The sequence below is a fragment of the Kogia breviceps genome, chromosome 7 (assembly GCF_026419965.1).
Source record: "Kogia breviceps isolate mKogBre1 chromosome 7, mKogBre1 haplotype 1, whole genome shotgun sequence".
NCBI lineage: Eukaryota > Metazoa > Chordata > Mammalia > Artiodactyla > Physeteridae > Kogia > Kogia breviceps.
In genome coordinates, this window is record NC_081316.1 from 20250124 (window position 1) to 20374475 (window position 124352).

General features: G+C 52.8%; 3 protein-coding genes across 9 annotated transcripts; 2 read left to right on the forward strand and 1 right to left on the reverse strand.

Annotated features, from left to right (window-relative positions):
- Positions 1-12924: 12924 nt before the first annotated feature.
- On the reverse strand, positions 12925-29854 carry DHCR7 (7-dehydrocholesterol reductase). Its single transcript, XM_059068348.2, has 9 exons — positions 29714-29854; positions 24546-24675; positions 22084-22187; positions 21286-21508; positions 19685-19775; positions 18719-18932; positions 16818-17022; positions 16518-16649; positions 12925-13759 (listed from the first exon to the last, which is right to left on the reverse strand). Exons 2-9 carry the CDS (start codon positions 24570-24572, stop codon positions 13295-13297), a joined length of 1461 nt encoding a protein of 486 aa, XP_058924331.1. The 5' UTR covers positions 24573-24675; positions 29714-29854; the 3' UTR covers positions 12925-13294.
- Positions 29855-33442: 3588 nt separating this feature from the next.
- On the forward strand, positions 33443-67065 carry NADSYN1 (NAD synthetase 1). 7 transcript variants are annotated; one of them, XM_067037813.1, is made up of 23 exons: positions 33679-33703; positions 34768-34828; positions 35783-35954; positions 36392-36626; positions 36800-36916; positions 40652-40705; positions 41152-41241; positions 49927-49978; positions 53018-53106; positions 53281-53398; positions 54152-54283; positions 57203-57277; positions 58138-58262; positions 58692-58740; positions 59204-59306; positions 59746-59914; positions 60745-60880; positions 61516-61622; positions 63116-63247; positions 63645-63714; positions 64019-64147; positions 64771-64947; positions 66352-67065. In XM_067037813.1, coding segments are annotated over exons 5-23 (1860 nt in total). In that variant the 5' UTR covers positions 33679-33703; positions 34768-34828; positions 35783-35954; positions 36392-36626; positions 36800-36914; the 3' UTR covers positions 66403-67065. The 7 variants fall into 7 exon arrangements, 6 of the variants coding, with proteins under 6 accessions (XP_058924647.2, XP_066893913.1, XP_066893914.1 ...); XM_059068664.2 differs by lacking the exons at positions 35783-35954; positions 36392-36626 and having other exon boundaries at positions 33443-33703; XR_010841315.1 differs by lacking the exons at positions 35783-35954; positions 36392-36626; positions 63645-63714 and having other exon boundaries at positions 33462-33703.
- A 19403-nt stretch (positions 67066-86468) lies between these two features.
- On the forward strand, positions 86469-87988 carry MRGPRG (MAS related GPR family member G). Its single transcript, XM_059069198.1, is given in 5 exon segments — positions 86469-86700; positions 86862-87122; positions 87125-87367; positions 87370-87879; positions 87882-87988. Coding segments are annotated over 5 exon segments (1353 nt in total).
- Positions 87989-124352: the final 36364 nt, after the last annotated feature.

Consider the following 124352-nt stretch of genomic DNA (forward strand, 5'->3'; position numbering starts at 1 on the left):
AGTGCCTGTACTGGGGGAGGAGTTGAAAGGCGGGGCCCTGGGGTTTGGGAGCCGAGGGGCTCTGCTCAGAGGCAGCCAAAGGCAGTTACCCCCACTGTGCGGAAACTCTAGTTCCCACTGGACTGGGGACCTGGGAGCCGTGGGGACTCACAGGGGCACCAGGCCAGCCACTGTGTTCCCGGACCCAGCATCCCTGGCACTGAGGCTGTCACCTGTCACATCCCCCATTCGACCACGAAGCCGGGTCTTCACACGAGGAGCAGTTCTTCAGGCTCAGACGAGAATTAGCAGTGCATCCCCTACACCTCCTAGGAAAGCACACTGCAACCCCTAATGGTCAGAAATTCAGGGGCCCCAGGTCTACACTGTCCCCTTCCCCCAGGGAGCTGTGCCCTGAGATACAAACAGGGAAGGGGTGAGTATTGTTTTTCTTTTTTGTACTAGTTCATGATGATGTGGTATATATACAAGATCCATGTAACGTAGGTGCACGTTTTAGCTACAGCTACTTATTTTACTAAATAAGTTGATAGCTCACCACCTAGCGCGAGGCACCTATATCATCCAAACCTCTGCGTAGCCCTCCACTCCGGCCTCCCTCCTAGAGGCAACCATCACCCTGAAGTTTGTGTTAATAATTCTCTTGCTTCCTTTCTCAATTTTGCCACACCTGGATCTGTCCCTGAAGAAGGTGCTGTTTGGTTTTGCCTGCTTTTGAACTTCTTATGCAGGGAATGATCGCCCTGGATGTTTCTTCAGGGGCTTGCTTGTTTTCTTCAGTCTTTGGAGATTTCCCCACAGTGGTAATGTGACTGTGGTTCATTCTCCACCACTGAAGAGTATATTCCCTATTCCACTGTGTGGATGCATACGCTCGTCTGAGCCTAGGGATGTGTTTGAATGCCAGCAGGTGGCTGACAACCTGTGGCGTATGAGGAGGAGCGTATATGCCCCCTTTCTCTGGAGGACGTGACGAGGTGCAGGTCAGAGACAGAGCTGAATCTGGGGGAGATCCAGGTGAGGCTCAGGCCCGCCATGTGCCCCGCGTAGCACTTGACCTCTCCCCTAAACAAATGTTAAGGTCAGTTATTTACATAACGTGGCCGGAAGGGGTATCGGCTTGCTCTCCTAGGATGCCACGCTTCTTGGTCTAGTCCAGAGGACATCACACGTTCATATTCAGAATCAAGTATTTATTTGCACGAGTAATTCGTGTCAGCAAATCTTCCACAGAGTGTGGCAATTGAAGAAAGCTTCTGGCTCAGCATTTTCCATCCCAGATTCCAGGCCCTGCACCCCAACAGCACACACAGCGTGACCTGGGATGGTACACCCCTTCAAGACTAGATTCTGCTGTTTCTTCCTGCAAAGCAGCTCAGTTTCCTGTGTGCCCGGGGTGCCCCCTGGTGGCCGCTCACTAGACCACAATGCTCATAGACCCAGCTCTCAAATCCATGTGCAGGAAGGAAACATGGAGCAAAGAAAGGTTTTCAGCCTTTCAACTTACCCCTAACACAACACACAGTAATCTGACAACATGAAAAAAAAATTTTATGTACAATAGTGAAAGGAAGAGGCAGAGGCAGGTTTTTTTCTTTTTCTCCTTTTTCTTAAATTGATATGTAGTCGATTTACAGTGTTGTGTTAATTTCTGCTGTACAGCAAAGTGATTCAGTTATACTTACATATACATTCTTTTTCATATGCTTTTCCATTATGGTTCATCCCAGAATATTGAACATAGTTCCCTATACGGTAGGATCTCATTATTTATCCATTCTATATATACTAGTTTGCATTTGCTAATCCCAAACTCCCAATCCATCCCTGCTGCACCCTCCTTCCCCCCTTGGCAACCACAAGTCTGTTCTCTATGTCTGTGAGTCTGTTCCTGTTTTGTAAATAAGTTCATTTGTGTCATAATTTAGATTCCACATATAAGTGCTATCATATAGTATGTGTCTTTCTCTGACTTACTTCACTTAGTATGATAATCTCTAGGTCCATCCATGTAGCTGCAAATGGCATTATTTCATTCTTTTTTATTGGCAGAGTAATATTCTATTGTATATATATGTACAACATCTTCTTTATCCATTCATCTGTTGATAGACATTTAGGTTGTTTCCATGTCTTGGCTATTGTGAATAGTGCTGCTATGAACACTGGAGTGCATGTATCTTTTTGAATTATGGTTTTCTCCAGATATATGCCCAGGAGTCGGATTGCTGGATCATATGGCAACTCTATTTTTAGTTTTTTGAGGAACTTCCATACTGTTTTCCATAGTGGCTGCACCAGTTTACATTCCCACCAACAGTGTAGGAGGGTTCTCTTTGGGAGAGGCAGTTTTAATACATTGTACTTAACTAAAATATCCAGTTCTGGGTCCTGAGAGGATACAAAGGTGCCATCTCTGTCCTGTAGAACCGAGGAGTCCATCTAGTGCAGGAGACTGTACACATGACCCATGGGCCACATCCGGCCCCCCATTTGTTTTTGTAAATAAAGTTTTATTGGAACACAGCCAAGCCCATCTGTCTACATATTGTCTGTGTGCTTTCTCACTACAGCAGCAGAGTTGAATCGTTGTGGCAGAGGCTGTCTGGCCCACAAAGACTAAAGTATTTCCTACTTGGCATTTTCTGGAAAATGTTTGCCCACTCCTGGGTGAGTGGGTTCACGGAGGCACCTGTAAAATAGGCTATTGTTAGCCTGGAAAGAAGCTTCCTCTGTGGATTTGATTTTTCATCAATTCATTCCAAACATTGTTGCAGACCTACTGTGTGCCAGACATTATTTCTGGCCAGAAAAGATTCTTGATGTTTTCAAACTTGGAGAGCTCCAGTACTTTCAGTTTGGACAATAGTCATACCAGTTACCAGCATTTTCCACCCAAAACAGCTCCTCACTTTTTTTTGGCTTCTACCACCGAGCCCACCATCTAGACCAAAGTTTCACCCTTTCAGCACGGACACCTCCTCTTTGCTGGACTGAAACTGATATAGGCGACATCTCCACATTCACCTGTTTCTCCTGATAATGTTGGAAGCCAAATTTTGTCTTCTGTGGAGCATATAAAAAATGATGTGTCAGGGCTTTCCTGGTGGCGCAGTGGTTGGGAGTCCGCCTGCCGATGCGGGGAACGCAGGTTCGTGCCCCGGTCCGGGAGGAGGATCCCGCATGCCGCGGAGCGGCTGGGCCCGTGAGCCGTGGCCGCTGAGCCTGCGCGTCCGGGGCCTGTGCTCCGCAGCGGGAGAGGACGCAGCGGTGAGAGGCCCGCGTACCGCAAAAAAAAAAAAAAAAAAAATGATGTGTCGATTCCAGCCTGGCCAGGGCCCATAGGAGGGGAGAAGAAAAGGCATTCTGGCAAAATCTGGGTCCGGTTGGTTACATGCCTGTTGTTAAATCAAGGCTCTGTTCCCTCAAGACTTTAGAGATCTTTTAGGGATTTCCTCACTTGTATTACCCTGGCTTGTGTCACTGGTGAGAAATGCAAATGCTTGTGAATTTCTAATATATATTTGGAAGAAAACTCCAACATATTTCATTTACCAGTGGCCATAAGCAGCCCAAGGTGGACCCTTCTTCTTAATAGAATTTTAATTTAAATGTGGATGTACCGGGCTGTGATTAGACATATGAACAGAAACCCAGGCTATTTGCTATGTGTTCTGCCAGGAGCCCCCGACTCTGGGGCCTAGGAGCCTGCCTACGTGCCCAGACCCACAGAAATTAGGGAATTCCCGACACCTTTAGAATTGAACTCCAGACACTTTTAGAAGTAATTTGGTTCAATTCCTACCTAGAAAAAAGTCTGTTTTAATAGCTGGAGGAAGAAGATAAAAAGAAGCACCAAGAGAAAACATGAAACCATTCATTTTTACACGTAAGAAATTTGAAATTCCCGAAGCACACTTTGCTACCTGGAAAGCAACCGCCCCCCTCTCACCTCTAAGTTCCCCGAGGAAGAGATGTGGCACCTGCACGTCTGATTCTCAAGGGGGTTTGAGTTTGTTCAGCAACCATCGGTTTGGTCAGTGACATCTTTCTTCCTATTAAAAAAAGATTTCAGGGACTTCCCTGGTGGTCCAGTGGTTAGGACTCTGTACTTCCACTGCAGGGCGCACGGGTTCAATCCCTGGTTGTGGAACTAAGATCCCGCAAGTGGCGTGGCCAAAAAAAAAAAAAGATTTCAAAAGCCTCTAATTAAACAGTGAAAGCGGGACTTCCCTGGTGGCACAGTGCTTAAGAATCCGCCTGCCAATGCAGGGGACATGGGTTCAGATCCCTGGTCCAGGAAGATCCCACTTGCCACGGAGCAACTAAGCCCGTGAGCCACAGCTACTGAGCCTGTGTTCTAGAGCCCACGCACCATAACGACTGAAGCCCGTGCACTTAGAACCCGTGCTCCGCAACAAGAGAACCCACTGCAATGAGAAGCCCGCGCACTGCAGCGAAGGCTAGGCCCCGCTCGCCGCAACCAGAGAAAGCCCGTGCGCAGCGACAGAGACCCAATGCAGCCAAAAATAAATAAAAATTAAACAAAATAAATAAATTTCAAAAATAAAAAATAACAGCGAAAGCATCTAGGCCAAACCAGAGCTACTGAAACAAAGAGCTGAATGAACTTCAGGGACAAGGCAACCCACTAACGACTTGCCCAGCCCCGTCCACTGGGGAAAGGCAGTTCTGTACAACTGAGCTACCCGGACAACTTGAAACCTCTTGAACGCGACATTTTTAAACACATGAGCCTCTCAGGGAAATGGCAAACCTCTCTGCCTGCTTTACCAAGAGTGCTGGGTGTGGGATGCCCGTCTTAGGGGCCTGCGGCCATCATGATACAGAACAATTGCACTGTGCTGTGACACAGCCGTGACCTCAGGGCGCTGCCCCTGATATCAGGGCCAGCCTGCCAGGGCCCAGCATGTCCTCTAGTTTTTAATTTTTTTTTTTTTTTTTTTTTTTTTTTTTTTTTTGCGGTACGCGGGCCTCTCACCGTTGTGGCCTCTCCCGTTGCGGAGCACAGGCTCCGGACGCGCAGGTGCAGCGGCCACGGCTCATGGGCCCAGTTGCTCCGCGGCACGTGGGATCCTCCCGGACCGGGGCGCGAACCCGCGTCCCCCGCATCGGCAGGCGGACTCCCAACCACTGCGCCACCAGGGAAGCCCATGTCCTCTAGTTTTTATTACCTCCTTTCTACTCTTGCTATATCCACTCTTACGCTTGTTTTGCCGCATGGGGTCCTCCAGGAATCAGTCCTGCTGCTGAGACCCAGGCCCCAGCCAGAAGCCCGAGGCCTTCCCCTTGGATGGGGAGCCTCGGGCACTGGAGGAGAGTTGACCATTGGGCAGAGCTGCCCTCAGCCCTGGGCAGGGAAGGTCCAGGCTGGAGGAGAGCCCACATGTCCTGGCCTGGACAAGGCAGGGACAGAAGAAGTGGAGTTCTCCTCTGTGGGCAGAACATGTAGCACCTTCATTGAAACGATGAAAAAAAAAAAAAAAAAAAAGGGATTTCCCTGGTGGTCCAGTGGTTAAGATTCCACGCTCCCAATGCAGGGGGCGTGGGTTCGATCCCTGGTCGGGGAACTGAGATCCCACATGCCATGCTAACAAGAGGTGACGGGGACTCCGGGATCCCACCCACTGGGACCACCACGGCATTGCCAACCCGGGGACCCCGATGGGGTAGTTAAACTGTAACAGCCTTGTTTCCCTGGGTCCAGAGCCCAGATTCTAACGCCACCTCCATGAACGCCTCCGAACGGCCGCCTGGACACACAGGCCCACCTGGTAGGGTCGAGTGATGGGGGAGTGAGTGGCTGCTGGGATGGACTTTACGTGTACGTGCGTGGCGAATGCTGGTACATGTGGGCTTTGTGCCTGGGCTTTAGCGCCTGGGCTCTGTGACTTTGTACAGATAACGAAGTTCGTGCCCTTATGGGCACACCGGGAGGACTTTGACATTCGCTGCCCTTGTGTAACAGGATGGAGATGCAGTTGTTTCTGGTTCCTGGGACAGCTGCCCTGCCCCCTCCACATCGGTCACCCACTCCTAGAGGTAACCACCCTCTGTCTCCTGGTGCAATCGTGCAGCTGGCCTGACCCTGGAATTCCGAGTGTTTGCTCCTGGGTCTGGCTTCCTCCGCCCACCAGCGTGCACGGGAGTCTCCCGCGCGCTGTAGCCCCCGCGTGGGGCGGGGGGTTGCCGTGTGCTGTACCTTGGTCACCCACTCTACTGTGGACTGACTTTCGGGTTCTTTTGCTGTTTATGAGCAATGCCGCTGTGAGCACTCAAGAGCACAGACGCTTTGTCCCTGGCAGTATAACCCAGCCAAGGGGAGCTGCGTCCAGGGGACGCAGATGCTGGGCTTTAGGAGATGCTACCAGACTCTTTTCCCCAAGGGGCCGTCCTAATCTGCACCCCCATCCCAGGGGCGGAAGTGTCAGGGCTCCACACTCACCAATAGGTGGGCTTCTGGGCCCTTTCATCTTTGCCATCCAGGGGGAAGTGGTTTCATCTGCATTTTCCTGATGACTAAGGGTGCTGAGCACATTTTCACATAGTTATTGGTCATTTTGTTCAAGTCTCTTCCTCCTTGATAGAAATCAGCTTGCCAATTACCGTCTTAGTGATTTGTAGGAGTCCCTTATATATTCTGCCCCTGAGTCCTCCCGTGGGGGAGCATCGTTGCAAATACCTTTTCCCTCCTTGTGAATTGCCTTTTCACTCTCTGAATGTTCCCTTTTGATGAAAAGAAGCCCTTTTTTTTTAAACATCTTTATTCGATTATAATAGCTTCACAGTGGTGTGTTAGTTTCTGCTTTATAACAAAGTGAATCAGCTATACATATACATATATCCCCGTATCTCCTCCCTCTTGCGTCTCCCTCCCACCCTCCCTATCCCACCCCTCTAGGTGGACACAAAGCACCGAGCTGACCTCCCTGTGCTATGCGGCTTCTTCCCACTAGCTATCTATTTTACATTTGGTAGTGTACCTATATCCATGCCATTCTGTCACTTTGTCACAGCGTACCCTTTCCCCTCCCCATATCCTCAAGTCCATTCTCTAGTAGGCCTGTGTCTTTATTCCCGTCTTAGCCCTAGGTTCTTCATGACCTTTTTTTGTTCTCCTTAGATTCCATATATATGTGTTAGCATATGGTATTTGTTTTTCTCTTTCTGACTTACTTCACTCTGTATGACAGACTCTAGGTCCATCCACCTTGCTACAAATAACTCAATTTCGTTTCTTTTAATGGCTGAGTAATATTAAAAGAAGCTCTTACGTTCATTGAAATCCAGTTTCTTTTCTTTTTTTTTTGGTGGTTAGTGCTTCACTGTCCTTTTTTTTCCTATTTCTGTATTTTTTAAAAATGTATTTTATTGAAGTATAGTTGATTTACAGTGTTGTATAATTTCTGCTGTATGGCAAAGTGATTCAGTTATACATATATATGCATTCCTTTTTATATTCTTTTCCATTATGGTTTATCACAGGATATTGAATATAGTTCCTTTTGCTGTACAGTAGGACTTATTGTTTCACTGTCCTTTTTAAGAAATCTTTGCCTAACCAAGATGATTCTCTTTTATTTTTAAAGAAGATTATATTGGTTTACCTTTTACAACTCTTTTTTTTTTTTTTTTTTTTTCTATGATGTGAGCTGGAGTCAAGATTCATTTTCCTCCATTTGGGTATTCACCTGACCCAAAAGTTTGCATTCATTAATTCTTAATTTTAAAAAAATTTATTGATAATGGCCTGTTGGTGCCTTCAAATGGTGGAGGAGTAAGATGTGGAAATCACCTTCCTCCCCACAAATACATCAAAACTACATCTACCTGGGGAACAAGTCCTACAGAACACCTACTGAATGCTGGCAGAAGACCTCAGGCTTCCCAAAAGACGCCCTCAGGTGACCTACATGCAGAGGCGGGGCCGATACAAAGCTGAACCCCAGGAGCTGTGCGAACAGAGAAGAGAAAGGGAAATCTCTCCCAGCAGCCTCAGGAGCACTGGTTAAATCTCCACAATCAATTTGATGTACCTTGCATCTCTGGAATACCTGAATAGACAACGAATCATCCCAAAATTGAGGCGGTAGACTTTGGGAGCAACTGTAGACTTGGGGTTTGCTTTCTGCATCTAATTTGTTTCTGGATTTGTTTATCTCAGTTTAGTATTTAGAGCTTATTATCATTGGTAAATTTATTGATTTGGTTGCTCTCTTCGGAGCAGGACTTCCAAGGTTAGGCATAAAGGACGTTGTGTGTCTGGGATCACCCACCATGGGGGCCGCCATGTTGTGTGGATATTCAAGCAGCCTGTGGAGAGGCCCAACTGGTGAGGAGCTGAGACCTCCAGCCAACAGCCAGCACCAATTGCCAAGTATACGAGGAGCTGCCTTGGGAGAAAGTCCTCCAGCCTCAGTCGAGCCTTCGGATGATGCAGCCTTAGCCAACGCCTTGCCTGCAACGCCATGAGAGACACTGAGCCAGAACCACCTGCTGAGCTGCTTCTGGATTCCTAAACCTCAGAAATTGCGTGAGATAATGTTTATTGTTGGTTTAAGCCATTCAACTTAGGGGTCCCTTCTAACATGGCGACAGATAATACATAACCCTGCCCTTCTAGGGATGATTTTATGACCCAAGAGAGGGCTGCAACGCAAAGTCCGGAAAGCACTGGTGGAAAGCTTTGCATCTGGCCCAGCCCTGCTTCAAGACACAGGCTTTCTAGTTATTTAACAAGTAGAGCAAGAGGCGATGAAGCTCTAGGGGAGGTGGTAAAGGGCACAGACTTTGGCGCCAGATGGAGTTTGAGTTCCATCTGTGCCTCGGTTTCACCACCTATGAAATGGGGGTGATAATGATAGTATTTAGTAGCTGGGTTATTGTGAGGGTCAGAGAATATATGTAAGGTTCTCACAGCAGTGGTGGGTGCACAGTAGGAGCTGGAAGAGTCAGCTGCTGACACAGGGCAGATGGCGTTCTGGGGCTGGGGACACATCTGGGAACAAAATAATCAGAAATGGACCCTCACTGATCTTGTATTCTTGTGGGGGAGACAGATAAGCAAGATAAATTAGTCATTTATATTCTGTAACTGGAGAGTAGGTTCTATGAAGAAAAGCAAAGCAGAGTCCTGGGATGAGTGTGTGAGGAAGGCCTCCCTGTGAAGGTGATATTTAAGCCACGTCTAGAAGGTCGTTGAGGGAACCAGACGGATGCCAAGGGGAAGAGTGTTCCAGGCAGAGGAGACAGCCTGTGCAAAAGCCCTGGGGTAGAAGAGTCCTGGGGCCTTGGAGGGCCAGCTAGGCGGCCGGCATGGCTGTCGCTGGCTGGGCAAATGTGGGAGAAAGAGCGAGGCAAACCTTCGGTTCTGGAAATGACGTTGATTTTTATCGCGAGTGACAGGAGACCTTGAGAAGTTCTGCGCAGAGCGGGGACATGCTCTGACTCTCACACCTTCACAGGACAAGTCTGACTGTTGTGCTAAGAACAGGTTGGGGCCGAGCGGCCAGAGGCCGGGAAACCAGTGCTGGGGCTCCTCTTGCTGTCGAGAGAGGGCGGGGCTGGGACAGGTTCAGCAGAGAGATGGTAGAGAGTGGTCAGAGGCCTGCAGGAGTACAGGCCGGTTGGGTGAGAGAGGGATAATTCCATGTTCGGATCTGGACTTGCCATCACCTGAAAGCATATTCTGGGGGAGACGTGGGAGTTGCTGATCCGTGAAGTCTGAGAAGGCTTTAAGACCCTAACCATATCCCGAACCCACCTAACCATAACCCTAACTCTAACCTGCCAAACCATAACTGTAACCCTAACCCTAACCTTTACCCTAACCTTAACCCTAACCCCTAACCCTAACCCACACAAGTGAGATAGGGAGGAGGCATCTGGACACGTGGATGGGGCTCAGGCCAGAGAGGCATCGGAGGGGGACCTCTGTAGTTGCCAGCGCTTATGGAGGTATTTAAGGCCCCGAGGCAGGTGAGGTTCCCTGGTTACCTACCTCTCACCGAGAGCTCTCTTCACATCCCAGTTTGTCCAGGTGCGTGAGCTGGCCCCGCACAAATCTCCAAGCCCTGCCTGTATTCCCGGGACAAGGAACTGGGCGGCATGAGCAGGCCTGTGTGGGGGTCACTGGTGGACAGCCGCACGTGGGGCACCGAATTTCTGGAAGCTGAAGCCATCCCGTCCCTGCCTCCCAATCCCTGTGGCCTCCCCACGTGACACTCCAGGGCATGCTTTCGACATCTTTCCCAATAGATGTGGAGATCTGAGTCTGGTGAGGGGCAGCACGTGGCTGTGCAGGGTGAGAACGACCTGCCCTTTCTAGAAAAGAAGCGTGCGCTGTGGACTTCCATCTTGATTTTGCACATTCTACTCAGCTCAGCCTCTCACCCAGAGAACCTGGCTGGATCACTGCCTGGCCTGCCTTCTCATGATCGAAACAACACCCACATCCAGACAGGAGAGCGCCAAGAACTGAAGGAACTCCCCCCAGGCCTCGGTCCCTCCCGGGATAGCTCTCCCTGAAGATAGCAGTGAAGCCAAGCCCGTCGCCGTGGGCAGCGCAACTCCGGTGTGGACCACCCTTTCCCCCCGCCACCTAAGCCAGCGTCTCCATGCACAAAGGTGGAGCTCCGGGCTCCCCAGTGCTTGCCCGGAGAGGGGCCACTGGGTTTCATCCACATGCAGAGGAGGTGAGGGAGGGCAGATAAACCTACCCTACTGCACGGGGCGCCCTGCCTCAGTGGGTTAGCTGAGCGTGCGGAACTAAACAGGTCAAAGCGCAGCCCAGCTCCAAGACGCTAATGCACGAACGAAACTTGGCAAACTGAGAGGCAGATCCAAGGTTCAAACCTAGAGCTCTCCCAGGAAATCTGGCTGAGAAACCTCCCACGAGGCAAGAAAACAATCATCACCCTTATTTTTCAAACAAGGACGAGGCACAGAGAGGGAAATTGCCTGGCCGTGGTCACACAGCTGTTGAACAGGGAAGCCAGGGTCTGAGCTCACAGCCACCACCCTCCAGGCTCCTTACAATGAATTCCCACAGAGACTGGGAGGAAACGGCGGGGTCCCCCATACTCAGCGCCATCCCGGTGGGAGTTCACTGCTGCCGCCTGGTACTCAAACCACTCGTGTGGCTGCTGACAACACAAACACCTGGGACCCCCTTTGAGCCATGAGCTCCAGGGGCAGGGGTGGGGCCCCAGCACTGGAAAATCACGGCTCTTAAGTCGGCCCAGGTGGGCCCCAAGCTCCCATCCCCTCCTGGCTGTTCAGGAGGTCACCTGTCTTTGCTCAACCAGTTCTGGATGGAGCAGGGGAGGCGCTGCCCTGCACCTGCCCTCCCTGCCCCGGGAGTGGGGCTCCCAGCACATCCCAGTCCTCGGTTCCTCCAGGTGTGACGCAAGCCTAGCACTGCCATCTTTGTGGCTTCTCCGTTCTCTTGTTGGGGGCAGGCGGCCAAACTGGGATTTCTTCCTTTGGCAAACAGAATGGATCCTCACACCCAGCACAAGAGTGGCCCCAACAGACGGTCAACGGTGGGGAAAGTGTGGACCCCTCCCCTGAATCCCATGATCGGTACCCAAAGCTTTGAGGAAGGACCCAAGCATCTGATCCAAAGTTCCCTGGGCATCACCTCTACACACCAGAAACTGAGTGCTTGTCGATGGTCAGGCCCCACTGGGAGACAGACCACCAAGAAGTCTGAACAGGGAAAGTTTAAAACGGGCACACCTACTTCATTGTGCTTTGCAGACAATCATGCTTTTTACAAACTGAAGGTTTCTGGTGAGCCTGCATCCAGCAAGCCTACCGGTGCCATTTTTCCAGTAGCATTTGCTCACTTCGTGTCTCTGTGTCACATCTTGGCACTTCTGGCAGTACTTCAAACTTTTCTTTCTATTTGTTAACGGTGATCTGTGATCAGTGTCCTGTGATGTTACCATGGTCATTGTTTTGGCAGTTTTTAGCAATAAAGCCTTTTTAAGTCAAGGTGTATACACTGTCTTTTAAAAAAGACAATGCTATTTCATACTTAAAAGAGTACAGAATCGTGTAAACCCAACTTTTCTATGCACTGGGAAGCCAAAAAACTCCTGTGATTCGCTTTATTGGGGTGGTCTGGAACCAAACCTGCAATACATCCCAGATACACCTGAATAAAGCATTATTAACTCGACTAGGGCAGTAACGTCTAGAGAGAGCTGTCAAGAATACCTACAGGGACTTCCCTGGTGGCGCAGTCGTTAAGAATCCACCTGCCAATGCAGGGGACATGGGTTTGAGCCCTGGTCCGGGAAGATCCCACATATCACGGAGCAACTAAGCCCGTGCGCCACAACTACTGAGCCTGCGCTCTAGAGCCCGCGAGCCACAACTACTGAAGCCCGCACGCCTGGAACCCGTGCTCCGCAGCAAGAGAAGCCCCCGCAATGAGAAGCCTGCGCACCGCAACAAAGAGTAGCCCCGGCTCACCACAACTAGAGAAAGCCCACTCGCAGCAATGAAGACCCAACACAGCCAAAGATAAATAAGTAAATTGGAAAAAAACAAACAAACAAACAATACCTGCGGGTCAAGGAGTGTGCCCGGGGTAAGAAAACACGTGAAGGGTGTCCCCTCCCTGAGGCTGGGGTGCAGGTCTCCTTGGGGAAGGCTTGGGTGAGGCCCCCGGACGCTGTGGCCAAGTTCTCTGGGTTGCCTGGGCCAAGTCTGTAAAAGAACCAGAACCGGAAGATGCCCCCACTCACGCAGCGTCCCTCAGTGCCCTCTACAGACAAACGTAACGAGGTACACGGGCAAAGGAGAAAAGTCTGAAGGGCACAGCTCACTACCGCAGAGCAGGTGATGCAGGGTGCACCCGGAGCTGAAAGGCAGTCAACGGATAACGGGCACAGCTTATGTGTCCACTTCTACTTTATTTAGCAACAGTTAGGGCAGGACTGACCACGGGGGCTGGAAGACATCCCGTTCAGTGTTGGACTCCTGCTGTCTGGGCCGCAGAGAAGAAACAGCGTCGTCTGCGAGCCAGCTGGGTCATCCTCCCACCCTGGGGACACGGCACAGAGGAAGCTGGTCACTCCTGCCGGTGAGAAGGCAGTCGGTGAAGCCCCTGGAATTCCGCTCAGGACAAGCGCCGGGCCGTTTGCACTTCACAGGCGAGGACGCGGAGGCTCCTGGGGTGTGGAGCGGAGATTACGCCGCCCCGGCGGACCTGACTCCGGTGCTCCTCCCTGCCCCGCCGGGGGGCTCCTCTCGGCTCGGCCCTTTAGAAGATTCCGGGCAGCAGGCGGTAAGGCACGGCAGCCGTGTAGCGCCCCCAGTCCTGGCCGTACTTGTGAGCACAGCGGTGCTCGTCCCGCAGGCAGCGGTGGGTCAGCAGGATGGTCATGTAGATGACGTAGAAGTAGGGCAGGAGGTGGCCGCCACCGCAGGCCAGGCAGTAGGCCAGGCTGCCCATCAGGTCGCCGGTGTAGTTGAAGTGGCGGGCCACGCCCCAGAAGCCGGACGCCAGCAGCTTGCTGTGCTGCCTCTGTTCATCGGCCAGCGTGAAGGAACACTCGATGACCTTGGGCTTCCTGCCCCAGATCAGGCAGCGCCCGTCCGTGCGGCGGAAAAGGTCCTTTTGATGGTTGGCCATCCGGAAGATGTAGTAGCCCAGCAGGCCCAGCAGCAGGACGCCCAGGGCGTAGTGGGTGGGCAGCTGCACGGGGTGGTACACCAGGTACAGACCCTGCAGGGCGAGCGGGAGAGGTCAGCTGAGCGGGACCGCGGGTTGGGAGCACGGCCTGGGTTCAAGCCCCTGCTGTGCGCCTGACCGGCCGCCCCGGACCGGTTGCCCCTGTGCCCTGCCTCGGTTTCCTCTCCTGTAAATAGAAGCACCTGCCTCGGAGGGTTGCTGTGGGATCAGACAAGTAAATATGCAAATTTGCATATCCACCTAGCTACCTTCCTATCTATCTATCTATCTACACATACATACATACATACATACATACGCATGTATATTATATATAGTATACATATTATACGACAATATTAAAAGTATGATTTGAATATAATATTGTGATGGTTAATTTAATGTGTCACATTGGCTAGGCCATGGGTCCCCAGACACTTGATCAAACGTTAGTTGTTACGAAGGTATTTTTTAGATGGGATTAACGTTTCCAACTAGACTAAACGAAGCAGACCACTCTCCACAACGTAGGTGGGCCTCATCTAATCGGTGGAAGGTCCTAAGAAGAAAAGAATCCCTGGAATAAGAGTGAATTCCACCTGCGGACGGCCTTCAGACCCAGCTGCAATACCAACTCTTCCCTGGACCTCCAGCCTGCCGGCTGCCCTGAAGATGTTGAACTTGAATGGACCACAGTCACATAATCAAATAAACACACATACGTACGTACGTGTGTGTGTGTGTGTGTGCGCGTGTGTGCGTGTGTGTGTGTGTGTGATCTATTGCGATTGTTTTGCGTGCCTGGAAAATGGTGTTCACAGAATCAGGGAACCAGTGGGCCTGCAACCAGCCAAGCAGAGAAATGAGTCCAGAGGATGCGTCCAAGGGATCCGGCGTGGGGACCAGAGTCCAGAACTTCTGGCCCCCAGCCGAGGGCCCTCCCCGCTCAACCCTGCTCTCTCAGCTGTGGTCTTCCTGCTCTCCCAGCGCTCTCGCTTCAGGACGCCACACAGGGCGATCAGCCAGGTAACGTGGGCCCCGCTACCGTCGCCTGCAGGACTGGCGGTCACCACTCACCACCTGCCCGTGCACATCCTGGCCAGCCTGCAAGGTCTGTCAGCACTGGGCCTCTCCACTCCCGCACGACGTGTTTAAGGCAGCCCACCGCTAATCACTCACGTGCCCTAGAACCTGCTCTTTGCCCCACTGCCACACCTCTTCATACCTGCTTACAAAACGAGCAGGCGGGCATCTGGCCAGGCCTTTCAAGCGGCCACCTTACACAGGAGCCCGCATGCCATGCAGAGGAAAGCAGGGCTGTTCCCTGTGAGCTGGGAGGGGCGCGGGGGGCTTGATGATGAGGCCTCTCCCCTATTCCCCAACGGCCTCAGAACACGGCAGGTGCAGGAACAAAGACGCCCAGCCCTAGCAGAGGTGATGTCCGCCCTGCTTTATCAGAGATCCTCAGGGACGAGCTCAAGGCCCCCTCCCCCGGCTGGCAGCCTACAGAGGCGCAAACCCAGGTCCCTCGGGCTCCCCAGTCGAGGTTTCTACCCTCGACTCTGCAGCGCGTGCTGAGGCTCTCCTGGGGACCCGGCCTGATTCATTACTTGTGGGAACTTTTCCCGGAGCCTGTGCCCCCAAACCCCCAGCATCCTCTTCTCTCCTGGAACACTCCCCTTTCATAGGCCTCCCACCCAGTGCTGGCCTCTGATCCTCCAGCCTCCAATCGGGCAAGGCTTCCTGCCACCCTCATATCCTGTGTCCCAGCCACGCTGAACTGTCTCATGCCTTAAATGTCCCCCTGCCCCCCCCACCCTGATATATTCCCCACTCCACCTTTCTGGAATGTTCTTATCCTCAGACTCATCATTCTGCTCTCAGCCTGGTTGTGGTTGCTCCGAGATGCTCTTGCTGACCTCCACCTGCTGGCTGGGGGCTCCTCCTTGGCCCTCTCTCAGGGGTCAGCACCCCACTTCCTATCAAGCTCCCCCTCCCCGCACTGGGCCCCCTGCATCTCCTCCACACTTGTGTGTAGATACTCAAAGCTTAAATGCAAATGACGGTAGGAAAGAAGGCCTCTCATCCTTTCAGCGTTAAGACTTGAACACACATGAATACAAATACCCACCTCCATCCACCCAGATCTCCCAAATCATTTCTTTTGACCCAAAGTTTACTCCGTATCCTCTTCTCTCAGTCTCATGGGCTGAGTTGTGTCCCCCAGATTCACATGTCAGAGTCCTGATCCTCAGCATCCCAGAGTGTGACCATTTGGAGTTGCGTGTCTTTCTTTCAAGAGGCGGTGAAGGTAAAATGAGGTCACTAGGGTGGGTCCTAATCCCACAGGACTGGTGTTCTTATAAGAAGAGGAGGTCGGGACACAGACACCCACAGAGGGACGACCCCATGAGGACACAGGGAGGAGACGGCCGTCTACACGCCGAGGAGAGAGGCCTCAGGAGGACCAGCCCTGCCCACACCTGGGTCTGGGATTCCAGCCTCCAGACAGGGAGACAATGAACCCTCTTGTTTAAGCCTCCTGGTCCGTGGTATCTGTTACAGTGACCTGTGCTGACTCATGCACTAAGCCTTCTCTTCTTCCTAAAACAGGGGAGCAGCCTCCCTTCTCCAGGTTCTGGCACCACCCCACACCCCCCAAAAAACAGACACTTGGGTGAGGACAAGGCTCGGCATGTGCTCAGCTGTGTCTGCTCCGAGGGCAGCGCCGGGGGTGCCGGGGGACCTTACGGCTCAGGGTGCTGCTGGGCCAGGTATGCGTCACGGGGGGCTCCCTGCCCCTGCCCCTCACCTGCAACGTGTAGAGGTACGGCAGCCAGACGCAGTCCCCCCAGCCCAGGTACCACCCAAAGTGGTCGTGGCAGATGTCAATGGTTTTCAGGTACCAGGTTTCGTTCCAGAAGAAGTCCAGCACATAGATGGCCTGCAACACAGGAGCGGCCGTGTTCTGACCAGAGGCACGTGGGAAGGGGGCCGACCCCCTTGTAAAGGCGGCAGATTATGGTCTTTTGAAAACTCTCTGGCTTTCAGGCTTCCCCAGCGCCCACCGGGTGTCTGAGCCCCCACCCCCCGGGCCGCAGAGAGACTGTACCTGTAGCACGTTGACCAAGACCATGGAGTTGGTCACGTGGCCGTAGAGCTCCCGCTGCTTGGCTGCGAAGGACAGGTTGATGAGGGTCCAGGCGATGATCCCGGGGCGTCCATTGAAGAAGAGCTTGAAGTCAAACCACTTCCCAATTCGGGGGTTAAACTCAATGCCCATCATGTAGTTGTAAAAGAAACTGCCTGTGAATTTGCTATAAAATACAGAGAACAGATGCGTGTCGTTAACGAGCGCATCTCACAAGTGGCCTACCTGGCTGGCACGGACACAGGTGCTCAGCCCAGCCTGGGTACCGCAGGCCCAAGAGAGATGACCTGGGGGGAGACCTGCCGTGAACTGCAGGGATGCAGCAAGCAGAGGTCGCGTCAGCCTCCCTCTCTCCCCGCAGACTCGGTACTTCGCTCCACGTTCACCTCTGGCCCTTGAGCTGCTTGCTCCGTTCCAGGGAAGGTGGGGAGATTGTATCTGTGCTTAAGCCTCCCCTGGGCCAGCACCCAGGGTCCTCCCTCCCCACTCCAGGCTCCCTGGAGGCACAGCACAGGTGAGCTGCCCAACTGGCTCGACTGGACAGAGATTTTATTCTGAAAGGCTCACAGGGCATTCGGGTCTCCCATGGGCAAGTGGAGTTATAAATGATGCCAAGGTAGATGTGAAAAAAATCACGCTGCTTAGAGCCAGGTGCCTGGCTCCAGGGCCCACACCCATCCCTTGCTGGGCAAGTTTAATGCTTCGTTACCCTGGTTACCTGACCCATAGCCCTCTCCAGGAGTGATCAGAGAATCAGCCACGATAACCCATGTGGAGACCCTCATTAAGTATAACTTGCTGTACATACACAGGGATTTCTGTGCTAGTCAGAGAAACATATTTTCGTGTCCACCTCCCTCAGTTAGGATAAGTAGAAAGAAGCCAAATATACAAAGTCTCCAATAGGGGATGTGATTATAAAGCAGAGAAAATGATTTCCATGAGTCATAGAAGACCAGCCTCATTCTTTGATAAAAAAATCACACAAGCTCAAAGTACCACCAACCAAACACATTTCCTAAAAGTTTAGGTGTAACAGTTAAAGGAAACATACTTTATTTTCATTTGGACCCCCAAACTAAAATGTAAGCACCCGAGAATAAGAATCTTGTTTACACCTAAAGCCCCACTGCCTACACCTGTCTACAGGAGGAACCCAACAAACATCTCTTGAGGAATGGACGGATGGAAGGAGGTGGGGAGGGAGGCATGGGGGGATAAGTGGATGGATGGATGGATGGATGGGTGGGTGGATGGATGGATGGATGGACGGATGGATGCAGGGAGACAGGAAGGGAGGGAGGGAGGGAGGGAGGGGTGGAGGAAGGGATAGGGGATGGATAGAGGGGTAGGTGGTTGGATGGGGAGATGGATGGATGGGTGGATGGATGGGTGGATGGATGGACAGATGGGTAGATGGACGAATGGAAGAACTGGATATACAGATAGACTAAAGAGAGATGGATGCATGGTTGATAATTATCCAACCCAAGACTCCATGAGAATGGACACCAATCAGTAGGGCTCTCCCTGGGAAGCTGTTCCATTAAAGCCACTGAGAAAACAGGACTCCTCACTAAGACTGTTTCAGGCCACACCGACGTTCCAGAAAAAGAGGTGATGGGCTGCCTTTGCCCCCGACCGGAAGCTGCCTTTTCCACCCTCCTGCTCCCTGACAGCCCTACACGACATAGCTCGGCCACCAGAGATAGACTCGGTCGTCTTCAACTGCATCCTCCCTAAGGCGGAAGCTCCTCCTTCAAGGATTCTCTATCCTCGGGGCTCTGCAACCTCCCAGCCCAAGGTACCAGAAAAAGGCACCTACTCTCCATCTCGGGCTCGACCGGCCGCTGAGGACGTACCAGTCTCGGGCATCGGTGGGGAAGAAGTAGCCCTTGATCATGGCGAAGGTGGAGACGGCGTAGCCCAGAAGGTTGGCACACCAGAACAGCGGGATCCAGTTGTCAAAGATGACGGTGGGAGAGAAGCAGGCGAGGAGGTAGGAATTCACACACCAGAGGAGATGCGTGATGAGCCAGGCTTGCAGGCCGTTGATCTCGTACTTGTTGACGATTCCTACAGAGGGAAGAGTGGAGGTGTTTTCCCAGCTCTAACAGCTCCTGACTCCGGCCCTACCGTCTTCCTGGGCCTCAGCTGCCGGGGTCCCCAGACCCCAGGCTTGACAGCCGGTCAGCCACTGCTGCAATTCGGGCCCCTAAGGTCAAACTGCCAGCAGCACCCCTCACACTGTGAGCCGGGGACTAAGCACTCCTGCTCGCTGAGTTCCTGGAAGGGTGAGAGGGTGCAGAATCTCTGGAACCAGCCAGAGGCTGAGTCACCAGCCTGCAGTTTCCCGGAGGCTGGGGCTGAGCCACAGTAGAAGCGGGCGAGGGCCCCCTAGGGTACCTGGCGGGGGGCCCAGCAGCCTCCCTGAGGGACCAGGTGCTCTCTGTGTGCTGGGGTGGGGTCTCAGTGACTGAGGGGAATGAATGGGCCAGGCAGCCCCAAGGGTCCCTTAGCAAAAGCCCCGCCCCACCAGGTGCCCCTGGGGGACTCGAAGCGTCGCCCCCGGGGAGATGCTCCGGGAGCCCAGCTACACAGCCAGCGTGGGGCAGGGCGTATTCCATTCCCTGCTTGAGAAGGTGACTTCCCGCCTCGAATCTGGGGCGGTCCCGGGGTGTGGAACTTCCCAAGCAAGGCTTTTACTTTGTCAGGGGGCAGCCTTTGGGATGGAAGCTGCACGGGGGCGGGGGTGGGGGGAGGCCCCGTGAGATGAAGGGAGCGCAGAGCTGGCGCGGGTGGCGGGGAGCAGGGGCGGAGCCGTTTACCTGCGGGAGTCACGGCGCCCTCCTGAACGCCCCCCACGTAGCCCGGCAGAAACTTATGGCAGAAGTCAGGAAGCAGCACGTACAGAAGCACCTGAGACACAGAGACTTTCAGCAAAATTCCCTGTGAGCTGGAGGGCCTCGCTGTGCTTCGACACAGCCTTGCTTTATTAACCGAGACGGTAAATGGGAAGGCAACGAAGGAATGGGAGAAAGCCTACTCATAGCCAGTTATTTCTTCCGGAAGAGTTTATAGCTCCGGGAGCTCTGGTCGCAGGCTGACTGCGGGCTTTGAAGGGGGTCCTGAACAGGAAACTCGTCATTACTCAGAGCACCCAAGCGTCTCCCCACGGGACTTGGCCACTCCCCCCGGGAGCGAGAACCCACTAGTTCACATTCCGTGCGACTCACCCTTGGAAAGTGTTCACCGGAAGTGTTCAGTGCACTCCCAAGCTTGAGCAGCCCTCCCCAATGTCTAATTACAGAACAGTCTCAGCCCCCCCAAAAGGGAACGCCATACTCGCAAGCAGTCTCTCCCCTCGGCCCCTGCCCACCAGTCCCTGACAACCACTAGCCCACTTTCTGTCTCTATGGATTTGCCATCCTGGACTTTTCATATAAACAGAATCAGACAGGATCTGTCCCTTCGTAGCTAATTTCCTTCACTGCGCATCGTGTTCTGAAGGTCCATCCACGCTGTAGCCTGTGTCAGACCTTCACTCCTTTTCATGGCAGAACACCATTCCACCACGTGGATGGATCACCATATGGATTGTGTGTATCCATGTCTGTCAATGGACATGTGGGTTGTTTCTGCCTTTAGGCTTCTGTGACTCTCGCTGCTCTGAATCACTTTTTACCCAAAGGGACCAAGAGACCCGAAACGGGAGGGAATCTGAAGCCCCAAAGCTAGGAATGTGTGCAGAAACAGCCAGTAGTGGTCAAAGCCTTCCTTCAGGACAGGAAACCCCGGGGCGGGGCTGGGGGGGCATCTCACAGCACCGTTTCCCTGGAATCCTCCTGGGTTCAGATAATAAACACCACCTGCTCACCAAGTTCATGGTGCAGACAGCCTTCTGATGAACTCCTTCTGGTTGGGAGGCCAGTGGGGTCACAGCAGAGTCAAGGCTGTCCTTGGACAGGTCTGTGCAACCACCTGCTGGGGACACAGCCTTGGCTCTGCTGAGACCGAAAGCGGCCCTTTGGGGCTGGGCGCTCCTTCCCACAGGCAACCCTAGGATAAGCTTCCCATTGTGTATGGGGCTTCCCTGGTGGGTCACGCCCTCACGCTGTCCCACAGGATCCTGCTTCCTGCTCAGCAGGTCCCTGCAGGGCTGGGCACAGCCCTGAACCTCGAGGAGGCTCAGCTGAAATGCTGAGTGGGAAAGCGAGTCGGACACTGAAATGCCACCGGGTGCCCTTGATCTGAAGACAAAGCTAGGTCCGTCAGGCTGCAGGCGACCCCCTGCTGGGTCCCAGGAATGAGGACGCCAGTGTGAGCCAGGACCCCACCCCTGACAAGGGATCAGGACTATCCCAGCAGGAGGGGAGGCTGTGCACAGGCAGAGCCCCGACCACGGTGGCCGGTGGCCGGGAGGGCTGACCTGGAACGTGACCCAGGCCACGTAGATCTGGGCCGCTTTCATCGTCAGAGGTGGCGTCTTGGCCCAGATGTCCGAGAGTCGAGCCCGCCCGGTGGCGATATCCACCAAGGGGGCCATCAGGGAGCAGCTGTACTGGTCGCAGGCCATGATGAAATAGTACACGATGAAGGGTGCAAACAGCAGCAGGAAGATGACGCTTGCCAAGGAAAACCAGTCCACCTCCCTGGGGGGCAGACGGACGGCAGGAGGTCACGTGGGGCCCTCCGGACCCTCTGACCTGACGCACGGGATGCTCTGCTCCACGTGCAAAGCCACCAGCGCTTCCCAAGAGAAGGCTGTCGGCTCACAGGGCAAAGGCCCCCACTGCCTGGGGAAGGCACCCCACTTGCATGCTCCACTGAAAGCGGTCTGAAGGCCGACAGACCCGTGGGCACCCCCAGAAAGCCCAGGACCCAGGACACGAAAGGCGGAAGGCCTTTCACAGCCCAGGTGGCCAGAGGCTTCCCGTTCTGGGCCATGGGGGACATTCACCAAGTCCCTAGCACCCTATGGCTCGAGAACCATGAGCCCCGTGTGCTACCCAGTGAGGGCGGTACAAGGGCACCAGCTGTCCTTGCGATCAGGTTTTAGTTTCTTCTTCTTGTAATTCCTCACTCTCTAAAAGGGGAAACTGCTACTAATGATAGTCTTGCTGATAAAGAGAATTATTTTAATAGGTTCACGAAATCCCAAAGGCCGGCAACCTCTCACTGAGATCCCACTTTACTTTCTAGCAGGGAAGATGGGTGAGAGCCTTACCAGGCACGGCCCCACTGCCCTTGGGTCGCAGCCTTGCTGAAGGTGATGCTGCCAGGACTCTTGGTTTGGGGATCGTTGGACTGCGATTTTGCAGCCACTGGGCCCTGAGGGAAGGAGACACCCCGTTCAGAACGTCCCGTGACAAACGGACACTGCACCTCCCTGCCACTGTTCACAGGCCCCACAGGGCTGGCCTCCTACACTCACCTACTCTTTACCTCGTCCTGGATGGGAGATTCCAGGCAGGGAAGAGATCAGTGCATCGTCGACTCACTCCTGCAACCCGCAGTAACCTCCCACATGGCCCCACTTCTGCTCTTGCTTGTCTCAATTCATTTTCCAACGACAGCAGAACATCCTTGTTACTACGTGAACCCGGACGCCTGCGGCTCAGAACACTCCCACAATGTGCTCCTGCCTCCCCTCCTCCCCGCTCTCCCTTCACACCCTCTGCTCCAGGCACAAGGAGGTCTCTACCGATCCCTTTAAAAAAATTGTTTTATTTATTTATTTTTTATAAGCAGGTTCTTATTAGTTATCTACTTTATACATATTAGTGTATACATGTCAATCCCAATCTCCCAGTTCATCACACCACCACCACTACCCCCACCTCCCCTGCCACTTTCCCCCCTTGGTGTCTGTATGTTTGTTCTCTACATCTGTGTCTCTATTTCTGTCTTGCAAACCGGTTCATCTGTACCATTTTTCTAGATTTCCCTGCCAACTCTTAAATGTGGTTTATCTTGTTCATGACACCTGCTACTTCTCAGCTTAGAACACGCTTTACAGGTCTCCTCATTCAGGTCTCATAGAAAATGTCCCCTCCTCAGTATATGACTTTTTGTTTTTCCTGGAGTTAATGGTTGCCTCACTTTTTCCATTTGTGAAGGTTTCTATGCATCTATCACTAATTTTTTTTTCTAAATGCTCTAACAGAGCTATCATACATATTAATAATTTTTCTACATACTCCAACACAATTTATCATTTCCATCCCTCTCTCCCACCCATAGCCACTCATCTTGTACCAACATACAAGCCAACCAGTGGGGGAAGCAGTGACATCCCCACGTCTAGAACAAGTTCACAATTGTCAAGGTTCAAAATATCAGGCATTAAAAAAAAGATGATCTTAAAAACTTTCAGAAAAAATCCAGGATTAAGAATCACACTAGCAGCAAGCTGGATTCTAGGAAACAAGGGTGGAAAACTTAAAATTCTGACGGAAACTTTATTCAACCTACAATTCTATTCCCAGGTTAACTACTATTCAGAGAAGACACAGGATCCAAGAAAGCTGCTAAAGAAATACCCAGTGAAAGGACAAGAGGAAGTCCCAAGATAACAGCTGTGCAGTGGACCAGACAGTAACCAGTCCACACTGGCACAAGATGAATGGCTACAGGGGTGAGGGAGGAATGGAAATGACACATTTTGTTGTGTTAGAGTGTGTAGAAAAATTATTGATATGTATGATGGCTCTGTTAAAACATGCAGAAAAAAAATTAGTGGTAGATACTTAGAAACTTGAGTATATGGAAAAACTGAGGCAACCATTAACTCCAGAAAGATTAAAAAGCCATACAAAGGGGGGAAAATACCCAGACCATAATGATAGTACATTACTAGGCTTAACAGAAAATAATATTAACTTTGCCAGAACCATGTAAACTCTGATTATTGACTGACTACTAGATGTATAGAAGGAAACGTGTCAAGTTGGGAGTGCTCAAAGGAAATGGTTTCGATAGAAGCAGGTAAAAACAACACAAAAGTAGCTAAGAGAATGAAAAGTATTTGCTTCTGGGAAGTGAGACCATAAGATGAGTTACAGAACTGTTCACTTTATATATGTCTCTTAACACTGATTTTATTCTAAATGCGAACATGAATTACTTTAATACGACTCTATATTCATTTATAATTTTTCAGTAATGAAAACTGCAGCCACATCACTTAATTTACACAGGTTAGTTTATGGAGCATCTGTGATGTACGAGGCAGGCTGAAGAGTTCTTTATGGGCAGGAACCACCCATCTTTACAGCCCCAAAACAAAGAATACCGAGCCTGGTACATAGCAGTTACTCTGATCTAACATGCTGGAAAATTGCAAAAGGGCCAGAAATGTATAGGCTGAGAATTAAATGTGGAAAGCCAAAAGGAAGAAGCGTATCTTCTAGGGATTAAAACAAGCCCAAATAATTATTCTGAGCTTATAACAGCGTTCATTCACCTCTCTGTCATAAGCACTGAATTTTTAATACAGGTGTAAGTAACATCCTTGGCAGTAGATGGCTGAAAATAGGGCACAGGGTGGTATTCTGGATGTAGTTTATTTTTTGGCTAAGAATCAGACAAGAATTGATACCAAGAGCTGATGGACCAGCTGCCTTTACTTTTCCAAAGCTGAAAAGTCACTGCCTTTGCCCAGGAGCAGCAGTGCTGAGATGGGCTTACCTCCAACCTCTTACCAAGCGGTTTCATGGCAGAACGCAAGTTTTCCTTCTCGAACTGCCCTCTTTCAAGTCGCTAGATTCCCACGCTCCACAAGGCCTGCTTGATCCTTTTCAACCCGCTGAACAAAGTCCTGCAGGGGACACGAAGAGACTCAGGGAGACACCAGGAGACAAGGACCCAAATGATATTTTCTCGAGGCCCACTGTTGGAACCAAGTGAAAGGCGCGAGCTCAGCGCCCAGGGGTTCAAAAGCACAAGAGGCCCCCACGGGTGGGGATCCCCCAGGATAAGGCAATCTTATCACGCAGCTTCTCTGCCTGGCACCCACACTGTCTGCCAAAGAGTAATAAGCACTGATTAACAACGGACAGAGCTGGATGGAGGGCTTCATGAAGGAGTTGTCTTGCAGATGAGCCTGAACGTGGCAGACACAGAGCTGGTGAACAGCAATGAGCCAAAGCTGGCTTCTTTACAGACTCACACCAGGCAGCGCACGTGCCTCTGAACCGTTTCTACAAGCCACTTGTGCCATCGGCCCGGATCAAGCCCCACTAGAGCTTGCACATTCCACCGCATGTTCTAGGAGCCACTGAGATCCCAAGAATACAGGGCATCACTGACAGTAATCTGGGCTCGGAGGCTGGTTCTCAGCAGACTTACTGGACCCGTGAGCTTCCTGAGTGTCTCGGGGCATCAAAGCCCCCCCACCCCCACACACAAACACACAAGAGGTTCTGCGCTTGTTGTTAAAGCTGGATAAAGGAGGTTTCGTGTCCACACCTGGGAAGGAGCCAGGGAAACGCCTGGGGGCTTTCTGGCACCCTGGTCAGCTCCCTGGACCAGATTTTGAGTTCCACAGGCCAAAGATAAAGGGACGTTTCTCCTGAGGGTTTGGGATGATGTAGTGTAAGTGCCTGACAGTAAGCGTCCGTTTCAAAAGCCATCCACCTTGAATAAACACACAGCCACCAGCAGAACCACCAGATAAGGACCAAGGCGACCCCCAACCCACGAAGGGCCCTCATTCAGGAAGTCCGGGGTAACCGAGCGACTGACAGCTTGAGTAACCGCACTGCTCCCTTCCCACACCCTAATTCCTGTTCCTATGCTTTAAATTCACCAATAAAGAGTGACCCCGTGAAACCCTAGACACGCCCCCTCACGCCCTCATAAAAGCAGAGCCCAGCCCCACACCCGCACCCTCTTTCTACCCACACTCTGGCTGCGTGTACCCACAGGACCTGTGAGCAATAAATCTCGTTGCTCAACATTCCATGATGGTTTTTGCTGAAGGCGCCCTACAATCATAATGAGAACCTCAAAGGCCAGTCTGGCCACTACGTGGCCCCGGAGGCGGAGACGTCCGTGGGTTCCTCGCAGCAAAGCAGTCGGGTGAGTGCCTCCAATGTTCTATAGCTGAGAACATCACCATCGACAGCTCGGGGTCCACACAACAGAAGGCTTAAGCCCCGTGGCAGTTCTTTCGGCGTCTTGAGGGTTTGGTATTTGGAGATGCATCAGAGACCCAGGACCATGGCAGGGATGGGATGGCATGGTGAACCCCCAAGACGCCCAGATGTCACCCTCAAGGCTGCAAGTTCTCCGCTAGGCTTGGTTTCCTCATCCGCAAAGTAACTTACTCTGTCAGGTAAATGAGGTCACGGGGCCAAGTGCTCAGAGCCCCACCCAAGCCCCATGAGAGTCCACCCCAGAGAGTCCGCTACTGCCAACACCGCCACCAGCACCACCCAGGCCTGAGGAAGCCTCAGCGGGGCTCGCGCAGGGCATTGGGGTGAAGTTTGGCTGGAGGTCTGAGGGGGATGCACCTGCAAGGCCCAACCCCAGAGGGTTCTGTTACCCACCGCACAGCTCTTCACTCCTCAACGCAGTGGTTTAAAACAACAATCTTTCGGGACTTCCCCGGCAGTCCAGCGGTTCGGACTCCGTGCTTTCGCTGCTAAGGGCACAGGTTCAATCCCCAGTCAGGGAACTAAGATCCCACACGCTGAGGGGTGCGGTCAAAACAAAACAAAGAGTCTTTCGTCCTCTTTCATTGTTCCCGTGGGTTGGGAACCTGGGGAGGCTGGCTAAGTAGCTATGGCCTGGGGTGTCCTGGAGCGGCGGCACATCACGTGCTCACTCGGTGTGGGCTAGCTTGGGCTTCCTCCCAGCATGGCAGCCTCAAGGCAGTGGGAGGAGGTGCCCAAGCTGCCTTTTCTGCTCTGCATCAGACCAGCCCATTCGTCTGGCTACGCTGAGTCACAAGCCCACCAGCTTTCAAGGGGAGGGGAAGCAGGCTCTGACTCCTGATGGGGAAGCAGCATGGTATTAAAAGAATGTGAGATATTGGATGACACAACCTACCACAGGTGGCGACTATTTATCGAGCATCTACCAAGCTCCAAGCCCCCATTAGCTCATAGAATTGCCACCCCAATCCTGGAGAGTTGCCGTCATTGGGCCCATTTTACAGATGAGGGGGTTGAGGCGGGGAAAGCGGAGCAAGTTGCTAGCACAGACCTACAGGGACGGAGCTGGGTCTGTGGGCACGCCACCCTCTGTGACACACTTGGGAGGCTGGGGAGTAAAATTCAGAGTAGTGATGACAATAGCCAATCTTTCTGAGCGCTGTGCCAGGTACTATCCTAACATACATACAGAAACATTTAGTTGAAATGTTATCAGAACAGCAGGGGTTCTGTTTTAGAAATTTGTTAGTCCAAGGAGTGGTAGACACTGAAAAATACAGACATGCCCCAACTTGGACTTAAAGGAATGATACAATTCAGAACCAGTGAGAGTTGGGCAGCTGCTCTCCTGGTGGGAGAATAGATTCAGAGGCCAGGTAGACCTTCAGGTTGACCCAGCATTTACTTGTACGAATTTATCCCGGGACACATACAGATGGCTGTGTAAACCCACAGGTGCGAGAAACACTGACACACTGGTACAGTGGAATACTCAGCAACTGCTAAAAAGAATGAGCTTAACATGGGAAAAAGTTCCCTGGCATGTTACAGCACAAGGGCAAGCTGCAAGACGGTCTATCACTAAAAAGCTATTCAAAAAGCCGTATACCAAAACCCTCAGTAGTGTGGGACATCCACGTGGGCTTCCCCCCCACTTTTCCTAGTTTTTCCAGCGGACACTTGTAGAATAAAATAATTTAACAACGATGAAATGAGTTGTTGTAACAGCTCTTGGAGTCCTTAGATCCACAATTCTGGGAACATCTGTGGCTCTCTACGGGGTCAGGGAGGTCATCTGCTCTCAAGGCATAGGGGAGTGATTTCGGGGGTCATTCGTGGGTTCACCTGCAGCTTTTTTGCATCCCCCCGGCCCTCTGCCCATGGTGTGGTCACTCCCTCAACTGGCACATGCAATTCACAAGCCTCAACTGCCAAATGCAGAGGCTGTTCTTGGCTCTTTCCAGTGCTTGGCACTGGACAGCTCTGGCCTGGCTTCCCTGGGGAGGGTTGAGGTCCTGGCTGGGGCACGGCAACCCGCTCCTGGGGCACTTCTGAGGCCTCCAGAAATACGTGTGAGCCCTGGAAGAAAATTCCAGAAACGCTGACCTCTAATTCTAAAGGGTAAACTGCAGCTTTGACTGCAGATACAGGGGTTCTGTTTTTTGAAAGTTGCAAAATATACGCTCACTGTAACACCATCACTGCAACATAAGTTTGAAAGTCAGACAACAAATCCCCTCAGTCCAGCCCCTGGAGTCGCTGAATTTTGCTGTGTATTCTCCGGATTGTCTCACGAGCTACTTGTCACACGATACACACCCACCCTCCCTCCTTTTTTTCCCCCAAAATTCGTTTTCCTCTAAATTCTTTTGTAAGTTCGCTTCTTCACTTTCTCTGATCTTAGAAAGCAGCTTTCTACTAGGTAGATCTTCTACATAAATAGGTAGATTTGCTGCATAAATCTGCCACATTTTTTTTTTAGCAGCAGTTACATAAAAGGATTTTGTGGGAAGTTTTCCAAGCATTATTTGTGGATGGTTATTTCTGGGTTTCTGCCTGGCAAACCGTTCTGGTTTTTGAGTGGCGAGTGTCCTGCAGGTGGGGTAACTCCATCCTCCTCAGGCCTGTTCCTGCCGCCTTCCTGGGGACCTTCAAGGTGCCTGGGGCTGTTCAACCATCACCTGGCCTCTGCAAACCCCAAGCTTCTCAGCTTCTCATCCCCACCCCCACGCCCCAACAAAATGCAGGCATTGCCGATGGGGCTCTTCCCCCCAAACCAAAGTCATGTTGCCGGTATCTCTGGGTTTGAACTACGGCTCTGCCGCTAAGTACATGACTCTACATGTCACTTCACCTCTCGGGAGCCTCAGTCTCCGCATCTGTAAGATGGGGGCGATGCCAACTACACAGGTTGTTCTGAGAATGAAGGTCAAAGCACCCAGTCCAGTGCCGGACACTCAGGAAACAGCCAGTAAATGACAGGTCTCACACACCATTTTGATAAACACGATTCCTCATTTCCAACTTTCCTGTCTCCTTTCTTTACCTGTTGTCGGGAATCTCACCGGAGCAATTCCTACCTTAAAAACCTTTTTCATAAAATTATAAAATGTCCAGGAAAGAGGCAATACATCATTATTTAAGTTAGTTGGGAAGGCTGGAAAAGAAAAGAGGGCGCGTTTGGTCTTTGGTGAGCACTCCCTGCCCTGCCCGCCGTGAATCGACCCCGCCTCCCTCCGCCATTAATCTATTCCTAGTAAAGCAATTCAGAGTCTCCTGCTACCTGCTCCCACCTTCTCAGTGAGCAAAGACAAATTATCCGCGTTTCCTCCACAGAAAACTGCATCCGCTCACGCGGGGCACCCGGAGGAAGGAACCGGCCCACCCGGCCCAAGAAGCACCCACCTGGCTCCGCCCCGCCCTGGCTCCCCCGGGATCTCCCGACCACCGGAGAACGGAGCATCTCCGAAAGGCCGTCTTCGGGTGGCCAACCTGCGCCCCTAGATCTCCGGCCTCTGCTCACCTGCACGCACGCACCCCTGCCCACCTGAGCACACATCTCCTCCTCGCCAGAGCACTAGCCCCCCTCCACGCTCCTGCGCGCGCCCATCCCATCCCTGACCTGCGCGCGCCCCCGGATCTGCTCGCCCCCCCCGCTCCCCTGCGCGCGTCTCACACTTGCGCAGCTGGCCCTCTTACCTGAGCGGCCGTCTCCGCGCCCGGCTCCGCACCAGCTCCTACCCGCGAGCTCCAAGCGGGTCGCTCTAAGATGTGGCGTAATGGCAGATGACCAATCGGAGACGGGCCCTGTGAGGCCCGGCGCCCTCACGCCCCGCGATTGGCCGCGGCGCCTCGCCCCACCCCTGAGCTGACTCTGGGCCACCGCGCGCTCCACTCGGCAGCCGCGGGGCGTGAGATTGACGGCTGAGGGCCCGCCCTGCGCACAGCCCCTAAGGGCCGGGGAGCCCCGCCCAGGCTGGGGGGGTGGGTGGAGAGGGAGGTCTGTCCCCACCGGTGGTCGTGGGCAAGCGGCTTAGCTCCCCAGCCTCAGTTTCCTCTTCTGCCAATGAGGCTTCAAAGACGCGCAGTCCACGCTGAGCCTGTGGTGTACAGATTGCCGGGTCCGCAACAACCCACAAAACAGACCAAAAAAAAAAAAAAAAAAAAAAATCCCTGCTCTTGGGGCGCACGCGCGGTAGTGGTGGTGCGTAATCAAGAGACAATCAGGTAGGCATATAGGGTGTCAGATGGTGGAAAGTGGTGTGGAGAAGATCAAAGCAGGTTGTGTGTGGGTAGCAGTTTTATGCAGGGGTGTCAGGGAGAGCCCGCCGCTAGGAGGCCATCACAGGCCTTCCCCAGGAGGGGAGTGGGAGGTGGAGTTTAGGGTGGGCTCGCAGTGTGCAGAGCTGGGCGGAGAGAGAAGTTGAGTGGGGATGTGAGCCCGCAGCTTAGGTCAACCACGTGGGGAAGCCCCCTAATAAGAGAGCACCTCAGAGTAGTGCCCTGGGCAGTGATAAGAGAAATGTTCACAGGTCAAGGTGTGAGGGAGTCATTCCGACTTGTACGTGGTTCAACCTGAAGTTCAGCCTCATCAAAACAGCCTGTTTGTGGCCTATTAAACGTGCGGTGTACATCTGCTTTCACCATTAAAGAAAAGAATGCCTTTTAAACAATCAAAAGGGAGTGACTATGGTTCAGGCATTTGAAATGGATCTGGGTGGCCATTGTGGACATGGTTTCAGGCATGTTCCTACATCACTGAGAACTTGAACTTTCTGAACTGTGTCAGCCTCAAGGACACCACCAGCTGTTCTTCTAACAATAGCTGCTGGCTGCCAGCTGTAACCTTGAACGGCTCAAGGTCTCCTCTTGTAACTATGCAACCATGTTGGACCCCAACCAATCCTTGCTTAACAAGCACTCTTACTTCTTGCCAACTGCAATTTCTATTCTTGACAAACAACTTTTCTCATTTTGGGGGGGTTTAGCCTTTAGAAGCCTCTCCCATTTTGTAGTTTTAATCGCTTCTTGAATCAGCGTCTACTGGGCTCTAATCCCCAGTTTGCCTCAAATAAAACTCTTCTATTCCTCTTATAGGTTGGTTTATTGATTATTTCTGTGGACAGCAGGAATGGCCAAGCCTCCTTCATATACCCCTGCCCCTGCAAGGGCATGACCTTGGGTTGGGCAGCTGTGCAACCCAGGCAGCCCCTGGAGGGGAGGGCAGCTGAAGGTGTCTGCTGCTGACCCCAACTTCCAACATCTGGGGCATCAGCTTACTGGCAGAGGCATCTGGATGGCTGTCTCTGTGTCCCTCACAGAGACATGTTTTTCCCCTGTAGTTAGTTTTTTATTTTGAAAATGTCCAACATGCAAGCCAGGTGAATAAATAGTAAAGTGAACACCCACATACCTAGATTCAGCAGCCATCAACAGTTTGCCATATTTAATTTCTCTCTCTCTCTCTCTCTCTCTCTAGGTGTGTATCCCCTCCTTCTCCCCCCCACCCTGCGACCACTAATTAGCTACAGATGATACCTCCCTCCTGAATATTTCAGTATCCATCTCCTAAAAACAAGGACATTCTTCTACTTTACCAAAATAGAATGAGCACACGCTGGAAATTTAACATCCATTCAATGCTATTGTCTAACATATTACCCATATTCAGCTTCCTGCAACTGTCCCAATCATGTTGTTTATTGCTCATTTAGAAAAACCCAGGATCCAATCGGGGAACCACACTGTACATTTAGCTCCTCATCTAGACCACTGCCCCAGCAGTGCTTTCTATTTTGTTTTATTGTTTCTTTTCCATCCTTGACAATTTTGAAGAGTCAAGGCTGGCTTTTCACAGCAAGTCTCTTGATTTGGCTTGGCTGTTTTCCTTGTCCTTGCTTTTAGGTTACACATTGTGGGGCCGGATGATATACTACCCAGATGTCGTATCTTCATGCATCATAGCAGGAGGCAGCACGATGCTACTTTGTCCCTTTGTTGATGGTAAGTCTGATCGTGTGGTTCAGGTGGTATATCTGCCAAAAGTCTCCATTTTTCCTTTCATGATTGACGAGCAAGCTGGCGAGTGATACTTTGAGACTGTAAATACACTGCTCACAAATAACCCTCGGTCCAATTATCTAGCATTTAATGATGACTCTTGCCTGAACCAAACTTCTTGATGCAAAAAGGGTGATCTAACTTCCTCATCCGTTCAATATTTATTAGTTGGCATTTTTCTGTAAAGCATTTCCCTCTCTTACTTAATTTTTTGTCAGTATGGACTAATAGATTTTTTGCTCATTGAGTTACGATCCTGTACTGTCATTTACTTTTTTTTAAAGTTCCCATATTGTCCCATACTTGGCCAGTGGGAACCCCTCCAAACTGATTCTTTCTTTTCAAATAACATGTTCCCATCATTTTTGGAGAACGTCCTTATTTTCTGCTCCAACCAGACATAGGAGGATTTGCTTCTTCCCTGGCCAAGGCCTAGAATCAGCCATGGTTGGCAGGAGATATTTGAGCATACTGGAAGGAACTGAGGTATTTCTAGCAATGAAAACTGCCCCAAAGGGTCGAAGTGAGGATTAAATGAATGAACATATAAACATTTTTGTGGTTTTCTGAAATTTTCAAATTGAAGCTCATGAACAAGCATTACCTTATGAACAGGATACAAGTTTGTCTGAAATGTGAAAACGTGTACAGTATGTAAGGCAGGGGCAGCATTGTAGACCAGTAGAAAAGGATGGCCTATTCCATCAACGATGGTCAGCCAGCTACTTATTCACAAGGGGAAAAAAATGATTCCTACCCTAAGGGGACTAAAGGGTGAAATGTGAAAACAAAACCTAAAAAACTGCTGGTAGTGAATAGATTCAAATGCTTCAGAGAGGAAATTGGGTAACATTTAGTAAAGTTGCACATATGTGTATCCTACGGCCTGGCGAGGCGCAGGTAAGTGTAGCTCCAGGGGAAATTGGCAACGGTAGGCATAGAGAAACTAGTTGCCCTCACAGGGGATGCATTACAGGAATGAAAATAGCAGTGCGCTGGCACAACGCTGCTAACTTAAATGCCCTCCCGTTATGAACGGATAAAGTGGGCTTTATTCCTACAATGCAATGACAAATGCAGAAATAACCAAAAGAACGTAATTAATATCACGGGGGTAAATAAAGTTGCGCAAGCGTATTAAGATGCAGTTTGCGGGGAGGTATGGAATTAAACAGAGGGATGGGGGCACGCGGGCGGGCCGGCCCCTCTCCACCTGCGCTCCAGGACCTGGCGACCATCCCACCTGCCCGGTCAGAGTCGGGGCGGCGCGGGCTGGGATAGCGCGCTTGCATCCTTACCGAGCACTCGCGGCTCCGCGGGCCTCCCTCCTGCGCAGGCGCGGCGGGGAGCTCCGCGGGCTGGGCGGGGCGAGGGCGGGGCGATCTGGGCGGGGCCTGACGCTGGGGCTCAGCGGTCCGGTCCCTGCAGGGCCTGGCGGGACGGGACGCGGCAACCCGGAAGGACACAAGCCGCGGACGCCTGTCTCCCTAGGACAGAAAGACCCACTGTCCGGCCGGCCTTTTGCCCAGGCGACTGCAGCCAGGATGGGCCGGAAGGTGACCGTGGCCACCTGCGCGCTCAACCAGTGGGCCCTGGACTTCGAGGGCAATTTGCAAAGGATTTTAAAGAGTGAGTCTAGGGGCGGCGTGGGGCAGAGGGGCGAAGGTCCATTCTGGCCGCCAGGCTTGCTGTGACGTACGCGCAGCCTTGCTCTGGAGAAACTCGCAGCCGTTGGCATGGGGACAGATAAGATAAGCTATCTTATGACCACACCTGTGCCCGTAAGTGCCCGTGTCCTCCTCATGAATGGGGGTGCGGAGTGGGTTACAGTGCCTGGGGACATGTGGTATGTACACGTGGTAAGAAAAGTCTGGCCGTGGAGGTGGAGGTGGGAGGCCTGGGGTGAACCTGTCCTCAAATATCTTTGGGGTCGCATGTGACATTTCTAGAGCTGAAACCGACCCAAAGAGGGAAGTGGAATAGGGGTGAGCCCCCCAGCTTAGAGACTAGGTGTGGTCATTGTGTGTGGGGGGTCCCCATACAGTTGTCACTTGCACCAGCTCACCTTTGAAAGCGCAAGTTTGCACTGTTGACTTCTACACCTGAAGTGGGGCTGCCCTGGGCGACCCTACAGGCTCGGCCACCTCAGACTGGCAGTCCTCAGCTGCTTACTGCGGCAGGGTTGCCAACCGCAGTAAAAGCAGATGAATCGGGTGAGGGCATCTTAGCAGCTATGTGCCTCGGATCTTCATCCTTTTTGGTTTCTTTTCGATCTCAACCTGCTTTCATCTCATCAGAGCTCAGAGCAAATCTAGTTGGCAGTCTCGGTGGCCAGAGCTGAGTCTCCACTTGGCCAGCCTTTCCTCCCTGGCCTGCTGCTCAAACCCAGAGGCGGCTGGTACCTGCTGCTGGTGCCTTTGGGGCCTGCCTTCTCCCTACACAGGGTCTTCTGCATCTGCTGGTTAATAAACTACCAGCGTGTGACTCCCCCCTCGCCCCTGCCCTCCTCCTCCTTGGTGCTGAGGCTCAGCCCTGCAGGCCCTGCCTGTGTCTCATTTCCTGCAGGTGTCAGCAGGGTCTGGGAGATGACCTTTGGTTTTTTATGACACCTATGGCAGCAGAGGGTTGGATCTGCCTTTGAACCAGTTGTAGGTGCTGAAATTGCCCCTCTTTCTCTCTCTCTGTACATGTAGGTATTGAAATTGCCAAACACAAAGGAGCAAGATACAGGCTTGGACCAGAACTGGAAATATGGTGAGAGCAGAACACACAGACCCCCCCCCAGGGTGGGCAGGTAGAGGCGTCTATATCAGCTGCCCTCAGCCGAATGCGCAAGGAAGGAGGCGGTGGGCATTGAGAACTGCGGACACGCAGGCCCATTTAGGAGACCATCAGAAGCCTGTGAGTGTGCTTGCTTGGCACCCTTGAACAAGAGCAGGCCCAGCACGGCTGGGCGATCCCAGATTCCTATGTCGGGTAACACAGGAGCTCATAGAGAGGCTGACTTTTCCCAGCCCAGGGCTGATGTCAAAGCTGGCTGGATGTCTGCCATTGCCTTGGTGTTTGGTATCACATGTGGCCTGGGAGGTAAGGAAGTAACAGCCTCTGAGGCAGGAGTCTGTCCTTGGAGAGGAAAGGACATCCCAGGTCTGGACCCCATTTTCATCTAAGAATCAGGCTCTCCCCCTTATCAGAACCAGAGGCCGAGAGGAATGCTTTTCAAGGCATTAAGGATGGCCAAGGCCAGTTTGGGGTTTTGTGTTCAAGTGTGCAAAGTTTGCTCGGCGTTTGCAACGTCACTTCCAGGCCATGCGTAGTGGGAAGGACCTTGTGAAGATTTAAAAGTGGTTTACAGAGAATTCCCTGGCAGCCCAGCAGTTAGTACTTCACGCTGTCATTGCCGGGGGTCAGGCTTCCATCCCTGGTTGGGGAACTAAAATCCCACAAGCCATGTGGTGCGGAAATAAGATAAAATGAAGTGAAGTAAGATAAGATAAAATAGTAAAATAAATAAAACAAAATAAAATAGTACTTTACAAATTCTGTACATTTCGTTACTGGGACTCCCAGACTGAGAAATTACTCTCAACCCACTTCCCCTGTTAGGACCACATTGAACATTGTATTAGCTTTTTCTGGAGCTGCTGTAACAAAGTTTCACAAACTGGATGGTTTAAAACGACAGGAATTTATTCTCTCACAATTCAGGAGGCCCGAAGTCCAAAATCAAGTGTCAGCAGGGCCCTGCTTCCTCCAAGGCTCCAGGGGATGGTCCTTCCTGCCTCTTCAAGCTTCTGGTTCCCAGTTCTTTGCCTTGTGGCCGCAACCCTCCATCCCCAGCCCCGTCTCTTCTCCATGGCTTTTCCTCCTTCTGTTTCATGTAAGGACACTTATCGCTGGATTTAGGGCCAGGATCATCTCATCTCCAGATCCTTCACTTACATCTCTAAAGACACTTTTTCCAAATGAGGTCACATCCACAGGTTCTGGAGGTTAGGGCATGGACACATCTTTTGGGGGGACACCATTCAGCCCACTACAAGCTTCAGTATCTACAGCAAGAAACTCAGGAATAGCTGTGTGAGTGGCATTCGAATGATTATTCATGGTCCCTTTGCCTGAGGAATGTTTTTCTCTGGATCCAGCTTTGTTTCTTTCGCATCCCCTTTCTTGTAGATTAGTGGGATTTGGGCTACATTGAAGGTTAAAAAAGAAAAAATCCAAGAGCAGACACTTTTTGACATGAGAGAGATGGGGCCCAGTCCATGAATTTCCAATAAAAAGCATCGTTTTTTGTGTTTTTTTTTTTTGGAGCAGTGATTCTAAGTCTGGCTGCACAATAGAATCTCCTGGGAGGCTTTATAAAGATACCAAGGCCTGGGGCTTCCCTGGTGGCGCAGTGGTTGAGAGTCCACCTGCCGATGTAGGAGACGCGGGTTCGTGCCCCGGTCCGGGAAGATCCCACGTGCCGCGGAGCGGCTGGGCCCGTGAGCCATGGCCGCTGAGCCTGCGCTTCAGGAGCCTGTGCTCCGCAACGGGAGAGGCCACAACAGTGAGAGGCCCGCGTACTGCAAAAAAAAAAAAAAAAAAAAAAAAGATACCAAGGCCTGGGTTGTACCCCTGCACGTTCTGAGTCGCTAGGCCCCTAGGCCCCTGCCCCACCCCTGCCCCCGGGCCCACCCGGTGTGTCTCAGGGGCTCACTGTCCTGCTTCCTCCCTCCACAGTGGCTACGGATGTTGGGATCATTATTACGAGTCGGACACGCTCCTGCACTCGCTCCAGGTCCTGGCTGCCCTTTTGGAATCTCCAGTCACTCAGGATATCATCTGTGACGTGGGAATGTAAGTGCCGACGTGAGCATGGGGAAAGGCAAGCTTGGAAAGAGGCAACTTCAAGGGTGTCGTATGTCTGGAGCCATCCTAACATCAGGGAGGTGGAATCTGCACATTTCAAAGATACAGAAGGTCTCTTGTAGAGAAGTGGGGTTTGTTCCCTCTCTAGCCCTGCAGGTACCTAACTCCCCCAGCGGAGGCAGCTCTTGGGAGATTTTTTTGTATGTTCTTCCAGATGCTTCTGTGCATGTGGGAACACACTTTGCACAGCTGGGAGCACAGGGTCTCCCTTTCACATGTATATTAGCTCTTTCTTTACTTCATGGTAAGTCTTGGGATGGTTCCACATCACTCCATATTGACATGCTGACCATACGGTTCCAGGGGGTGTAGGTATATAAATGTAGTTTTCATGGCTGTAGATTCCATAGTTGTAGGTTCCTCCATATGGTATAGGTCCATAGGTGTAGGTTCCATAGGTGTTGGTCTATATGGTGTAGGTTCCATAGATACAGGTTCCATAAGTATAGATGTATATGATGTAGGTTCCATAGCTGTAGGCCCACGTGGTCTACAGGCAGCCCTTGGAGACCTTGCAAGTTTGGTTCCAGACCACTGTAGTAAAGCCAAATATAGCAATAAAGTGAGTCACGAAGTTTTTGGTTTCCCAGTGTATATAAAAGTTACATTTACATTATACCGTAGTCTATTAAGTGTGCAATATTATGTCTAAAAATATACGTACTTATGTTACTTTAAAAATACTTTATGGATAAAAACTGCTAACCATCATCTGAACCTTCAGGGAGTTGTAATCTTTTTCCTGGTGGAGAGTTTGAAATATTGCGAGAATTACCAAAATGTGCCACAGAGACTGGAAGTGAGGAAAAGCTGTTGGAAAAATGGCGCCAATACACTTGCTCAATGCAGGGTTGCCACAGACCTTCAATTAAAAAAAAAACAAAAAAACAATACCTGCAAAGCACAGTAAAGCAAAGTGCAATAAAACGAGGTCTGCCTGTAGGTCCATAGGGTGTAGTTTCCACGGGTGCAGGTCACGTGGGTAGGGCTCTGGCCTAGGACTGTTCTTGAGTGTGTCTGTGGTGTGCTTTGTGTAACCAGAGCCCACTGGTGGGCCTTTATGTTGTTTCTGTTTGCATCCTTCGTTCTGTGTTATGTGGTGTGAATGTAGCCGAGTTTGCTTTCTTTTCCTCGGCCCTGCACGTGTTCCGCAATGCCTTTTCAAGCTGCTGTGACATCTGTGTAGTAGGTCTCTTTTAAGCAGTAAACAGATGAGATTTTTAACCCAGTTTGTTCGCACTTACTATCATTCTTGATACACGGACCATGTTGGTTTCCTCTTTTGCTGCTGTGTGACAGAGTACCACAGATGCGACACACAGAACCACACAAATCTGTTGTCTTGTGGGTGTGGAGCTCAGAAGTCTGAAACGGGTCAGCAGGGCTGGGCTTCCGGAGGCTGTTGGGGGAGAATCGGTTTCCTTGGAAGAGTCCAGCTTGGAAGGCCCATCCGCCATCCCTTGGCTCGTGGCCCCTCCCCCTCCCTCCATCGTCAAAGCCAGCGATCATATCACTGCAACCCCTGCTTCCACTGCCACATGCCCTCCGACTGTCCCTCCTTCCTCACAGAAGGACCCTTGTGGTTATGATGAGGGCCCCAGAGAGTCCAGGATAATCTCCCATCTCAGGGTCTGTAACTTTGTTATATCGGCAAGGTACCCTTTGCCACATGAGGTGACATGCTCACACGTCCTAGGAGTCAGGATGGGGACATCGTTGGGGGCCTTTACGCAGCCCACCACATGGACTGATTCTGGCCACTTTATTCAACGTCCTAGTCATCATGTTTTTTTCTTTTTTGTTTTTCCTGTTGTCTTTTGTGTGTTTTCTTTGTTCCATTTTCCTCTGCTGGCCTTGAACTTATAATCCGATTATAATTTTTCTGCTTTTTGCCCTCAAAGTATTAACAATCATATTTAAGGATATTTTTCTTTGGAAATCCAGCATTTATCTGGATCTGTAGGCACCACTGAAGAAAACAACCGTCATACCATGATGTCATTGATATTCTCCATCTGAAATTGTCTTTACAAATTATCCTCCAGGAAAAAGGTGCTGAGCCTCCTTCCTGCCCTGTTTTTGAAGGCGTGTTATCCTTAGCACTGATCACAAAGGGCTAGCTCAAAATAAAGAAAACGTAAAGAAACAAAATAGAGAGAATCTTAAAACGCGCAATAATTTTTTTTTAAAAAAAGATCTTATTTATTTGTTTTCATGACTTAGGAAGTTGAACTCTCTTGTTTGTTTTTGGCCATTTGTGACACTTGTTCTTTAGCCTACAATTGAAGTGTCTGTGTCTAATTTATTTTAAGAGTTCTTTATATGTGAAAAATACCAACCCATTCCCACATATGATAAAAATACTTTTACTTGTGTGTTGTTTGCTATTTAACTTTATGTTTTGAGCTTTCAGTTTTCCTCGTAGTGCTTTTTGTTTGTTTTTGTTCAAGAGGCTTACTCCAATTGGAAATCGGATATTCACTGAGGGTCTCTGTTTTGTTTAAAATATAAGTTTACCTCCTGCCTTGAACACATTTTTGTATAAATGCGAACACAGGCAGGTTTTGGTTTGGCCCGGGGAGGATTAGAAACCACAGCGGTGGGAGTCCTTGCTGGTGGCATCCGTGTGTCGTGGCCACAACTGGGGGCACCCCTGCCTGCATCCTGTCCTCCAGTCCCTCTGGGAGGAGGAACCCAGCGTAGCGGGACTTAGCCAGTGCAAAGCGGGATTGGAACCTGGCCACCTGACTTGATAGCCCACACTGTTAATGGTTGGTTTTATTTCCTCCTGCATCACTTTGTTTACTCATGTCCCAGGGCATTTATTTATTTGCTTTATTAATTTTATCTGGCAATCCATCCTCTTAGGTACCCCTTAAGGCCATCCTCCCCTGGTGCCTGATGCCTTCTGCCCTGAGCTCCTGCACTCTCACCCTGAGCTGGGCTCCAACACCTGGGCTCTGCCCAGCTCTGCCTTCTCTGCCATCTCTGCCCAGCTCTGCCCAGCTGTACCCCAGCTCTGCCCCGTCTCGGCCCAGCTGTGCCCCAGTTCTGCCCCAGCCAGTGGCCAGCAGAGCACCCCAGCCTCTGAAGCTTTGATCCCCCTCCCCTGCAGAGGAGGAAGGTACCAGGTGGTCCGGGAGGAGATGTAAATCACAATGTCTATCCAGAGAAGGGTCCAGACAGAGGGGTGAGCAGATCTGCTCAGGGCCTACCACCCCCCACCCCAGCCCCGGCCGCTCGGACCCGTTGCCCCTGCCCTGCAGCCTGCATTCTGGGGAGGGGGTGTTCGGGTCAGGAGAGGTGCTGGGAGGGAGAATTGGGGAGGCACGGGCTAGTGCCTGAGGCCAGCAGGGGATGAAGAGGTGATGTGAGAGCAGGGATGTGAGAAGGGGAGGGAGGGAGCCACTGTGGAAGGTCCAAGAACCTTCCAGGAGAGGAAGAGCCCTGAGCAGGGAGGGACTTGGTGCTCTATTTAGAGGACCCTCTCCCATGTAGAGCCTACGCTGTGGCAGAAACACTTGGGTTTGTTGTTAACTTTGGTTTGAGAAAGCCACACGGGAGCCACCTGATTCATAAAGGACGGAGAAACTTCATATGGAAACAGACGCGTAACTCTGCTCTTTGCCGACAAGCGTGTGTGCATATCCCCTCTCTCCGCAGGCCCATAATGCACCGAAACGTCCGCTACAACTGCAGGGTGATATTTCTCAACAGGTAGGTGACCTCCGGGAGGAGAGTGACCCGCCTGTCTCCCCTGAGCTCTAGGGGCCTGCCTGCCAGTGCCCTGGGGCATGGTCCCTGGGGGCCATGTGCAGGGAGGCGTCTTCTGGAGCTACCTTAGTGGGGGCTGGTGTGCCAGGCAGGTGACTCAAGTGGCACTGCTCCTTGTCTCTGCCACCGCGGACACCTTCAGGTATTAGAAAGAGAGAGGCCACGGGGTGGGGTTTGGGGACACATGGCCCCATTGCTGGGAAGTCAGTCCAGGGAGAGAGGCCTTGTCATGTCCCCTCGCAGACCGTGGACATCAGCTGCTCCCAAGTGCCCCCCTGCCGGGTCTTAGCTGCCCTGTCCCCGTCGACTGTCAGGGTGGACGGACCGGCGGCTGTTCCTTGTCATGGGGCGTGTTCATCTCAGGAGTGGCCTTGTCCCCCTGCCTGTAGGAAGATCCTGCTCATCAGACCCAAAATGGCCTTGGCCAATGAAGGCAACTACCGAGAGCTGCGCTGGTTTACCCCGTGGTCCAGGAGTCGGTGAGTTGCTGCCCGATGCGCGGGAGCCAGGCCTGTGACCGCTCCTTGGATGCTCATGAAGCATCTTCCTGTAGCTTGTGCAGGTGGCGGGGGAGATAGACAAGAATTCCGGGCAAAGTCCCTGCCCAAAGTACCTGTCACTTAGATATGGCTGCCTTGACACTGCTGATTAATTTGTAGCCCACTTATCACAGACCACATGAAACTCTCAATCATCAGTCACCCATCAGCCATCATTATACATCTGATCCTGTATATCAGGGTTTCCCAGCTCCAGCCCCGTTGCTTTGGGCTGGATCATTCTTGTCGTGGGGGTCTGTCCTATGCATGGAAAGGTGTATAGCAGCATCCCTGGCCTCCACCTGATAGACATGTCCATTTGTGACAATTTAAAATGTCTCCAGACATTGCCAAGTGTCCCCTGGGGACAGAATCATCCCCAGTTGAGAACCCCTGCCCTATATTCTTCTTATAGTTATTCCTGTCTATTTATTGTTGCTGCTATTACAAATGGAATCTTTAACGTGATATTCTTAAGTGGTTAATATTTTTATGTAGGAAAACTTGAGATTTTGTGTGTTGCTTTTGTAATTGGCCACCTTACTACATTCTCTCATTGGGTCTAGTAGTTATTCTATTGATTTTCTTTGTTTTTTTTCCTCAAGTAGAAATTATATAATAGGAAACTAATTTTACTTCTTTCTAATATTTATATCCCTCAGTTCATTTTCAAAACTACTTTTCTTGGCCAGCGTTTCTAGAACAATATTCTAGATCATTTCTAGAACAAATGTCTTTGATAACAGGCATTTTTGTCTTTTTCCCAACTTGACTGGGAAAGCTCTTCCTGTTTCTGATTTGGTTTCAGATTTATATCCATCCTTAGTTATTTTTACTTTGCGGATTTAAAATTAATTGAGAATGGTTGTTGAATTTATCAAATTTCTTCTTAGCATATGTTGAGATGAACATGGTAAGTCTTTGCATGTCTTTATAAGCTCCAAATGGATGTGGTATGTTAAACTTTGTTTCCATTTGCTAGTATCTATTCAGGATTTCCCTCTCTTCTCTAAATTTATATGCCAGTGTTACGTTAGTTAAAATTAAAAAAAAAATTTTTCTGTGCTCTGAATGCTTTAAATATTATAAAAATCATGTAATATCAAGTAATAATATGACAAAAATTCTCTTTACAATTAGGAATGTTGTATCAAATAGTGTTTACTTTTACACTTTTTTAGTGAGGCATAAATAACATGCAATAAAATATGCGTATTTTAGGAGCTTTCTTTTTTGACAATTGTGTGCGTTCGTGCAATCACACCCTAAGAAGATAGAGCCGTGTCCATGGCACCCCTGCCCCTTTCCAGCTGATGCCCCCAAGGTTAGTCTTCTTCTTTCTTAGATTTCATACAAATGGAATCACACCATGTACATTCCTTTGTAACCAGTTTCTTTAGCTTAACATGATGCTTTTGAGATTCGTCCAATGGTTTGTTCCTTTATACATAGTGCAAATAGTTTGCTCTTTTATATAATAATATGGGTTTGTAATTCATAAATAATTTTATAAAATTGATGACAAAAAAGAAATACACAACACACCCCCCCAATCTGCCCCGTCTCCGAGCCCTGCTCCTCATAGTTGTCCATTTCCATTTTCCATTTTTCTCCTTTCTCCTGTAGCCTCTGGGTTCCGCCTTGGTATTTCTTTTTTTTTTCTTTTTTTTTTTTTTGGTACGCGGGCCTCTCACTGTTGTGGCCTCTCCCGTTGCGGCGGGGCACAGGCTCCGGACGCGCAGGCTCAGTGGCCATGGCTCACGGGCCTAGCCGCTCCGCAGCATGTGGGATCTTCCCGGACCAGGGCACAAACCCGTGTCCCCGGCATCGGCAGGTGGACTCTCAACCACTGCGCCACCAGGGAAGCCCCCGCCTTGGTATTTCTAACTCATGTGCAGACATGGCCATTTCGTGGCCTCCTGCTGTGGAAGGACAGGATTTGGCACACAATTCAGCCCCTACCATTAGTCTCCCTGACCTCCTCTTCCTAACATGGGCACTTCACAGTTTTCTGGTTGTTTGTTTAAAAAAACAAATATTCATCTGAGTGAATTTGATTATCTAATTGGCTTTATTCAATGATTCAGGAACTGGGCAGCTTCCCAGTAGTAAATAGAAGGGGCTGTACACAATGGAAGGTTTTTATAGGCAGGAGAAGGACAGGACAAGAAGGTATTCGTGAGAGAAAAGTTAGGATAGTTTCAGGCCAGGCCCTCCTCTTTAATACAGAGGGAACAGCAGGGTGTTTTTTTTTTTTTTTTAGTTGATGTATAGTTGATTTACAATGTTGTGTTAATATCTGCTGTACAGCAAAGTGACTCAGTTATATATATATATATATATATATATATATATACATTTTTAAAATACTCTTTTCCATTATGGTTTATCACAGGATATTGAATATAGTTCCCTGTGCTATATAGTAGGACCTTGTTGTTTATCCATTCTGTATGTAATAGTCTAATTTGCTAATCCCAAATTCCAATCCTTCCCTCCCCCCACCCGCCTCCCCCTTGGCAACCATATGTCTGTTCTTTATGTCTGTGAGTCTGTTTCTCTTTCCTAGGTAAGTTCACTTGTGTCATATTTTAGATTCCACATATAAGAGGTATCATGTGGTATTTGTCTCTCTCTGTCTGACTTACTTCACGATCATCTCTAGGTCCATCCATGTTGCTGCAAATGGCATTATTTCATTCTGTTTTAGGGCTGAGTAATACTCCATTGCATATATATATACTACATCTTCTTTATCCATCCCTCTGTCGATGGACATGTAGGTTGTTTCCATGACTTGGCTCTTGTGAATAGTAACGGCAGGGTCCTCATTGTGCAGAGCCTGCCTCCCTAGTGTGATCAGGACGTCAGACTGACTGTTCTTAAAGGTTAAAACTGCAGTTAAGTCTTGGTTTCCTGTCTTGGGGCAGATGACTCCATTTTGGGCTTGCTGTTTCTCTCTAACCAGTCACAGCTCAGTGTTTCATGATCGGCTGATATCTACAGTCACAACTGAGCTGCAGATTGTGTTCTGAATCCGTGTTTCTTCGCTCATTTCTCTTGCCTGGAGTCGACCAGGGTCAAGTTCCTTTGCTTTCAATCTCTGTTCTCGCCCAACACTCCTCCCACAGACAGACAGGCACTTCCTGCCCCAGTCTGCTCATTGTCCCCCAGGCTGGCTGCACAGCCGGCACCCCCTCCCTGTCACAGTTCTCTGGGACTTCTCTTCCCTCCTGGGTTTGCTCAGCCTCCTGGATGACTGTCTTCCCCTGTCAGTCACTCATTTGCTAGAACTCAGCATCCAGTAGCTTTCTACAATTCTACCACCACCAGGCAATGAACACAGTGCTGATACTATCTACCCGGAAGTAGTGTCCAACCCCACAGGTTCAGGGCTCAGCCCCACTGGACTGCCCCCCACCCTGCTTCAGATGCTAATCACAAGTCTGTTACCGTGGACACATCCATTTGTCCAACATGCAGCAAACCAAATGCTGAGATGCTGAGGTTTGCAGCTGTGCAGTCAGGCCACCCAAGATGGCTGCTCTCTTGGCTCTCTGTACATCCCTGCTGGACCAGTCCCCGCCTCACCTACACCCCACTCACCTGACTCACCTTCCCTCTTAGTCATAGAGCCTAATCAGTAAATGCCTACATACTTGCCCCCCGGCCCCAGCTAGTGACGACTGTTCTAATCTTTAGATCAGAACTATCTATGACAGTTTATCAAAGGGGCCATAAGGGACATGCCCCTTTCCTGGTTTCCCTGGTAACCAATGAGCCAGCCTCCATGTTCTTGTAAAACAACTGGGCTACGTGAAGCTGGGAACATATTCAATTAAAGAGAGGAAAAAAAGAAAGAAAAAAATAACTAAAGTGAGCTACATCAGTAAAGGCAGTTTACAAGCAGAGGGGTTTTAAAAAGCTGTTCCCCAATCTGCTGCTCTACAAGACAAGCTCAAGAATTCCTTTCAGCCATCAGTTTCTGTTAACTCTGTTAACTCTAGGGGGCATGGTTTCAGTCCCCCCACCTTTTAATCATTCCTCAGTCTTGAGGAAAGGGAGCCATGACCACTCTGGCTGCTTCCTACTGAAGAGGGATGTGGGCCTAACAAAGTTTTGAGGAATGAAACTGTTTCAAATTTGATTGCAAATACTCACAAATCCCAAAATGAGGCCAAGACTTTGGGCTTAAGGATACAAGACAAACAGCAAGTAGAGAGTTATGACAAAAAGGGATATAAATCCTAGCAAACACAAAATGATAATACCTAATTTAACCAGTCCCTCAAACATAGACCTTATTCTTGCTGGGATCCATTAGAAGATATTTCTTTCTTTCTTTTTTTTTTTTTTTTTAAGAAAATATTTCTAAAAGAGATCAAATCCAGGTTTGGGGGATGACATTTGTTGGAGCCAAGCTGCCTTTTGTCTGATTTTATCTAAATAGGTTTTAATTTCTGATGTGATATTAATACATACATAGCAGGAACTATTGGCCACTACATACATGCCCCCTTTTTCTGTTAAAATATAATCTAAAGCAATTTTATTGTCTAGTAGCCTTATGGCTAAAGAATCTAGAGCCCTCTGCTGGGAAGCTGTGGCTTGAGCTGTCTTGTTTGCTGCTATTCCTAAAGTAAAAGATTTCATAGTTACAAGAGGAGACCTTGAGGACCTAAGTTTGCAATTGGCAGCTAGCAGATACTGTTTTGAGAACAGCTGGTGGTGTCCTTGAGTCTGATACAGTTAAGAAAATTCAAGTTCTCAGTAATACTGGAACATGTCTGAAACCACACCCACAATGACCATCCAGCTCTGTTTTGGATGCCTGAACCACAGTTACTCTATTTTGATTTTTGAATACACTCTTTTCCTCATTGGTTCAAGCAGATGTACAATGCATGTTTGATAGGCCACAAAACAGGTCGTTCTGGTTAGTATAAAGTTTAAGTTAAATCATGTATAAGCCAGAATGACTTCCCCATACCTCAACATGTGAAAATTTCCTCCATCATTTTCCCCTTTTGATTGCAGATCTTTTGATAGAAAGCATTTATGATCAAAATATTTGTCCCTCGATGCCAGGGTGGTGGCTGTCTGCCATTGGTCCATCATATCACTTGTTGCTAGGCCAGCTTGAGATAGATATAAACAAATATATATGCCTAGTTATCCACGTTGGGGAAACTAATCAGACTCAGTGAACAAGCACAGAAGTATGCTAGCAAGGAAACCTTTTATAGGCTATACATTTTATCAATTATACCAAATTGTCACAGAAACATTTTATATGTGCTTTTAGCAGTAGACTTAAAGCAAGCAGTGGCACATGTCACAAGTATTTATACTCTGTGACAACTTCACTAGAGAATTTTCTTTCCATCCGAGCTTTGGGGGCAAAGGTATGGTTAGAAATAAAACAATAACTTTAATGTTGATAGGGGAGACGAATATTTGGTAATCAGTAAATTGAATTAGTAGACTGGGTCTGGTCCAGATTTCTGGGTCAGCTGTCTACAGCTGCTGTCTTCTTCTCATCCTGGGGTGGGTGTTGTTTGGGTCAGCAGTCCTTTCTGTAGACCAGTCTGATGCAGAGACCCCTCGTAAGTGGATAATATGAACTCAAGAGCCAGTTCCCTTGTTTCACTGTGCTTGAGCTACTTATGAATACCTGATAAGGGTCCTTTCATCTAAGTTGGAGAGAGAGTCCTTTAAATGATGACTTTTATAGTATGTATAATCCCTGGTTGCAGGTCATGGGGCCTCTGATTTTCATCCAAAGAGAGATTCCTGTGATCAGCTTCTGAAACAAGCTTCCCTCTTCCCACTGGTAACCATTAGTTTGTTCTCTGTATCTGTGAGTCTGTTTCTTTTTTGTTATATTCACTAGTTTTATTTTTTAGATTCCACATATAAGTGATATCATACAGTGTTTATCTTTCTCTATATGACTTATTTCACTAAGCATAATGCCCTCCAAGTCCATACACAATGTTGCACATAGCAAAATTTCATTCTTTTTTTATGGCTGAGTAGTAGCCCATTGTGCATATGTATCACATCTTCTTTATCCATTCATCTATTGATGGACACAGGTTGCTTCCATGTCTTGGCTATTGTAAATGTGCTGCTATGAACATCGGGGTGCATTTAACTTTTAAAATTATGTCTTTGTTTTCTTCAGATATATGCCCAGGATTGGGATTGCTGGATCATATGGTAGCCCTATTTTTAGTTTTTTGACAAACATCCATACTGTTTTCCACAGTGGCTGTACCAATTTACATTCCCACCAACAGTACCCAAGGGTTCCTTATCTGTTCTGTTCTTTGATGCACCTAATATGTTTTCATATCTTCAAATGTTTTAATTTTTCAAATTATTTTCTTAGTTTTTAGCTCACTTTTTATCTTCTGTTGTCTGATTATCTTTGTGATCTTGCATTGGCTTCTGTTGTCTCTAATTCTATGCCAGTATAGATCTCTCACTTTTTTTTTCTCCATTTCTAATGTTGAAATGTTGAATCCTTTCAGACCATCACTCATTTAATGATGCCTGTAGAAAGGGTGGCAGTGGATATTGAGCTGGAACCAGAAGCTTTCATTCTGGTACAGTTAAAAAACAAAACAGAGTTTTTACCCTTCAGGAGTTGTGCCAAAATGGTGACAATAAAATGGTTATGTCACTGTGTCCCTGCTTTAGTAATAAGTCCATCACAGCTTCAAGATGCTATTTCAGGCTTTTGTAGGAAAACAGAAAAAAGGCCCAGTTCTTGGCTGCAGAGAACTTAAGAATCTAGGTTCATTTTCATTAGATTCTTAGGTGGATGCCCCAAGTCTGAGCCCAGCAAGACGGGGCGGGGTGTCAGTGGGGGTGTGTCGAGGGGGCTCTTGTAGCTCCCAGGGGGCCAGAAAAGACCTGAAATTAACATGGCCAGAAGTGGTTTCTCTGCAGAAATATGCTGCTAAGGTTTCTCCAGGGGATGTTTGCTGAGGAAGAAGAACATCCCATCAGAGGAGCTGTGCAGAGCAGGAGGAGTTCAGCTGGAAAGATGGGTCAGGCCAGCGTGAAGCCAGCTTGGAATGACTCACTGCCAATCCAGAGGGTTTACTGTTGATACTTTGGCTCTTTAATGAACTGTGCGAACCTCCTGAGCCATCCGCCAGGTGTAGGTTGGCTTTGGAGCAGGCGGTGGGGAGGAGCAAAGGTGAACCTGCATCATTCCCTGGTGGGCTTGCCTGCGTCTGGTTCTGAATGGATCTTCGTGCAATTTGAGGGGAGAGGCGAGGGTAAAGGGAGAAACCTTGGGGCAGCTCTTCCCTTTAAAACAAATTGTGATGCAGCAGCATCGCCATCAACAAGCCTACCGATGGTGAACTGAGTGCTCATTATGGGATGCCAAGGCAGCTCGGGAGTCAGAGGACGTCTACAGTTTCTGTTCCCTTCATTAGTGAGGGAGAAACAGCATTGTCCTCTCAATTTCTCTACTTTTAAAATTCATTTAAGTAAAAGCCACTAAAATCTCCCAGAAGGTTCTTCTGAATTCTAAGAAACCAAAAAGAAATCTAGTTAATTAAATGTCTTGATGGTGCATCTGGTAACAGCCTATTTGAGGTCAGATTTGGAAACCATATATCATTCGAATTCTACCTTTTATTGTAGACCATGGGATGGCTTGTACTCAAGTTGTGTATTAAACTCTCTGTCCAGTTCATACAATTTGGAGCGTTATTTTATTACTTCAGTGATGATATCAGTTTGTCACTGTATGTTGGGTTCGTGCTGTGTGATCATTTTGATTCAGGAACTTTGATCAGGAATTCCACCTGGATTTCTCCATGGGGAAATATGACTTCTTTTCAGATAACCCCCGTGACATTCCTCTCAGATGCCGTGCATGAAGGTGTTAACGCAAGTTCGTGTGCCCGATGCACAGTGAGGCCAAGCGAACTGAAATTTCAGAGTTTGGAGCAGAGAAAGGTTTTTTGCAGGGCCACGCAAGGAGATGAGGTAGCTCATGCCCTGAGAAGCCTCAAGCTCCCCGAAGGGTTTTGGCAAAGCATTTTTAAAGGCCAGGAGAGGAGGGTGTTGCAGGGTACGTGGTCAGCTTGTGCACAGTTCTCTGACTGGCTGATGCTGAGGCAGCAGGGTGGTATTACAGGGTGAATATGAGCAGTCCTTAGGCTCCAGGAGGCGTGGGTCTATGTGTTAATGGTCATCGAGTAGTTCTTCCATTTGGTGGTGGTGGTAGGGGGGTGTTCACGTCTGTAAAACAACTCAGGAGATGTGCATCAAATATTGTTCTCTAAGTACTTCAGAGAGGAGCTAACGCAGAGGCTATGGGGGAAGGCCTGTCCCAGGAAGGCCCCCGTGGTGTCCTGCTCAGTTACAAAAGCGTGGGGAAGCCAGGCCAATGATAGGAGGGCACCAAGCATCTCGCTCTCACGTGGCCTGGGAGCCTCATCGAGTCGCCTTACACTTCCCTTTCTACCTTAAATTGACCGTTCCTTTGCCAGCTCATCAGTTCCAAGCTCTCATTTTGAGTTTTGCTTTACGTTTGGGTGCCGTTCTGCATATTTCCCGAGATGGTCCACCTCTCATCTGTGGTGGTTTCCTTTCCAGGCAAACAGAGGAATATTTTCTCCCCCGGATGATACAGGACCTGACAAAGCAGGTGAGTCTTGGAGAAGAAAACCCGTTCTCTGTCAGACGTCACTGTGGGGTGGGCCGTGGGGGCAGGACCCTTCGGGTCAAAGTAACGGACATCACCATGGCCCGTGTAAGGAGCGCAGGCGAAGGGGTGATGTCTGTAACAAGTGGGGAGGGTCCCGGGAGCAGAGGGGCAGGGACGGTGGGCGTCTCCTTTCCCCTGTGTGCTGCCTGTCATGTTCCTGCCCTCTCCTCTCCTCTGGCTCACTCAGCGGGGTAGAGGGCTCAGGGGAGCCTGGGGGAAGGGGCTCCTGCCCCACCTCAGCCGCCGGCTGTTCCCTGCTGGGCTGGGGCTCGGGCTTAGGGACTGCCCAAGAAGCCGAGTTTGGAGGGTTTCTAGTTATACAACTCATGAAGGACTTTCCTTGGCTGCCTGGTCATTGTGTGAAAACTCAGCGTGAGAAATCTGTCTTGTCTTGTCTTACCTTTCGCACCTGGCTGGCCAGGCCTGAAGAGCTTGACTTTGCATCCTTATCTGGGGGCCTCCACCATCCCCTTCATCCTGGAAGCTGCTGAGGTGGGACAGCTGGGACCCGGTGCCGTCCACTTCCTGTGGGGCATTGAGAGCCAGGGGCACAGAGGGGGTGTTTCAGGGGGGCCCTGATTTCTCTGGCTCCTGCTTGAGTTTCCATACTGGTTGCCAAATGTATCAGTTTGTTTAGGCCACCATAACCAAGCACCACAGCCTGGGTGGCTTAAACAACAGACATTCACTGTCTCCAGTCCTGGAGGCTGGAATCCGAGGTCCAGGTGTGGGCAGGGCTGGGTCCTGCTGAGGCCTCTCTCCTCGGCGTGTCGACGGCCGTCTCCTCCCTGTATCCTCACGGGGTCATCCTCCTGTGTGTGTCTGTGTCCTGACCTCCTTTTCTTATAAGGACCCCAGTCCTGTGAGATTAGGGCCCCACCCTAGTGACCTCATTTTACCTTCATCACCTCTTTAAAGATCCCCATCTCCAAACACAGCCACATCTGAGGTGCTGGGGCTTAGGGCTTCCGCACGTGAATTTGGGGGACACAGTTTAGCCCATGACACCCAATTCTCTGCACCCCTCACTGTTGCACTCAAGGTGGCTCACGGGGACACACTGAACCTCCCCAGTGGAGCAGGTCGGCAGGGATGCATCTGGGCCTTGGGGATGGATCTCGGGGGGTGGGGCAAGAGGCCCTTCTCCCCGATCCCACCAGCCCCCAGACCCTTTTCCTCTTTATGCCAGGGGTCTCTGCCTGCCTCTCACTTCCCTGGCCCTTGGGCCAAGATCACCTCTGTTCAGGAGCCAGATTAAGTCACTGGCACCGGTTCTGATCCCTAAGAGAGGATGTCCGAGGGGCCAGCTTGGGTTGGTGCCTCCCACGAGGCAGTCAGGGGTGGGCACAGCTGAGGCTGAGGACAGGGACTCTCAGCCAGGTCTGGTCGCCTCCCATGTGACCTGGAACCTTTTCTGACCATGAATTGCAGCAATGGGAACAATTTAAGTTCATTGTGATCCAGAACACAGTGAGTGTGTGTGTGTGTGTGTGTGTGAAACAAACATTTCAGCAGCAATCCCTCTGCTGTGAGAAATCCTCCATTTCATTCTTCTAGGACCCTTTGATACCCTAAAAAACATACCAGGTCATCCCCCTAAACCAGTGTGGGGGCCGCCTATAGATGGAAGGATGCTGCTTGGTGTCACTGGTTGAGAGCAAGTTGCAGAAATCGGCCCTGGGCGCAAGTGGATTAAAGTTCAGGGGAGTTTTCAAGAAACAGAGCAAAGCCAGCCCCGTAACTGCTGTAACCTGGGTAATTCAGGTCAAGGGCCCGTCGCTGAGAGTCCCCCTGCATGCTTTTTGTTTCTCACCCTGTTGCCCCGAGCCCTGGTCTTGTCACAGGAAGATGGAGTCAGGATTCCAGCCCTACCCCTGCGGTAAGGAATGCAAGGCACCCGTTGCAGGGTGTGCAGTGGTCCCGGGATGGCCAGCTCGGGGTCCTGGGTGAGGGCTGTGTCCGTGGCGGGAAGCATCAGAACAGAAAATGCCAGGCCTGCCCCTCGGTTCTTGCCCTTGGTGATAAAGGGAGTTGAACTCACTAACACACACGTCAGGGAACCCAACCAAGAGTGCTGGGATGTGGTCCAGGCCCGCCGGCATGATTTCTTGGCTGAGTGAAATGGCAGCGCTGCTGAAACTGGGTCCCTGAGAGAGGAAGCCAAGGCAGGCCCCACGCCCGGGTGACCCTGTCAGCACTTGCTCATCTCAGTGACTGCTCAGACCTGTGCGGCGGCCTCGGGGGCAACTCCGTCCCTGCCCTGGAAGCTTCCACCCCTCAGGGGTCACGAACGTAGCTCCTAGAGACACAGGGACCCTGCGTCCTGCCCCAGCCCTGCCGTTCAGGAGCTGGAGGACCCGTCGGCTGGCCTGAACCTTGTAAGAGCTCAGTCCTTTCGTTTCTGACATGGGGATGGGACCCCCAGGAGCACAGATGATGTCAAAAGAGCATCCAGGGCTTCCCTGGTGGCACGGTGGTTGAGAGTCCGCCTGCCGATGCAGGGGACGCGGGTTCGTGCCCCGGTCCGGGAAGATCCCATATGCCGCGGAGCGGCTGGGCCCGTGAGCCATGGCCACTGAGCCCACGCGTCCAGAGCCTGTGCTCCGCAACGGGAGAGGCCACAGCGGTGAGAGGCCCGCGTACCGCAAAAAATAGAGCATCCAGCCGACGCTGACGCTGCTGGCCATCGGGGCCCGTGTAAACTTCAGGAACCGAGTCACAGTTAGTTGCAGCCACAGTCAAGCTCGTGGCAGCCCAGAGCTCGGCTTCCAGGTGTGACTGACGCCCTTGGGTCAGCGGAGAAGAAGCCTGCTGGCCCCTGGGCTGGGAATGCTCCGGGTCGAGGAAGGATTCATTAGTACTTGAAACAAAACCGTGGCCTTTATGCAAGTCTCATGCGTGACATCTGGCGTCCTGGTTCAGTACATGGCCCAGACGGGATGGCCAGGGGGTCTCAAGCGCTCTGGTCTCCCGACCCAGGAATCTGTGCCCTTTGGGGATGCTGTCCTCTCCACCCGGGACACGTGCATCGGGAGTGAGGTCTGCGAGGAACTCTGGACACCCCACAGGTCAGCCTTGCCCTCTGCACCGTAGATCCCGTCCTCGCTGGGCCCCGGAGGATTGGGGGTTTGCAGCCTTCCTGGCGTCATGGCCTGGGGCTAGGGAGACGCCCTGGGAGCTGCGGGGCTGGGAGGGCAGGTTGGGGACACCGGTCTCTTTTCTTTGCCCTCCTCTGCCCACAGCCCACACGTGGACATGGGCCTGGACGGCGTGGAGATCTTCACCAATGCCTCAGGCAGCCACCACGTGCTGCGCAAAGCCCACGCCAGGGTGGACCTGGTGACCACGGCCACCACCAAGGTAGGTGGCGGTGGGGATGCTAGAGCGTGTCTGTCTCACACTTGTGACCCCAGCACCCGGCGCTGGGCGGGGCCTGATCGTGAGGACGCTCGGCGCTTCTGGTTGCAGCCACAGCTGATGGGTGCGCGTGACTCCACTTCCCGGGCCCCGCTTGCCTGACCTCATTTAACCCTCAAAACTGCCCTACGGGCCAGCTGCTGTTGACATCTCTGCTCTCGGAGCAGGACACTCAGTGCATGGCGGTCAAGTGGCCCCTGGGCTCACACCCCAGCCATCCGGTTCCTGGGTTCTTGACCATCATACTGGTCTCAGGACGAGTGACATGGTGACCGGGAGCCAGGATGCCCGTTGGCACCACAGCAAGGCGCGGGGAACGCCCACGAGTTCGCCCCTCTTGCTGGCAGCGTGACACCAGGGGCCATGTTTCCTCTTTCCTGGGACAGAATCTCGGCGTCGTGACCTGGGGGGGTTGTCTTTTCTGAAGCTGCATCTCTCCTGTCTGATGGAGGTGACGGCGCCTGCCTTGAAGGGTAGTTGGGAGGCGAGAATGGATGATTCGTGTGATGCCTGGTACCTTGGAAGGCCGAGAGCACCATAGCTGCGGGCATTCCCTGGAGGCGCAGATTTTCTTGCTGGGGTGGGGGGCTAATTATGACACAGTTGCAGGGGCGTCTGAAGCTTCATGTGTTCGGGCCAGAGGAGGGTGAAGGTGACGGACCACAGTTGACCATTGCTGTCTCCTGCATTTTCCAGAACGGCGGGATTTACTTGCTGGCCAATCAGAAGGGCTGTGACGGGGACCGGCTGTACTACGACGGCTGTGCCCTGATAGCCATGAACGGCAGCATCTTTGCCCAGGGATCCCAGTTCTCTCTGGACGACGTGGTACGAGCCAGCCCACGCACGGTGGCGGGAGGGTCTCTGGTTCAGGAGCTGTGTTCTCTGTTCTCCCCCATGACGGGGGGTCTGACATGGCCCCCGTGGTGGGTTCCCCTCCTGGCTTCAGGAGGGATTCTCACGCTGAGGTTAAGGGGACCGCCCGCACAGCACGCTAGAATCCCCGACAGTTTGTCAGCCCCACGTGCCCTGCAGGGTCCCCCCCCGAGGCTGTACTTGGAGCTGAGGGAGATGCCGGGAGCTGCAGAAGGAGTGGGCTTTGTAGTGACAAGAGGGGTGACCCCTGGTTCCCAGGAGGATGTGATGGGCTTGTTTGAAGAATCCCATGGCCAGGGCTGGCGGGGAACTGGAGCCAGTCCTCAGGAATGAGGAGACACCACGCCTGGTCCCCGTGATGAGAGCCAGGAGGGGGCTTGCAGGTGGGCCATTAGGGGGTTTTCCCCAGAGGTCAAGGCAGCACACGTTCCCTGTGGGCCCTGCCCCGCGGGTTCTGGAAGCAGCATCGGAGACCCCCACCCTCCTCGTTCTGTGGGGCGCCCCGGTCTCACTGGACTGATGACCAGCTGGGGGCACGGGGCGGGGGGCACGTCCCCCTAACGGGGTCGTAACCTCACTGGAGCCACAAATATGAAAACTGCACAGCCTCTGCTTCTGAAAACACATTAACGTGGGTGCAGAGCCTTCCCATGTGATTGGACATTAGTTTCCTTTACAGAGAGAATAAGACGAGATGCAAAGGTGCTTGTAGAGAATCATGTGGCTCTCCCTGTTGGTTTTTTTTTTTTTTTTTTTTAAGCACCCAAGCAGGAAAATGGCTGTTACTGCCAAAAAAATGGGAATAGATTCCAATTCTGCAAACGCAACACAACGTAACTTTCAGTGCTGCCGGGAAGGGTCACTTTTACTGGGCTCAGGAGGTCAGTACAGGCTTCATATGGCATCGCACATCTTGTCTTTGGATCCAACTTGGGTTTTTTTGGAAACAAGTGTTGGAAATGCTCATTCATAGAGGCAGGTGGTAGCAAAAAAAACAAAAGGTCTCCGGGAATTGCTCTGCCGGAGCAAGGCAAGTGGTGTCACAGAATAAGAAAGTCTACAGGACCCTCTGTTGTAACTTCGTTTGCTTCACCTCCTTGACATCCACGCAGATGAGGTGATGTTTCATGCCTTCCGCAGTCTCCTTGGGGTTGTTGGCAAGGAAGTGGTAATGAAACCAAACTTCGGTTTCAAAATTGACCGAGGAAAGGAACTTTGAAAAGAATCCCATGGTGTTTTCTTGCCCCGAGGGCAACCCAAGTTTTGGCATCCTGGTCCCTGGCAGCGGGAACACTCCGTCTCCTGCAGAAGTCCTCCTGATCGAGGTCCCTCAGACCTTGCTTTCCAAGGGGCTGCGTCCCCAGAGGCGTCCTATTGTTCCGTATTAACCATGTTAAAGACGGAGGGGCGTTGGAGGGGAAGATGAAGTCCACGCAGACGGCTAGGTGGTCATCTGCTCCAAACATGCTTCAGTGCACGTCGGTTTGGCCAAAACGCTCAGCCAAACGCCAGAGCCACAGGCACCTGCTGGCAGGATTGACTGGCAGGCGGGTTGGGGGGTCACCTGCTCCAGGATAAGCAGGCGTGCAGGTCACTACAGGTTCTGGACCCCGTCCAGGCCCCCCAAGGAACCCCCATTTCAGCAAGCACACAGGTGATTCTTCGCCATACAAGAACCTGGGGACCATTGTCTCCCAACCCCCTGGAGGGGGCTTTTGAGCCAGAATTCTCTGATTTTGCCTGAGTGTTCGGGATGGAGGTGGCATCACTGCCCTGGGGTCAGGGCAGTGCCCTTCTGTTCTGCCACCTCCTCTGTGGTCAGGTGACCTTCTCGAGGGCACATGCTTCTCACAGCCTCGATCGAGCCTTTGTGCAAGGCTAACCTAGTTCTGGGGAAAGTGGACTGGAGCCTCCTTCTCAGGAAGGGTTCACTCCTCTGGCGTCTTCTCATTTTCTGTGGCTTTGTCAAGGCAGCCCAGCAGCTTCAGTGACCCATCACTTGGGAAGTGACAGGAGAACCAAAGGATGTGGCAGCTCTTTATTCTCTGTCTCTTCACGGGCGTTTGCAGCTTGGGTGAGGCCCACTGTTGACACAGGTAGCTGTCCACAGCCCAGGGCAGGAGCAGGGGCCCAGCCACCCTGTGTCCCCCAGTGGTGCCCAGAAGCAGTTCTTGCTGTCCTGCACCTGTGTGTATGAGACAATGTCCTCATAATATAATTTGATTCGTGTTTTATTTCTTCATAAGGGAAGGAATAACGTCTATGAGTTAAAACTTTTCCCTTGTCTGTAATTTGTTGCAAGTGGCAGAACCCCCCCATCTCATCTGGGTTCAAAGGCAATGAAGCATCACCTCCTAGAACACAGGCAGCACGTCCAGGCCAGGACCCCGACGTGATGACTGCCGGGGCTCTGGCTCCACCCCTCCGTCACTCTCCATCTGGGCCTTCCTCTGTGTGGGCTTCATTTTCAGTTGCCTCTTGGTCACAGGATGGCTGCAGGAGCTCTAGCCATGCCATCTTCACGCAGCCCCGTTCAAAGGCAGAAAAGAGGCCCTTGCTCCTCATGTGTCTTTTTAAGTTTCTCAGAAGCCCCAGCTGACATTTATTGACAGGATTGTGTCCTGTGCCATGATTAACAAATCACTAGCAATTCAGTGGAAGTTCTCTTGGCAACGACAAGAGGAAAGGGCTTTGGGTCGGCAGCACCACTGGCTGTCCCCTCTCCCTGGACCCCCCAGTCCCTGCCTTAGAAGGCATAACTCATCGGGTGCCATTTGGCACACCTATGAAAACAAATTAGACGTGTGAGTGAAAAAACAAAACAAAACAAAACAGGAAATCACGATTTCTCTTTGAAACTCCCTTCTCCAGGAAGTCCTCACCGCCACGTTGGATTTGGAGGACATCAGAAGCTACAGGGCAGAGATTTCATCTCGAAACCTGGCGGTAAGTGCTCATAGACACACACATGGGATGCACATCAAAGACCCAGAATTTTTTTTAATAACAGCTTTATTGAGATGTCATTCCCTTACCAGACAATTCACTGATTTCAGCACATGATTCAGTGCTTTTTAGTATATTCGTGGAGTCAAGCAGCATCAGCACAATCAGTGTCAAAACATTCTCATCACCCAAAAGAAACCCGGACCCATGAGCTGTTAACTCCCCGTTCACGTCCCCCAGGGCCCCCGGCAACCATCAGTCTGCATTGTCTCTATGGATTTGCCAATTCTGGACGTTTCATAGAAATGGAATCATATCGTGTGTGGCCTTTTGCGTCTGACTTTTTTCGCTGAGAATTATAAATGTTTTGTGGTTCATCCATGCCGTAGCGTGTTAGTGCTTTAGTCCTTTTTATGGCCAAATAATATTCCACTGAATGGATAGACCACTTGCTGTTTGTCCATTCATCTGTCAGTGCATGTCTGGACCATTTCCGCTCTGTGTGTGATGAATTGTGCTGCTGTGGACACACGCCCGGGTGTCGGTGTGGACGTGTTTGCGTGTCCCTTGTTATATGCCTGGGACTGGACTGCGGCGTCCTGTGGTGGTTCCCTGTTGAACTGTAGGAGGCCCCGCCAGACTGTCCTCAGCCACTGCGCCCCATCGCGCGTCCCCCCAGCGCTGTGCAAGGGCTCTGGGCTCCCCACATCCCTGCCAGCATTTGCTACATCCGTCTCTGTTCTGGCCGTCCTGGCGGCCATGAAGGGCCCCCAGTGGGGTTCTGAGCTGTGTTCCCCACTGGCTGCAGTCATCCCAGGGGGCCTGTGCGGGTACCAGTGCTGAGGGGTTGTCCTTCCCAGGCCAGCAGTGTGAGCCCCTACCCCCGTGTGAAGGTAGACTTCGCCCTGTCCTGCGACGAGGACCTGCTGGAGCCGCTCTCTGAGCCCGTTGAGTGGAAATACCACAGTCCCTCCGAGGAGATCAGGTGGGGCCCTTGGGATGCTGGGGGGGGCGGGGCGGTCCTGTTGTCCCCCAGGGAACCCCTCCATCCCAGGCTGCACCACCAGGTGGCGCTGCTGGGCCAGCGTGTCCTGGTCTCCAGAGCCTGCACTTGCTGCAGCCGCAACCCCTGGCCCACGCCCAGCCCTGCCGCTCCTTGCCCTGGGCCCTTGGGCACAGAGACGCTGTTCTTGCCTTCCTGTGCCATTTCACAACGGGGCCAACGATAGCACCTGCCCCCTGGGGCTGTTTTGAGATTTCAAATGAGATCATTCACGCAAAGTGCTTAAAACGGAGACCTGGGCGTCGTGCTGGCGCCTCTCACGGGCACTGCGCCCACCTTGGCACCTGCCCCCGGGTGGGCTGTGGACCAGGTCAGCAGTTCCCCAACCTTATGCTTCCCATCGTTCCCCAGCCTCGGACCTGCGTGCTGGCTCTGGGATTTTTTAAGACGTAGCCAACAGGTAAGGCATCGGTGTCTCCCCAGTTCTCTCTGCTCCTTCCAGTTGGTTTGCATTTGATTCTGCAGCAGGCTGGTGACTTTTTCTTTAATGCAAGCATTTCTTGGCTCTGCTTCAGTCGGGAGCCTCGGCTACACTAGCCAGAGCCCAAAGGTCCCGCTGAGCTTCGGCTCCGTCTTTGGGGTCCTGTCTGATGACACTGAGAGCTACGAGACTCCCCGCCTCCTGCCAGTTTCGTGATCGTGCGTGTCTGTAATTCACCGTGGAGACCCAGCCTTAGACCCTCCACAGTGGAGGTCCCTTTGCCTTCTAGAAAGTCCATCCTGGAACGTGCAGGGCATCTTTTCCCCTCCCCCAGGGAGAGTATTCTGTGGGCGCTCATTTTTGCAGGGGGAGCCGGACTCATCTGGGGACGCATGGCTTCCCAGAGGCGCCGCTCACCCCCCGTCTGGTCGGCCCGTTCCAGGCGGGGTTCTTCCTGCCCCTGAGCGGCGGGGTGGACAGCGGGGCCACCGCCTGTCTCGTCTACTCCATGTGCCACCAGGTCTGCGAGGCTGTGAAGCACGGAAGTAGGTGACGTCCGGGGTCCGAGCAGGTTCCAGGGGGTCAGCCCGCGGGAGGAACAGAGCGAAAACCCAGGTCCTGGGCATCGTGGTGGAGGTCATATTCAGATGTCACAGCGTCACACCCAAGTCCCAGGGCCTGGGGACGGCAAGGCCGTTAAAGTCCCGCCCAGGGCCCACGTGGCTGTCCGTCAAGCCACAGGTGCCTGTCGCTGCCGTGTGTCGGCGGTGTGGCCCCAAGGAAAGAACGGGGGCCGTGGGGTCGGGCAAACCCAGGTTCACATCCTGTCACTCTGTGCGGTGACATCGGCCGTTCCCTCAGTGCCCGCAGCCGAGAAACGGGCATCGCGGGGCTGCTCTGGCGAGGTTGCCGGGCGGCGGAGAAGGGATTAACTGGTGCAGGCACCTGGCACACGGCACGTGCGCTCTGTCTGGTGGTTTTCAGATCAGGAAGTGCTGGCCGACGTCCGGACCATTGTGAACCAGACCAGCTACACCCCCCAGGACCCCCGGGAGCTCTGCGGCCGCATCCTGACCACCTGCTACATGGCCAGCGAGAACTCCTCCCGGGAGACGTGCAGCAGAGCCGGAGATCTCACCCGGCAGATCGGAAGGTAGCTGGTCCGTGGCGTCGGGCACGGCCAGGTGGTGGTGACGGCTGGAAGGTCCACCCACGGCCACGTTTGTGGGTCAGTGAGCACCCCAGAGGCGAGCGGGTTCCCTCACCCACCTCCCAGGAGCGTGTCCCGCCCTCTGCCCACTTCCACCTGGCGGCCTCTGCGCCTGAGGAGGGTGGAGGGAAGGGAAACTCGGCTCCATTCAGAATATGTTCCGTTTATTCTGCCCCCAAGGGAAAAACCAGAGGCTGCCCCTTCTGTATGCGGAGCTCAGCTCAGAGCTGTCCCCACCAGCAGTTCTGTTCCCAGGGAGGTGCCCAAAGGAAGTGAAAGCAGGGACATGAACAAATATTTACACGTTTGTGTCCGTGACAGCGTGTTCACAGCACCCAGAACAGCTCAAATGTCCATCGACGGCTGAATAGGTAACCGAAAGTGGTTGCAAGGGGATGATATTCAGCCTTAGAAAGGAGTGAAGCGCTGACACAGGCTACAACGTGGATGAACCTGGAGAACATTGTCCTGAGTGAAAGAAGCCAGTCACAAAAGGACAGATATTGTGTGATTCCGTTTCTTTGAAATGTCCAGAATAGGCAGATCCACAGAGACAGAGAGTGGGTCCGTTGTCCTCGGGGGCTGGAAGAGGAGGGGGTGGGGAGAGACCGCTCGTGGGCACAGGGTTTCCTTCTGGGCTGATGGAAAGTTCCGGAACTAGAGGTGACGTCGTCGGTGTACTCAATGCTGCTGAATGGGGCACTTGAAAATGGTAAATTCGGTGTTCTGTGTCTTTGTTTTACTGTCTGCACACCTTCCCTTTCTCTCCCCAGCCACCACATCAGTCTCAACATCGACCCAGCCGTGAAGGCCATCGTGGGTATCTTCAGCCTGGTGACGGGTAAAAGCCCGGCGTTTTCAGCTCACGGAGGAAGCAGCCGAGAGAGCCTGGCCCTGCAGAATGTACAGGTGTGCCTCGCAGATGGGGCCGTTGTCCCCACTCGGGGGCCGCAGGGAGCCCGGGGGACGGCGGCACTGGGGTCAGCAGCCTGCCTTAGAGACCCTGAGCGTGCAGCCTCGGGACAAGGATGGGGGTCTGCGTGCGTGTGCGCGCGTCAGCGTGAGGGTTTGTGAACGTGGGGTGTGTGTGCAAGTGCGTGCATTTCCTGCATCTTCGGGGGGCGGCTCAGACGCAGCCCCACCTTCCAGGCGGCCGCAGGGGAGCAGGACCCTGTGTGGTCCGTGGAGGGAAAGAGGGGGCCTGGGCTACAGCTGCCTGGGTCTGTCCTGTCTCTCTGTCCCCTTTCTGCGGGTGCGGGTGACCTTGCCCAGCGGTGCAGGCAGTGACAGCAGTGCAGGTCTCCCCCGCTGGCTTTGCAGCCCTGTCTCACGGCGGCCTCGGGCTTTGGTCCTTCCGTTTCTGTGGCTGAGCGCGGGAGCCCACGGTGCGGGTGAGGGGGACCACGGGCTCCCGATCACTTAAACTTTCCTGTCCTCCTGAGGTTGCTGGGAGAGCCCCTGCCCCGAGCGGCCGGGAGGCGGTGTTAGCGTGCACGTCCCCCGCCCCCGCCCCACGCGGCTGACGCTCCCCTCCTGTGGTCCAGGCACGGGTGAGGATGGTCATTGCCTATCTCTTCGCTCAGCTGAGCCTCTGGTCCCGGGGCGCCCCAGGCAGACTTCTCGTGCTTGGATCTGCCAACGTGGATGAGAGGTGTGTGTGCCCTTGCTCTGGATGAGCCCCCTGGTTGACCCACGGCCACTCCGGCCGGGTCTGTGTCTCCCACGCTCTGCCTTAGCTCCTGATGCACCTTTGAGAGCAGCCGAGGCGGGGGCAAAGGCACAGGGGTCAGATGAAAACAGTCATCTCTTCTGGCCTGTGAATCCTGGCCTGTGCCCACGGACCAGACCCTGTTCCTACTGTCAGCCATCCGTTTAACGGGACAGGGAGTGATGTTACACCCACCTCGGGGTTGCTTGAAGGAGCCCCGCTCAGGGCGGCGCAGGTTTTAATCCCCCCGCCTTGTCTGGGGCCCAGGGGGTCTTACACCCCGGCTTTGCACCCTCATGGGAGCCTGGAGGGCTGAGTGGTTGGTCTTTCTCTTGAAAAGTGGGGAGAGGTCAGCCGTGTGAACGCATGTAGGACAAAGGCCAAACAGTACCCACAGCACAGGTCAGCAGTGGCCTGGGGTGGGGAGCTTGGGATGCGGGTGGAGAGCTGCGGTCATCCAGTGGTCCAGCGAGAATATGGTAGCGGTGGTGGTGGGGTGGAGAGGGACGGATACATCGAAGGGGTGAGTGTCGTGGGGTTGAGGTCGGTGGCTTCAAGACGCAAATGAATTCTCTTACAGTTCGGTAGGATAGGGGTTCAAAACGGATCTCCGTGGGCCAAAGTCAAGGTGGCACAGGGCTGGTTCCTTCTGGAGGATCCAGGAGAGAAGCTGTTCCTCGCCTTTTCCAGCTCCTGGGGGTGCCTGCATCCTTTGGCATGTGGCCCCTTCCTCTGTCTGCAGAGCCAATGGTGCAGAATCTCTGTGCCTTTCCTGTGGCCACAGCTCCCACAGGAAGCTCCCACAGGAAGCTGACTGACGCCCCCCTCCCGCCAGTTCCCTCTTCCACATTTAAGGACCCTTGTGATTGCATTTAGGGCCCACCCCATAATGCAGGGTAATCCCCCATCTCAAGGCCCTCAGCCTCAGCTGCGGAGTTCCTTTCACCCCGTATGGCTATGTATACAGGCTCTGGGTATCAGGATGTGGGCATTTGGGGAGCCACTCTGCCCACCACAGGGGGTGTCTAGCAGTGGGGAGGCGGCCCTGCTTCTTCTGGCTCAGCGTCCGTGTGCACTGAGGTCCTGCCCCTCCCTCTCAAGGACCTCCATCCCTCAGCTCCGCCCTCTGCTGGCCCCAGCCCTCCCCTCCCAGACGGGCCGCTTCCAGGTGGCTGCTGCTCGGTGCCCAAGCTGCTTCCCGGCCCCGACGTCTCATCTGGCTTGCTGGATACTCCTCCTCGGCTGTCCGCAGCCTCTGCCCCTTCCCCAGTCTGCCCCAGCACATCGGGCTTCTCCAAGACCCTGGAATCTGCCAAGCTCTGGCCCCAGGGCCCTGGAAGAAGCGAGTCTTTGGATGGCCAGGCTCCCAGGTTCGTGGAATCTGCAGCCCCTCGGGTCTGCTGCATGGAAACTGTGCGTTCTTTCTCCTGCTGCAGCCTCCTCGGCTACCTGACCAAGTACGACTGCTCCAGCGCAGACATCAACCCCATAGGCGGCGTCAGCAAGACGGACCTGAGAGCCTTCGTCCAGCTCTGCATGCAGCGCTTCCAGCTTCCCGCCCTGCAGAGGTGCGTGTGCGCCCGCGAGGCCACAGCTGTGGCCCCGGAGCCACCGGCTGTGCGTCTCAGCACAGCCCCGGGCCACCCTCGCCCCACTGGGCCACCCTCGCCCCACTCGGCCACCTTCCATGGCTCCCATCTCCTGGTGGAAACAGTCCTGCCCTTCAGGGGCGCTTGGGGTCCGGAGAGCAGGCGCCCCCTTCCTTCCCGTCGGTGCTTCCCTGGCTCTGGCCAGATCAGGCAGCCGCTGCTTCCCTCCCCCTCACCACCCTTCTCCCGCCGTCGGAAGGCCGGGCGGTCTGTGTATCCCTCCGTCTTCGGGCTGAGCAGTGCCTGGTGCTTTTGTGGTTATCTGTTGAGTTAATACGCAGGTGTTGTGACTGACCTCTGTGTGTCTTGGCCGCAGCATCCTGATAGCGCCGGCCACTGCCGAGCTGGAGCCCTTGGCCCACGGGCGGGTGTCCCAGACGGATGAGGTAACGGCGGTGGCTTTGTCACTGTGCTTCCCCCCCCTCCCCTGCTGCTGGGTTCCTTCATGGCCTCCTTTCTGCCCCGACAAGGCATGCTCCATCGCTGGGCTCCCGGCCTGGGAGCACAGGGCTCAGCTCCATCCATCGCGGGCCTTCCATGTTCAATTCAGGTCTCTCGAGGTTGGAGCCGGGAGGGAGGTGATGAGGCGAGGGTGGGGGGGGCCCTCGATTCCATCTCCAGCAGAAGTTTTAACCCGTCCCCCAGCACTGACTTGCTCTCATTCATGAGACGCATCTCTTTTGTCCCCAGGAAGACATGGGAGTGACCTACGCGGAGCTGTCGGTCTACGGGAGGCTCCGGAAGATCGCCAAGATGGGGCCCTACAGCATGTTCTGCAAACTCCTCTACATGTGGAAGGATATCTGCACCCCCAGACAGGTAAGCCGTGTGCAGTGTCCTCGGGGAGTCGGCAGGTCAGGTCACCTTGTGGGTGGATTTGACTCAGGAGCAGGTGGCCACAGTGTGACCTTAAAAGGAGAACACTCTCCCTCTCTAAGGAACTACAGTCCGGTTTTAGGCTCTCAGCAGCCCGGGCCTTCCTTCTACCCTGGCTAAGTTTGTCTGAGTGGGGCTGGACCCCATCATAACAAGCAAGCTCCTCCTCCTCTTTGGGGGGCAGAGGGCAAACTCTGAGGTTGGAATATCGCTGCTTTTCTGCGAGTTGTCACGCTCATTAGGGCTGAAGCCCACAGACAGAGTGGTCCCCGCAGCACCGCCTGGCGGCCTCATGAGATGCATCTTCCCGGGACCCCTGACCGGGTCTCCTGATGCAGCTTCCGGGGTGCTGGAGTCAGGAGCCCGCGTCTTCAAAGCTCATCCCGCTGTCGCAGCCCGAGCAGTGGCGCCGGTCCACTCCCGCCTTCGGGGGGTGCACACGCAGCCATGTTGCAGGGGGTGGGTGCTGTTAGCCGGCCCCGCCCAGGGCAATGCTGCCGGAAACACCGGCCTGGGGTCTTTCCGGCTTTGCCAGCATCAGGCCCTGTGCATCCCTCGCCCCCCAGGTGGCCGACAAAGTGAAGCGGTTCTTCTCGAAGTATTCCATGAATAGACACAAAATGACCACACTGACCCCCGCATATCATGCCGAGAGCTACAGCCCAGACGACAACAGGTTCGATCTGCGGCCGTTTCTGTACAACACCCGCTGGCCTTGGCAGTTCCGCTGCATAGAAACTCAGGTAAATCAGGCAAAAATGGTTTTCCTCCCTGTTAAATGTCTGTTGAGGGAATATCAGCTCACTTCCATTGAGGGCTGAGAAGCTTTTTAATATATACGGTGGCATTTTTTAGCGTCCTTCTTTCTGCAAAGGATCCAGTATGTTTCAAGTCAATCAGAGCATGAGCTATTTTGGGCTGTGCTGAGGATGCTGAAATGAGGGGCTACAACACTGTGTCAGTATGGTACCAATCACTGTGATTTCTAGACTACTGGGGTATCCGACTGGCTTCACGTCTTCTAAACCATTTGTTTTTCCCTTTTCCCCTAATTACCTAATAATAGAACCATCTTGCCTGAGAATTCAGGCTTCTTTTTTTTGTTTTTGGGGTTTTTTTGCGGTACACGGGCCTCTCACTGTTGGGGCCTCTCCCGTCGCGGAGCACAGGCTCCGGACGCGCAGGCTCAGCGGCCACGGCTCACGGGCCCAGCCGCTCCGCAGCATGTGGGATCCTCCCGGACCGGGGCACGAACCTGCGACTCCTGCATCGGCAGGCGGACTCTCAACTGCCACCAGGGAAGCCCCAGGCTTCTTTTATACTTAAAGGGGAGGGACTAAAGTCAAACATTTCCTGGCTCCAGAGGGGATGTGTTTTTTTCTTCCTCCCTGCAGCCATTCATAGGTAGGCCTGGTCAGGATGTTTCCTGTGAGCTAAACAAAGGCATTTTAGCTTAATGTTCATGACCCGGGAGGCAGGGTTGGGCCAGAGATGGGCCATTATGTATAATTTCAGCTTAGAGGCAATATCCCTTTAGTGACGAACTAGCGCATGGGCCGTAGCTAGCCGGTGGGGAGCGGGGAGCACCCATGAGGAGATAATGTGCAAACTGAGATGGGACGCAAGCGACACTGCACGTCTGTGGCCGTGGCCCTCGCCCAGGGGTCGTCAGGCAATGTCTGGAGACATTTTTGCTTATCATACCTGGGGAGGGGTCTGTGCTGCTGCATCTCGTGGGCAGAGTCCCAGGCTGCCGCTAAAACACCCCGTAGTGCACAGCACAGCCTTCTCCCCCCGCCAAATTTAGGCAGCCGTGGGGCCTCGCTAGCACCAGTACACACTCAGGAGTGGGTTCCCTCACGTCAGGCCTGGGGTTCGGAGGGTGTGCAAAGACCCTCAAATGGAGAGAAACACATGTAAGTAAAGGTGGATCTCACCTGGAGTCTTCTAGCCCAGCAGTGACCCCCGTGCCCGGGCCAAGGCACAGCCTTCCGGACTCTGGAGCCATCCACATCTCGTCACTGAAGATGCTGTCGGAGGACCTGCTTTTTCAGTCCCGTGACCGCGACCCTCTTTCGGGTGAATCGGTGCATTGTGACGGCCTAGCCGTTCAGGTCCTCGTGGTGACGCTGCATCTTCTCTTCTAGGTTCTCCAGCTGGAGAGAAGACAGCGTCAGGACCTGGACGGCGTGGACTGAGGCCAGGCCCTGCGCAGAGGGCTCCCCTCCCGCGAGGATGCGCGTGCTGCGTCTGCCTTGCTGGTGAACGGGAGCGGGGGTGGCCGGCGTGTCGACAAGCCCCGTCTGACATGTTTCAAGGACAGGGATCTTTTCAGTCTAGTTTCTTTTAAAAAGGCTGAACTACAAGAGGATGTGATTTTAAACTTCTTCTTTTTTTTTTTAAATTAATTTTTATTGGCATATAGTTGATTTACAGTGTTGTGTCAGTTTCTGCTGTACGGCAAAGTGAACCCGCTATACGTATACATATATCCGCTCTCTTTTAGATTCTTTTCCCATATAGGGCATGATAGAGTCTGAGTAGCGTTCCCTGTGCTGTACAGCAGGTATTGGGATGGACATACACAAACTACCATATATAAACCCTCTTCTCGAAGCCAGCGCTTCCCCCAGCCCCTCTGGCCTTTGTGCAGCATCTCCTGAGTGTCACCTGAGCTGAAGGAGGATCTTCCAGGCGGGGATGGAGGAGGCCCTGGGGGGTGGAGGGTGGTTCTAGAATGACTGTCCCCACCCATCACCCACCCTTGCAATCTTTGTAGTTTTGCAAAGCAGCCCTTTCTCCTTTTCTTCCTCTGTCCTTGTGTATGATTCTTCTCACTATAAACTGGCCCATTTCCCTGATTTCTGTTTCCTGGTCACCGTCATTGTCATTCCGAGGACCTAAACCTGCAGGGATGTAGGTTTGCCTCCATCCTGTGCCACCAGGGAAGGCTTCACATGCTCTCGGGGAAGGCTGCGCGGCGCGCCCCCCCCCCGCCCGCCATGTGCTGCCCTAAGGAAAGACACCCCCCCCCGGGGGGGCCAGCTGCCTGCCATCCTTGCCAGCCTCCTCCTCCCATTTCGGTCTCACCCTCCTGGGTCAGCACCCAGGTTAAGTGCGACAATGCCAGTGTGGGCGAGAGGAGAGAGCTGGGTTCTGGTTGTGGGCCTTGCAGAAGGTCCAGCCTCGGGCCCGAGCGACGCAGCTCAGCCCCCATTCTGCTGGAACACCAGGAATTCCTAAGAACCCCAGGAACGTTTACAGACTGCATCAGCTTGGACTTTGCGTGTGTGTTACCAAAAGCCTTACCCAAGAAAAGAACCTGGTGAACAAGGAAAGGAATTTATTGATTGACGTGCTGAGCAGTCCGGGGGAGTGACAGCTTCAGGCCTGGCTGGACCCAGGGTTTGTGCCATGTCATTGGAACTTGTTTCTCTCTTCACCTGACCCTGTCTCTGTGTGCTGGCTTCCTCTTGTGACTCCAGTCTTGCAAACTTCCCAGTTCAGATCCAGCAGGAGATTAGCACATGTGCCTTCCCGGTTTCTTCAGTACAGGCCCTGGATTAGCTCAGTTGGGTCATATGCCCATTTCTGAACCAGTTAGCTACTGCCCCGAGGTCCTCCAGAGAGGACCCCAGGGTGTTCTCAGAATTAGGAAAAATAGATGGTGAATTCTCCATACAGGAACGGCCACTGCACACGCCCTCAGGCCCTGGCCCGGGCCCAGGCTCTGGACGATGGCTCCTTGGATCTAAGACCACGTTTCCTGGCAATGCTACTGCAGCCCTGGGCCTGCAAAGCACATGCACAGACCTTTCCTCAACTTCCCACAGTGACAGCAGCACCCAGGGACATATTAATAAGACTCCAGGCTTGGGCCGAGGGAAGGGAACAAGGGCACACTGTTCCCCGAAGGCTGCCGCCATCTTCGTATCTCCCACCCTTGGGATCCAGAACCCCTCCCGCAGGCTCGGGGACAGAATAACCCCTTCTCCCTCACCCCACCGAGGGCCACTTTTCTGTGATGTAAAGTCACTCGACATAAAGACAACCTTTTACAGCACGATGTGCGAAGCCACATCCTGCTTACCGTCTCCGACTCCTCTTCCAGACGAGAGTCTTGGCCTTGTGGACCCAAATCCCAGTGCTACGGTCTGAATGTTTGCATCCCCCGCCAAATTCATATGGCAAATCCCACCCCCCCCATGCGATGGTGTCAGGGGGTGTGGCCTCTGGAAGGTCATGAGGGCCTGAGGGTGGAGCCCCATGAATGGGATCGCCGTCCTTATGATAGAGGCTCCAGGCAGCCTCTGGCCCCTGTGCCACGTGAGGACCAAGCGAGAAGTCTCCGACCCAACCCAGAAGAGGCCCCTCCCCCGACCCTGCCCACACCTGGTCTTGACTTCCAGCCTCCAGAGCTGTGAGCGGTGCCCTTTTTATGCATCACCAGGTCTGTGGCATCAATATTTTGTTACAGCAGCCCGCACGTACGTACCAAGAGCCCCGTGAAGGTGTTTCTCCTAAAACAAAGGAAAAGTTTACGCTTCCAGGAGGATTCAATCCTTCACCCTCGGGAGAATCTGGAAAGAAAACAAAACAGCAGTCAAAGCTATTTTTCGAGCAGATGTGGCCCAGGTGCACTGAGGAGTATTTCTCTAACTTGAGGCCAGTTTTGAGGACGGCCGGTGAGTGGATGGGTGCATCCCGTGCGGGCAGCCCTCCCTGACCCTGTGGGTCTCATCCCAGCGTTTGGCCCTCGTGGGTGGTGACACGGGTGAGCTCAAGAGGCCGTGGCCGTGGGTTCTGCAGCCGAGGGGTGACAGCTCACAAAGTGCCGTCACCTTCTGGGACGGCTGTCACCCAGGGTGACGGCCAGGCCCCTCGGTGCAGCTGTCGGCACCCCACGGGTGTCCCCCGGGGGGACGTGCGCCTTGCTGACACCCTGGGGAGGAGACATCTCCTGTCTGCCGCCCCCCTCCGCAGCCACGCACACCCTCCTGAGGCCGCGGCTCCTGTAACACGTGTGCTGGGAGTGGGGTGGAGGGTTTCTGCTCCAGGGAAGGGAGATGGAGGGAGTGTGGGTACTGAGGATGGCCAGTCGTGGGGTCAGCGGCGGGTCCTGGACATTGTCCTGCAAGAGCCTCCTGCACTCAGGGACCCCGGGACCCTGGCCGCTGGTCGTCCAAGTGTAGTGTAGGGTCCTCCGCAGTTAAAAGATAGTCACCAGAGCTTGGCTAATGAGGAGCTATGGGTTCCTGTCTGCAGCTCCAGCTCGTCATGTGGGGTCCCGGCTCTGTTCCGAGACCCAAACGTAGACAAGCCCGCCCACCCCAGCTCCTGGAGAGGGCAGTGAAGCCTCATGTCCAACCCAGAGCTAACTCGGAATCTCCTGGGGTCGCTCCTGAGAGCAGAGACTCACCAGCACCTTCTTCTCGGTTGGACGGTCGTACGAGCTTTGGCTGAAACGTTTCACTCAACAATCTAAGCAGCCGGGGGGACCACGTGGAGACGTGAGTGTCACTGCAGCATGAGCTACTGACGCAGCCAAACCCGCACCCAACTGGACGTTGCCCACCCCGGACGGCATTGGTCAACAAATCTTTATTTCGCTGGAATATTCTAAAGACAAAAGGAGAGAGTTTTGAGAGAGCTAGTACATCCCACGAGGTCATTCCATTAAAAGTCAAGGAAGAAAAAAACTAAAACACTGTATTCAGACCCTAGAACATGCCAGAAAAATGGGCGAAGGACAAGGGTGCGTCATTTCCAAGGACCAGTCTACATCTGAAAGGAATTTAGCAGCGTTTGTTATCCAAAACTGAAAATGAGCAGAATTTTGACAGTCAGTCAGAGGTTAAAATCGACGTTCTGAGCTTGGTGAGCGTGACTTCACAAACTTCCTGAAGGAAAATTTAACAGGTTCCAAAAGGCTCAAATGTGTGCATTTGGTTTCAAATACATACACACATAAAATTCTGCTTCTGGCTATTTGTTCTCGTTTTTCACAAAGAGGAGGCTGGGAAGGGAAGTATTTGGGGGTGCTGACTTGGGGAGCTCTGTCCCGCTGGCAGCAAGGCGGCATAGTTACCACCGGGAGATGGTAGGGACCATGCCCCAGGGACACGGATCCCCTGGGAGGCCCCCATCCTTCAGAGGTCCACCCTCTCCGCCTTGCCAGTCAGAGGCACCTTCCCATCCTCGCCATCCTCTGTTTCCTCACCCAGGGCTCTTTGGAGGACCCCCTTGAGGTGCCCCCCAGCCGCTGTCTCTGAAGAGGCCCCCAATGAAAAAGTAAATAGCAGGATTAGCCGTGCTGTTGATGTGGGACAGGAGGATGCAGACGTCGCTGCGAGTGTGATTTTTCCTGTCAGCTACGAGGAACCTGATGATGCAGAGAGGCAGGCCAAAGGGAAAGAAGCGCAGGACCGAGAGCAGAGGACCAGGTAGAGCTCTGGGGGCCGGCGTTGCTGGGAGCTCGCCTGGGCTCGGAGGGGCAACAGCAGACCGGACACGCCCAGGATGGAGAACACAGGAGGAAGACCCACGTGGTGGTGGCGGTCATAAGTGCGGGACAGAACTTTGTCCTTGGGATGAATAACTGACCACAGGCATGACCTCTCAGTATATTAAACCGAAAAGATCGGAATCCAGAGCAGGGCGCTCACGTTGCGTGACAGGCGCTTGGGGCAATGTCATCGAAACCAAATAGGGAAGCAGGAGGACAGACAGCGCTGGAAGCTGATGGCGGTCATGATGCCCAGGCCAGTGAAGTAGAAGAAGAACCTCAGGACCATAAAGGTGTCATGCAGGTGAAAGGAATACTGAAGGAAAAGCTTCAGGATTTGGCGGACAGAGAGTACAGTCTGGAAACAAAGGTTCATGAAATCCTCGACGGCCAGATTGAGGCTGTAGATGAAGAAGGCATTTTTCTTGGCCGACAAATGGACAAACCAGATTACTATTCCATTTCCCACCAACCCACAAAGGGCCACAACCACGGTGAGGGACCAGAAGATCATGTGGTCAGTGTTCTCTGATCTTGGAGCCAGCGCTGTGGCATCAGTGCTGGAATGATTGTGTGTCTTGCGGTACTGGTCCGTGGTGAGGAGATCCGAGCTCAGCAGGACTCTGCTGGGTTCCTCTGATCCGTAATTCCTGGCACTCCTGGGGTGGGTGCAGGGAGTCAGAGATGGAAATACAGAACCTCAGGCAAGTAAGGTGGGCTCTTGTTCCTCCCCACTCTCCCTGTCTCTCTCTTCTCTTCTCTCTCCTCCTCCTCTCCTTGCCCCCCTTCTTCCCTCAGTTTGTCTCTTTCTCTTCCCCTTCCTTCTACTTCCCACCCCCAAGCCCGGCCACAAATGAACCAAGTACAGGTCCTTACTGTGGTTCTTGCCTCTCCCTAGAGGATGAGATAAGAGCTCAGCTTCATTCTCATGAACTGGGCCCCTTGGGCGTCAGTACAGCTCATTCATTCATCTCTGTACTCAACAAGCTAATTTGCTGGATGTCCCCTCCAGCTTAGGCGCTGAGCAGAACACAGGGTGGGGGAAGTTGGGGAGACCTGGTTTCTGCCCCCAAGGAACCCAGGGGAGCAACCACTTACAGGACGGTGCGACTGGAGCTCTAGTACTCGGGGGAGTTGACACTTGAAGACATGGTAGACGTTACCAAGAAAGATGATACCCAATGCAGAGAAACCACTTGAAGAAGGACCAGAGTCTTGGGGGAGCTTGTCCACTCAAGGCAGACCTCTTATTATGGTTAGGGCCTGAAGAGCCGTTTGGGTTACAGGGGAGAGGACGTGGGTGATGTAAAGGTGGGTGGAGGCATCTGGTCTACCTCCTTACTTAGGTCCAGGTGGCAGCCCAGATGCACTGATCTCTGTAGGGCGAGCTGTGCCTGAGTCCCTAGGATATCTCATCTACTCCATCTGCTTCAATACCATCCTGTGCTAATGACTCAGAAAAGCGGGTCAGCCGCCTGAAGGTGCTCTGTGGGCTCCTAGGGCTGTGGGTTCTAATGTCTCAGTGGCTGTGGGACAGAAGGATGGCTCCTCTCAAAGACACCCGTGTCCTAATCCCCAGAGTCTATGACGATTGAGATAGGAGAGAGGGGATGAGGATGGCACATGGAATTAAGGCTGCTAACCAGCTGAACTTAAAATAGGCAGATTATCCTGGGTCATTCAGGTGGGCCCCACATGTAATCACAAGGGTCCTTATAAAAAGGTAGAGGAGGAGAGTCAGAGAAGGAGATGTGAAGAGGGAAGCAGGGGAGGGATGATGTGATGGTTGGCTTTGAAGAGCACAGTAGAGGCCACCATCCAAGGATGCAGGCCCCTCCAGAAGTTGAAAAATGACCAGGGAACAGCTTCTCCCTTGAAGCCCTGGGAAGGAATGTGGCCCTGTCCACACCTTGATTTTAACCCAGTGAGACCCATCTTGGGTTTTGAATCTCCATAACTGTAAGGTCATAAATTTGTGGTGATTTGCTACAGCAGCCATAGGAAACTGTTACATAAGGTCGCCCGTTCCGTGGTTGGGCTCAGGTTCCGTGAGGCCCTTTCTGCCCTTTGGGTTTCACACTTCTTCCCTTTCTCATCCCTTGTTTCCAGCTTCTCCTTGTCTTTTACTCAGACCAATTCAGCTCTTCTCCTTTTCTCATCCCCCGGATGCTGACGTTCTCCAGGTCACGTTTCTCGGCATTCTGTTCTGTTGTAGTTAAACGACGCCCTTGAATCTGATCTCACCCATTCACATGACGTTCTGTGGACCACTCGGTTCCCAAACACACCTCTTCAGCCTCCGTCTCTCTTCAGCCCTGACTTGCTCATCAAACTGCCGACTAATAACACCATGTATAACACCACCCCCCAAACGTGTGCTCTCCACTGCGCTTCCTTATTCCTACAAATTACATCGCCGCACAAAACCCAGTCCCCTAGATATGAAATGTGGAATCACTGGAGGGCATCAGGGGCACTCTGGGGTCAGGCTGTTTGGGTTGGATTCCTGCCCCTCCCACTAATTAATGAGTGCCTTTGTGTGATGTACTCGGTCTTTGTACTCTATATAGTAGATGCACGCTACTGTATATAAAATAGATAAACAACAAGGACCTACTGTATAGCATAGGGAACTATATCCAGGGCACTAATTATCCAAGATTAATAATTACAGGTTATTAATCTCGTAATAACCTATAATGGAAAAGAATCTGAAAAAGAATATATATACATATGTATAACTGAATCACTTTGCTGTATACCAGAAACTAATGCATTGTAAGTCAGTGATATTTCAACAAAAGAAATTTTTAAAAATCTTTTTTTAGTTTTTTAAAGCACATTTCGAGGAAGGAAGTGTGTAAAAGATAAGTCATTCATTTTAACTTACGTTGATTTGGGGTTGTTTGTGGAACACCCAGGTGAACTTGTCCAGACAGTCGGAATTTGGGAGGAGAGCTGTGGTCTGGAGGTGTGGATTTAGCAAACATCACTGATGTAAGTGATCGCTGAAGCCACGGAAGAGGATGACATTGCAGGGAGGAAAGGGGCAGGCTGGGGAAGATGTACCACCTATTTCCATCCAATGCGTAGATGAAGAAGGACCATCAGAAGCACACAGAAAAGGAGAGGGGACAGAGGAAGAAAACAACAGAGAGTGTTGTCTGAGGAGCTAAGAGCAAGACTCAGAAGTAGCAGGGCAGGGGGGACTTCCCTGGTGGTCCAGTGGTTAAGACTCTGTGCTTCCAATGCAGGGATGCGGGTTCCATCCCTGGTCGGGGAACTAAGATCCCACACGCTGTGTGGCACGGTCAAAATAAAAAGTAACAGAAGCAGAGGGGGATCAGTAGCACAGTGGCAATTCCTCAGAAGTTTGAATTAATGAAATACATTAGTAACATGAAGGATTTAGCATACTTTAGAGGGTTTTCGATTGTAGATCCATAATGCACTAGTAACAATATTCTAACAAAATGGAGGAGAGATCACTATGAGATTGAAGTCATCAAGAATAACTTTAAGTTTGCTCACCAAAATATCCTGGGGCACTGCCTTCAGAAGGAACCTGCTCCCTGGGGCTGGTTAGCTGCTTTGATCTGAAGGATGGTCAGGACACCCAGGCCATCTTTGCTGTGGTAGGCTCGCCCTTGGTCCTAGGCTGCTTCTATAAGGAGCCCTGTGACTGCGGGCTTTGGTAGCTGTTCCATTGCAGACTTTCCTAGTTTAAGGTATTTGTCTCTCCACACCGTGTAGTCCTAAGGCAAAAATGGCATAAGTCCCTCCATAAAGTAATTGGATGAGAATGCTGGGGTAGGGTAGGGTAGGCAGGGAAGAGAGCAAACAAGAGGTGGCTAAAATGGGGGGAAACCCGACTGGAGAATTTTCCAGAAAGGCATGACCTAGGCATTGATATTCCCCATGGAGACATCAGACTGATGCCCAGTGGGCAGGGAGACAGAGGTTGGATGAACTACAAAGCAATGGCGGGTCAAGGAAGACGTGGTGGAAACAGTAGGCAAGAGGGACCTGAGAAGCCACAGATGCTCTGGGCTGCAGACCAGACGCAAGCTTAATGCCCTGGGGGACATGCAGTAAAGGAGTAGGAGGTGGACAGCTCCGTCTTACCTTTGATGCTGGTCCAGTCCAGGAAGTGGTCTGCGAGGGTAGGAAGGACCTTCTCTAGATGTATGATCGTGGAGAAATCCTCCTGTCCTTGGACCTCCGAGTCACCCTCAGGAGCTCCTGAGGAGAGTGGAGCTCTGAGTGTTATCAAGTTGGTTCAGGGTCCCTTGTTATTTCCTATGTGGGGTCACTGGCCAATCGGAGTCCAAGCGTCATCTCACGAGAATATCTCAAGATCACGTTTGTGTCCCCTGCATCTCCTCCTGTGTTGCCTCATCCTCACATTCGGCTTCTGCCTCAATGTTCTCAGAATCACTCTCTTCCTGTGACTTTTTCTCTGAAACAAGCCTCTACTGCACATTTGCAGTGCACTAGAACGCACCTGTAACACCTGGCATCCATCATCTCGGTGATGTTTGAGACTGAACTATCTGGTATATTTTGGTGGCTAAGGTAGAGTGTCCCTTCAGGGCCATCCTGTTTGGGATCTTCCTCCTCAGCTCACATCCTGACCTTCCCAGATGCTCTGTCCTTTCATCTCTTTCAAAGTCTCAACCTCTCATGTCTCCCCTGCATTCACCCACCACACAGACGTCCTAGACACCAATCACTCCTGCTTCTAGATCAACGCTTCCAGGGGGGCATCAGTGGGGTTGGGTGGGAACAGCTGAATATATTCCGCCTCAAGACCTGAGCCATGTTCTTTCCAGAAGTCACGTCTAATTGTGGACAAGATGAACTCCAGCCCTTGGGGAGAGACAGGAGAATGATGAGGATGGAGAGACAGGATAGCTCTGGCCAAGCCCTCTGGAGAAGGTCAGAAATAAATGATGAAAGTCTCAAATCAGGGACTTCCCTGGTGGCGCAGTTGTTAAGAATCAGCCTGCCAATACATGGGACACGGGTTCGAGCCCTGGTCTGGAAAGATCCCACATGCCGCGGACCAACTGAGCCCATGTGCCATAACTACTGAGCCTGTGCTCTAGAGCCCACGAGCCACAACTACTGAGCCCGCATGCCTAGAGCCCACGCTCCGCAACAAGAGAAGTCACCGCAATGAGAAGCCCGCTCACCACAACGAAAAGTAGCCCCCGCTCGCCTCAACTAGAGAAAGCCCATGCACAGCAACGAAGATCCAACGTGGCCAAAAATAAATAAATAAATAAATTTATTTTTTAAAAACAGAAAGTCTCAAATTACACCCTCTGTTGTGGAGTCACCATGGTCCAGCTCAGGTTCCTAAGCTTCCCAGGGATAAACAGATGCAGAAATCGTTTATCACACCTTCTAAATCCCCACCAGAAGGATTTTTTCCCCACTATGTTTAGTTTTACTTTCAGTTGCATGAGATACTTTTCCAGTGATGAGGAACTGGTGTGGTCTTTTCAGGCTCATGCCTTCCAGGATCAATAATTAGAGAAACCCAATGAGAAAAGAGAAATGAATGCATGTTTCCTGCTGGTCATAGGCAAGTACGTTGATCGTGTCTGCCCAAAATACAGTTTCATTTCCACTGCTTGGGGTCCTTGTGTCAACCAGCTCAAGCCTCTCCCTCAACTGGATACAGTAAATGAAAAAGGCACCCATGTCCCTTCCTTTCCGAATCTTCTAAAACTCTGGAACAGTGGTTCTCAAGCATTTTGATCTTAAGACCCCAAAGAGCATTTGTTTACGTCATTTATATCTGTTGATGTCTACCATCTTAAAATAAAACTGAAAAATTAATTTATTTTATAAAGTCATTTAAAAATAAAAATAATAAGGCCATGTCATTTTACCATGAGTAGTATATTTTTAATGAGAAATAAATATAGATTTTTTTTAAATAAAAAAATCTCAGTGAGAAGAGTGGCATTGTTTTACATGTTATGCAAATCTTTTCATGGGAAGACAGTAGGAGTCTCATATCTGCTTCTGCATTTAATCTGTTGCATAATGTTATTTTGGTTGAAGTATATGAAGAAAATATGACCCCACATAGATATGTTGTAGGAAAATGTAAGAGGAGTTTGATAGCCATTTCAGAACCCTTCTGTGAAATTCGAAATATGCTTCCTTGAAATTCTGCCCAAACTTAACAAGTGGTAGTTTCTTCAAGGTTAGCTGTAATGTGGAATCTGAAACCATATCAATAAACTTTTCATACTCTGATTGATCTAAATTGCACTTTGATTGAATCTTTTACACACGTGTGATTTTGTAACATCAAGTATTAGTCATTTGGAAAATATTGGTTCACTGAATTATGCAGATCTTTCAAATGTGGACATATTTAATTATATACCCTGTCTATCTATCTATCTATTACATTTTTAATATCACCATTAATCTCATCAGAAAACTCTTTAATTTGGGGGAAGCCATTACACTCAATGTAACAGATACATGTTTTTCAGGATTCTAATTTTTTCTTGAAAGCCCAAATGGTATCATTGGCAATAAAAACTTCCAGTTGTTTTCCTTGAAATGACTAGCTCACTTTGTTCATTTTGAGAAAATTTCTTCCAGATCTTCTAGTCTGAATAACCACAGTTGGTCAATCAAGCATTCTTTCAAGTAAAAATGGTGATCAACAGAATAAAGAAGCTAGTTTAGTTCTCAGCTCAAACAATTGCAGTGGTATAGCCTGAGAAAACCATCATACTTTGATATATAGCAAAGGTGACATATATTTATAATATATATTTATAAATTTATTATATATTTAGATTATATATATATTTCCTATTTAGTCACATAAAATATTAAAAAGTCATGTACTCAAGGGTCTATATTTCATAAAATTAAGAGTTTTTACTGTTTCATCCAGGATCAAGGACATTCCTGGGTGAAGGTGGTTTTTTCAAAAATTGCTGTGAGGCCATCATGATGGGAAAGAATACAATAGTACTATTATACTTGTTACCACCACCTTGATTTGAGCTAAGGCACCAGCTGTTTTACCACCATTGCTTTTGCATCCATCAGTGAAAATCTCAACAAAGTTGTTCCAAAAGAAACCATGAAACTATATTTTAAAAATTATTCAACGTTTTGAACATTTCAGCACTTTTATTTGTTGCCAAGCATTCATATAAGAGACCTTCTTCAATAATTAGCTGCTGTTGCTACCAGACAAATCCTAGAAGTTCAGAAATATCTGTAGATTTTTAAAACTATACGTGAAGAGAGTATTTTAACTCAGTTTTCATGTTGCGGCTAAATCTTTAAGCTAATGAGTTACACTATCATTAGAAAGTGGGGAGCACCAGAATTCTCTTACTGACTTGTCTCCAGCTGATTTTCATCAATGTCAACTCTACAAGTCAAGTGAGCAGTTAAAGTAAGTGGTGTGGTTAGCAGAGTGGGAACAGAGATATCATCAGTGCTTACAAAGATATGAGGAAATTTTAGGCAAAGTAAGCAGATTCTCACAACTACATAGGAGGGGAAACAGTACCCAAGTTTCTACAATATTTATCTAAAATGACCAGTTTTGAACAAAAAAAATATTATAAGACATGCAAAAGAAATGTGAAAGTATAATCCATACATTGGGGGAAGAGAAAATCAGGCAACAGAAACTGCCTGTCAGATTGCCCAGATGTTGAATTTAACATGCAAAGCCTTCAAAGTAACCACTATAAATATATTCAAAAAACTAACAGAAACCATGCCTACAGAAGGAAAGGAAGGTGTGATGACAGTGTCTCATCAAATAGAGAAAAATCAATAAAGGAATAGAAATGAAACTATTATATACAGGATGGATAAACATCAAGGTCTTGTTGTATAGCACAGGAAATTATTATTCAATATCCTGTGATAAACCATAATGGGAAAGAATATGAAAAACAGTATATATGTATAACTGAGTCACTTTGCTGTATAGTAGACATTAACACAACATTGTAAATCAACTATACTTCAATAAAATTAAAGAAAAAGAGAGAGAGAGAATGATTTTTTAAAAGAACGAAATAGAAATTCTGGAGTTGAAAATACAATAACTGAAATGAAAAATTCACTACAGGGACCTGACAAGAGATTCGAACTGCCACAAGAAGGATTTAGCAAACTTTAAGACAGATTGACAGCAAATACATAATCCAAAGAAAAATGGGGGAAAGAATGAACAAAAATGAAGAGTCTCAGAAGAATGTGGGACATCATTAAACACATCAAAGTATGCATAATGGGAGTACCAGAGAGGAGAGAGAGAAAAGAGCAGAAAAAAATATTCAAAGAAATAATGACTGAAAACTTCTAAAATATATTAAAAACACTTACTTACATAACCAAGAAGTTCAATGAACTCCAAGGAATTCGTATCCTTATTTTAGGGGTGATAAAGTAGAGGTACAGGATGATTAAGGCTTCTCAGTCAAGCAAGTATAGAGTCAGGGTCGCCCCAAGGTGGTCTGAATCTAGGGCTAGAGGTCTTAATAACCATGCTTTGCAGCTTCAGTGATATGTTTCCCTCCAAATTCAGCTGAGCATGTGTTTCATGTGATTCCTGCAGACCATAAAAGTGCAGTGATTTTATAATCATGTGAAAATAAATGTTGACCTGTTGACCCTGATAATCTCAGAGGTGTAAGGACTATACTGTACACTTTTGTGAACATTGGTTTTTTTCTTATCTTTAACAAACTAAAACAAATGAAATTATACAACATATAAACTTAAACACACATCATTTACTGTAAATATAATATACTGAATAAAAGTGTTTATAATAATTGTATGGATGGCTAAATATTAATATCCCCTACCAGAGACTGTTAAGAGTTTGAGGCATTTACATATGCAAAGTTTTAAAACTTTTAGATGGTTAAAAATGGTGGAATCCATGCCGTGGAACAACTAAGCCTGAACGCCACAACTACTGAACCTGTGCTCTAGAGCCCATGAGCCACAACTACTGAAGCCCACGTGTCTAGAGCCCGTGCTCTGCAACAAGAGAAGCCACCTCAATGAGAAGCCTGTGCACTGCAATGAAGAGTGGCCCCCGCTCGCTGCAACTAGAGAAAGCCCGCGTGCAGCAACAAAGACCCAAGGCAGCCATAAATAAATAAATAAATAAATAAATAAAAATTAAAGAAAAAAAAAAAAGACAAGGTCTTGGGAGGGTTACTTCAGACATACCCTCCCTGCACGTTAAGTCCCAGCCCCATTTCCTACCTGGAATCTAGAATCCCAATCAGCAGTGAGGAGACTGCTATGTGAGGAGCAAGATCCTGCAGGGCACGTGGGAGAAGTCCGCCCCTGATTTGGTGCCACCAATTTCCCTCCTTCTTCCTGGTTTTCTCCTTTTCTCTCTCAGCTCTTGCAGTGAGACCCATGGCAAGAAAATGGCAAGAAAATTTGCAGCATCATGGATGGACTTGGAGGGCATTGTGGTAAGTGAAATAAGTCAGAAAGAGAAAGATAAATAGAGTATGATTTCAATTATACATGGAGTCTAGAAAAGACAACAAACTCGTGAATAGAACACAAAAGACTCACAGACTCACAGATATGGAGAACAAAGTAGTGGTTAGCAGTGGGGAGGGTGGGGAGGAGCAGGATAGGGGCGGGAGGTACGAACTACTGGGGGTAAGATAGACTCAAGAATAAACAAGGTCCTACTGCACAGCACAGGGAGCTACATTCAATCTCCTGGGATAAACCATAATGGAAAAGAATATAAAAAAGAATGTACATATATGCATAGCTGAGTCACTTTGCTGTACAGCAGAAATTAACACAATATTGTAAATCAACCATAGTTCAATTTAAGAAAATTTAAAAAAATACACGAGTCATACATAAGGTATAAAGAACAATGTAACCCCCCCTCCCACGAAGCCCCCCACCCAGCTTAAGAAAAGGACCATCACCAATGACAAGAAAACTTTCTGTGCCCAGAGAAAGCAGCAGCCTGGGCTCCATGCTCACCCTTATTCCATAACTTTGCTGGGTGCATAAAATTTCCTCTAAAAATACACTGCAAATAACAATGAATAAATACATTATGTGAATACATTGTTTAGATTTTATGTAAGTAGCAGCATAACTGAATGTTCCTATTCTTCCAAAGTGTGTTTTATTTTTACTCAATGGCCTGTCTATGAAATTCACCAATGTCGATACTTGTTGCCCTAATTCATTTATTTCACTGCTGTAGAATATTCAGGTGAGAAAATCTACCACGACTTACACAACGACCCTCCTGCTAACGAACACTAGGACTTTTAACATATTTTTCTTTCATTTAGAAATCCTTCAATGTTTCTTTTTATTATGAAATGGTTCACATGAACAGAAAAGCTTTTTTTTTTTAATGGACATCCACATACGTACCACCAAGCTGAGTCACATTTTAGCATTTTAAAAATACCTGTTTCACATCTTTTTTTTTTTTTTTAATTTTTGGCCACACCCTGTGGCCTGTGGAATCTTAGTTCCCCGACCAGGGGTCGAACCCGCGCCCTTGGCAGTGAGAGTGCAGAGTCCTAACCCCTGGACCACCAGGGAAGTCCCCCACATCTTTTTTTTTAAAACAGTGACCTTACAGATACCCACGAAGCTTCCTGTGTCATCTCCCCAGGCCCGGGCACCTCCTTTGTTCTTCATATTTCATTGCAGGATCGTTTCTTACAATGAAACACAGTAAAGCAGAATATACATATATAACAAAGATGGATAAATTACAGATACATCCATACAATGGAATTCTACACCACTGTTAAAATGAGTAGACATTTGGAGTGACAAATACCATAGACGAAAAACTGAAAACATCAAGTTCTGCAGAGTGATGTATAAACCATGATAATATTCACACCTTTTTATTTTTTTATTTCTTTTTGACCGAGCCATGAGGCATGTGGGATTTTAGATCCCTGACCAGGGCTCAAACCCATGTCCCCTGCATTGGCAGGCGGACTCTCAACCACTGTGCCAAGAGGGAAGCCCCGGGTCTGTTGTTACAATCAATCCATTGTTCAAGGCCACGAGCAGATCCCCACCGCCCGTCCTGCCCCCTCAAGGGTCCCTCACGACCCCCGCCACCCATACTCTTCCCCAGGCCTGAGATGCAAGCTTCGCGCAGAGCTTCAGCAAAGCTAGTCGCCACTGGTATCCCTCAGTGTCAAGGAGGTGGGCAGAGAAACCACACTTCTTCTCGGGCCCTTCAAAAAAACCTAAAGCAAAGAAGACGAGAAGGAGAAGAATCACGAGCTCATATGGTGGTAGATTAGCTTCGCGTGCATATGAACGTAACCTTTGTAAGCCCTGTGGAGTGAATACTCCGTCTTAAACGTGAAAACACTGAGGCTCAGAGGGGTTAAGCAAGATGGAGCTGAAAGACAGGCAAGTAGTGACCGCCCCCCCAGACCACAGTCCCTCCACCAGCAGTACCACGGCCGGCTCAGGTGCCCCCAACCCCACTCGGGCTGCGCCGACCCTCCCTCAGCCCCCAGGCCCCTTTGCCGTGTCTAGGACAGACACAGCTCAGCAGCCCTCAGGAGCTCCCGGAGACCACAGCCCTTGTCCAGAGGTTCGGGGGGGCTCTAAATTCCTCCTTCTTGGGCTCCATGGACCAGGTGCGCCTTCCCCGCAGTGCCCCAGAAATGCAGCATCCTCTGGGCAAAAGGCAAGAAAGCCAACACATGCTAAGTCTGCACTACGCGTTGTACGTGTAACAACGCGGTCAAACACGTAACATGCGTGATGTCGTGCAAACTTCCCGACCAGATCCACACGGGAGACCACAGAGCTGAGCGCCGACCGAGGGGGTCCGGTTTCCCGGGCGCGGCGAGCTGCCAGTCCGGGATCTTCTGCCCCCTCTCCCCGGGGCAGCCCCTTGGGAGCCCCTCGCCATGCAAGACCCCAGAGTAGGAACGAGAAGGGAGAAAGGAAGCAGAAAGTGCAGCTTCAGCCCCGAGCCCACTCGCCCCCGGCAGTTCAGAGCACCTACTTATACAAACCCCGTCTTTTCTCTTCCGTGCTCCTGTGCTCTGACTTCTGGGGCCTCCTGACCCCCCAGGGCTGCCCCTCCCACGGTTATCGCCAATTCCTAGATAGCAAACCACTGCCCGCAGCCTGCTTTGCAGACGCAAACCCACCAAGGCACAGCCCACACCTCCCCACCTCCCCTATGGGGCTCTAGCACTCAGGGCCACTATCTCCTGCCCCGATGAGCCAGGGGCAGGTCCCAGACAGCCAGGGACAGCGCCTGTGCCACAGAGCCCCCTGAGATGATTCGAAACAGCCAGCCCTAAGCCTGCTCACCCTGACTCACCTTTCCTTCCCGCGGGAACCACCATAAAGGCTCCTGACCACACAGCGCCCTGCCTCCACCCCCGACCCCACCACGCTTCCCTGAGCGGTGGTCCCCGGTGGCGCACCCCCTCCGCTGGAGAACTGTAACACTCTATCCACCGAATGACAGTTGCCTCCTGAGGTGTTGGCCTGGCCATTCCTGATAATAACGATGCCTCCGTTAAGACGTGCCTTCCGCAGACAGGCCCTCGACATGGGAGCAGAGACCCTCCTCTGCTCCCCACTCCCCATCTGCCCCTGGGGGACCTGGGCAACACTGGGACCCCGCCTGAGCCTCGGACGCCGTGGTGGCCATGGGAACCACACGAACGGGAACAGTTCACGACAGGACCTCCCGTGTCCCCCCACCCCCAGACCCCTGCCCCGCTCCCTTTTCATCCCAATGTGTGCGCCTCACTGAGTCCCCGTGACGCACCCGAGATGTGACAAAACCAGGTTCCAGCCTGCAGACATGGACACTGGGAGACAGAGGCGCACTGGCGCCTGCCCAGGGCCACAGGGCTGGGTGGAGGCTGCACTGTGTGAAGCTTCCCACTTCGTAGGGCAGAAACGGCTGAGCAGCGGCCACTTGGTATAGTCGAGGGTCCCGCTAGCACGGTCGGGCTTGGACACAGGCCACCAGCTGTGAACAAGCTCGGGAAGGATTCGCCCAAACAAACGCACTCGGCGTTTTGGGTGATGGCACAGGCTTAAGGCAACAGACGTTTCTTTTCTCGCAGTCTGGAGGCCAGAGTCTGAAATCAAGGTGTCCCAGGGCCCCAGGGGAGGGTCCTTCCTTCCTCTTCCAGCTTCTAGGGGCTCCAGGCGTCCCTGGGCTTGTGGCCACGTCCCTCCAGTCTCTGCCTCCAAGGTCACGTGGCCCTTGCTCTGTGTGCCTCTCTTCTCCTGTCTCTTATAGGGACACTTGTAATTGTGTTTAGGGTCCACCCGGGTAATCCAGGATGGCCTCATCTCAAAACCCTCACTTCTTCTCAGTGAGGTTCCAGGGATTGGACGGGGACGTGTCTTTGGGGGCCCCATTCAGCCCAGGACACGCACCACCCTGGTGTCTGTTGCTGTCGTCGCCAACACACCGAGAGCAGACGCTCCTCTCGAAGCTGTGCTGAGAGGCTGGCGTGCACGAGGCCCCGCTGTCAGCAGAGAACCCGGGGACTCGCGAGGGACATGGAGGGGAGAAGACGAAAGGGGGCAGGAGGGCAGGGCAAGCTGGGGTGTGGTGTCAAGTATCCAGGCCAGGGACAGCTCACGGGGAAGGCGGCCTTTGAGGAAAGTGGGAGGGGCGGCAGGAGAGCATCCCAAGACCCAGCAGGCAGAGAAGGCAGGGCGGCGACAGGGCCCTGCAGGTGGAAACCTCGTCCGTGGGCCTGGCGGCCAGGCAACTCTTCACTCCTTAAAGCCACATGCAGAAGCGCACGCAGAGGGCTGAGAAGCCGGGGGACCTCGGCCGGGAATCACAGGCTGCGCAGAACACTTATTCCACGGGCGGCACTTGTGTTACGCAAATGAGATCGAAGGCAAATCCCCTTGAAAAATGTTAGAACAAACAGCATCTCTACACATAACTTCTGACTTGCACTCTGAGTCCCCAGGGCCCAGAGCAGCTCGCACAGGAAAGGCGAGTCCTCAGCAGGACCAGCTCAGAGTACGTAGCTCTGTGGAATAAAGTTTAGGAAAGTATTTTAACCCCTAAGAATCTGTCAGCAGCAGGGTTTGAGGCCAGCAGGTGGACGGTTGGGATGGGTCCTTGGGAAAGGGACCACCATCTGCCTCCCCAGACATCCCACAGCGGCACCGTCCAGTGACCCACCGTGCGATCCAGCTCCAGGCCGGGCACGGGCTGTCTAGGAAGGCCAAGGAGAGGGAAACTGAGGCACGGAAGGGCTAGGGCCTTCTCTGCAGGCCTCACAGCCAGGCTCTTGGCTCACTGCACCTCTCCCACAAACCAGGGGACCCAGAGCCAGCTTGGCCTCTGGAGCACCACCTGGAGGTGTTGCCCGGCCCCCCCGACCCCGGGCCCCTGGACCCCGACCCACTGGACCCCGGGCCCCTGGACCCCGGCCCACTGGACCCCGGCCTCCTGGACCCCAGCACCCTGGACCCTGGCCGCCTGGACCCCGGCCCCCTGGACCCCAGTGCACTGGACCCCGGCCCCCAGGCTGCTGGCCCCCCTCCACGTCCCTCGGGTGCTGAGGAGGAAGAGAAGGGCTGGACCACACGGAGGATATCTCCACCTGAGCTCATCCTGTGAACAGGAGGGACCCTTCCACTTCCAGGGACCTGGCCAAGTGCCCAGGTCCAGCCAGCCGGGCCCCAGGGACACGAGAGGATTTAAGGCCCGGGAGGAGCCCTGGGCGGCAGTGAGTAGCTGAGAGGTGCCCGCTCAGCAGGTGAGAAGGCTGGGGGCCCCCGCGGCAGCTCTGTCTTCTCCCTCTGGCCTGGATCCAGACACCCCTGAAGACCTTCAGGCTCCCGTTGGACTGGGAGTTGGGGGTGAGGATGGGGAAGCAGACTGGCGGGGTCAGTATTTAAAAGCCGGCGCCCTGGGTCCTCGTTTGAATGTGGGGGCAGGTGTGCCTGTCCTGAGAGCGATGGGGACGGCCTTCTGGGCAGCCCCGTCCTCCGCTCCCCCTTCCACCTCCACCTAACTCAGCCCCTCCATGCACCTCGGGGAGACTGAGGCCGGGGACGGGGGCGCGGTCAGTGCAGTGTCCCCGTGACGCCAGAGTCCAACTGGGCTCTCTGGGGCCCGAGACACTGTCACTGCGAGCCTGGCGAGGCAAAAGCCTGGAGGGGGTAAAGGCGAGAGACCTCGCCCCACCCCTCCCGCCGGGGCACAAGGACAACCACAGAGAAGGATGCCAGCAAGGACTCTCAAGTACGAGGCAGGGAGACCCCAGGGCTCTGTGGGGGGTCCCGGGTTCTTAAAGGAGGCAGGACCTGGGTGAGTGGGGAGGGGGCGAGGGCGGTCCCGGCAGGGGCACAGCCCAGCAAAGGGGTGGCTATGGGAAGAGCTCAAGGTGTGCAGGTGGGCTCCCCGCCTCCACTGTGTCTCTGTGTCTCTCTCTGTCTCTGGCTCCCCTGACTCCTCACCCCAGAGACAGGGTCCTGATGGTCCCCCCATTGCATCTCTGAGGCTAAGAACAAAAGCCACGTGGACCCTGGGGGGAGGAGCCCAGGGGAGGGAGAGGCGGCTCTGAGACCCTCCACTGCCTCTGCTTCCCTGGGACGGGGCCTCTGCCCTCGGACCAGAGCAGCACTCGGCAGGACCCGCCGGCACTGAGAGCCCCGGGTTGCACCCCTGCACAGGTGGGAGAGCGGGGGAGGCTGGGCATGTCCCCCAGCCTTTCCTCGTCCGCCCAGCCGCCTACTGCCCCCACCAGAACATCTGCACCCGCCCGTGTCCACGGCGAGTGCGGGACAGAGTGTGCTCTCGGCAGGCCCTCTGGGGCGGGGACCCAGCAGCAGTGTGGGGTCCTGGCCGTCCAGGGTGGGAGGCCCCCCGTGGAGTCCCTGAGTCGGGTCCTCACGAGAGCCCCCTTTGCCTGCAGAGACCTGTCCAGCCGTCAGTGACCTCTGCGACATGGCTACCGCGGTGCGTGGCCTTGTCAATCGATCTTTGCGCATTTAATCTAAACATCCAGCGGGGGGCAGCCCTGCCCACCTGGTCGGCCGTCCTCATCTCCCTGTGTTGGGCAAATCCTACCCAATCCTCCTTTTACAAAGAAGTGGTGAGGCCTGAAGGGGGCGGGGGCACTGGCCGGGAAGGCGCCCCGGGCTGGAGCTGCATCTGTCCAGCTGCGCCGGGGACGCCACCCGCCTTCCCGGGCGGTGATAACAAAGGCAATGCCTGTGGCCTCCCTCCAGGGTCCCTCCCCCGGGCCGCGGAGCCAGCCAGCAAGTTCGGGCTCCGGAGGACCTTCACCAGCGTGGTTTCCTACCTCGCTCTGGCCGTGGGCCTCGGGGGGCTGGTGGGGAATGGGCTGGTCCCCTGCACCTGGGCTTCCACATCAAGAAGGGCCCCTTCTCTGTCTATATCCTCCATGTGGCCAGTGCGGACTTCCTGTTCCTGGGCTGCCAGCTGGGCTTCTCGGCCGTCCAGGTGGCCCTGAGCTCCAAGGACAGCCTCTACTCCACCTTCAGCACCAAGCGCTGCCTCTCCGACATCTTCCCCGCCTGCTACCAGGGCTGCCGCCGCAGACACACGTCGGGCGCCGTCTGCGGCCTCTGCTGGCGCCCGCCGACGCCTGCGGCCTGCCGCGCGAGGGTGTGAGTTTGCTCGGCTGCCTGCGGTACCGCGCGGCTAGCATCCCGTGGCCGCTGTCCCTGGCCTGCGTGGCCTACGCGGCCGGCCTTGTCCTCTTCGTCTGGGTGACACGTTGCCCCCAGAGCCCGCGCCCTCAGTTCTACAGCATCTTCCTGGGCTCCGTATTCCTGCTCTTCCCCTGCGGCCTCCCCTACGTCCTCTACTGGACCCTGCACCTCATCCTGAACCTCCTGCTGCCCGTGTTCCTCCTGCTGGCCACCCTCCTGGCCTGTGTCCGCTGCAGCGCCAGGCCGCTCATCTACTTCGCGACGGGCCGGCAGCCGGGCAAGCGGCAGCCGCTCTGGGTGGTCCTCCGGCGGGCCCTGGGGGAGGCGGCCCAGCTAGGGGCCGGGGGGCTGTCCCTGCCCATGGGCCACATGTCGGGGCTGCCCAGGGTCCCCCCAACCCTTCACCAGACCCTCCAGGACCACGTGTCATCCCCGGCCCCCCAGCTCACTGGCCCTGGGAACCCAAGGGCTGAGATCATCATGAGAGCTGTGGTCTTGACTCCCCCGTGCCCAGCCTGTGGGGTACAAGGAAGGCCTGAGGACAAGGCCAGAGACACAGCAGGAAAGCGGGGAGCCCCCACCCAGGACGGGGGAGAGGATGGGCACCCCAGCTCCTGCCTCCTTCCCCCCCTGCCACCAGCTGAAGGGTGGGGTGGAGGGGAGGCGGCCCCCAAAGCCCACGTAGGCAGCTGGGCGGGGCCTTTCCTCGCTGAGGCCGTGCTGTGATCCTTCCACTACAGAGTTCTGCTGCCTCACCCACTGCCTCCCAGCGCCCAGGTGACCCCTGCCCAGCAGTCTTCCCACGGGCCACCAGATGGCGCTGCTTCCTCACCAAACGCACCAATAAGTGTGCCAGCCAAAGCAGGGTCACTGCAGAGCCTGGCGCCAGCTGGGTCCCCCCCACCCCTGCCCCTTCCAGCTCTGTCGCCTGGAACGGGGGTCCTGGACACCTGCTGCCTGGAGGGTGCTCTTGCCCCCAACCCCCATCTCCAACTTCCCCTCCTCCCAGGAATCCTTTGCTCACCCATCACCCCCACCCATCCCTGCCCGCTCCTTGCAGACCCTGCCCAGCCAGGGTTTGCACCACCCTCCTCCCACACCCCAGGGCTTCCCTTGGGAAAGAAGGAAGGGAGAGAGGGAGGAAGGGAGGGAGGGAACTGCAGCCATTCCTTTTAGCTTTCAAAGAACAAATCATTTTATGTGTTTCTGATTTTTTTTAATAAATTTATTTATTTTTATTTTTTGCTGTGTTGGGTCTTCGTTGCTGCGCGCGGGTTTTCTCTAGCTGTGGCGAGCGGGGGCTACTCTTCACTGGGGTGCGCGGGCTTCTCACTGCAGTGGCTTCTCTTGCTGCAGAGCACGGGCTCTAGGCTCACGGGCTTCAACAGTTGTGGCATGTGGGCTCACTAGTTGTGCCTCGTGGGCTCTAGAGCGCAGGCTCAGTAGTTGTGGCGCGCGGGCTTAGTTGCTCTGCGGCATGTGGGATCTTCCCGGACCAGGGCTCGAACCCGTGTCCCCTGAATTGGCAGGCGGATTCTTAACCACTGCGCCACCAGGGAAGCCCTCTGATTATTTTTTTAAATGACAGCTCATAGTCATTGTCAAGACTTTCAAGGCCTACGAAAATACTGAAAAGATAAATCACCAAAACTCTTTGGACCTAGAGGGAGACATTTTGGGCATAGAACCCTCCAGCTGTGTTTATTTTTCTAATAGAGACCCACAGAAATTTCAGATTTTACCAAAAAGAAAACATTCTATATATGCTACGTGAAACCTGTTACAATAAAGCATTTTATAACTCCAGGAGAATTGTTTTAAAAAGTCCTTTTTTCACTAGAAAATGTATGTGTTGCTCATTATGGGAACTTCAGAGAACATTAAGAAATGGAAAGAAGAAAGACTTACCTATAGCCCCCCAACCCGGAGACACCTTTGCAGATTGTCCATCCTTCCCTGGGATGGACACGTTTCTGGCCAGTCCTGGTCGCCCTGCCTGGTCTCCCCAGACTGCCCTTAGGACTGGATGACTCCAGCCCAGGGAGGCCAGGGCTCTGGCAGCCTAAAGGCCATCCCGTTCGGCAGGTTCAGGAAGGTGGGTGAGGACCCCAGCCTTGGCTTTGGGGGGTAGGGTGCGGAGGGGCCATCCATTCGTGGGACCATTTCCCGCTGGACCCCAAGGAGGGGTGTGGCCTCCTTCCTGGAACGCCTGGAAATGGGGTGAGGGTGAGGGCAGCTTCAGAGGGGCCCCAGCATAAGCCCCGCCCTCCCAGTCCCAGGAAATAGCTGTCAGGCCCCCTGAGGGGCCATCCATCTGTGTGCTGCCACCGCGGACAGACGGTCAGCTGGCAGTGTCTGGGGTGCGTGATAAACAGCCCAGTCTAGACAGATTGGGAGTGCGGGACCTCTGGCCCTGGAACCCGCCGCTGGGACGAACGGGCGCAAGCCTGGGCCCAAAGAGCCAGCGTGTTCCCAGTCCTGGAGAAGTGATGGCCACCTGGAGGCACGGGGCTGTCGCAGGGCTGGGCTCCCGTCCCGCTGGCACCGCTCCAGCTTGGTGACCTCCAGCGAGTCACCGAACAGCAGCAGGGAGCCGTGTCTGCAAAGGGAGAGGGGAGCCGCATCTCCTTCCAGGGACCCAGAGGCAGGAGGCAGGCAGCCGGGCTGGCAGGGGGCGGGCAGTGCTGGGGCCCGTCCCGACCTTCAAGGCCAACCGCGTTGCTTCCCCCGGCTCCGCCCCCGACGGCCCCAGCTCACCCTCACCTCGGCACACCCCCCAACGCTGCCTGCTGACGTCACTGCTCCTGGCACACCCTGCTCCGCCGTCAGGACCCGTTCTCGGGTCGGTCTGTTCTGTGACACCAGGAGCTTCTTGGCAGCGGGCGCCCTGCCCTCAGCTCCTCTGGGGCTCACCTGCCCTGGCTGAGCACCCAAGGGGACCCCCTTGCCCAGAGTGCCCTCCCACCCACCACGCACTGCATTTCCTGCGCTCATGTTTGCACCCCTGTTCGAGTCCGTGTGTCTCATGGGAAGGTGGGCTCCTGGGGGGAGCTGTCTCCCTGGGCCGAGAACTGGAGGCCCCAGGTGGAGGGGCCTGACAAGTCTTTGTGGAATGGATGGACCGGTGGTTGGGTGAACGGGTGATGGCGCGAAAGATGGGGTCAAGTGAATCAAGGGCATGGCCAAAGTGGAGTGCCACTGATTGGACTCAGACCAGGTCTCACCTGGGTCCTGGGTCCCGGGACATTCCAGGCCAGCAGAGACCTGACTACTGACCCAATGCCTGAGAGGGCCGTGAAGAAGGGAGGGGACCTGCTCTCACGGCAGAGTCCAGCCACTGCTGCCTGTCACCTACTCTCAGCCACACTCTCCCCTTTCAGCCAGCAAACCCCAACAGAGCCAACTTGGGGCCAGGCACTAGGCAGGAGCTCGAGGGAGGGTCGTTCCATGGCGTGGCCCCGGTCCCCAAGGAGCTCAGCATCTGGAGAAGGGACAGACACATCAACACAATCCAAGGACGGTGTGTGAAAAGGCTTAGGGAGGCACCTTCTGTCCCGACTCGCCCTTGACAATCATTACCTGCCTCTTTTTACCCACACGTGTCCCAGTGTGGGTGACAAATCATCATGTCACCTTAGTGTTAGGGAGGCACAGAAGAGGGAGGGTTTCATGTCCCTCACTCAGAAAGCAGAGGAGACTTCCTAGAGGAGGGGGTGTCTGCGCTGAGCCTTACTAAGTAGTGTAAGGAAAGGACTGCCATCAGTTGGGGACAGTCTGAAAGGCCCCAAACGCGGGCACTTGCTGAGAAGAAAAGAAAGACGGGGGTCCCCAGAGGAGGCTGTGGGAGCTGGACTCTGGGATGGGAACAGGTGTGCACCAACACGGGACAGAGGACACCCCAGGGGGGCACGGGGCACGAGACACACATGTAACCTTCCTCCCGGGTCTGTCTTTCCTGTGATTCATCACAAATAAAATGTAGATGGTATGGACTTCCCTGGTGCCACAGTGGGTAAGAATCCCCCTGCCAGTACAGGGGACACGGGTTCAAGCCCTGGTCCGGGAAGATCCCACATGCTCGGAGCAGCTAAGCCCATGCACCACAACTACTGAGCCCACGTGCCACAACTGCTGAAGCCCACGCGCCTAGAGCCCGTGCTCCGCAACAAGAGAAGCCACTGCAATGGAAGCCCATGCGCCACAACTACTGAGCCCACACACCACAACTACAGAAGCCCAAGCACTCATGTGCCACAACTACTGAGCACATGTGCTGCAACTACTGAAGCCCGCGCACCTAGAGCCCATGCTCCACAAGAGAAGCCACTGCAATGAGAAGCCCACACGCCACAACGAAGAGTAGCCCCCGTTCACCGCAACTAGAGAAAGCCCACGTGCAGCAACAAAGACTCAATGCAGCCAAATAAATAAATAAATAAAATTATTATTATTTTTAAATGTAGATGGTGTGAAACAGAGGTCAAGTTTCAGCTGGTTTTTGTTTTCTTTTATTTTTTTTTCCATGTAGCTAACCAGTCTTTCTAGTAACATTTGTTGAAAAGACTTCCCTTTTCCCATGAATAACATGGACGCCTTTACTTTAAATCAGTTGATTGTATGTGGTGGGTCTATTTCTGGACTCTGTTCTGTGTTGATCTATATGTCTGTCCTTATACCAGCATCACACTGTCTTAATTACCCGCATTAAAGTATATCATGAAGTCAGGTGGTCTAAGTCCTACAATTTTTTATTTTTTCTTCAAGATTTGCATTTCCATATAAATTTTAGAATCAGCTTGACAATTTTTTCAAAAATCTACTGAAAATTTGACTCGGATTGCATTGAATCTATTCAGTTATTCTATAAAAAATTCATGGGGAACTGACATCTTAACAGTATGGAGTTTTTCAGTTAATAAGCATGTTTAACCCCCATTTATTTCAGTCTTCGACTTCTGTCAGGTATTTTTTGTAGTTTTCAGCATAGGTATCTTGTTCATATTTTGGAAAGTTTACCCCTAGGTATTTGAGGTTTCTTGATGCTATGCAAAATTAATCTTTTAACTTCATTTTCCAGTTGTTTGATCTTGACTTTTTATAGGATTGAATAACTCTCCTGCCAACTTACTAAATTAGTTCTCATAGTCTTTTTAAAGTCTACTTAGTTTGTTGTGTACTATGTATACAAACATGTCATTTGTAAATAGAGATCATTTTACTACTTCCTTTTATCTCCTTTTCTTGCTTTATTGCACAGGCTAAGAACTCCCATACTATGTTGACTAGAAACGGTAAAAATGGGGACTTCCCTGATGGTCCAGTGGTTAAGACTTCACCTCCCAATGCAGGGGATGCAGGTTCTATCCCTGGTTGGGAGCTAAGATCCCACATGCCTTGGGGCCAAAAAACCAAAACATAAAACAGAAGCAATATTGTAACAAATTCAATAAAGACTTTAAAAATGGTCTACATAAAGAAATGGTAAAAATGGGCATCCCTGCCTTATTCCCAGTGTTACAGGGAAAAGTGTTCAATATTTTACCATTAAATATGATGTTATATGTAGGCTTTTTGTATATGCCCTTTATCATATTGATATAATTTCCATCTATTCCTAGTTTTCTTAGAGTTGGGTTTTTTTTTTTTTTTTTTACTCAGTCATGGGTATTGAACATTATCAAATCTTTTTCTTCACTTATTAAGATGACATATGGTTTTTCTCCTTTGGTCTGTTACTTTGGTGAATTACATTGATTCATTTTCCAGTGCTGACTTTGTAATCCTTGGATAAATCTTGCTTGGCCATAGTAGATTAATTATCCTTTTTACATATTGATGGGTTTGATTTGCTAATCTTTCGATAATGGCATTTGCAGTTACATTCATGGAAGATGCTGGTCTCTAGCTTATTTTCTCATAACATAATGCCCTTGTCAGTTTGGAGTAAAAGTTATCCCCTCTTACTCTGTAAGAATTTGGAAAAGACCAGTACTCTTTCACCAGAGAAACCATCTTTTGTGGAAGAAATGTAAAGTACAATTTCAGTTTCTTTAAAAAATACAGGGCTACCCAGATTCTCTTTTTCTCCTCGCACCAGTTTTAGAAAGTCTCATTTTTCAGAGAATTTTTCCACTGCACCATTTGAATTTAGCCTAAATGTGAATGAGTCATCTTGGAGGTAAACCCTCCAGCCCCAGGCAAGACATCAGATGACCACAGCTGTGATCAAAATCTTGATTTCAATACCCAGAGCCAGAACTACCCCAGATAGGTCACTCCCCAATTCTTAACTTACAGAACCTATGAGATAATAAAAGTTTATTGTTTTAAGTTGCTAAATTTTAGAGTAATTAGTTATGAAGCAATAGGTTGCTAATACAATCATGAAATGTTCCTCTTTGTCTCTGGTGATAGTCCATGCCTTGAGGTCTACTTTATTCGAAGGTAATAGCACTGGCTATCTTGCGATTATTGTTTACATGTCATATTTTTTCATTCTTTTTTTTCAATCTATCTGCATGTTTATATTTAAAGTGTGTCTCTTGTAAACAGCATTATTGGGTAGTATTTTTTTTTAATCCAGTGGGAGCTCCCAAGGAATTGAAGGGTATTTGCACACAGATTTGGGGGGCTCTCCTCTCTGTGTATCTCTCTGTTCTCGGATTTTCTCCTTCAATTTCCAGTCCCTCTGGCAGCCCCAAATTCCAAGCTCTGTCTTCCATCTCCATAAGACTGACCACTTTCTGCTTGCCCCCAATCTTCAACGCACCACCGGAGAAAAGCTGGATAGATGTGGAGCTCACCAATTTGTCTCCTTCCCCCCAGAATCATGTGGTAGGCTGAATAATGCCCCCAAAGATGTCTACACCCTTTGTAATAAAAAATACTCCATATGAAAACGTAGGTTGCCAGACAGATTATTTTTTTGAATGATACGACTATAAGCTGCCTACAAGAGACACACTTTAGATTCAAAGGCACAAATAGTCTCAATGTAAAAAAATATAAATGCAAACAATATAAAATGCAATATAAACAATAACCAAAAGAGAGCAGGGGTGGCTACACTAATACCAGACAACACAGACTTTCAGTAAAAAATTGTTACTAGAGATAAACCAGGACATTTTTTTGGATGATAAGAGGATCAACCTATCAAAAAAACACAACACCTATAAACACCTGTGCTTGTGGTATGCTGAAAATGCTCCCTAAAAGATATCCATGCCCTAATCCATGCGACCTGTGAGTGTTCCCTTGTATGACAAAAGGGACTTTGCAGGAATTATTAAATGAAACAACTTGAGGTGAGGAGATTGCCCTGGATTGGGTAGGCCCAATGTAATCAGAGGGTCCTTATAAAAGGGAGACAGGAAGACCAGAGAAGGTATAGCAAGCAGAAGGAAGACACAGGGAAGCAGAGTCAGAGAAAGAGAAGATGCTACACCAGTGGCTGTGAGTATGGAGGAGCGGACCACAGCCCAAGGAACACAGGTGCCCCTAGAAGCTGGAAAAGTCAGGAACAGATTTCCCCTGGAGCCCACAGATGAGTACAGTCCAGCATTTTAGACTTCTACCCTCCAGAACTATAGGCTCTATAATTCATAATAGTTATTAATTAACTAATTAATTAATTGCCTTAAAATGGTAAGAAGTTCTGTTCCTTTAAGCCACCAAGTTCACGCTCATTTGTCAGAGCAGCGAAAAGAAACTAATCCAGATTCCGTCCCTCCAACTTCTGCCTGCATTTATCTACTCTCCTGTGTCTTCCTACAGTTCCTTTTTGGTTTTTTGGTTTTAAATTTATTTATTTTTATTTTTGGCTGCGTTGGGTCTTCATTGCTGCACGTGGGCTTTTCCCTAGTCACGGCGAGCGGGGTCTTCTCTTGTTGCAGAGCATGGGCTCTAGGCTCGCGGGCTCAGTAGTTGTGATGCGTGGGCTCAGTAGTTGTGTCGCACGGGCTTAGTTGCTCCGTGGAATGTGGGATCTTCCCAGCTCAAGGATCAAACAGTATCCCCTGCATTGGTAGGCAGATTCCTAACCACTGAACCACCAGGGAAGCCCTACAGTTGCTTTTTGTTTATTCCAGAGTTTCTGATTATTGAAAGCAGTAGGGTTCATCTGATTTCAGCTACTCTGCCAGCTCTCTCATTGTACGCATATTTTTAATGAAAAGAATAAGGATAATTCTGAATTCCAAAACACGTTATGTCCCCAAGGGTTGGGGGCCCATACGCATCTCCTGGGGCTGCATGAGGATTAAATGAGGTGACTCACTGCACAGAGAGCACGTTACATGAGTTTTGCCATAAATCAAGCCTCCAGTGATGTTAATGTCTTTGTAGGTTCAGACAGCCATAACAAGAACACCCCAGACTGGGCGGCTTATATAACAGAAATGCATTTTTCACAGTCTGGAGGCTGGAAGTCCAAGATCAATGTGCTGACGTGGTAGGGCGAGGGTGAGAGCCCTCTTCCTGGTTTGCAGATGGTGCCTTCTCTGTGTCCTCACACAGCAGAGAGAGATGTCTCTCCCTGGCCTTTCTCATAAGGACACTAATCCCATCACAGGGCCCCACCCCCATGACCTAATCACCTCCCAAAGGCCTACCTCCCAATACCATCCCACTGGGGGTCAGAGCTTCAATGTATGAATCCTGTTCAGAGGAGCTGGTTATGTTCAGAAGAATAAAAAGAGGCAGGACCCAGGCCTATGACTTCTGGGTGAATCAGCTGGACTTAGCAATAGACTAAACACAGCTGCAGCATGGGTTTCTTCCTCCCATGGGACACTTGTGGGTGAGCATACACTTCTCCAGAGAAAGAGTCTCCCGGAGCTGTCATCACCCCTCCCAGCAGGGCTTTTGTCCCTTCAGGGGTGGAGTCTGCAGCCCAGAGCTCTGTGCCCCCTCAGCCTGCAGGACGCAGGGACTGAGAGTTTGCAGAGTGAATGGATGCTTCCTGGACCTCCAGGAAAACTGCTCTGAAGTCCAGGGAGGCCCTCAGCCTGTCTGCCTTCCCTCTCTGCCTTCGTGCAGTGCCCTGACATCCCACTTGCAGGCTGACCTTTGTCAGCCAGAGCTTCCAGGGGTCTGTCTGTCTGCATGATCACCCTCCAGCAGCCCCAGGTGCCAAGGCGGGGGCTTTGAGAAGAGACCAAGCTCATAGTGTGGAGCTGCTGACAAGGATGCTTCACCTCTAGGACCCTGCTTGGCCTGAGATCTCATCAGACACCACACAGGGCAGGTCCTCAGTGGTCATCCCTGGGCCAGAGGTCAGACACCGGGGGCCCAAGAGCCTGAGGTCAGGTACCTTTGCGGGCATTCACAAGGGTTAAGTCTGAATTAGTTTCCAGCACTTAACAATTGGGAAATTTCTCATCAAAATCCAGATTTCTGGCCTCTCCTAAATGTCAGAGACTGGCAAACCTCACCCACATTGCCCTGGGCCCACAAGGGAGGGGTGGGAAGGGGCCAGCCACCTGGAGTCCCCTTCTCTACCGTCACCCTGAGACCAGGCCACACGGCTGCATCACACTGTTGTTTCCTAGGTTGAAGAGGAAAGTGAATTTGTCTTTTTGCTCCCGTTTTTAGTGAAATGTGGGGAAAGACAGACCCAGGTAGGCCCCCTGTTTTGAGGAAAATGGGAGGGAGCTCGTTTCCTTGTGGACGCGAGGAACATTCTTTTGTGTATAATGCTTAACAAAACGTGTGTGTCATTGAACCCCTTGCGTGGGTAAGATTCCCCCTTCCACCCACCCAGATGGGACCCCGTCATTCTGCTGATGGAGAGACGGAGGCCCAGGCAAAGGGGGGCTGCCCCCGTCCCCCGGCTGGGCCGCGGCAGAGCTGGGCCTCCTCTGACTGGTGTGTGGGCACGTCTGCGACGCCGGCGCCCCGGCCCTGGGACCGGCGATGAGGCCCCTCGTGTCTCAGCCCCGCGGGGGCCTGCGGACGCGGCGGGCGCGGGCCTGTGAGAGATGGCGTCCCCGGCCCCCAGCCCACCCTCCTGCAGACAGGCGTGAGCACCCTCCAGCAAGCGGGCGGCAGGTGGTGGCCTGCGCCAGGCTAATGGCCTGGAAAGATGGGCTGCAGGCGGAGGGGAGGTGGCTGCAGAGATGTTGATGAAGGTTATTTGGCGGCTTCCCGCGGGGAGCCAGGCCCCGTCTCCACAGAGAGACCAGGGAGCCAGGAGCAGGCAGACGGAGGTCCCCGAGCAGCCAGCAAGGCCGCCGGGCAGGCGTCCTGCTCATTAGCATCTCAGTAGGAGACCTCTCAGTACCTGTGCGCAAAGTGAAAGCCAACCCCTCACAGGGCAGCCTTTCTGGAGAGGATCTGAGGGCGGGGTTAACTCCCTGCTCCAAAATATTGCCTCCACCTTCCCCACAGGGCCTGAAATTCCACCCTCAGCATCGCAGTTTGGAGGTAAAGGGGGATAAAATGATTTGCCAAATTAGAGAGGGAAAAAGCGGAGTGGCGGGCAGGGACCAGGGCTGGCCAGAAAATGTGGAGTGGAGACAGCAGGTTTTCAAGGTTACACTTGGCCCCCACTGTCAGGCTGAGAGGAAGTAGGGGACCCACTAGACCTCCAGGAGAGCCCAGGGTCAGAGAGGCCACCTCATGTCAGGTGCCTGGCACAGCACTCGTTTCTATTGTTTTATTATGTCATCATCACCACCACCACCATCGCCATCACTCCTCCTCCTCCTCAAGGCATCCCCAGCTCCCTACCAAAGACAGAGGAAGGCAGGAGGGAGAGAGCCAGCCCTCACCTCCTCCATGCTCCACGCCTCAGCTCACAGCCTGCCCTACACCCACCTCCATACGCCTCGCTCCCTCCCCAGCCCCATGCACACTCAGCCTCCTCCATCGCACAGGTCCCCAAGTTCCCCTGATTTGACCTCAGCAGTCTCTAACTTGTAGCCTGAAACCAGCCTCCTCTGCAGGTAATATGCACCTGTCTGCAAGCTCGGGTGAGCATGGAGGTCAGGAGCTGTGTTTCTCCTGTATTGGGCCCAGGCCTGCTAGGTGCTTGGTAAACACTGAATAGAAGAGATTGGGGAGGGGATGTGAGTGGAGGGAGGGAGGAGCTGATACTTGAAGAACAGATCAAATTTTCACCGGGTCGCAAAGAGATCTGGGTCCCAGGGAAAGCCTTGGATAACCTGCAACATGCTGATGGTTCGTGTGAGCTTGGACACGGACGTGGCTGCTCTGCTCTGGTCCAGCCTGGGAGCAGTGGTCCGACCCCAGCCCCTCAAACCTGCTTGGGCTGCACCTCCCTTGGGAGGGTGATGTCGGTGATGGTCCCATACCCCACTCTGTGACTGTGACACCTGAAAATGGACAGGACGAGCATCTCTGCGGAGGGATAGTGCTACCTCGTGTCTGTCTGGGAGTCGAGTTGTCGTGGGGCTGGGTAGGACACGGGTTGCCCACCCCTGCTCCTGTGATGCCAGGGATCCTGCAGACCAGCCTGCAGCACCCCCCGCCCACCCCTCGCTGCACCAGCATCCACCAGAGAATCTTCCCCTGGGGTCCCAGCACGGACCAGAGCCTGGAGGCTGAGGGCGAGGCAGCTCTCAGAGCCCTGCCTTGACCGGAACCTGCCCTGGTTCTTGAGAGGCCACTTTGCAGCCAGAGAGGTTGAGGGACTTGCCTGGCAGGTGGTGGGTGTATCAACAAATCCCAGGCCACGGACCTGCAGGGTATCCAGCCTCCACCCACGTGATACCCTGGGGCAAAGGAGGGGTCTGAGGGTCATGTTTATAAGACCGTGCAGGGCAGAGGCAAGAGGGACCGCTCTAGCTGCCCAGGCGCCCCCTCTGAGCCCACTCTCCCCACACCCAGAATCCTGCAGCCCATGGGGCACTCAGGGCCAGCCGCAGAGCTGAGTATGTTAAGGAGAAGCTGGCATCTCGAGGCAGAGACCAGCCGAGGGCCAGGGATGGCATGACCAACACATCCCAGTGTCTGCCCCACTGCCCTCCTCCCAGCCCCCCAGGAGTCACCTGCACCCACTGCCCTCCTCCCCAGCCATCCCCCCACCCAGGAGTCACCTGTATGTTGGGGACCTGCAACTCTCCCAACCCAGCTTCCAAAAAAAGGCTTGTCAGCTGTTGCTCCTGCAATGCTGAAGGCGTTCTGTTCTCTTGGGCAGAGCCAGGCAGGGGAGGGGTGAGCAAACCTGTGCTGGGTTGGGGAGGGGGGCGGGGGGCGCAAAGCTGGGACGAGCAGGACTGGGCTGGGCTGGGCTGGGCTGGGGGCTGGGAGGGAGATGGATACCCAAGGGGATGGAGGATGACCCTAGAATACAGGAAGATGGGGCTGAACTCCTGGAGCCCCTAACTTGCTGTGTGACCCCAGGCTGTTGTTCACCCTCTCTGTGCCTCAGGCGCTGCCCCACCTCTCCCCGGAGGAAGAGGGCACAGGAGGTCAGGGAGGTGTCAGCACATTTTCTGGTGTTTAATGATGAGCTGTAATCCCTAAACAAACCTGCCGAGGAGGAGGCGTGGCTGCCTCGGGATGTTAGGTAACACCCCAGCCTGCACCTCAGACCACAGCAGAGGCTGGAACCAGACCTCCCTGGCACCCGGATGCAGCTGCCGCAGCTAGTCCTGCTGGTGGCGGCTCGGGTTGGAGGGGACGGCTGCAGTCTCCAGAGGAGCGCGCTGGGATACCGGTAGCCTGCACACCTCCTGGGAGTCGCGGATCCCCCCTGGTGACCCCCTGGCCCTCACTGCACAGCCTGCCACACCTGTCCGTGGCCCAACCCCGGCCACCACTCAGACACTCCCCTCACGACTCTGCCAGCTCCGGTGCTACAGGGGCCCCCCAAGAAGAGCCTGGGCTGGGGGCGGCCAGCGTCCGTGGCATCGGCTGAGCTGTCTGCTGGGCGAGCATAGCACCCCACCCCGTCCCCACCCCCCCGCGGGGGCAGCAGAGCCCAGTGGAGACTCCGGAGGACCAGCCTGGAGGAGGCAGCGAGCCCACGCCCTCATGCCCTGCTGCAGGGTGAGTGCTGGGGAGGGACTCTGCTGGGCCCCAGAGGAAGGGCTGCCTTGGATGCTGAAGGAGGCGTCTGGAGCCGCGAGGGGAGGGGCCGGAGAGCGGCAGGTGGCAGAGCGCAGCCAGCGGTTTTCTGCTGATTTCCTCCAAATTCCCCGGGAACTGACACACAGGCCAGGTGGGGGCCGGCTCTGGCCCCCCTCCCGGCCCCCAGCTGTGCGCCCCAGTGGGAGCGCTGGTGGGTCCCAGGGCACAGCGGGCAGTGCTGCGTTGCACCCACGTCTGGGCTCCCGTGTCCCTCCCCGGGCAGCTCCGGCCAGCACCTCCTGGAGGGGAAGCCCGACGGGGCAGGAACTTTGGGACGGTCACGTGGGAAGAACACCCTGTCCCGTCAGGGTCTTGGACTTCTGGCCTTTTTGCCCACAACAGTTTCTTTTTTAAAAACCGGACTTGAAAAGGGGTATGTCTGAATTTCTGACCTAACATTGCGTTGGCAGAACGGAGGACAAAGCTGAGAGGTGCTCTGGGTAGTGATGGAGGACTTGACCAGAACTCTGGGTGCAGCCAGGGGTCCTGGGAGCAGAAGGTGGGGTCCGCAGGCTCCCCCAGTCCCTGCCCGTGTGCACCAGGTGCCTGGGAAGGTCAGCGTCTTCACCCCCATGGGGGTGGGAGGCCAGGAGGGCCGCGGCCGCCACCGCTTCATTCTGTCTTCCAGCGTTTGCATAACAAGCCTGCAGCCCTGGGCCTGTTGTTTCAGAACGTGTCTGAGGAAGGCTCGGTCAGTGAAGCCGGGGCAGTAGTGGCGGCAGCTCAGGGCCTTGGGGAGAGCCCCGGGGCTGGATGAAGGGCCTTAGACCGGGCTAGCTGACCAGAGAGGCATGGTGGGCGAAGGTGATGTTCACGGTGCCTGGGGTCAAGTCCCTGGTTCTCCCCAGCTGCATGTCCCCGGGCAAGGGCCTGCATTCTTCTGCTGCCTCACCTTCCCCGTCTGTGATATTAATAAAACCCGCCCCGCCGCCGCTTTTATGAGAATTAAATGAGCTCCCAGGTGTGGGGTGGCTGGCACAGAGTAACGTGATGCTATAGGTGTGTTGGTCGTTGCCACCAGAAATCAATGGAGCACTCATTAATTTTGATGTTACATTTTTCTACTCATCTTTGAGAGCCAACAGAGGTACTTGAAGTCTCAGATAAGTAGGTGCCTCTTGAAAGGCTGTGCCCACAGGCCAGGCAGCACAAAGTCCCCTGGCTCGGGAGGCGCCCAGACCTCCCACGGACCAGCCCCCCACCCCTTGCAGCCAGGGGACGGCAGCTCTGCTCCGCACCCCTGCCCCCCAGGTAGCCCTGGGCTGGACAGTGCCCTCCCAAGAGATGCTGGCTGCTGGTCCTGGAGGCTGGATGCTGCCCGCTGGCCCTCGGGGGGCTGGGCAGCCAGGTCCTGGACGTTCCCACTGCCTCTGGCTGACTCCTAGTGGACGGCAGAGGAAGTAAGGAGAGGAATACTAACTGGGCCGAGCAAAATATTAAAACATTCATTACTCAAGCTCTCCTCCCGAAGGAAGCCAAGGAAGGGCGGGGTGGGGGGCGGGGGGTGCTGAGCACACACCCCGGGGGCCCCAAGGCAGGGGCTGCAGGTGGTGGGTCCCTCCAGGCTTCCCCCGAGGGCCCCCCACATGCTGGGCCTCTCGCTGCAAGGAGGGATCACAGAACCACAAGAGATGCCCTTCCAGAGCTTTGGCTGAAGTCACTGGCTGGTGATTTTTGGTGAAAGACCCTCTTCTCCTAAAGGGACCCCCGAGGTGGTGAGCAGGGGTCGGGGGGCCTGGGAGCTGGCAGGAGCTGGGAGAGGGTGGTGACCGCGTACCAGATACTTTGGGGGTGCAGATGGGGTGGGGGGAGGAGCAGGACTACTGGTGGATGGGACAGTGAGGGGGGCTGGGCAGCCCCAAACCAAGCCCCCCTGGCTGGGCTCCTGCCTTCCTTCCCAAGGAGCCCCCGTGGGGCCCTCAGGTCCCACACCGGTCCCTGGGCCCGGACAGTCTGAGTGCAATGTCCCGAATCACTTGACTTCACCAGCCCTGGGGGTTCCCTCCTCCCTCAGACCCTCCTCTCCCCTCCTCCGGCTCTCCAGCCCTGCGACACACCAAGGGTCAGGCAGGGCTCCCCCCTCCTCACGCTGCTCTGGGGGAGGCCGGGCCAGGGACAAGGATGTGCCAGACCCCGCCAGTCAGTGCCCAGGGCCAGGGTGACCTCGGTGTGTCCTGGAGCCCTTCTGGGCCTTCGTTTCCAGCTGGCAACTTTCGCATCTCAGCTGTCTGGCTGAGTCAGGGGCCAGCGTGCCCTGGCTGGCAGTCCTCGGCTGGCCCGTAACTTGTCCTTGTCATACGCTTGTCGTCCTCCAGACCCCTGTCCAGCTCGGGGGCCCACGGGCCCGGAGGGGCCCTGAGGGCCAGCTCAGCGGGAGGGCAGCTCGCGTGCCACGGGAGGAGGCCCCACCTCAGTGAGAGAACCATCACAGATCTGCATGTCCTCCTCGGGCTGGGGCCAAGCTCTAATGCGCGGGACGCACCGGACCCCGCGAGGGACCCAAAGCCCTGCTCTGACCAAAGCTCATTTGTCCAGCCATGAATATTTTCACCAAACATTTACACAGGCTTCACTCTGTGTTAAGCCTCCTTGGGGGCCCAGGAGACACAGGAAGAGCTGGACACCCCCGGCCGTAGGCCTGGACGAGAAAGACTCAAAGCCGGTCCTTAGCAGAGTGACGAAGTGAGCAGCCAGACCCGGGGTGGGAAAGGCGTCGCGAGCTGAGCGCAGGGTGCTGTGATCATCAGAGGAGAGCCCCCGACCTCCACCTCCTGAGTGCAGCTGTCCTAGGGACCTCCTGTTCTCACCCTCTGAATCCCTACACCCCGCTGTGAGTAAGGACTGAGGCGACCCCTCATAGCCGGTGGTGGGGGGGGAACGGAGGCATGGCAGGTTATGCAGCACTAGCTGCAAATTGCCACCAACCTAGCAGCTTAAAGTGCCCCCTGCCACCACTATTATGTCCTGGAGCCAGCGGTCCACGCTCAGCTGGGGCCTCTGTTCAGGGCCTCACAGACAGAAATGAGGGCACCTGCCAGCCGGTTCCTTCTGCAGCCCTGGGGAAGAGCTCGCGTCCACGCTCGTTCAGGCCGTTGACCGAACTCGGTTCCTTGCAGCTGTAGGACTGAGGTCCCTGTTTCCTAGCTGGCCGTCAGCAGGGCCACCCAAGTTTCCTACCACGTGGCCTCCTCCATCTTCGATCCGGCCTCGGAAGCCTGCCTCCTGCCCCAACCTCCCCAGTCCCTGACTTCCGGACCCAGTAGCCAGACCTACCACTCTCACTGTTTGACTAACCGAAGTCGACGGACCGGGGGCCTCGGTGAAGTCCGCAAAGATCCCCGTTGCCAGGTCACGTGACGTCATCACAGTACAATCTCGTGCGCTTGCAATCACAGGTGCCACCCACACTCAAGGGCAGGTTATTATGGGAGGGGGCCTTGGGTCGTCCTGCAGTTCTGCCCAGCCCAGGGGTTCAGTAACGTTCAAGGTCAAACAGCTAGTAAGTGGTCGAGCTGAGGTCGCCCCCAGGGGGTCTGGCTCCCAGGAATCATCCCTTCAGGGAGGGGAGGGCTTCTTCCCAGCTAAGAGGGCACCTGAACTAGGGCCGTTGGCACATGGGTGACAGAACCCCGGGGGCCAGCATCGGAGCAGAAGAGGGGGCCAGGCCCTGCGGGGAGTGCGTCCTCCCTGCCACAGGACGGGGGCATTCAGGGCCTTCCCCTCTCCCCCATCTCTGACCCAGGAGGCTGCGCAGTGAGGGGCCGGCCAGACACCCCCGGGGGCTGAGCCGGGGAGAGGCCCCCGTCCTGGGCCGAATCCCCGGGGGTCTACAGGGGTCAGGAAGAGCACAGCTGCTGCTGCCCCTGAGGTTCAGGAGCAAGCAGGATTCCCAAGGTCCGCCAGGGCAGCCTGGTAATGCCACTGCCCTGTCAATGCCTCAGCCTGGCGGACTGACCGACTGCCAGGCCGCCGCCCCGCAGCCCACCTGCCCACCTGCAGAGCGGGCGGGGCTCCCAGGGGCCCCTCCAAGGCAAAGGAAAGCCAGCAGCCTGGCCATTCGCCACGGGTCTGCCGGCCCGCACACCCCGGGACAGCAGAGGCCTCAGTCACAGGACTCAGCGTCCCCTGCCCGGGCATGGGGGCTGTCCCCACCGCTGGCGCCGGCGCCCTGCAGCCCTGCGCAGCCACAGTCCTGCTCTCAGCCGTCCTTGTCAGGTGTGTGAAGGGGAAAGTAGGTCGGGCCGCCTCCTGGCACAGATGGGGCCTGTCAGCTGCCTTAAATTACAGCTCACCCCACCCAGCCTGCAAGACCTGTCCCCTCCCTCTCTTCCTGCAGAGACTCTCACTCATTCTTCTCTGCCCTGAGGGGGTTCCCTGCAATGTGCAGAGGGCACGGGACCCAAGGTGTGGACCATTCCCCTCTCCTTGGAAGCCAGCCCCTCCCCTTCTCGAGCAGGGGTGCGTGAGGGGAACACCCACCTGGTGGAGGTCAGCGCATCAACGTGGAAGCCACGAGTGTGCCAGGCCCCCGGCCCGGGGCTTCCCACACACGCCACACTGAACGTGTGGTTGACCAGCCTTTGCAGCCACATTACAAGGCAGTGGGACGAGGACTGGAGAACCACGCGGGCACCACGCCAGCCTGGAGCGGCCCCCCCAGTCAAGACGGAAAACCAGCAAAACCACCACAGAGAGCTGAGGGGGGTGGAAGGCAGGCCGAACAGGAGGCTGCCAGGAGGCCTCCCTGGAGGAGGCGGGCGGCCCAAGGCCAGCAGATCCCAATAAGCCCCCACCCCTTTTCTCCTGCACCTGAGACGATTCCCCTTTCCTCCAAGATGGAAAAGGGGCTCTTTGTGTTTGGCCAATCATAGGCCACGGAGTCAAAGGCCAGAGTCACTCCTGTGCCACTAGCATCAGTGCCCTTGGGACACCTGCTCACCACCTGAGACCCCTGTCAGAGCCCCGGGATGCCTCGATCTTCCCACCTGCACGATGGGTATGTGTTAGTTTCCAGGAGCTACCGTAGCCGAGCACCACAGACGGGAGCTTAAACAATAGACGTCTATCCTCTTGCAGTCTGGGGGCTGGAAGTCCAAGATAAAGGCATCTGCAGGGCTGGTTCCTCTGGTCCAGGCCCCTCCCCCAGCTCCGGGTGGTTTGCTGGCGATCTCTGTGGTTTGTAGAGGGATCACCTGATCTCCACCTGGTGTCCCAGACTGGCTGCTTCCTGCAGGTGAGCTGAGCCGACAGGCGTTAGTTGCCTCCTGGTCTTTCAGTGGGGCTCCCCTCTGCCAGACCCAGAACCATACACCCACAGGGAGACTTCCGGCCGGCTGTAACAAAACCAAAAGACTCGAGCCCTTTGAGAAGTCTCTGGGTGGTCCAGGCTCGGGCCACCGTAGCCCTGGACACCCAGGCAGGACCAGCCTTCTTTGTTCTTGGCCCAGGGGATGTGCCACGAGTTTTTCCTGCTTCCCCATCTCTCCCCGGAGCATCTTCCTTTCTTCCCAGCAGGGGTCACCGTGGAGTGAGGGTTTTGTCACATCTCCACGTTTTTGGTGCCAGCACAGGGAGAAGTGGACAGACGGAAGGATGGGAGGACAGGTGTTGGGGGAGCCGAGACCCGAGCTGTCCTGGCTGGAGCCAGAGGCTACCATGTCCACGATGTGACCGCCCGTGGATGTGGAGCTGGGGCAACTCTGTGAGTTAGTGAGTTAAGGAGGATCGCTGTGAAGGACCAGCACTGGAACCCTCCCCCACGCCGACCGCTAGGGTTAACGGAACGTTAACGGGGTACCTCCTGAGCGCCAGGCACAGGGGCCCGCTGCTCACCGACATTCCCTCACTTCACCCTCCTAAAGACCTGGACAAGAAGGTGTGATTAGAATCTCTACAGATGGGGGAGACTGAGGCTCAGAAAGCCTGAAGAAACTGCTACATTGTCTGCTAGACCTAAGGTTCAGAGGGAGCCTTTGATGAATCATTCCTGCCTTTCTCCACCCGCTCTCTCCACAGCTATTCTTTGTAGGAGGAGATGGTGATCATACATTCCTTTTGGATCAAAATGATTCAGCTTTTGTTCCCCAGTAAGAATGTAAAGCTTCTTAATGAAAGATTTGAGATAAGCCACTGGCAATCACTCACACCCTAGTATGAATTAGGAGGATGTGCTGTTAGGACCAGTTTGCAGCAGAATAGGAATCAGAGCAGTGGCTATCCAGAGGCCCTTAAGCATAAACAGGGAACCCCATCCTGGATTTCAGAGGGGGCTCTCCAGGTAAAGGGTACACCCTGCGAGAGAGCCTCGGAAAGCAGCAAAAGCCCAGCTGGCTGGCCCAGCAGAAAGAGGAAAGTCCACCCTCAACCCTGCCCACCACGGGACGAGTACCTGGCATGGCTGCTGAGCTGGGGCCCTGGTGCTGCCCTAAGCATTCCCTACACTCCCGTCTCCAAGGGGCCTGGGCCACCCTGGTCCTCACAGACACACATGCCCTCAAAGGAGGCCATCTCCATCCCCCAGGGCCCTGCACCTGGGGCTGGGGTGCAGGTGACCTGCGGGAGGGTCCCACACCTGCCGCCCCTCTCTCTCACCAGAAATGCAGAGGCCTAACCTCCGGTGGGAGGCGGGCAGGGCTAACAGTTCCAGGAAGACCTCTGTCCACGTTTCCTTCAGCCCCCTGTTTGGGGGGCTGAAAAGATCTCACCGAGGGTCCCTGCAGATCTACCCTGGTCGGGAAGCGCTGGAGACACCACACGGGCAGGTGGGAAAGGGTGGAGCGGGCCGCAGGCCTGGGGGCCTCCCTCCCAGTTGCCTGGTCGGGGCCCCCGGCCATGCCCCCTTGTCCACACGGCACTGGGGCCGTGTGGCCCCCGGAGACTCCAGGGCAGTAACTTTCTGGGGCAGCAGATCCCCGATGGGTCCCTTGACTCCTCCATGAATCCCTCCCCGCCTCGGGTCTGGAGCTGAAATCCCAGCGGCCCCCAGGGGTGGCAGAGATCACTACTCAAGCGCTTTGCTCCACGTGACCTATGTATCTGGTAGAGAGGCGGGCATTAGGGCACGTGTTAGGGACAGGGGCCACATGCCCTCACCCACTGGACTTCCTGCTTCTGTGAAAGGAGAGCCACTGGGCCATCCCCCCTCCCCTGCTCCTTCCATTCTGGGACCCGACCCTCTGGCGGTCGGGGAGACTTCTCAGCCCAGAAGCTGAGTGTCCAGCGCTCGGTTCCCTGGGCTGCGGCCCCGGCTCAGCAGAGGAGCCCACTACGTGAGCTGAGTCACTGGGGACCTGCCTGCCACGTCTGGGGGTTGGGGGCTGCCCCAAGGGACCCAGTTCATCCTTGCAAATTCTCCACCCCACTGTGCATTGGCCTCACCTGGGGAGCTTGTAAAACTCCTGAGGCCTGGACCCTGCCTGCCCCACGGCCAATTACACAGGAATCCCCAGGGACGGGAGGGAGGACCCCCCCCCCGTCTCCCTCTGCAGCTTGGGGAGGGGCGGGGGGGTTCTGGGCCGTGCCTGTAGAGGGGGCTGAGGCTGTTGAGGGGAGGGGCTTTATGGAGGGAGGCAGGGGCTCCCAGAGCACAGGAAGCCGATGAACCGACTTGGAAAACAGGCCGAAAATAAGGAGGAAGGGGTAGAAGCGACCATGGGGGTTGGGGGGCTCTAGGGAAACGCCGGTCGGTCCCCACACAGGCCACCACCCTGCCACATCCCACCTCCTCTTGCCCCCTTGCTCAAGGTCCGAAGACCCTGTTGGTTGCCAAGCTACGGGCTGAGCCAGGTCCCCGAGGGAGGAGGGGAGACCCAGTGGGGAGGCAGGTGCTGGCGGGTGCTGCACAGCTGAGACGTGTGGAGGTCCCCCTCCCCACCCCACGTGATCCTCGTGCACGTGGATGCTGATACCTGCCCACCCACGGAGGGCAGATTCATATCTACACAACAGGCGTGGACAAATGGATAAAAACCTCCCCAACCAGAGCAGGAGGGTAAAAACTCCCAAGGACACTGGGGTCCCCTCCGCTCTTCCCCATGCCTGCTGGACACTGAGCCCTTCGGACCCTGACAGACAGACACAGACAGACAGGCAGCTGCCTCCCTGGGGCTCACGGCCACATCCGCTCAGCTCCAGGAAGCTCGGGGGAGGTGACTGAGCTGGGGGATATCCAGGAGGGCTTCCAGGAGGAGGCGAGGCTGGAGCCAAGTGGGCTGAAGGAGGAGTGGGCTCACTAGTAGAAGCGGTGCAGGCTGGGAATTGTGTGGCCCTGTGGAGGGGGGCACCAGGTGCAAGCAGGGCTGAGGGGCGTGCCCTTCCAGTTGTATAATTCATTTTCCCTGAGTGTTCTTGGCTCACGTGCAAACCAGCCCAGCGGTTTAAGCTCCACGCTCACACCCCTTGGCTTCATTCTAGGAGCGGCAGGTTCCCAAACAGCTCTGCCCGTTCCCTTCCTCTCTCAGAGCCCCGCATGGCGCTTCCTTCCAGAACCTTCCCTCTCTGGTCAGCTGCCCTCTGGAGCCCTGGACCTTAGCTTGACTAAGCATAGGATACTGACACCCTAGTCCCCTCCAGAAACCAGTGGGTCTCCCCAGGGACCCTGGAATCTGCATTCGGTGGCTCTGTGCCGGTGGGCCCCCAGATCCTTATAACCGAGGCCGCATCTCTGCAGCCCCACGTGGGAGCGTGTCTGGTAACCAACGGGCATCAGCCCTTCTGAGGAAGCCAGACCGGTGGGTGGACACAGCTGCCCCACCAGGCCTCTGCCCATGTGCAAGTATTTACCAAGGTGGGTATGCAAAGACCCCCAGTACTGCCCCCACCACTGATCACAGATGCTTGTAATAGAGCCAAGGGCCTTATCACACTTTCCCAAGGTACGGAAAATTCCCACTACTTACAGTGAATAAAACTGGAGTTCTTATGGTTAAAGCAAGGGAGCAGACCCTAAATCGGCCCCCCTGGCCCAGCCCAGCCCTCTCCTTATTCTTTTACGAGTACATCCACAATCTTCAAACACTAACGTAGCAGATGAGCTAATTTTTCTGTATGATTTGCCCATTATGTTATAAAATTGCCGTCTACTCCAAAAATTGCCTTTCACCGCACAGGATGCTGTCTGAGAGTGGCCTGTCCTTCCTGTCTCCCAGTCAGTGTCACTCCTGTAGACTTGGCCACTCATCACCTCTCGGCAGCAGCGGTTTCCAAGGACGACTTAGCAGCCTGAGGCAGCTGTCACCCACTCCTCTGTGGGGAAGGGGATGCAAGAGGGAGACCACAGGCAGCCAGGCACAGATGCTGGGGTGATGGTGCCTCTAGCAGCTGATCTAACTGCGGATTTCAGGCTGTGCCATCGTGTTCGCCTGGGCCAGAGGTAGCTAGCACTTTAACTGAATTTTGAAGCCCACCGCACGGCCACCACGGTATGTGGCACTGCCTGGGCCAGCAGTCCTTGCCCAGTGACAGGGCAGAACCGCTTACCCCCAGAGCTAAAGGCGATTGACCAGGCAGGATGACAGCAAAGGAGGCCACAGCAGACGCACAGGGTGTCATCATCAGACACAGCTGCAGGGGGGCGGCGACGGGGCCCAGCCAGGTTCCCGGCCTCCTCCCTGTGCCCTCGAAGGACCTTGCCGAGGGCCACCCTGCTGGAGCCGCCACCCCTGCCCGGACCTGAGATCCACGCCCGGAGGCGCACGGCTCCGGGTGACGCCTCCCGGGGGCTTTCCCCCCTCGCCCCGCAGGAGGGCCCTGATGGTCCCCTTCCAGGCTCACCCGCATGCTCACTGTGTTGCGGGTTCTCCAGAGAAACAGAACCAGTGGGGGGGGGGGGTGTAGGTCCGCGTAAGAGGACACCGAGTGTAGGAGTCGGCTCGCGCCGTTAGGGAGGCCAAGTCCTGCATCGTCCGTTGCAGTGGATGTAATTCAGCCCGAGCCTGCAAGCCCGCAAACCAGGAGGTCCAGGGTCCGAGGGCAGAAGATGGACATCCCAGCTCTAGAAGAGGGTGACTCCACCTGTCCTCCGCCTTTTTGTTTCATTCGGTCCCGCCCCGGGGGATTGAATGACGCCCCGCCCACCTCGCTCCCGGTGATCTTCCCTCAGGGTACAGAATCAAATGCTAATCTCTTCCAGTCACACCTAGAAGTCATGTCTCACATCACAGACGCACATACAGGGGTCCCCAACCCCGCGGTAGCGTTCCATGGCCTGTTAGGAACTGGGCCACACAGCAGGAGGCCAGCGAGCAAAGCTTCAGTTGCATCTCCCCACTGCTCACATTACCACCTGAACCGCCCCTCTCCCGCCCTCCCACCCGCCGTGGAAAAGCTGTCTTCCATGAAACCGGTCCCTGGTGCCAGAATGGTTGGGGACCCGCTGCATCGAGCTATCTGAGCAGCCCTTAGCCCAGTCAAGCTGACACGTAAAGTCAGCCATCAGGGTGGGCATTTGTGACATCTTTTCTTCCCCGCCTCCCCCAGCCTAAGAGCACCTTGAGGACGCAGCTGTGTCTCACTCCTAAGAAGTGTGTATAGAACAAAGAGCTCATGAACAAAGGAGCGAATGAACACGTGAGTGCGTGAAGATGTGGTCACGATGTTAAACCCATCACGCATTCCACGCGGCGTTGTGTATGGTCTCGATTTGCATTTCCCTGATGACTAGTGGTGTTGAGCATCTTTTCATATGCTCATTTGCCATTTGTATATCTTTTTTGGAGCAATATCTATTCAAATCCTTTGCCCACTTTTAAAAAATAAATGTATTTATTTTATTTATTTATTATTTGGCTGCGTTGGGTCTTCGTTGCTGCGCACGGGCTTCCTCTAGTTGCAGCGAGCGGAGGTTACTCTTCGTTGAGGTGCATGGGCTTCTCATTGCGGTGGCTTCTCTTGTTGCAGAGCATGGGCTCCAGGCGCGTGGGCTTCAGTAGTTGTGGCACGAGGGCTAAGTAGTTGTGGCTCGCAGGATCTAGAGCACAGGCTCAGTAGTTGTGGTGCACGGGCTTAGTTGCTCCGCGGCATGTGGGATCTTCCCGGACCAGGGATCAAACCTGTGTCCCCTGCATTGGCAGGCAGATTCTTAACCACTGAGCCACCTGGGAAGTCCCCTTTGCCCACTTTTTTTTTTTTTTTTTCCCGATACGCGGGCCTCTCACTGCTGTGGCCTCTCCCGTTGCGGAGCACAGGCTCCGGACGCGCAGGCTCAGCGGCCACGGCTCACGGGCCCAGCCGCTCCGCGGCACGTGGGATCTTCCCGGACCGGGGCACGAACCCGTGTCCCCTGCATCGGCGGCGGACTTTCAACCACTGTGCCACCAGGGAAGCCCCCCTTTGCCCACTTTTGAATCAGGTTTTTCCTGCAGAGTTGTAAGAGGGTTTTTTTGTTTTTTAAATCTATTCTGGATATTAATTCCTTATCTAATTTGCAAATATTTTCTCCCATTCCATGGATTGCCTTTTCACTCTGTTGGCAGTGTCCTTTGATGCACAAAACTTTTTAATTTGATGAAGTCCAGTTGATCTTTTCCTTTCATGCCTGTGCCTTTGGTGTCATATCCAAGAAATCATTGCCAAATCCAATATCATGAAGTTTTTCCCCTGTTTTCTTCCAAGAGTATTATAGCTTCAGCTTCTACACTTAAGTCTTTAATCCATTTTGTGTTAATTTTGTATATGGTGTGAGGTAAGGGTCCAACTTCACTCTTTCGCATGTGGAGATCCGGTTTCCCAGCACCCTTTGTTGAAAAGACTGCCCTTTTGCCTTTTATTTATCTCTTTTAAAAATTTTTATTGAAGTCTAGTTGACTTACAATGTTGTATTAGTTTTAGGTGTGCAGCAAAGTGATTCAGTTATACACACATACATATATATATATTCTTTTTCATATTCTTTTCCATTATGGTTTATTATAGGAAATTGAATAGAGTTCCCTGTGCTCTACAGTAGGAACTTGTTGCTTATCTGTTTTATATATAGTAGTTTGTACCTGTTAATCCCAAACCCCTAATTTATCCCTTCCCCACCCCCTTTCCCTTTTGGTAACCGTAAGTTTGTTTTCTATGGAAAAGACTGTCCTTTCCCCCTTGAACAGTCTTGGCACTCTTGGTGAAAGTTTTTGGACCATAAACGTGAGGGTTTATTTCTGGGCTCTCTAGTCTAGTATGTTGGTCTATGTGTCTGTCAGTACCACAGTATTTTGATGACTGTAGCTCAGTAGTGAGTTCTGAAATCAAGAAGTGTGAGGCCTCCATTTTGTTCCTTCTCAACATTGCTTTGGCTATTCTGGGTCCCTTGAGATTTCATATGAATTTTTGGATGGATTTCTCTATTTCTGAAAAAAAGCATTTTGATAGCATTGCATTGAATCTATAGACTGCTTTTGGTAGCATTCACATCTTAGTGGGTAATTCCTTTCTGCCCCGGACCGCTTCCACCTGCTAACCGGCACAGAGTCTGAAGGCAGACAGGTCACCGTGGAAAAGCAGATAAAGTGCTTTTCAGAGTCCAGACCTGCACTGTCCATCAGAGCAGCCACTGACCACACAGGGCTGTGTAAACTGACATCTTCATGAGGTAAAATTCAGATATTCAGAGGCATAAACCACTCTAAGCACCCGGCAGCCCATAGGCCACCTGGGTCACGTAGCGTATCAACATTTCCCTCATTTCAGAAAATTCAGTTGAACGGTGCCCTCCTAGATGTTTTTAAGTGGCAAGAGGCCCAAAGCAGAAATGTAAACATCCCAAATCTGAATGAGCTGAGATTGTTCCCACAAAACAGGGCCACAAATAGAAACCAAGGCCATTGTGGGAAAGTAGAGCCACAGTGCTGGATGGGTGTGGACTGCAGGGAACATGTTAGGGAGTGGAAAGGAGAGGGTGTGATGGGGGCTGGTGGTGTGCGGGCAGGGCCTCCTCCCCGGCCCCCTCCCACCCCGAGTCCATCAAGGCCAAGACAGCAGCTGCAGGCCCAGCCCAGCCCCTCGTGCAGCCAGGTCAGGAGACCCAGGCCCTGCCTGCCCCCCGCCCAAGTAAACACTGTCCTCGAAGGCCCCACCTTTTTCTTCGGCAAATGAATTGGTGAGGAGCCCCCCTTTCCTCCTGTGCCCTCTTCCAGGCCACCACACGCCCCCTCCTCCTGGCCAGCAACAGGAGGTGTTGACAGAGCTGGCCTGTCCCAGGACCCCCCCTTACCCGCACCCCTGGCACCGCAGCTCTGGAGAACAATGCCTGGCCAGGGGCTGGCCAGGGCCTGGCCACCCGGCCTCAGCTGCTTATACCTGCCCCTGGGAACGGAGCCAGAGCCAGAGCCAGAGCCAGGAGCCTCCGGGAGGACAGCCCCACGCACACACGGGGCCAGAGTCCTCTGGAGAGGGCCAGACAGGGGACCCCTCGGGCCTGTGGTGAAAGGGGCAGCTCCCCTCCCAGCCCAGCACGAGGCCATGGTCATTTCCCTGCCAGGCACCCTCTCTCCAAGTTCCAGGGACCCTGAAGACACCCAGCATCCGTGCTCATCCAGCTCCCGCCCTGCCCTCTAGAGGCCACTGGCAGCCCCCCAGGCTTTCTGGCATCGGCAGGCACGCTTGTCCTAAGCTGGCCCGACGGCAGGTTGCACCAGCCTCGGCTGCTAACCGACGTCTCTGGGCCCTACCCCCAAGTCCTGGGAGCCATACCTTCGAGGGCTTGGATTCCCAGCCCCACCCTGGCACACCAGGAACAGAAGCGTCTCTTGACAGGGCCAGGTCTAACCCTGCACACACAGCCACCGCCCACCTCTGTGCGCACCAAGCCCATTCACACACACATCCCTTTAATGTACAGGTTGCCTTTCTTTCCTTTCAAGTTGGTGCTTACCACGTATATATACGTTTTTCAATGCCCCATTGATATGTTTTTTTGAGGTGTGATTATATTCTGTAAAGCTCAACCTTTTCAGTGTGGGTTTTGATAAATGAATACAGTTGTGTATCCACCATCACAGTCAAAATAGAGAACAGTTCCAACACCCCCCAAAATTGCCTGGCTTCTCTTCGTGGTCAGTCCGTCCCCACGCCAAGCCCCTGGCAAAACTGATGGGTTTTCTATCCCTAGACTTTTGCCTTTTCCAGAATATGTCATGTGGATCCTACAGTGTGTAAACCTCTATATCTGGCTTCGTTCACCAAGCAGAAGGTTTTGAGATTCATCCATGTTGTTGGTGTATCTGTAGTTTGCTCCTTTGATTGTTGAGTACTTTTCCACTGAATGGATGTACCACATTTTTTTTACCCGTTCGTGTTAAAGAACATTTGTGTTGATTGAGATTGCATTGAGTCTATTGATCCGTTTGGGGCAAACAAACATCTTAACAATACTGAGTGTTCAAACTCGTGAACATGAAATGGAGCAGGACCCTATGGTCCTTGCCCACCCCACACCCCATGTCCCCAGCCTGTCTTTTGTCTATGGAAGAACTTCAGCCAAAGAATAAGTTTAATCAGAGAGGTGAGACAATGAAGAAACAAAGGAAAACAGTCAAAGGAGACCAAATAATAATAACTTAGTCATTAAGCAAAGACATGGACCTTTGGTTCCTCCTCAGGGGCTAGAGATAATATTCTGAGCCGTATCCTGTGAACTGACTGGTAGATCTGAAACGCCCACAAGGTGGAAGAAGTTAACTGCATGATGACCAGGCCGTAGTCATGACATAAGCTGCCGCAATTCCGAGAACTGGCCTCAAGGAAATGGGAACTAACCGACCCTGGAACTGAAGACTAACTGTACTTAAAACAATCAGGATGACGCTAGTCAGACCACCTCAAGATGAGTCTCAAGATGACTGTCAGAGCTGACTGTGCTGTGTCTACATGTAGCCCCCTCCCTCTGTCTATAAAAGCTCTTGCCCACTGATTGTCTGCTGGGGGAGTCGGCCTTTGGACAGGAGTCCACCCTCGCCTCCACTGCCCCCTGGTTGCCAGCCTCTAAAATAAAGCAAACTTTCCTTTCCACCAACCTTGCCTCTTTTATTGGCTTTTGAGCGGCGAGCAGCCAGACCCCACTTTTGGTTACATAGTATGTCTATCCATTTATTTAGGTCTTATTTTATTTCTTTCATCAGTGTTTTGGGTTTTCAGCAGATTTTTTGCATATTTTATTACATTAAATGTAAGTATTTCATGTATTTTAGTGTTATTTTAATGGTATTATAGTACTGAATTTTTAGTTATTTTATTTTACTTCCAAGTATTCATTGCTAATACATATAAATACAGTTCATCTTTGTATATTGACCTTGTATCCTGACATCTTGTACGACTCACTTACAGGTTTTTTATCTGTCCTTTGGAATTTCCTACACAGACAAATGTGTCATTTGTGAACACAAAAAATTTTATTTCTTCCTTCCCAACCTGTATACCTTGTATTTTCTTTTATTGTCTTATTGCACTGGCTAGGACTTCAGTATGCTGTTGAATAGGAGTGGATAGAGTGGAGATCTTTACTTTGTTCCCATTCTGAGGGGGGAAGCATCGAGTCTGTCACCATTAAGTATGATGGTAGCTGTGGGTTTTTCACAGACGCCCTTTATCAAGTTGAGGAAGTTTCTAAAACTAATTTTCTTAGAGTTTTTATCATGAATGGATGTTGAATTTTGTCAAATGCTTTTCCTGCGTCCACTGAGATGATCATTTGGTCTTGCTTCTTTGCTCTGTTGCTGTGGCAAAGTACACTGATTGATTTTGAAATGCTGAGGCAGCCTTGCATTCCTGTGATGAGCGCCAGTTGGCGGTGCTATGTTTTCCTTTTTATATGTTGCTGGATTGGATTTGCTAACAGTTAGTTGAGGATTGTTGCAGCTATAGGCATGAGAGTTCAGTTTCACTCACCTGTGAAGCACCTACCTTGAGCAAGGTGTGGGGAGACCCACTGGGGAGGAGGTCAACTCTGACCTCAAAGAGCTCATGTCTGACCCCCAGGGTCACACGGATTGTCTGATCTCATTGCAGAAGATGATGTGATTCAAACAGGAAAATGTGCTTCCCATTGGCTATCTCTCTGGAGTCTCAGTATTCCTTTGAGAGCTGGGAGGTACATTATCATCTAAGGACAAGGTGGGGGTGGGGGGGACTGAGGCACCAAATATCAAAGACATCAAGCTGGGGGCGGAGCCAGCAAGAACCCCGACTCCTATCCTAGCCCCTGCTGATTTAACTGCCTTTGACTGGAAACCTCTGTTGTGAACTGAATGTTTATGTCCTCCCAAGTTCATATGTTGAAATCTTACCCCCCATGTGATGGTTTTAGGAGGAAAAGAGGTCGTGAGGGTGGGGCCCATATGAGTGAGATTAGTGTCCTTATAAAAATGACCTCAGAGAGCTCTCTCTCTCGGCTGTGTGAGGATACAAAGAGAAGGCGGCAGTCTGCAACCCAGGAAGAGAGCCCTCACTTGACCCTGGCCATGCTAGTACCCTGATCTCATTCTTCCAGCCTCCAGACTGTAACAAAGACATTTGTTTAGAAGCCACCTCATCTGTGGTATATTGTTATAGCAACCTGCGTTGGCTAAGACACCTTCCCTCCCCATCCCTAAGGCCATAGGCTTGGGTGGATATCTGTTTTTCTCACTTTCAAAATATACCTGAATCTACCCACCTCTCCCAACCTCCCCTTCTACCATCCTAAAGTAAGACTGGATGACACAAAATCTTTCTAAAAGACACCCTGCCTCCATTCTTGAGCCTCTATATCCAGAGACATATATTTTTAAAATCAGATCATAACATTCCCTTCTCAAAACCCCCCTGCAATGTCGCTTCCATCACAATCAGCCTAAAATAAAACTCCACACATGGCACAGAAAGCCATGCATGAGGGGCCCCCGCCAGTCTCCATGGCCTCACCTGGTACCCCTTCTCCATCACTCTACCCCTGACACACTGACCTCTGGCCATTATGTGAACACACCAAGCTCTTGTCTGGGCACCTGCTATTCCTCTGTCTGGAAGATGCTCAGCCCCGAGGTGCCAGGGTTCAGTCCTTCACTCTACAAGGGTCTCCTGCTCAAAGGTCCTGTTCTCAGAAAGTCCTCCCTAGCCACCCTCTCCAGAGTGCCCCCAACATCCCAGGCCTCCTACCAGCCCCTTACACGACTACCTGTCCTTCACGGCATGGGTCAGAGCAGGGGCTGCCTTGCTAGGGTCTGTCTTCATGCCCTTGTTTTCCATCTTTGTTTGTGAGCAACATGCAGGCAGGTGCCTTGCTTTCCCATTCACAGTGGATTCCCCTGTGCCTGGAACACTATTTAGCACTTAAGAGATGTGCCATCAATATTCAGTGAGGGAGAGGAAGGATGGAGGGGCCCACTGGGAGCATCCCAAGTCCAAGAGACAGAGCTGAGCGGTGGTAGAGGCCATGCCCATCTCTGCCGTCTCCTGCACAGGCCTGGCTCATCCCTCCTCCCCCCAAAGTCTCAGTCCCGGCAGCCTCCGTCCCACACGGAGGAGGGGGGCCATGCTGATGGGGGCGAGCATTCATCTGGTGGCCCTCTGCAGGCCCTGGGGCAACGTTTTCACAGCAACTCACCTGCACCAAGATGGGCATTATTTCAATGCTTGCTCTACATGATTGAGAGGATTAAGATAATGTGGACAGACACCTATCCCCGTGCCTGGGGCTTAGTGGGTGGTCAGTAATCATAACTAGTATCGTTACAAATATTCCCAACTAGCAACTAACAAATGGGGGCTAAGCAAGCTTGAGCAACTTCCCGGCGTGTCCATGGAGCCAAATAGATTGGAGTTCGGAGCCTGCTCCGTCAGGTGATTTTGTTTAACTTGTGTAAGCCTCAGTTTCCTCACTTGTAAATACGGATAATGATACCGACTTCATAGAGGTCTCTGGCAAGTGGAGATAATGACTATAAATCACTTACTACAGTGTCTGACACATAGCAGATGCTCCACCAAGAGTAGATGTGATCATGATGATAATGATGGTGATGGTGGTGGTGACACTGGTGGCGTTTGTGGTGTGGTGGTGATAATGGTGGTGGTGATGGTGATGGTGATGGTGGTGGTGACACTGGTGGCATTTGTGGTGCAGTGGTGATAATGATGGTGGTGATGGTGATGGTGGTGGTGACACTGGTGGCGTTTGTGGTGCAGTGGTGATAATGATGGTGGTGATGGTGATGGTGATGGTGGTGGTGACGCTGGTGGCGTTTGTGGTACGGTGGTGATAATGGTGGTGGTGATAATGATGGTGATGGTGGTGGTGACACTGATGGCGTTTATGGTGCGGTGGGGATAATGATGGTGGTGATGGTGATGGTGATGGTGGTGGTGACACTGGTGGCATTTGTGGTGCGGTGGTGATAATGGTGGTGGTGATGGTGATGGTTATGGTGGTGGTGACAGTGGAGGTGGTGGTGATGGTGGCCGGGGTGATACAGATGTGACAGCAGGAGATGAATAGATGAGGATGGCAAAGTCTAGATTCACACCCTGTTCTGACTCCACTCCTGTTCCAGCTTCTTCTGGAATCTTTTTACTCCACCTTCTGGCATCCTCTACATCAGTGGTTTTCAAAACTTTTAGTCTCAGGATGCTTTCTATTAAAAACAAAAATTATTGGGGACCACAAAGATGATTTGTTTCTGTTGCTTAGTCTATCAATATTTACTCCAAGTTTTAAAAAATATTTATTTACTTATTCCTTTAAAAAGAACAACGATAAGCCCATTATGTCATTAACAGAAATAACACATTATTTATTTTATTTTATTTTATTTATTTATTTATTGTGGTACGCGGGCCTCTCACTGTTGTGGCCTCTCCCATTGCGGAGCACAGGCTCCAGACGCGCAGGCTCAGTGGCCATGGCTCACGGGCCCAGCCGCTCCGCGGCATGTGGGATCCTCCCAGACCGGGGCACGAACTCGTGTCCCCTGCATCGGCAGGCGGACTCTCAACCACTGCGCCACCAGGGAAGCCCAATAACACATTATTTATGAAAACCAACTCTCTATTCCAAAGTAAAAATATTTAGTGAAAAGAGTAGCATTGTTTTACATTTTTTGAGTCTTTTTAACGTCTGGCTTTCACAGAAGCCAGTTGGATTCTCACATCTGCTTCTGTATTCCATATATTGCAATATCACACATATGTAGTCTCCAGAAAGCTCCACTGTTAAGTTGTGAAAAAATAAAGGTGAAAAAGGAAAATAGCATCCTAGTATTTTGATAACAGGAGCTTTCACGTCTTGGACCCTAGCAGGGTTTTGAGCTCCCACTTTGAGAAGTGCTGCTCTAAGACCCTCCAAATCGAGTGGAGGCGTTCTCAGCTTCAGGTGTCCCGGTGTTCCTGCAGGGTGACAGAAGCACCCCAGAGCCCATGCATGCTCCGGTGCAGACTTGCCATGTGACCTGGGCGATGACCTTCCCACGTCGAGCTCTTGGTCACCTTTGCATAATATTGCTGGGCTTCTCCGAGTTCTGTCTGCTAACCAGACCCAGCCCACAGAAGAGGGACTGGTTGGTGGGAGGACGGTCTGAGACCACCCGACCCACAGCCCTGAGAACGTGCAGAGCATCCAGCATGGAGGCCTCAGAGCAGGGGCCACCCGCGCTCTGTCGCAGGAGCCCAAAGCGGAAACCGTGCGGGTGGGCTGGAGTGGGCGAGGGCTCCTTCAAAGTGGGCTGCTCGCTCTCTGCTCCAGGAGAAGGGGGTGGAGGATGCCAGAAGTGGCACCAGGTTGTCCAAAGGGCTCGCGCCGGGTGGTCCATGTGGGTGGACTCTAGGGAGGCCGGGGTGAGGGACCAGCAGCAGGCAGCAGCCCCAGGCCCTCCCCCAGATACCGGAAGGGAGAATGTGCCAGAATCCTCATGGTCCTCCCAAAGTTAGGCTGCAGAAAGCCAGCCCTCAGCCCCAGTGTGGGTTTGCCAAAAACCTGCGCTTTGGGATGCTCCAGGCTGGCTGGAAAGGCAGCCCCCAGCCAAGGCTCAGGGCTTTGGCGCTGTGGGAAAGCCCTCACCGCCCTTCCATCCTCTGTACCTGAAGGCAAGGGACAGGCTTCTGGCTTGGGGCTCAGAGACAGGAAGGGGCAGAGCCTGGACTAGCTCCAGTCCACAGCTTTCAGGACCCTGAGGCTGTATCCTCAAATGAAGACTCAGAACAAAAGCACTTAGAATGGGGAAGAAGTTCAACAAACTTTGGTCTGGCTCAGCAAAGCAGACCTCAGGTCTTCAAAGGGAAAGCAGATGCAGGATGGCTGAGGGTCCCTGTTGCAGTGGGCGAGTCGTATCCCCCAAAGATACATCAGTGTCCAAACCCAGTACCTGTGCGTGTGACCTTATTTGGACATATGGTCTTTGCAGATGTAATTAAGTTAAGGACTTCCATACGAAATCCTGGATTATCCTGGTGGGCCCTAAATCCAATGACTGTATCCTTTTACGAGAAAGGAAAGGAAAATTCGAGACAGGGACACACAGAAGTAGAGAACTGTGTCAATGAGCCAAAGAAGGGGGTTGGGTGAAGAGGGGCCGGTGTCAACCGGAAAAAAAAAAGCACAAACTAAAAGTAGAGAATTGTGTTTTATTTGGCGAACTTGCTGAGGACTTAAGCCCAGGAGGCAGCCTCTCAGATCGCTCTGAGGAACTGCTCTGAAGAGGCAAGGGAGGAACTAGGATACATAGGGGTTTTGGCAACAAAAAGCAGGTGGCAGGAACATCAAAAGATTGCTGTTCATGAAAGAAAAACCAGGCATCTCAAGTTAATGAATTTAGCGCTTTTCTATGTATGGGACGAGGCAAGAGTCCGGGCTCACTGGCATCTCGTTCCTCTGACGTGCACCTCAGCTATCTGGGGCCCGCATCCTGCTTCTCTCCATCCCGAGTCGCCTCGGGGTGCACAGTCGGCCTGCAGTGGCTGACAGCTTGGTGGCTGCGACACCCTTTGTTTGCTGATATGGCAGGCGACATTCTTTTTTTAAAAAATTTACTTATTTATTTTAGGCTGCGTTGGGTCTTCTTTTTTTTGCACACGGGCTTCCTCTAGTTGCGGCGAGCGGGGGCTACTCTTCGTTGCGGTGCGTGGGCTTCTCACTGCGGTGGCTTCCCTTGTTGCGGAGCACGGGCTCTAGGCACGCGGGCTTTAGTAGGTGTGGCTCGCGGGCTCTAGAGCGCAGGCTCAGTAGTTGTGGTGTTGGGGCTTAGTTGCTCCGCGGCATGTGGGATCTTCCCGGACCAGGGCTGGAACCCGTGTCCCCTGCATTGGCAGGTGGATTCTTAACCACTGCGCCACCAGGGAAGCCCCCGACGTTCTTTGTCCACACCACGGGAGTGAGCTGCCCCTGCTCTCCAGGGAATGTCCACCTCATTGGGCCTCAGGGCACCCCAGGCACGTCACCCCCACTCACAGCAGTGCCTACCACGGCCCACGCAGGAGGGCTAGAAGCAGAGGCTGATGGCCCGGATCTCACCTCCGAGAGCACGGGGAGGTCTGGGTGTGGGCACAGTGGCATGTCCAGTGGCATCCGGCACCATGTGTTCCCCACGGCCACTTCAGGGCTTCCTATAAAGTCCCTGGAGGACTTGCCCTGTAAATAACACCTTCCTGTCCCTCTAGGTAGGAGAACAAGTACTGGGGCCAGGAGAGAGGGAAATCCCATGCCTTTATCTGTATTTACCATCAGGGCTTTGCCTGAATCAGGGGTTTGGATGTGACCTTCTGGAGGACAGGTGCGTGTGCGCGTGCGTGTGTGTGTGTGTGTGTGTGTGTGTGAGACACAGAGAGGCAGAGAAGCAGAGACGGAGAGAAAGAGATGACAGAGACAGAGAGACGGAGCCATCCAGGCAGCCGGCCTGCTCAGGAAGCCCCAGCCTGGTGCCCACGTGACTCAGAATTCCAAAGGGAAACTCTCCAGCTGAATTTCACAGGTTCTTCTGAGAAAGAACAGAAAACAGCCACTGCTCGGGCCCCACACGTGGCTTGGTGACTCAGCCCGGGAAGACATCACCAGACAGCGTCTCCCCAGCCAGAGGCGGAGGGACAGGTCTGGGGATGTGATGCCTCCCACAGGGACAGGGCTGGAGGACAGCTCTTCCCCACGTGCCCAGCCCCGAGCGCAAACGTGGGGAGGCTACAACTCCAGGCGTTTACAACTCCGGTGCCTTGTCCACTCCCCAGCGGCCTGGCCTGGAGCCGGTCACTTAACCTCCATGGGGCAGGGAATGGTGACTCCGCCACCAGGCGGAGGAGGGGATGCAGTCCCAGAGGTGCGGAAAGTGGGGACATGGTGCCGGCACAGGACGAGCGATGGATAAATGTCGCGATTGTTTTCACAGTTAGCTGTTGCGCTCTGGAGACCTCCACATACCCCTCGTGGGGAAGTTATCCCAGCCCTGCTGCACAGGTAAGGAAACTGAGACCCGGGCGTGGAGGTGCTCTGGAGTCGTCCCTGAGAGTCTGGTCACAGCATTGGGATGGATTTGCCCTCGGGCCAGCAGGGGACAGCGGGCCCAGGCTCACCTGCCCTGGCTGAACCCCTGGGCCACCCTGCTGCCACCCTGGGCCCAACTAGGAGTCAGGGATCCGGCTGCACCCCTTACTACTTGGGGCTCAGTTTCCTCATCTGAGAAACGGGAGAAATAGTCACTGCTGCTTCCGTTGGCTCGGCAGGTGTGAAAGCACCTGGCACCTGCCTGGCTTGGGCCCCCCACCCCAGTGGACCGGCCCAGCCAGTGCTGGCCCTGCAGAGGTCCGAGCCCCCCACCGCCCACCCGGGAGACGCCCTCTCTGAGACGGGCGTGTGTGTTCCAGCGTGTCCTGGCTACCCGCCCTTCCCAGTGAGGCAGCCGGCGCAGCAGAAGGACAGGGCCCCCCAGGGGTTCGCCTCTGAGCCTGTGGGTCTTTGTTAACGGGCTGGCAGAGCACAGAGGCTGGGAGCACAGCTCTGGAGCAGGCTGCTGGGGGATGACTTACTTTCGGCTCTGTGCCTCTGTTTCCCCGCCTGTAAAATGGAGCCCGTCAGGACCTGACCTCTGGGACTGTGGGGAGGATTCGAGTCCATATGTCTAGAGCCCCCTGCCGTGGAATCGGGGACAGGGTGGGGATCCATCAACAGGAGGCTGTGGGTCTCCCGCAGTCCCCACGGACCGACCACCCAGAAGTAAGGAGCGACCCTACGGTGACAAGCGCACTCACTCTAGAGCAGGGTTTCTCAGCCTCGGCACTACTGACGTTTGGGGCCTGATCCTTCCCCCTGTGGGCCCCCGTCCTGGGTGTGGATGGGTGTTTAGTGGCCTCCCTGGCCTCCGCCCACTAGATGCCAGTAGGACCCCCAGCTGTGACAACCAAGGATGTCTCCTGACAGCACATGATGTCACCTCCAGAGGGGAGGCGAAACTCGCCCAGCTGAGAACCACCGTTCTCCAGACTTGGATGGAAACCGTCTTCAACTTTAATTGTATTCTGCCTGAGAAAGAGTAAAGTTCTCTGTATTTGCAAAGGCACTTAAAAAAAAATCTTACCTCTCACAGACAGATCGTATGAATTATCATAAATTCAGAACCGAGTGAGAAGCCAGCGGCTATACTTCAGAGACGGTACCAGCCACTTCTTCCCCTGGGTTCACTTGGAGAGCCCGTCCGTCCTCTCACCCCGGGGGCTCACGGCAGCCTGCAGGGTGAGATGCTCTCGTGCCCCGCCCCCCTTGCCAGATGAGGAAACCTAAGCACAGAGCTTCACGAACTTGCCCAAAGCCCCGGCAGCTCCTAGACGGTGAAGCCCACCCAGTGTGTCCCCAGAGCCATCACCGACAGCCCCCGG

Coding starts and splice junctions, on each gene's coding strand:
- DHCR7 (XM_059068348.2), bottom strand. CDS start 24,572: ATGAAACCGCTTGGTAAGAGGTTGGAG. Junction 18,933..19,684: donor GGGCGCCGTGACTCCCGCAG/GTAAACGGCTCC, acceptor TTCCCTCTGTAG/GAATCGTCAACAAGTACGAG. Junction 13,760..16,517: donor CGTACCTCTACACGTTGCAG/GTGAGGGGCAGG, acceptor CTCGCCCTGCAG/GGTCTGTACCTGGTGTACCA.
- NADSYN1 (XM_059068664.2), top strand. CDS start 33,619: ATGGGCCGGAAGGTGACCGTGGCCACCTGCGCGCTCAACCAGTGGGCC. Junction 58,263..58,691: donor AGTCCCTCCGAGGAGATCAG/GTGGGGCCCTTG, acceptor ATCGTTCCCCAG/CCTCGGACCTGCGTGCTGGC. Junction 59,915..60,744: donor CTCACCCGGCAGATCGGAAG/GTAGCTGGTCCG, acceptor TTCTCTCCCCAG/CCACCACATCAGTCTCAACA.